The sequence below is a fragment of the Triticum dicoccoides genome, chromosome 2B, assembly GCF_002162155.2.
Source record: "Triticum dicoccoides isolate Atlit2015 ecotype Zavitan chromosome 2B, WEW_v2.0, whole genome shotgun sequence".
Classification (NCBI taxonomy): Eukaryota; Viridiplantae; Streptophyta; class Magnoliopsida; order Poales; family Poaceae; genus Triticum; species Triticum dicoccoides.
The window spans coordinates 390,288,137-390,432,315 of record NC_041383.1 but is presented as its reverse complement, the minus strand read 5'-3'; positions in this window follow the sequence as shown (position 1 = coordinate 390,432,315).

Sequence of the window (144,179 nt, the reverse complement as noted above, 5' to 3'; positions counted from 1 at the left end):
CGTTGTGCTTGTTGCGTAGGTAAGAAACGTTCTTGCTAGAAACCCATAGCAGCCACGTAAAACATGCAAACAACAATTAGAGGACGTCTAACTTGTTTTTGCAGGGTATGCTATGTGATGTGATATGGCCAAAAAGAATGTGATGAATGATATCTGATGTATGAGATTGATCATGTTCTTGTAATAGGAATCACGACTTGCATGTCGATGAGTATGACAACCGGCATGAGCCATAGGAGTTGTCTTTATTTATTGTATGACCTGCTTGTCATTGAACAACGCCATGTAATTACTTTACTTTATTGCTAACCGGTAGGCATAGTAGTAGAAGTAATAAGTTGGCGAGACAACTTCATGAAGACACGATGATGGGGATCATGATGATGGAGATCATGGTGTCATGCCGGTGACGACGATGATCATGGAGCCCTGAAGATGGAGATCAAAAGGAGCAATATGATATTGGACATATCATGTCACTATTTGATTGCATGTGATGTTTATCATGTTTATACATCTTATTTGCTTAGAACGACGGTAGTAAATAAGATGATCCCTCATTAAAATTTCAAGAAAGTGTTCCCCCTAACTGTGCACCGTTGCGAAAGTTTGTCGTTTCGAAGCACCACGTGATGATCGGGTGTGATAGATTCTTACATTCACATACAATGGGTGTAAGCCAGATTTACACACGCGAAACACTTAGGTTGACTTGACGAGCCTAGCATGTACAGACATGGCCTCGGAACACAAGAGACCGAAAGGTCGAGCATGAGTCGTATAGTAGATACGATCAACATGAAGATGTTCACCGATGATGACTAGTCCGTCTCACGTGATGATCGGACACGGCCTAGTTGACTCGGATCATGTAATCACTTAGATGACTAGAGGGATGTCTATCTGAGTGGGAGTTCATAAGATGAACTTAATTATCCTGAACCTAGTCAAAAGATCTTTGCAAATTATGTCGTAAGCTCGCGCTTTAGTTCCACTGTTTAGATATGTTCCTAGAGAAAATATAGTTGAAAGTTGACAGTAGCGATTATGCGATCAGAAGAAAGCTTATGTCCTTAATGCACCGCTCAGTGTGCAGAACCCCAAACGTCGTCTGTGGATGTTGCGAACATCAGACATACACGTTTTGATAACTATGTGATAGTTCAGTTAAACGGTTTAGAGTTGAGGCACCAAAGACGTTTTCGAAACATCGCGGAACATATGAGATGTTTCGAGGGCTGAAATTGGGATTTTAGGCTCGTGCCCACGTCAAGAGGTATAAGACCTCCGACGAATTTCTTAGCCTGCAAACTAAGGGAGAAAAGCTCAATCGTTGATCTTGTGCTCAGATTGTCTGAGTGCAACAATCACTTGAATCGAGTGGGAGTTGATCTTCCAGATGAGATAGTGATATTTCTCCAAAGTCATTGCCACCAAGCTGCTAGAGCTTCGTGATGAACTATAACATATCAGGGATAGATATGATGAGATATTTGCGATGTTTGACACCATGAAAGTAGAAATCAAGAAGGAGCAACAATTGTTGATGGTTGGTGAAACCACTAGTTTCAAGAAGGGCAAGGGCAAGAAGGGATACTTCATGAAACGGCAAATCAGCTGCTGCTCTAGTGAAGAAACCCAAGGTTGAATCCAAACCCGAGACTAAGTGCTTCTGTAATAAGGGGAACAACCACTGGAGCAGAATTACCCTAGATACTTGGTAGATGAGAAGGCTGGCAAGGTCGATAGAAGTATATTGGATATACATTATGTTAATGTGTACTTTACTAGTACTCCTAGTAGCACCAGGGTATTAAGATACCGGTTCGGTTGCTAAGTGTTAGTAACTCGAAATAAAAGAGCTATGGAATAAACGGAGACTAGCTAAAGGTGAGCTGACGATATGTGTTGGAAGTGTTTCCAAGTTTGATGTGATCAAACATCGCATGCTCCCTCTACCATCAAGATTAGTATTGAACCTGAATAATTGTCTTTTGGTGTTTGCGTTGAGCATAGACATGATTGGATTATGTCTATCGCAATACGGTTATTCATTTAAGGAGAATAATGGTTACTCTATTTATTTGAATAATACCTTCAATGGTCTTGCACCTAAAATGAATGGTTTATTGAATCTCGATCGTAGTGATACACATTTTCATGCCAAAAGATATAAGATAGTAATGATAGTACCACTTACTTGTGGAACTGCCATGTAAGTCATATTGGTATAAAACGCATGAAGAAGCTCCATGTTGACGGATCTTTGGACTCACTCGTTTTTGAAAAGTTTGAGACATGCGAACCATGTCTATTGGTGTATACGCATGAAGAAACTCCATGCAGATGGATCGTTTGGACTCACTTGATTTTGAATCACTTGAGATATGCAAATCATACCACATGGGCAAGATGACTGAAAAAGCCTCGTTTTCAATAAGATGGAACAAGATAGCAACTTGTTGGAAGTAACACATTTTGATGTGTGCAGTCCAATGAGTGCTGAGGCATGCAGTGAATATCGTTATGTTCTTACTTCACAGATGATTCGAGTAGATGTTGAGTATATTTACTTGATGAAACACAAGTCTGAATTATTGAATGGTTCAAGTAATTTCAGAGTGAAGTTGAAGATCATTGTGACAAGAGGATAAAATACCTATGATATGATCATAGAGATGAGCATCTGAGTTACGAGCTTTGGCACGCAATTAAGACATTGTGGAAATTGTTTCACATTTAATACCGCCTGGAACACCATAGTATGATGGTGTGTCTGAACATCATAGTTGCACCCTATTGGATATGGTGCGTAGCATGATGTCTCTTATCGAATTACCACTATCGTTCATGGGTTAGGCATTAGAGACAACCGCACTCACTCTAATAGGGCACCACGTAACTCCGTTGAGACGACACCGTTTGAACTATGGTTTGGAGAAACCTAAGTTGTCGTTTCTTAAAAGTTTGGGGTTGCGACGCTTATGTGAAAAGGTTTCAGGTTGATAAGCTCGAACCCAAAGCGGATAAAATGCATCTTCATAGGACACCCAAAACAGTTGGGTATACCTCCTAGTTCAGATCTGAAAGCAATAGGGATTGTTTCTTGAATCGGGTCCTTTCTCGAGAAAAAGTTTGTCTCGGAAAGTTGAGTGGGAGAATGGTGGAGACTTGATGAGGTTATTGAACCGTCACTTCAACTAGTGTGTAGCAGGGCACATGAAGTTGTTCCTGTGGCGCCTACACCAATTGAAGTAGAAGCTTATGATAGTGATCATGAAGTTTCAGATCAAGTCACTACCGTACCTCGTAGGGTGACAAGGATGCGTACTACTTCAGAGTGGTACAGTAATCCTATCTTGAAGGTCATGTTGCTAGACAACAATGAACCTACGAGCTATGGAGAAGCAATGATGGGCCCATATTCCGACAAATGGTTAGAAGCCATGAAATCCGAGATAGGATCCATGTATCAGAACAAAGCATGAACTTTGGTGGACTTGCCCGATGATCGGCAAGCCATTGAGATAAATGGATCTTTAAGAAGAAGACGGACGTGGATGGTAATGTCACCGTCTATGAAGCTCGACTTGTGGCGAAGAGTTTTTCACAAGTTCAAGGAGTTGACTACGATGAGATTTTCTCATCCGTAGCGATGCTTAAGTCCGCCGGAATCATGTTAGCATTAGCTACATTTATGAAATCTGGCAGATGGATGTCAAAACGAGTTTCCTTACCAGTTTTCGTAAGGAAAGGTTGTATGTGATACAATCAGAAAGGTTTTGTCGATCCTAAGGATGCTAAAAGGTATGCTAGCTCCAGCGATCCTTCCATGGACTGGAGTAAGCATCTCGGAGTTGGAATATGCACTTTGATAAGATGATCAAAGATTTTGAGTTTGTACAAAGTTTATGAGAAACTTGTATTTCCAAAGAAGTGAGTGGGAGCACTATAGAATTTCTGATGAGTATATGTTGTTGACATATTGTTGAGCAAAAACGATGTAGAATTTCTGGAAAGCATATAGGGTTATTTGAAAAGTGTTTTTCAAGTGAAAAACCTGGATTAAGCTACTTGAACATTGAGCATCAAGATCTATAGGGATAGATCAAAAACGCTTAATGGTAGTTTCAAATGAGCATATACCTTGACATGATCTTGAAGGTGTTCAAGATGGATCAGTCAAAGAAGGAGTTCTTGCCTGAGATGTAAGGTATGTAGTTAAGACTTAAAGCTCGACCACGGCAGAAAAGAGAGAAAGGACGAAGGTCGTCCCCTATGCTTTAGACGTAGGCTCTACAGTATGCTATGATGTGTACCGCACCTGATGATGAAGTCATGTACCTAGGGTAGGGTCATGGACCTGTCCAAAGGACCCTCCCCAAGGACATCTTCAGAAAAACAGCATTCTAGTCGACCGAGAGGGATTCCACTCGACGGACTCGAAGGCATTCGACCATGAAGACTCACTCGACCACCAGGAGACTAAGAGTCACTCTGTATCCAAACGGTCTGTAATTAAGTAGTCTTTATTACCATGATGACACTTTAAGTAGGGCGTTATCAGTAACGCCAATCCTTTATGTACTTTAAACCCCGCATAACTAAGGGCCGGAGGGGTCGGGCGGACACTATATAAGCCACCCCCCTCCTCAATGTAAAGGGTTCGCACCCCTGTAACTCATACGCACATAATCTAGTCGACCGCCTCTGGGCTCCGAGACGTAGGGTTGTTACTTCCTCCGAGAAGGACCTGAACTCGTAAATCCCTTGCGTATACAACTACTCCATAGCTAGGATCTTGCCTCTCCATACCTACCCCCCATTCTACTATCAGACTTAGAACCACAACAATTGGCGCCCACCTTGGGGCAGGTGTCTTAGCGACTTTTTGGAGAAGTTGCAATTTTTTCGATTGCCTTCATCATGGTTTCTGGCGGAGTTCTGGTCGAGGGCCGTGAGATCCGTCTCGGTGCGTTCACTTTCATTGCCGACGACTCCGCTTGGCTCCAGGAGGCACCACTCGACATCGACGTGCTCCCCGTCCGCGGTGCGACGCATTTTCGGGCGTGTGTCCGCGGCGTCCCGCATGCGGCAGCCGTCGACTCCGTACCGGTCGACTCCTGTGCCGTTCTCCCTCCCTGTCTCCCGCCAGCGCAAGCGCTCTAGTCGGTCGAGGCTTCAGCAGTGGGTGAGACACGCAGTAGCTCGCCAATCGGCCACCACCCAAGTCGTGGCAATTGAGCCCGACGAATCTCTCTACGGCCTGTTCGATTTGTTGACTAGCTCCGTAGAGACTGCATCCGAGTGCGACAGCAGTGATCCAGCGGCGGAGGTCCTGATGGTCAATGGGCCTCGTAGCCCTCCCGGCTTCCCCCGCATCGACGGGATGGACGATGGAGGTGACCCCGCTCAGGCCCACGAGGAATATCAACCCGACCACTCACTTATCAGCAAAGAGAAGATCTTCGCCGCCGGAACATGGATGCCCTGCATACTCCTATCGCAGGGAAACTCCCGAGGCTCGTGCCTTGGAAGAGGCGCGTTTGGCCAACTTGGCTGAACGCACTTGACTGGAGAACCTCCAGCGAGCACTCGACGAGCGTGCGTGGCAACGAGTACCCGACTCCAGTCGACGTCAGCTCTTTCCGCAACCAACTCAGGTATATCGAACCCCGATTCAGAATTTAGCAGCTGTCGCCCGTATAGCGGAGTCAATTCAGCCCTCTTAGTCGGAGGCTGGCAGAGGCTTGATGCAGATCAGGGATTTGCTCTGAGCCGCAGGAGATCAGAATTCAGCTGTGTCACAATCGCGCAACAGGATTCACAGTCGATCCGTCGCTGCGAATACAGTTCAGTCGGCTCACAGCCCAAGATCGCCTCCGAGGCGCGAGGAACGTGAAGGTTGGCGGGACCAGTATGATGACCGATTTGATCGTGATGATAGGCGTCGAGTGCCCACTCCTCCCCCAAGGGGTGGGTCTTACGCCCATCGGCAGCAAGATGACAGGCGCCAGCTTAGTGTTGGGCGGAGAGCAACGGTCGACCCCATGGAACCAGGCTTTGACGCGAGATCCATCATCGTGCAAGGTTTGGTCGATTGGAACAGAGCTCATCGAGGTGGCCATGACAGAGATGCGCCCACTAGCAGCCGAGTCCATGTTTCAGGTCCAGAATGCTTTAGCAGAGCCATCAGAGCCGCAGTGATACCCCCCAACTTCAGGTTGGCGACTGGGGTATGTAAGTTCACCGGTGAGCCCAAGCCTGAAACCTGGCTTGAAGACTACTGAGTGGCGGTACAGATTGGCGGCGGTAATGATGAGGTGGCCATGAAGCATTTACCACTCATGTTAGAGGGTTTAGCCAGGGCGTGGTTGAATCAGTTAGCTCCTAGCAGCATTTACACTTGAGAAGATCTTTCCCGAGTGTTCGCCAGGACGTTCGAGGGAACTTGCAAGCGACCGACCGGATTGACAGAGCTGCAAGTCTGCGTGAAAAAGTCGAATGAAACACTGAGAGATTACATCCACAAATGGATCACTTTGCATCATACCATGGAGAATGTGTCTGACCATCAAGCGGTCTGTGCCTTCAAGGATTGTGTCAAGAACAGAGAGTTAAGCCTGAAGTTTGGTCGAACCGGGGATATGACCCTGAGCCGAATGATGGAGATTGCCACCAAATACGCTAACGGTGAAGAAGAGGACAGGCTCCGGAGTGGCAAGTATAAGTCGAGTCAGTCGGAAAAAGGAAACTCCAATCGGAAGCAGAAGCGGAAAGCCGAGCCAGCTGCTCCTGGAGAGGCTCTGGCCGTGACTCAGGGCAAATTCAAAGGGAAGCCCAAAGGATCTTGGAACCCCAAGAAAGTGAAGGATAAGGAAGGAAATGACGTGATGGATCTGCCGTGTCACATCCACACGAAGAAAGACGAAGAGGGTAACTTCATCTACCCGAAACATACCACTCGCCAGTGCTGGCTCTTAATCCAGCAGTTTCAAGGAAAACAACCCAAGGACAAAGAAAAGGAGTCGGACAAGGCTGAGGACAAGGAGGACAGTGATGGAGGGTATCCTCATGTCAATTCCACCCTGATGATTTTTTGCTGATGTGGAGAGCAAAAGTCGATTGAAAGTTATCAACTGTGAGGTAAATATGGTCGCACCGGCGACACCAAGCTATCTGAGATGGTCTCAAACTCCCATTACGTTCGACCAGTCCGATCACCCGACTCACATAGCCACCCCTGGGAGGCAAGCTTTGGTGGTCGATCCAGTCGTCGAAGGCACTCAACTGACTAAGGTACTAATGGATGGCGGCAGTGGGTTGAATATACTGTATGCAGAGACGCTAAAGGGAATGGGCATTCCGATGTCCAGACTCAGCTCCAGCAACATGAGTTTTCATGGAGTCATTCCTGGAAAGAAGGCTGAGTCACTCAGCCAAATAGCTCTAGATGTGGTGTTCGGCGACTCGAAGCATTTCCGCAAAGAGAGGCTGACATTTGAAGTCGTGGATTTCTAGAGCGCTTATCACGCTATTTTGGGAAGGCCAGCTTATGCACGGTTCATGGCTCGACCATGTTATGTGTAGCTCAAATTAAATATGCCTGGCCCCAAAGGTGTGATCACTATCACTGGCAACAGGAAGAAGGCAGAAGAGTGTTTCCAGAAAGGCTCGAAGATTGCAGATGCCCAGATAACAGTGGTAGAGCTGGAGGGATACAAGAAAAATGCAGATCCGAGTGATTTGTTGCGGGCCAAGAAGCCCGCCATAGAGTCAGCGTTCCAGTCGTCTGGTGAGACGAAGCCCGTTCATATTCACCCGACTGACCCCAGCGCAGCTCCGACCCATATTTCCACAACACTCGACTCTAAATAGGAAGAAGCGCTCATCCAGTTCCTCCGTGAGAACTGGGACATCTTTGCATGGAAGCCTGCTGACATGCCGGGTGTTCCCAGGGGGCTGGCTGAGCATCGCCTTAGAGTCGACTCAAAAGCGAAACCTGTCAAAGAACATCTTCAACGGTCCGCCGCTCAGAAGAGAAAAGCCATTGGCGAGGAGGTGGCTCGACTCCTTGCATCAGAGTTTATTCGAGAGATATACCACTCCGAGTGGCTCGCCAATGTCGTCATGGTCCCCAAGAAGGACAACTCACTTCGCATGTCCATTGATTTCAAACATATCAATCGGGCCTGCCCGAAAGATCATTTTCCTCTCCCTCGCATCGACCAAATTGTCGACTCGACTGCGGGATGCGAGAGGTTGTCTTTTTTAGACGCCTATTCCGGGTACCATCAGATCCGTCTGTATGGACCCGACGAGATCAAAACAGCTTTCATCACTCCATTCGGCTACTTCTGCCATGTCACCATGCCATTCGGTCTCAAGAATGCCGGAGCCACATTCATGAGGATGATTCAAAAGTGTTTACTCACCCAAATCAGTCGGAACGTGGAAGCGTACATGGATGATATCATGGTCAAGTCACGAAAGGGTTCCGACCTGTTGACTGACCTCGCTGAAACATTTGCCAATCTCAGGAGGTATGATATCAAGCTTAATCCATCAAAGTGCACATTCGGAGTACCTGGCGGAAAGTTACTCGGTTTTCTCGTTTCAGAACGAGGAATCGATGCTAACCCAGAAAAAGTTGGCACCATACTCCGAATGAAACGCCCTGTGCGTGTGCATGATGTCCAGAAGCTTACTGGATGCTTGGCCGCGTTAAGTCGATTCATCTCTCGCCTCGGTGAAAAGGCATTACCTCTTTACCGACTGATGAAGAAGCAAGACAAGTTCGAGTGGACTCCAGAAGCTGATGCAGCATTTGCCGAGCTAAAAGCTCTGCTCTCCACCCAGCCGGTGCTTGCTGCTCCAATCAGCAAAGAGCCTCTGTTGCTTTACATTGCAGCCACAGGACAAGTCGTCAGTATAGTACTTACGGTCGAGCGGGAAGAAGAAGGGAAAGCCTTCAAAGTTCAGCGCCCAGTATATTATCTCTCTGAAGTTTTGACTCCATCGAAGCAAAGATATCCTCATTATCAGAAGCTTGTATATGGGATCTACATGACCATGAAGAAGGTTGCTCATTATTTCTCTGATCATGACATTACAGTCGTCAGCGACGCACCACTGTCAGAGATTCTGCACAATAGAGATGCAACTGGTCGAGTGGCTAAATGGGCGATTGAACTCCTTCCCCTTGATATCAAATTTGAGGCAAAGAAAGCCATTAAGTCCCAGGCGATTGCAGATTTCCTTGCCGAGTGGATTGAACAACAGCAGCCGACTCAAGTTCACTCGGAGCATTGGACCATGTTCTTTGATGGTTCTAAGATGTTAAATGGTTCTGGTGCTGGAGTGGTTTTAGTTTTCCCCTCGAGGAGATAAGCTCAGATATGTGCTTTAGATCCACTTTGATTCCTCCAATAATGAAGCAGAATATGAAGCACTTTTGTATGGGTTGTGCATGGCCATTTCACTCGGCGTCCGTCGCCTTATGGTTTATGGTGACTCAGATTTGGTGGTCAATCAGGTGATGAAGGAGTGGGACGTTAGAAGCCCAGCCATGACTGGATACTGCAATGCAGTGAGGAAGCTTGAAAATAAATTCGAAGGGTTAGAGTGTTGGAAATATGCCCTAGAGGCAATAATAAATTAGTTATTATTATATTTCCTTGTTCATTATAATCGTTTATTATCCATGCTATAATTGTATTGATAGGAAACTCAGATACATGTGTGGGTACATAGACAACACCATGTCCCTAGTAAGCCTCTAGTTGACTAGCTCGTTGATCAACAGATGGTTACGGTTTTCTGACCATGGACATTGGATGTCATTGATAACGGGATCACATCATTAGGAGAATGATGTGATGGACAAGACTCAATCCTAAGCCTAGCACAAAGATCGTAGTTCGTATGCTAAAGCTTTTCTAATGTCAAGTATCATTTCCTTAGACCATGAGATTGTGCAACTCCCGGATACCGTAGGAATGTTTTGGGTGTACCAAACGTCACAACGTAACTGGGTGGCTATAAAGGTGCACTACAGGTATCTCCGAAAGTGTCTGTTGGGTTGGCATGAATCGAGACTGGGATTTGTCACTCCGGTAAACGGAGAGGTATCTCTGGGCCCACTCGGTAGGACATCATCATAATGTGCACAATATGACCAAGGGGTTGATCATGGGATGATGTGTTACGGAACGAGTAAAGAGACTTGCCGGTAACGAGATTGAACAAGGTATCAGGATACCGACGATCGAATCTTGGGCAAGTACAATACCGCTAGACAAAGGGAATTGTATACGGGATCGATTGAGTCCTTGACATCGTGGTTCATCCGATGAGATCATCGTGGAACATGTGGGAGCCAACATGGGTATCCAAATCCCGCTGTTGGTTATTGACCGGAGAACATCTCGGTCATGTCTGCATGGTTCCCGAACCCGTAGGGTCTACACACTTAAGGTTCGATGATGCTAGGGTTATAAAGGAAGTTTTGTATGTGGTTACCGAATGTTGTTCGGAGTCCCGGATGAGATCCGGGACGTCACGAGGAGTTCCGAAATGGTCCGAAGGTAAAGATTTATATATGGGAAGTCCTGTTTTGGTCACCGGAAAAGTTTCGGGTTTTTTTCGGTAACATACCGGGACCATCGGGAGGGTCCCGGGGGTCCACCAACCCCGGAGGGCTGCATGGGCCAAGTGTGGGAGGGGACCATCCCCATGTGGGCTGGTGTGCCCCCCCCCCCCCACATGGCCCAAGGCGCAGGGAAGTGGGGAGGGAGGGCAAACCCTAGGGCAGATGGGCCCTAAGGCCCACCCTAGGTGCGCCTTCCCCCTCTCCCCTTCTGACCGCCACCCAGATGGGATCTAGGGGCTGCCGCCACCCCTGGGGAGGGAACCCTAAAGGGGGCGCAGCCCCCTTCCCTTCCCCTATAAATGCATGAGGTCTGGGGGCTGCCCAACACACGAGAACCTCTCCCTCTTGGCGCAGCCCTACCTCTCTTACTCCTCCTCTCCCGCGGTGCTTGGCGAAGCCCTGCAGGATTGCCATGCTCCTCCACCACCACCACACCATTGTGCTGCTGCTGGATGGAGTCTTCCCCAACTTCTCCCTCTCTTCTTGCTGGATCAAGGCATGGGAGACGTCACCGGGCTATACGTGTGTTGAACGCGGAGGTGCCATCCGTTCGGCACTAGGATCTCCGGTGATTTGGATCACGACGAGTACGACTCCTTCAACCCCGTTCTCTTGAACGCTTCTGCTTAGCGATCTACAAGGGTATGTAGATGCACTCTTCTTCCCCTCGTTGCTAGTCTCTCCATAGATAGATCTTGGTGATTCGTAGGAAAATTTTGAATTTCTGCTACGTTCCCCAACAGTGGCGTCATGAGCTAGGTCTATTGCGTAGATTCTTTGTACGAGTAGAACACAAAGTAGTTGTGGGCGTTGATTTTGTTCAATATGCTTACTCTTACTAGTCCAATCTTGTTTCGACGGTATTGTGGGATGAAGCGGCCCGGACCGACGTTACACGTACTCTTACGTGAGACAGGTTCCACCGACTGACATGCACTTGGTGCATAAGGTGGCTAGCGGGTGCTAGTCTCTGCCACTTTAGTCGGAACGAATTCGATGAAAAGGGTCCTTATGAAGGGTAAATAGCAATTGGCATATCACGTTGTGGTTTTGCGTAGGTAAGAAACGTTCTTGCTAGAAACCCATAGCAGCCACGTAAAACATGCAAACAACAATTAGAGGACGTCTAACTTGTTTTTGCAGGGTATGCTATTTTATGTAATATGGCCAAGAAGAATGTGATGATTGATATGTGATGTATGAGATTGATCATGTTCTTGTAATAGGAATCATGACTTGCATGTCGATGAGTATGACGACTGGCAGGAGCCATAGGAGTTGTCTTTATTTATTGTATGACCTTCATGTCATTGAACAACACCATGTAATTACTTTACTTTATTGCTAACTGGTAGCCATAGTAGTAGAAGTAATAAGTTGGCGAGACAACTTCATGGAGACCCGATGATGGAGATCATGATGATGGAGATCATGGTGTCATGCCGGTGACGATGATGATCATGGAGCCCCGAAGATGGAGATCAAAAGGAGCAATATGATATTGGCCATATCATGTCATTATTTGATTGCATGTGATGTTTATCATGTTTATGCATCTTATTTGCTTAGAACGACAGTAGTAAATAAGATGATCCCTCATTAAAATTTCAAGGAAGTGTTCCCCCTAACTGTGCACCGTTGTGAAAGTTCGTTGTTTCGAAGCACCACGTGATGATCGGGTGTGATAGATTCTTACGTTCACATACAACGGGTGTAAGCCAGATTTACACACGCGAAACACTTAGGTTAACTTGACGAGCCTAGCATGTACAGACATGGCCTCGGAACACAAGAGACCGAAAGGTCGAGCATGAGTCGTATAGTAGATACGATCAACATGAAGATGTTCACCGATGATGACTAGTCCGTCTCACGTGATGATCGGACACGGCCTAGTTGACTTGGATCATGTAATCACTTAGATGACTAGAGGGATGTCTATCTGAGTGGGAGTTCATAAGATGAACTTAATTATCCTGAACATAGTCAAAAGATCTTTGCAAATTATGTCGTAAGCTCGCGTTTTAGTTCCACTGTTTAGATATGTTCCTAGAGAAAAATATAGTTGAAAGTTGACAGTAGCGATTATGCGGATAGAAGAAAGCTTATGTCCTTAATGCACCGCTCAGTGTGCTGAACCCCAAGCATCGTCTGTGGATGTTGCGAACATCGTACATACACGTTTTCATAACTACGTGATAGTTCAGTTAAACGGTTTAGAGTTGAGGCACCAAAGACGTTTTTTGAAACGTCGCGGAACATATGAGATGTTTCAAGGGCTTAAATTGGGATTTCAGGCTCGTGCCCACGTCAAGAGGTATAAGACCTGTGACGATTTTCTTAGCCTGCAAACTAAGGGAGAAAAGCTCAATCGTTGAGCTTGTGCTCAGATTGTCTGAAGTGCAACAATCACTTGAATCGAGTGGGAGTTGATCTTCCAGATGAGATAGTGATGTTTCTCCAAAGTCATTGCCACCAAGATGCTAGAGCTTCATGATGAACTATAACATATCAGGGATAGATATGATGATCCTTGAGGTATTCGCGATGTTTGACACCGCGAAAGTAGAAATCAAGAAGGAGCATCAATTGTTGATGGTTGGTGAAACCACTAGTTTCAAGAAGGGCAAGGGCAAGAAGGGATACTTCATGAAACGGCAAATCAGCTGCTGCTCTAGTGAAGAAACCCAAGGTTGAACCCAAACCCGAGACTAAGTGCTTCTGTAATAAGGGGAACAGCCACTGGAGCAGAATTACCATAGATACTTGGTAGATGAGAAGGCATGCAAGGTCAATAGAAGTATATTGGATATACATTAAGTTAATGTGTACTTTACTAGTACTCCTAGTAGCACCAGGGTATTAAGATACCGGTTCGGTTGCTAAGTGTTAGTAACTCGAAATAAAAGAGCTACAGAATAAATGGAGACTAGCTGAAGGTGAGCTGACGATATGTGTTGGAAGTGTTTCCAAGTTTGATGTGATCAAACATCGCATGCTCCCTCTACCATCAAGATTAGTATTAAACCTGGATAATTGTCATTTGGAGTTGGCGTTGAGCATAGACATGATTGGATTATGTCTATCGCAATACGGTTATTCATTTAAGGAGAATAATGGTTACTCTATTTATTTGAATAATACCTTCAATGGTCTTGCACCTAAAGGAATGGTTTATTGAATCTCGATCGTAGTGATACACATTTTCATGCCAAAAGATATAAGATAGTAATGATAGTACCACTTACTTGTGGCACTGCCATGTAAGTCATATTGGTATAAAACGCATGAAGAAGCTCCATGTTGAAGGATCTTTGGACTCACTCGTTTTTGAAAAGTTTGAGACATGCGAACCATGTCTATTGGTGTATACACATGAAGAAACTCCATGCAGATGGATCGTTTGGACTCACTTGATTTTGAATCACTTGAGATATGCAAATCATACCACATGGGCAAGATGACTGAAAAGCCTTGTTTCAGTGAGATGGAACAAGATAGCAACTTGTTGGAAGTAACACATTTTGATGTGTGCAGTCCAGTGAGTGTTGAGGCATGCAGTGAATATCGTTATGTTCTTACTTCACAGATGATTCGAGTAGATGTTGAGTATATTTACTTGATGAAACACAAGTCTGAATTATTGAATAGTTCAAGTAATTTCAGAGTGAAGTTGAAGATCATTGTGACAGGAGGATAAAATGTCTATGATATGATCATAGAGATGAGTATCTGAGTTATGAGCTTTGGCACGCAATTAAGACATTGTGGATATTGTTTCACAATTAATACCGCCTGGAACACCATAGTGTGATGGTGTGTTCGAACATCATAGTTGCACCCTATTGGATATGGTGCGTACCATGATGTCTCTTATAGAATTACCAGTATCGTTCATGGGTTAGGCATTAGAGACAACCACATTCACTTTAAATTGGGCACCACGTAACTCCGTTAAGACGACACCGTTTAAACTATGGTTTAGAGAAACCTAAGATGTCGTTTCTTAAAAGTTTGTGGCTGCGATGCTTATGTGAAAAAAAGTTTCAGGTTGATAAGCTCGAACCCAAAGCGGATAAAATGCATCTTCATAGGACACCCAAAACAGTTGGGTGTACCTCCTAATTCAGATCCAAAAGCAATAGGGATTGTTTCTTGAATCGGGTCCTTTCTCGAGAAAAGTTTGTCTCGAAAAGTTGAGTGGGAGGATGGTGGAGACTTGATGAGGTTATTGAACCGTCACTTCAACTAGTGTGTAACAGGGCACATGAAGTTGTTCCTGTGGTGCCTACACCAATTGAAGTAGAAGCTTATGATAGTGATCATGAAACTTCGGATCAAGTCACTACCGAACCTCGTAGGACGACAAGGACGCGTACTGCTTCAGAGTGGTACGGTGATCCTGTCTTGAAGGTCATGTTGCTAGACAACAATGAACCTACGAGCTATGGAGAAGCAATGGTGGGCCCATATTCCAACAAATGGTTAGAAGCCATGAAATCCGAGATAGGATCCATGTATCAGAACAAAGCCTGGACTTTGGTGGACTTGCCCGATGATCGGCAGGCCATTGAGATAAATGGATCTTTAAGAAGAAGACGACGTGGACGGTAATGTCACCGTCTATGAAGCTCGACTGGTGGCGAAGAGTTTTTCACAAGTTCAAGGAGTTGACTACGATGAGATTTTCTCATCCGCAGCGATGCTTAAGTCCGTCGGAATCATGTTAGCATTAGCTGCATTTATGAAATCTGGCAGATGGATGTCAAGACGAGTTTCCTTACCAGTTTTCGTAAGGAAAGGTTGTATGTGATACAATCAGAAAGGTTTTGTCAATCCCAAGGATGGTAAAAGGTATGCTAGCTCCAGCGATCCTTCCATGGACTAGAGTAAGCATCTCGGAGTTGGAATGTGCGCTTTGATGAGATGATCAAAGATTTTGGGTTTATACAAAGTTTATGAGAAACTTGTATTTCCACAGAAGTGAGTGGGAGCACTATAGAATTTCTGATGAGTATATGTTGTTGACATATTGTTGATCAGAAATGATGTAGAATTTCTAGAAAGCGTATAGGGTTATTTGAAAGATGTTTTTCAATAGAAAACCTGGATTAAGCTACTTGAACATTGAGCATCGAGATCTATAAGGATAGATCAAAATGCTTAATAATACTTTCAAATGAGCATATACCTTGACATGATCTTGAAGGTGTTCAAGATGGATTAGTCAAAGAAGGAGTTCTTGCCTGAGTTGTAAGTATGAAGTTAAGACTTAAAGCTCGACCATGGCAGAAAAGAGAGAGAAAGGATGAAGGTCGTCCCCTATGCTTTAGACGTAGGCTCTACAGTATGCTATGCTAAGTGCCGCACCTGATGTGTGCCTTGCCACATGTCTGGCAAGAGGGTACAAAGGTGATCAAGGAGTGGATCACCAGATAGCGGTCAAAATTATCCTTAGAGGAATAAGGATTTGTTTCTCGATTATGGAGGTGATAAAGAGTTCGGCGTAAAGGGTTACGACGATGCAAGTTTTAACACCTATCCGAATGACTCTGAGTAGCAAACCGGATACGTATAGTGGAGCGACCATTTGGAATAGCTCCAAGTGGAGCGTGGAAGCAGCATTTACAATATGACTTAGAGATTTGTGAAGTACATACGGATCTGAATGTTGCAGACCCGTTGACTAAAACTTCTCTCACAAGCAAAACATGATCAAACTCCAGAACTCATTGAGTCTTAATCACATGATGATGTGAACTAGTTTAATGACACTAGTAAACTCTTTGGATGTTGGTCACATGGCGATGTGACGTGTGAGTGTTAATCACATGGCGATGTGAACTAGATTACTGACTCTAGTGCAAGTGGGAGACTGTTGGAAATATGCCCTAGAGGCAATAATAAATTAGTTATTATTATATTTCCTTGTTCATAATAATTTATTATCCATGCTATAATTGTATTGATAGGAAACTCAGATACATGTGTGGGTACATAGACAACACCATGTCCCTAGTAAGCCTCTAGTTGACTAGCTCGTTGATCAACAGATGGTTATGGTTTCCTGACCATGGACATTGGATGTCATTGATAACGGGGTCTCATCATTAGGAGAATGATGTGATGGACAAGACCCAATCCTAAGCCTAGCACAAAGATCGTAGTTCGTATGCTAAAGCTTTTCTAATGTCAAGTATCATTTCCTTAGACCATGAGATTGTGCAACTCCCGGATACCGTAGGAATGCTTTGGGTGTACCAAACATCACAACATAACTGGGTGACTATAAAGGTGCACTACAAGTATCTCCGAAAGTGTCTGTTGGGTTGGCACGAATCGAGACTGGGATTTGTCACTCCGGTAAACGGAGAGGTATCTCTGGGCCCACTCAGTAGGACATCATCATAATGTGCACAATGTGACCAAGGGGTTGATCACGGGATGATGTGTTACGGAACGAGTAAAGAGACTTGCCGGTAACGAGATTGAACAAGGTATCGGGATACCGACGATCGAATCTCGGGCAAGTACAATACCGCTAGACAAAGGGAAATGTATACGGGATCGATTAAGTCCTTGACATCGTGGTTCATCCGATGAGATCATCGTGGAACATGTGGGAGCTAACATGGGTATCCAGATCCCGCTGTTGGTTATTGACCGGAGAACGTCTCGGTCATGTCTGCATGGTTCCCGAACCCGTAGGGTCTACACACTTAAGGTTCGATGACGCTAGGGTTATCAAGGAAGTTTTGTATGTGGTTATAGAATGTTGTTCGGAGTCCCGGATGAGATCCCGGACGTCACGAGGAGTTTCAGAATGGTCCGGAGGTAAAGATTTATATATGGGAAGTCCTGTTTTGGTCACCAGAAAAGTTTCGGGTTTTTTTCGGTAACGTACCGGGACCACCGGGAGGGTCCCGGGGGTCCACCAAGTGGGGCCACCAACCCCGGAGGGCTGCATGGGCCAAGTGTGGGAGGGGACCAGCCCCAGGTGGGCTGGTGCGCCCCCCCCCACAGGGCCCAAGGCGCAGGGAAGTGGGGAGGGGGGGGGCAAACCCTAGGGCAGATGGGCCCTAAGGCCCACCCTAGGTGCGCCTTCCCCCTCTCCCCTTCTGGCCGCCACCTAGATGGGATCTGGGGGCTGCCGCCACCCCTGGGAGGGAACCCTAGAGGGGGCGCAGCCCCCTCCCCTTCCCCTATAAATACATGAGGTCTGGGGGCTGCCCAACACACGAGAACCTCTCCCTCTTGGCGCAGCCCTACCTCTCTTACTCCTCCTCTCCCGCGGTGCTTGGCGAAGCCCTGCAGGATTGCCATGCTCCACCACCACCACCACGCCGTTGTGCTGCTGCTGGATGGAGTCTTCCTCAACCTCTCCCTCTCTCCTTGCTGGATCAAGGCATGGGAGATGTCACCGGGCTGTACGTGTGTTGAACGCGGAGGTGCCGTCTGTTCGGCACTAGGATCTCCGGTGATTTGGATCACGACGAGTACGACTCCTTCAACCCCATTCTATAATTGTATTGATAGGAAACTCAAATACATGCATGGGTACATAGACAACACCATGTCCCTAGTAAGCCTCTAGTTGACTAGCTCGTTGATTAATAGATGGTTACGGTTTCCTGACCATGGACATTGGATGTCATTGATAACGAGATCACATCATTAGGAGAATGATGTGATGGACAAGACCCAATCCTAAGCCTAGCACAAAGACCGTAGTTCGTATGCTAAAGCTTTTCTAATGTCAAGTATCATTTCCTTAGACCATGAGATTGTGCAACTCCCGGATACCGTAGGAATGCTTTGGGTGTACCAAACGTCACAACGTAACTGGGTGGCTATAAAGGTGCACTACAGGTATCTTCGAAAGTGTCTGTTGGGTTGGCACGAATCGAGACTGGGATTTGTCACTCTGTGTGACGGAGAGGTATCTCTGGGCCCACTCGGTAGGACATCATCATAATGTGCACAATGTGATCAAAGAGTTGATCGCGGGATGATGTGTTATGGAACGAGTAAAGAGACTTGCCGGTAACGAGATTGAACAAGGTATCGGCATACCGACGATCGAATCTCGGGCAAGTACAATACCGCTAGACAAAGGGAATTGTATACGGGATTGATTGAGTCCTTGACATCGTGGTACATCCGATGAGATCATCATGGAACATGTGGGAGCCAACATGGGTATCCAGATCCCGCTGTTGGTTATTGACCGGAGAACGTCTCGGTCATGTCTGCATGGTTCCCGAACCCGTAGGGTCTACACACTTAAGGTTCGATGACACTAGGGTTATAAAGGAAGTTTGTATGTGGTTACTGAATGTTGTTCGGAGTCCTGGATGAGATCCCGAATGTCACGAGGAGTTCCGGAATGGTCCGGAGGTAAAGATTTATATATGGAAAGTTGTTGTTCGGGTTTCGGGAAAAGTTCGGGTTTTTCCGGTATTGTACCGGGAAGCTTCCAGAAGGTTCTGGAGGATTCCGGAGGGGTCCGGAGGTCCGGAAATTGTTCCACCACGTCCAATACAGCAGCATGGGCTGTAAGGGGGCGCCCTAGCCTTAATGGGCCAGGGGCACCAGCCCCCCCAAGGCCCATGCGCATGGGAGAACCCTAAGGGGGAGGGCCTCCACTTGACTTGGGAGGCACTCCTCCCCCCTTTGGCCGCCGCCCCCAACCCTAGATGAGATCTAGGTGGGCCGGCCCCCTCTCCCCCCCATCTATAAATAGTGGAGGGGTGGCAGGGCAGCCGCACCCCAAGTTCTGGCGCAGCCCTCCCCCTCTCCCAAGTCCTCCTCCTCTCCCGCGGTGCTTGGCGAAGCCCTGCAGGATTGCCACGCTCCTCCACCACCACCACGCCGTCGTGCTACTGCTGGATGGAGTCTTCCTCAACCTCTCCCTCTCTCCTTGCTGGATCAAGGCATGGGAGACGTCACCGGGTTGTACGTGTGTTGAACGCGGAGGTGCCGTCCGTTCGGCACTAGGATCTCCGGTGATTTGGATCACGACGAGTACGACTCCTTCAACCCCGTTCTCTTGAACGCTTCCGCTTAGCGATCTTCAAGGGTATGTAGATGCACTCTCCTTCCCCTCGTTGCTGGTTTCTCCATAGATAGATCTTGGTGATACGTAGGAACATTTTGAATTTCTGCTACGTTCCCCAACAGTTATGCACTAGGGGAAGGAGGAGTAACGACCATCGCTGACGGTCGCAAATGTCAGAGAGGAATCAGTGAGGGAGAGTATCCACCATATATGAGAGGACGAAGAATCCCGACTATTGTCGTGGGGGTAGCTTCTCCTTCACCCATGTGCTAGACAATTTGGTATAATGCACTCGAGAACGAAAGAAGGAGCTACCATCACCGACGGTCGAATATATACACCACGTGAGCTAAGAGTTTTCAAGAAAAGACTCGACAGACCGATAGTCAACCTGTGATGAATAGTAATGATCTAATTTAGTTTTTGTAGTACATATATTTAATTGTACAAGTTTAATCTTTGAATTATGAACATAGGAAATGACGTCGGACGAAGAAGGTCCCGGGGAGTGCTCCTGGTGCAGCGACAACCGGGGTTTCTGCGACAGGCCTCACCTGGACGAAGGTCGGTGCTTTAGCATTAAGCTCAAGGAGACCTTCGATTGTGAAATGGTACGCTACGATGCTAAGTGTTTTTTTCGTAATTAAGCTCGACTTTTACTACTTCAACGTGTAACTTTCGTGTTTTACAATTCGACTAGCTTATCCCATGCCATGCAAGACGCTATGTCTTGGAGAGGATGGGTTTTGAAGATCATGAGAGGAATGAAACAAAGAAAATTAACCTAAGGACCCATCATGGTATGGATTTTGAGGTAAATCTATACAATTCTGAGAGCGTATCCAATTTTGGTTGCCCAAGTTGGGAAGCACTTTGCAAGATGTATGATTTTCAAGAGGGTATGTTTGTCACCATAGATCTTGGTGATGCTGACATCGACCAAGACAATTTGGACATTTGGGTTCTTGTTGATACGCTTCCAATTCTACCGCTATGTGAGTTCCTCAAACATAGTTATTAAGTAATTTATATTGTTTATTTCAAAATAGTTGACAACTTATTTCCATTGATAGCTTATTTTCATTCTTCAAAGAGTGTGCGGAAGATGATAGACAGAACCAACTACACCGATGGCTCTGAGTTAACTTATCGGGAGAAAAATCATCTGGTCGCATATTGTATTGAAATTGAGAATTACAATGCCTTTTATCGAACTCCTCCAAATTATGGTCAATACGTGCCACTACTGCACGTGTTGAACCACGATAACTTCCATGGAGATATCCTGGTAAGATTTTTTACTATTACGACATCCATGCATCTTTTGCATACTTCTAAAACTGAACTACATTGCTAACTATGAAGTTATTACTATGTTTTTCAATAGAAAATCCCGATGGATTGTGTGCCTCATTTGATGTATCAGAATGGTCGCCTTGATGTTTTGAACATACATCCAGGTCGTCCTACGAATCTCACCTGTCCATACCGGATTTCTAAAAATGGTGAACACATGATAATCAAAGAATGGAAGAAATGTATGGACAGTCGTAAGGAGGTTCTTGGAAGCAACATTGTGCAAAAGGCAAGAATTGGAGACAGGATAATCTCCATTCTCCATAATGGAGAGTCAGGGGCTATCTTGTTTTATGCTATTTTACCTAAGATAATATAGTAGGTCCTAAGAGAATGTAGTAGGTCCTATGAGGTACAATATGTTTATGAGAGTTGATGATGATGAGTAGTTGTGATTATGTCTAGTGACCAACTTGTATGTGATGTCTCATTGATGAAAACGATGATCATGAGGAGGTGTTATATGACAATGATGTATTATGATGATAAGTTGTTAATTATATGATGATGATGATGATGATGATGATATTTATTATATCATTGGGTGAAAGAATCGCAGATTAGTTTCAAGTGGATGTCCATCCACTTGAAACTAGTCCACGGTTCTTTCTCCCACTGATGTAATAACTCATTATGATGTAAAATCATTCTCTAAATTGCTGCGGTATGAAAACTTGTATAAAGGTGTACGAATACAACATGAAATAAAAAAGAAATACGGAATAATACTAGTAGCGCATGCTAGAAGAAGCGCTACTACTAATTACCAGTAGCGCTCATAGTAGAATGCGCTGCTACTAAGTCGATATAGCAGTAGCGTGGTCCAACCCACGCTACTGCTAACCTTTAGCTGTAGCGCCTTACTAGTAGCGTGGTTCCCCGCGCTACTGATAGGCTTTAAACACGCGCTACTGCTAGGGTTTTCCCTAGTAGTGGATGCTGATGTTTTGAACATCTGGCAAGCTCGATCTGATGACTACTCTATAGTTCATTGTGCCATGCTTTACGGCTTAAAACCAGGCCTTCAAAGACTTTTTGAACGTCATAGAGCATATGAGATGTTCCAAGAGTTGAAGTTAATATTTCAAGCAAATGCCTAGGTTGAGAGATATGAAGTCTCCAACAAGTTCTATAGCTGCAAGATGGAGGAGAACAGTCCTGTCAGTGAACATATACTCAAAATGTCTAGGTATTATATGAAGGAAATATGCCCTAGAGGCAATAATAAAGTTGTTATTTATATTTCCTTATATCATGATAAATGTTTATTATTCATGCTAGAATTGTATTAACCGGAAACTTAGTACATGTGTGAATACATAGACAAACATAATGTCACTAGTATGCCTCTACTTGACTAGCTCGTTGAATCAAAGATGGTTAAGTTTCTTAGCCATAGACATGAGTTGTCATTTGATTAACGGGATCACATCATTAGAGAATGATGTGATTGATTTGACCCATTCCGTTAGCTTAGCACTTGATCATTTAGTCTGTTGCTATTGCTTTCTTCATGACTTATACATGTTCCTATGACTATGAGATTATGCAACTCCCGAATACCGGAGGAACACTTTGTGTGCTACCAAACGTCACAATGTAACTGGGTGATTATAAAGGTGCTCTACAGGTGTCTCCGATGGTACTTGTTGAGTTGGCATAGATCGAGATTAGGATTTGTCACTCCGATTGTCGGAGAGGTATCTTTGGGCCCTCTAGGTAATGCACATCACTATAAGCCTTGCAAGCAATGTGACTAATGAGTTAGTTGCGGGGTGATGCATTACGGAACGAGTAAAGAGACTTGCCAGTAACGAAATTGAACTAGGTATGGTGATATCGACGATCGAATCTCGGGCAAGTAACATACCGATGACAAAGGGAACAACGTATGTTGTTATGCGGTTTGATCGATAGAGATCTTTGTAGAATATGTAGGAGCCAATATGCGCATCCAGGTTCCTCTATTGGTTATTGACTGGAGACGTGTCTCGGTCATGTCTACATAGTTCTCGAACCCGTAGGGTCTGCACGCTTAACGTTCGGTGACGATTTATATTATGAGTTATGTGATTTGATGACCGAAGTTTGTTTGGAGTCCTGGATGAGATCTGGGACATGACGAGGAGTCTCGAAATATTCGAGTCGTAAAGATCGATATATTGGAAGGCTATATTCAGACATCGGAAAGGTTCCGAGTCATTCGGGTATTTTTCGGAGTACTGAAGAGTTACAGGAATTCGTATTGGGCCTTAATGGGCCATACGGGAAAGGAGAGAAAAGGCCTCAAGGGTGGCCGCACCCCTCCCTATGGACTGGTCCTAATTGGACTAGGGAGGGGGTGAGGGAGTCCTGGATTAGGGGGTCCTCGGACAGCCGGACTATATACTTTGGCTGGACTATTGGACTATGAAGATACAAGATTGAAGACTTCGTCCCGTGTCCGGGTGGGACTCTCCTTTGCGTGGAAGGCAAGCTTGGCAATTCGGATATGTAGATCTCCTTCTCTGTAACCGACTCTGTGTAATCCTAGCCCCCTCCGGTGTCTATATAAACCGAAGGGTTTAGTCCGTAGGCTAACAACAATGATAATCATAGGCTAGCTTCTAGGGTTTAGCCTCTTCGTTCTCGTGGTAGATCAACTCTTGTAATACTCATATCATCAGGATCAATCAAGCAGGAAGTAGGGTATTCCCTCCATCGAGAGGGCCCGAACCTGGGTAAACATTGTGTCCCCCGCCTCCTGTTACCATTAGCCTTAGACGCACAGTTCGGGACCCCCTACCCGAGATCTGCCGGTTTTGACACCGACATTGGTGCTTTCATTGAGATTTCCACTGTGTCGTCATGATAAGGCTTGATGGCTCCTTCAATCATCTGCAACGATGCGGTCCAGGGTGAGGTTTTCCTCCTCGGACAAATCTTCGTATTAGGCGGCTTCATACTGTGGGCCAACTCGCTTGGCCATCTGGAGCAGATCGATAGCTATGCCCCTGGCCATCAGGTCAGGTTTGGAAGCTTGAACTATACTGCCGACATCCGCGGAGACTTGATCTTCGACGGATTCGAGCCCATGTTAGGTGCGCCGAACAGTCACGACGAGCATGACTTGGATCTGCCATCGGATGGTGTTCGGGAGATCACACCTGCGGCTGCCCCGACCCTTAATCCGGAGCAGATCATGCCATCCGAGGACGGGTGGATGGACCCCGCCACAGAGGCCGCACACTTATCGGCGCTAGAGCTGAACACAGTCTTCACCTCCAAAGTGATCTGTGTCATCGGACCCTCGGACTCGTCTCCGTCCATAGGTTTTGAATCGCGTGCGTCCGTGCCTATCAAATCTAATTGGGCACCGATCATGGAGTTTACCTCCGCGGATATCTTTCAGCACTCGCCCTTGGGCGACGTGCTAAATCCATTAAGGTCTCTCTCTCTCTGTCAGGGGACTCTTGGTCGAACTATGTCCGGCTTGAGTGGGAAGCGGACGACGAAGAAATTCGTTCCCCACCCACCACCCACTTAATAGCCACTGTCGAGGACTTAACCGACACGCTTGACTTCGACTCCTAAGACATCGACGGTATGGAGGACGATGCTGGAGAGGAACAGGAACCACCGCCTACGGGGCACTGGACAGCCACCTCATCATTCGATATATACATGGTGGATACACCCAAAGAAAACAATGGCGAGCAACGGAAGGATGCAATGGAGGACAATCCCATCGAGCAGCAACCAGAGCGACGACGTAGGCACCGCTCTAAATCCCGCCATAGTAAAAACAGCGATAATAGCACAAGAAGAAATAATACACCAGTCGACTCCAAAGGAAACGATGACCCCATGGACCCAGCGATGGAGCAGGATGAGCCAGGGGACGGCGAACATAGTTCGCGACCGCTGTCCGATCATAGCAACGGCGGAGATAAAACCCATAAACCTGTCACCGAAGAGGAGAACAGTCTGGACGATGATGCACTCATCATCCCGGAAAAACACTTGGAACAAGAGAACCTCCATAGAAGGCTTATCGCCACAGCGCAAAGCTTGAAGAAGCAGAAGCAAAGGCTTAAGGCTGCGCGGGGTATGCTCAACCGCAGATGGAACAAAGTGCTCGACACTGAAGAAAAATACGGTGGTGATCGCCACACAAAGAGCTACCCAAAGCGCAAGCTGCTGCCCGAATTCGACGATGAGGCCATAGAGGCCATCCTGCCGAAAATTAATACGGCCGATCCACCGGATCGACCACCCCATGGCCGCGATAGGGCGGCTAATGACGCCGCACACAAGTCAGCACACGATTTACATGAGCTCTTGGACAAAAAAGCCGGTATGGCCAGGTCCATTTATGGATCTAGGAAGCGCGCTCCGGCGCAGGATCACAGCCTCCAAAACGATCATATTGATCGGATACCAGCTCGGAATCAACACCGAACACAACAACCGTCGACAGCAAGCCATGACACATCCAAATACAGGGGTGCCGCGCACCCCCTGTGCTTCACCGATGAGATGCTGGATCATGAATTTTCAGAGGGATTTAAACCTGTCAATATAGAGGCATACGACAGAATGACAGACCCTGGGGTCTGGATTGAGGACTTTATCCTTCACATCCACATGGCTCGCGGAGATGATCTCCATGCCATTAAATACCTGCCCCTCAAATTGAAAGGACCAGCTCGGCATTGGTTGAAAAGCCTCCCCGAAAACTGAATTGGAAGTTGGGAGGAACTTGAGGATGCTTTCAGGGCCAATTTTCAAGGGACCTATGTCCGACCTCCGGATGCAGACGATTTAAGTCACATAATCCAACAACTCGGAGAGTCAGACATAAGCTTTGGAACAGATTTCTTACTAAGAAGAATCAAACCGTCGACTGCCTGGATGCCGAAGCCTTAGCGGCTTTCAAGCACAGTATCCAAGACGAATGGCTTGCCAGACACCTCGGCCAAGAAAAGCCGAGGACAATGGCAGCCCTAACAAGCCTTATGACCCGCTTCTGCGCGGGCGAGGACAGCTGGTTAGCCCGCAGCGGCACCAGCGACCCAGGCACATCTGTAGTCAGGAATGGCAACGGGAAGCCGCGACGCAATAAAAACAAGCGTTGAAATCATGAAGACAGCCCAGAAAACACGGCGGTCAACACCGGATTCAGGGGCTCTCGACCCGGTCAGCGGAAAAAACCATTTAAAGGCAGCAGAGATGGACCGTCCAACCTAAACAAGATTCTAGATAGATTATGTCAGATTCATGGCACCCCCGAAAAACCTGCAAATCACACCAACAGAGAATGCTGGGTCCTCAAGAAGGCCCGCAAACTAAACGCCGAACACAAGGGGAGGGAGACACCAAGTGAAGACGAGGATGACCCTCGCCAGCCGAACACTGGGGGACAGAAAAAAATTCCACCAGAGGTCAAAACAGTGAACATGATTTACGCAACCCACATACAAAAGAGGAGGCGCAAGTGCGCACTCCGAGACGTATACGCTATAGAGCCCGTCGCCCCCAAGTTTAACCCGTGGTCGGCCTGCCCGATCACTTTTGATCGCAGGGATCATCCGACTAGTATCCGGCACGGAGGATCGGCCGCCTTGGTGCTCGACCCAATAATTGACGGATACCATCTCACCTGAGTCCTTATGGACGGCGGCGGTAGTCTTAATCTGATATATCAAGATACTGTCCGCAAAATGGGGGTAAACCCATCAAGAATCAGCCAAAGCAATACTACCTTTAAAGGAGTAATACCAGGCGCGGAGGCCCGCTGCATGGGCTCTCTAGTACTAGAGGTTGTATTCGGTTCTCCCGACAACTTCCGAAGCGAAGAATTAATCTTCGACATTGCTCCATTCCGAAGCGGCTATCACGCACTACTCGGAAGAACGGCCTTCGCCCGTTTCAATGCAGTACTGCATTATGCTTATCTTAAACTCAAGATGCCCGGTCCACGTGGCATCATCACAGTTAGCGGAAATACAGAGTGTTCCTTGCGTGCGAAAGAATATGTGGCGGCTATAGCAGCCAAACACTGAACAGCCTGTCCAACATGAATAAATGATCGGTCGTCAAGACCGCGGACACGTCTAGACGAGTTCAGCGCACCACTAGTTGTAGCAACCCAGATAAACCTGAGCTTGGGTCGACGGATACACCCTCATAGGCGGTGCTAGGGGCTATCCGCATGTAAAGCCCATAGTTCGGCTTGACATTATTAATACAATAATAGATTGCATTTTATGGTTCATTAAGAATAACCAACATTTCGCATGAAGTCTTTCACCTGGGTTTTTCATTGTTACAGATGATCATCATGCTACACCCTTCCAGGATACGGCACAACGGAGATAAAGGCGCAAACGTGCAACATGCCCCGCTCAAAGGTTTCTTTCTAGATTAAGACCCTGTGTAAACCTTTTTAATTTCTCTTGTTGCTTCACACCCTCCGGGCACTCAACACAACTGAGAGGGATGCTGGCGTTCTTGGCATTTCGTCACGCCAGACCTATGCATGTATCTGGAAATTCAGGGCTCATTATTGAGGGCGTTACTCAGCCAAGTATATGTTGTAAAGTCCGATTACCTTAGAGAGTGTTCGGCGTCGCAAGTTTGGCCTTATATGCATCAGCTCCGAATCATGTCTTTGGTCAATAGTTGGGTTTGCCCGGCTCCCGTGTTTTGCTACCTTACATTCCGCTCTATCGGCTAAGGTGGCACCGGGAGAACTACTACGATTGTGCCCTAGTTCATCTGGATGAGCACCTCAGTAGAGAAAGGCAAAAACTGACTGTCATGATAAAGCGAGAGACTGGTCAACCATTCGATGACTCAGCGGAATCTTCGTGATTCCTCCGCATTAATGAAGGACCGGTTTCCCGGTCATGTACGTACGCACACCGTATTCGGATGAATGCGGAAGTACCAGGGGCTATATAGTAACCCCACCGTCAAACTCCTATGGCTAAGTGAAAGTGTTAAAGCTATATAGTCTGATTGCCTTGTTCGCCGCGCTATCACCTCCTTAATGGACCAAGACGTTGGATCAAGTGTGATTACGCGCTTTACCGAACACCCCCGCATTATATGCGTGGGGGCTGAAGCCGAGGACTGCAAACTTTCGGTTATATACATACATACATAAACGGCCGCACAGGAGGCACTATAATACTTTCGGGCAAAAGTATAAACACAGCCTTTATAATCAAAATAGCATTGTTTTTACAATTCAGATACATGTCACTCGAACATGGTACTCTTCAAGCACTGAGCCTCTATTAAACGGGCGCCTTCTAGGACTTCTTCAAAATAGTGCTCGGGCGAGCCCTGGCCTCCGGTCGGACCCCGGGATGCAATAGCGGTGGCCTCCATCCCTGTCCAATATGTCTTAACATGGGCGAGAGCCATCCGCGCACCCTCTATGCAAGCCGACCTCTTTACAGCGTCGATATGCGACACAACACGAAGGAATCGTAGCACTAAGCCAAAATAACTGTCCGACCTTGGTCCCTTCGGCCAAAGATGATCCACGACAGACCTCATGGCAAGCCTAGACAACCTATGGAGCTCGGCCCACTCGGCCATTTGTTCATTTAACAGCAGCGGGCGCTTTGGAGAACTGAGATGCAACCAGAACAACCTTTCCACCTCATGATCTTTCTGATCTTTGAAATATTCAGTTGCATCAGCAGCACTCTTTGCCAAGTCCAAGTACGCATCCTCAGCACTCCATAATTGATCTAGAGGGGCATACTTCGGATCTCCGAACTTCGTCCGCAACAGAAAGGGCTTCCCAGTCATGATATCTCCGGCTTGACAAAGCTCCTCCCTTGTCGCTCTGGTCCCAGAGCGAGTTTCCTTGGCTGCTTCCAAGGCCTTCTGTAGGTCAGCCGCTTTCTCTTGGCTTTATTTCTCAAGGAGCTCATATCGGCTGGCGGCATCTTTCAGCTCAACAGCCATCTTGGCTATTTTATCTTTGCTCTGGCGATGAGCAGCCTGTTCGGCTCTTAACTCCTCGGCCGCCTTTAGGGCGGCCGCATCACTTCTCCTGGCTAGATCCTTGGCTTGGGCAAGTTCCGCCCGAAGGGTCTCCATGGCGGCAGCTCCATCTGCAGTCACAACATATTATAGATACTAGCATCGAGCTCCTCTTAATATTTGTTGATAAGCCAAAAATACATACCCTGTGCCTCGTCAAGCCGCTTGTTCACAAGTGTGATGTTGGCATCCGCCACGTCAAGCTGTCACCTTAGTTTGGCAAAATCAGCAGTCCGGTCAGCAGTCGGACCCTCAGCCGCCTGCACATGAAAGCAGCACGATCATTACCTAGGACTATGATGTTGGGGAACGTAGTAATTTCAAAAAAATTCCTACGCACACGCAAGATCATGGTGATGCATAGCAACAAGAGGGGAGAGTGTTGTCCACGTACCCTCGTAGACCGAAAGCGTAAGAGTTAGAACAACGCGGTTGATGTAGTCGTACGACTTCACGGCCTGACCGATCAAGCACCGAAACTACGACACCTCCGAGTTCTAGCACATGTTCAGCTCGATGACGTCCCTCGAACTCCTATCCAGCCGAGTGTCGAGGGAGAGTTCCGTTAGCATGATGACGTGGTGACAATCTTGATGTTCTACCGTCACAGGGCTTCACCTAATCACCGCTACAATATTATCGAGGATGACTATGGTGGAGGGGGGCACCGCACACGGCTAAGAGATCAAGAGATCAATTGTTGTGTCTAGAGGTGCCCCCTGCCCCCGTATATAAAGGAGCAAGGGGGGAGGGGCGGCCGGCCTAGGAGGGGGCGCGCCATGGGGAGTCCTACTCCCACTGGGAGTAGGACTCCCTCCTTCCTTGTTGGACTAGGAGAAGGGGGAGGAAAGGGAGAGGAGGAGAAGGAAAGAGGGGGGCCGGCCCCCTTTTCCTAAACAAATTTGGTTTGGGCCTTGGGGGGCACGCCCCACACTCCCCTTGCTGCCCTCTATTTCCACTAAGGCCATGTAGGCCCATTAAACCCCCGGGGGGTTCCGGTAACCTCCCGGTACTCCGGTAAAATCTCGATTTCACCCAGAACACTTCCGATATCCAAATATAGGCTTCCAATATATCAATCTTCATGTCTCGACCATTTCAAGACTCCTCGTCATGTCCGTAATCACATTCGGGACTCCGAACAACCTTCGGTACATCAAAACTCGTAAACTCATAATATAACTGTCATCGAAACCTTAAGCGTGTGGACCCTACGGGTTCGATAACTATGTAAACATGACCGGGCCACGTTTCCGGTCAATAACCAATAGCGAAACCTGGATGCTCATATTGGCTCCTACATATTCTATGAAGATCTTTATCGGTCAAACCGCATAACAACATACGTTGTTACCTTTGTCATCGGTATGTTACTTGCCCGAGATTCGATCGTCGGTATCTCAATACCTAGTTCAATCTCGTTACCGGCAAGTCTCTTTACTCGTGATGTGATGCATCATTCCGTAACTAACTCATTAGCTACATTGCTTGCAAGGCTTATAGTGATGTGCATTACCGAGAGGGCCCAGAGATACCTCTCCGACAATCGGAGTGACAAAACCTAATCTCGAAATAGGCCAACTCAACATGTACCTTTGGAGACACCTGTAGAGCTCCTTTGTAATCACCCAGTTACGTTGTGACACTTGGTAGCACACAAAGTGTTCCTCCGGTAAACGGGCGTTGCATAATCTCATAGTTGTAGGAACATGTATAAGTCATGAAGAAAGCAATAGCAACATACTAAATGATCAAGTGTTAAGCTAACAGAATGGGTCAAGTCAATCACATCACTCTACTAATGATGTGATCCCATTAATCAAGTGACAACTCATGTCTATGGTTTGGAAACATAACCATCTTTGATTAATGAGCTAGTCAAGTAGAGGCATACTAGTGACATTATGTTTGTCTATGTATTCACACATGTATCATGTTTCTGGTTAATACAATTCTAGCATGAATAATAAACATTTACCATGATATAAGGAAATAAATAATAACTTTATTATTGCCTCTAGGGCATATTTCCTTCAGTCTCCCACTTGCACTAGAGTCAATAATCTAGATTACACAGTAATGATTCTAACACACATGGAGCCTTGGTGCTGATCATTGTTTTGCTCGTGGAAGAGGCTTAGTCAACGGGTCTGCAACATTCAGATCCGTATGTATCTTGCAAATCTCTATGTCTCCCACCTGGACTTGGTCCCGGATGCAATTGAAGCGTCTCTTGATGTGCTTGGTCCTCTTGTGAAATATGGATTCCTTTGCCAAGGCAATTGCACCAGTATTGTCACAAAAGATCTTCATTGGTCCCGATGCACTAGGTATGACACCTAGATCGGAAATGAATTCCTTCATCCAGACTCCTTCATTTGTTGCTTCCGAAGCAGCTATGTACTCCGCTTCGCATGTAGATCCCGCCACGATGCTTTGTTTAGAACTGCACCAACTGACAGCTCCACCGTTCAATATAAACACATATCCAGTTTGCGATTTAGAATCGTCCGGATCAGTGTCAAAGCTTGCACCGACGTAACCATTTACGACTAGCTCTTTGTCACCTCCATAAACGAGAAACATATCCTTAGTCCTTTTCAGGTATTTCAGGATATTCTTGACCGCTGTCCAGTGATCCACTCCTGGATTACTTTGGTACCTCCCTGCTAAACTTATTGCTAAGCATACATCAGGTCTGGTACATAGCATTGCATACATGATAGAGCCTATGGCTTAAGCATAGGGAACATCTTTCATTTTCTCTCTATCTTCTGCTGTGGTCGGGCATTGAGTCTGACTCAACTTCACACCTTGCAGGCAAGAACCCTTTCTTTGCCTGATCCATTTTGAACTTTTTCAAAACTTTATCAAGGTATGTGCTTTGTGAAAGTCCAATTAAGCGTCTTGATCTATCTCTATAGATCTTGATGCCCAATATGTAAGCAGCTTCACCGAGGTCTTTCATCGGAAAAAAATTATTCAAGTATCCCTTTATGCTATCTAGAAATTCTATATCATTTCCAATTAATAATATGTCGTCTACATATACTATCAGAAATGCTACAGAGCTCCAACTCACTTTCTTGTAAATACAGGCTTCTCCAAAAGTCTGTATAAAACCATATGCTTTGATCACACTATCAAAGCGTTTATTCCAACTCCGAGAGGCTTGCACTAGTCCATAAATGGATCACTGGAGCTTGCACACTTTGTTAGCAGCTTTTGGATTGACAAAACCTTCTGGTTGCATCATATACAACTCTTCTTCCCGAAATCCATTTAGGAATGCAGTTTTGACATCCATTTGCCATATTTCATAATCATAAAATGCGGCAGTTGCTAACATGATTCGGATAGACTTAAGCATCACTACGGGTGAGAAAGTCTCATCGTAGTCAACCCCTTGAACTTGTCGAAAACCTTTTGCAACAAGTCGAGCTTTGTAGACAGTTATATTACCATCAGCGTCAGTCTTCTTCTTGAAGATCCATTTGTTCTCGATGGCTTGCCGATCAATGGGCAAGTCAACCAAAGTCCATACTTTGTTCTCATACATGGATCCCATCTCAGATTTCATGGCCTCGAGCCATTTTGCGGAATCTGGGCTCATCATCGCTTCCTCATAGTTCGTAGGTTCGCCATGGTCAAGTAACATGACTTCCAGAATAGGATTACCGTACCACTCTGGTGCGGATCTTACTCTGGTTGACCTACGAGGCTCGGTAGTAACTTGATCTAAAGTTTCATGATCAATATCATTAGCTTCCTCACTGATTGGTGTAGTCGTCAGAGGAACCGGTTTCTATGATGAACTACTTTCCAATAAGGGAGAAGGTACAGTTACCTCATCAAGTTCTACTTTCCTCCCACTCACTTCTTTCGAGAGAAACTCCTTCTCTAGAAAGGATCTGAATTTAGCAACAAAAGTCTTGCCCTCAGATTTGTGATAGAAGGTGTACCCAATAGTCTCTTTTGGGTATCCTATGAAGACACATTTCTCCAATTTGGGTTCGAGCTTATCTGGTTGAAGTTTCTTCACATAAGCATCGCAGCCCCAAACTTTAAGAAACGACAACTTTGGTTTCTTGCCAAACCACAGTTCATAAGGCGTCGTCTCAACGGATTTTGATGGTGCCCTATTTAACGTGAATGCGGCCGTCTCTAGAGCATAACCCCAAAACGATAGCAGTAAATCAGTAAGAGACATCATAGATCGCACCATATCTAGTAAAGTACAATTACGACGTTCGGACACACCATTTCGTTGTGGTGTTCTGGGTGGCGTGAGTTGTGAAACTATTCCGCATTGTTTCAAATGTAAACCAAACTCATAACTCAAATATTCTCCTCCACGATCAGATCATAGAAACTTTATTTTCTTGTTATGATGATTTTCCACTTCACTCTGAAATTCTTTGAACTTTTCAAATGTTTCAGACTTGTGTTTCATTAAGTAGATATACCCATATCTGCTCAAATCATCTGTGAAGGTGAGAAAATAACGATACCCGTCACGAGCCTCAATATTCATTGGACCACACACATCAGTATGTATGATTTCCAACAAATCAGTTGCTCGCTCCATAGTTCCGGAGAATGGTGTTTTAGTCATCTTGCCCATGAGGCACGGTTCACAAGTACCAAGTGATTCCTAATCAAGTGATTCAAGAAGTCCATCAGTATGGAGTTTCTTCATGCGCTTTACACCAATATGACCCAAACGGCAATGCCACAAATAAGTTGCACTATCATTATCAACTCTGCATCTTTTGGCTTCAACATTATGAATATGTGTATCACTACTATCGAGATTTAATAAAAATAGACCACTCTTCAAGGGTGCATGACCATAAAAGATATTACTCATATAAATAGAACAACCATTATTCTCTGATTTAAATGAATAACCGTCTCGCATCAAACAAGATCCAGATATAATGTTCATGCTCAATGCTGGCACCAAATAACAATTATTCAGGTCTAAAACTAATCCCGAAGGTAGATGTAGAGGTAGTGTGCCGACCGCGATCACATCGACTTTGGAACCATTTCCCACGCGCATCGTCACCTCGTCCTTAGCCAATCATCACTTAATCCATAGTCCCTGTTTCGAGTTGCAAATATTAGCAACAGATCCAGTATCAAATACCCAGGTGCTACTGCGAGCATTATTATGGTACACATCAATAACATGTATATCACATATACCTTTGTTCACCTTGCCATCCTTCTTATCCACCAAATACTTGGGGGCAGTTCCGCTTCCAGTGACCAGTCTGTTTGCAGTAGAAGCACTCAGTCTCAGGCTTAGGTCCAGATTTGGGTTTCTTCTCTTGAGCAGCAACTTGCTTGTTGTTCTTCTTGAAGTTCCCCTTCTTCTTCCCTTTACCTTTTTTCTTGAAACTGGTGGTCTTATTGACCATCAACACTTGATGCTCCTCCTTGATTTCTACCTCCGCAGCCTTTAGCATTGTGAAGAGCTCGGGAATAGTCTTGTCCATCCCTTGCATATTATAGTTCATCACGAAGCTCTTGTAGCTTGGTGGCAGTGATTGAAGAATTCTGTCAATGACACTATCATCAGGAAGATTAACTCCCAGTTGAATCAAGTGATTACTATACCCAGACATTTTGAGTATGTGTTCACTGACAGAACTATTCTCTTCCATCTTGCAGCTATAGAACTTATTGGAGACTTCATATCTCTAAATCCGGGCATTTGCTTGAAATATTAACTTCAACTCCTGGAACATCTCATATGATCCATGACGTTCAAAACGTCGTTGAAGTCCCGGTTCTAAGCCGTAAAGCATGGCACACTAAACTATCGAGTAGTCATCAGCTTTGCTCTGCCAGATGTTCTTAACGTCGTCAGTTGCATCTGTAGTAGGCCTGGCACCCAGCGGTGCTTCCAGGACGTAATTCTTCTGTGCAGCAATGAGGATAATCCTCGGGTTACGGACCCAGCCCGTGTAATTGCTACCATCATCTTTCAACTTAGCTTTCTCAAGGAACGCATTAAAATTCAACGGAACAACAGCACGAGCCATCTATCTACAACAAACATAGACAAGCAAAATACTATCAGGTACTAAGTTCATGATAAATTTAAGTTCAATTAATCATACTACTAAAGAACTCCCACTTAGACAGACATCTCTCTAGTCATCTAAGCGATCACGTGATCCAAATCAACTAAACCATGTTCGATCATCACGTGAGGTGGAGTAGTTTTCAATGGTGAACATCACTATGTTGAACATATCTACTATATTATTCACGTTTGACCTTTCGGTCTCCGTGTTCCGAGGCCATATCTGTATATGCTAGGCTCGTCAAGTTTAACCTGAGTATTCCGCATGTGCAACTGTTTTGCACCCATTGTATTTGAACGTAGAGCCTATCACACCCGATCATCACATGGTGTCTCAGCACGAAGAACTTTTGCAACGGTGCATACTCAGGGAGAACACTTCTTGACAATTATTGAGAGATCATCTTATAATGCTACCGTCAATCAAAGCAAAATAAGATGCATAAAGGATAAACATCACATGCAATCAATATAAGTGATATGATATGGCCATCATCATCTTGTGCTTGTGATCTCCATCTCTGAAGCACCGTCATGATCACCATCGTCATCGGCGCGACACCTTGATCTCCATCGTAGCATCGTTGTTGTTTCGCCATCTATTTCTTCTACGACTATCACTACCGCTTAGTGATAAAGTAAAGCAATTATAGGGCACTTGCATTTCATACAATAAAGCGACAACCATATGGCTCCTGCCAGTTGCCGATAACTTGGTTACAAAACATGATCATCTCATATAATAAAATATAGCATCACATCTTGACCATATCACATCACAACATGCCCTGCAAAAACAAGTTAGACGTCCTCTACTTTGTTGTTGCAAATTTTACGTGGCTGCTACGGGCCGAGCAAGAACCATTCTTACCTACGCATCAAAAACCACAACGATAGTTCGTCAAGTTAGTGTTGTTTTAACCTTTGCAAGGACCGGGCGTAGCCACACTCGGTTCAACTAAAGTCGGAGAAACTGACACCCGCCAGCCACCTGTGTGCAAAGCACGTCGGTAGAACCAGTCTCGCGTAAGCGTACGCGTAATGTCGGTCCGGGCCGCTTCATCCAACAATACCGCCGAACCAAAGTATGACATGCTGGTAAGCAATATGACTTGTATCGCCCACAACTCACTTGTGTTCTACTCATGCATATAACATCTACGCATAAAACCAGGCTCGGATGCCACTGTCGGGGAACGTAGTAATTTCAAAAAAAAAATCCTACGCACACGCATGATCATGGTGATGGATAGCAACGAGAGGGGAGAGTGTTGTCCATGTACCCTCGTAGACCGAAAGCGGAAGTGTTAGAACAACGCGGTTGATGTAGTCGTACGTCTTCACGGCCCGATCGATCAAGCACCGAAACTACGACACCTCCGAGTTCTAGCACACGTTCAGCTCGATGAGGTCCCTCGAACTCCGATCCAGCCGAGTGTCGAGGGAGAGTTCCGTCAGCACGACAGCATGGTGACGATCTTGATGTTCTACCGTCGCAGGGCTTCGCCTAAGCACCGCTACAATATTATCGAGGAGGACTATGGTGGAGGGGGGCACCGCACACGGCTAAGAGATCAAGAGATTAATTGTTGTGTCTAGATGTGCCCCCTGCCCCCATATATAAAGGAGCAAGGGGGAGGGGGCGGCCGGCCTAGGAGGGGGCGCGCCATGGGGAGTCCTACTCCCACCGGGAGTAGGACTCCCTCCTTCCTTGTTGGACTAGGAGAAGGGGGGAGGAAAGGGAGAGGAGGAGAAGGAAAGAGGGGGGCTGCCCCCCTTGCCCTAAACCAATTCGGTTTGGGCCTTGGGGGGCGTGCCCCACACTCCCCTTGCTGCCCTCTATTTCCACTAAGGCCCATGTAGGCCCATTAAGCCCCCGGGGGGTTCCGATAACTTCCCGGTACTCCCGTAAAATCCCAATTTCACCCAGAACACTTCCGATATCCAAATATAGGCTTCCAACATATCAATCTTCATGTCTCGACCATTTCGAGACTCCTTGTCATGTCCGTAATCACATTCGGGAATCCGAACAACCTTTAGTACATCAAAACTCATAAACTCATAACATAACTGTCATCGAAACCTAAAGCGTGCGGACCCTACGGGTTCGAGAACTATGTAGACATGACCGAGACATGTTTCCGGTCAATAACCAATAGCGGAACCTGGATGCTCATATTGGCTCCTACATATTCTACGAAGATCTTTATCGGTCAAACCACATAACAACATACGTTGTTCCCTTTGTCATCGATATGTTACTTGCCCGAGATTCGATCATCGGTATCTCAATACCTAGTTCAATCTCATTACCGGTAAGTCTCTTTACTCGTTATGTAATGCATCATTTCGTAACTAACTCATTAGCTACATTGCTTGCAAGGCTTATAGTGAAAGATACCTCTCCGACAATCGGAGTGACAAAACCTAATCTCGAAATACGCCAACTCAACATGTACCTTTGGAGACACCTGTAGAGCTCCTTTATAATCACCCAGTTATGTTGTGACATTAGGTAGCACACAAAGTGTTCCTCCGATAAACGGGAGTTGCATAATCTCATAGTTGTAGGAACATGTATAAGTCATGAAGAAAGCAATATCAACATACTAAACGATCAAGTGCTAAGCTAACGGAGTGGGTCAAGTCAATCACATCATTCTACTAATGATGTGATCCCGTTAATCAAATGACAAGTCATGTCTATGGTTTGGAAACATAACCATCTTTGATTAATGAGCTAGTCAAGTAGAGGCATACTAGTGACATTATGTTTGTCTATGTATTCACACATGTATCATGTTTCCGGTTAATACAATTCTAGCATGAATAATAAAAATTTACCATGATATAAGGAAATAAATAATAACTTTATTATTGCCTCTAGGGCATATTTCCTTCATATGATCCTTTGTTCGCCGCCTCTGGACGGCAACCAGAGTCTTAGGGGCTACTATCTATACAGGGCACACCTAGCGCGTGCGGTACCATCAAAAATACATATATTACTTTGCGTACCTCAAAGCCTCTTAGCAGGCTCGTAAAAGCTTCATTCAACCCACTTTTTGCGGATGATATCGGTACGATGCACCTCTGAGATAGCCGCTTGCTCCAGAAGGCCCATCAGTGTGTCCGGTTGTGCACCGGGAAATCCCGGACTCTTTCTATTGCTCTCCTTAGGAGCCGAATACTCCGGACTTCGGGCAGCCGAAGAATTACCTTCTGGCCTTTGCGGATCAGGAGAAATCCTTCGTGACGACACCTCAGGGTCGTCCACCCCATGAGGCAGGGAGGCAGGAGGAGGCGTTTCGCTCTCCTTCATCTCCGGAAGAAGATCCCCCAAAGACGAACTCTGCTGAGAGGAGCTACGAGCCGGACTGCAAGATATATGTCTCGGTTATTATTCTCAGAGATAAAGCAGGATATATTTACCAAAGTGCTTTTGTTCACTTATAGCTCGGTTGAGGGCTGGCCCCCTTGCGGGCGCTGTGCGGTAAGGATGCCCTCTGGGGCAGGGCCCCCTGGCGAAGGTTTCTTCCCTCGTTTGGAAACCTCCGCTTCTAAGTCTTCGGAGGCGGCCCTTTTCTTCCCGTGGGGAGAGGGGATTCTAGATTCACCTCCCCGATTATCCTCCTTCATGGAGACATTAATTCCCCCGGTTTGGATGTGTAATGTATGAAGCCCACTTTCGGCTTCTCTATTCCTCCCTTCATCTTCTCGTGATGGCACTTGATAGGGTGCGCGCTCAAGCATCCTGGTTAGTACAAGATCCGGCGAGCCTTCGGGAAGGGGGGCCAAACACCTGATCCTCTCCGCCTTTCTTATCCAGTCCTGGCCGAGAGCAATTTTTCAAAATGATGTTGTGACAAATATAAAGACGGCATGTTCGGTCGCGGAATTACTTACTTGGGTATCTGGACGGTTGCATTTGAGACCCGCATCCTCGATGGTGTCCGGACACTATATTCGTGATCCGAAGGACAATCCATACATCTCTTCGAGCGTCATGCCGAAGAATTGTTGAATAGTTCGCGGTCCTTCCGGATTGAACTCCCACATACGGAGAGATCGACGTTGGCATGGCAAGACCCGACGAACTAGCATTACTTGCATTACCTTGACAAGACTGACATCCCTCTTGAGGAGATCTCGGATGCGGCTGTGCAATGTCAGCACGTCATTAACTGGCCCTCAGTCCAGCCCCTTGTTAACCCATGACGCCGGTTGGGGCGGAGGGCCCGAGCGGAAGGCGGGGGCGGCCGCTCGCTTTGTTACCTCGGGGAGCTGTGATGTAAAACCACTCTCGTTGCCATAAGTCGGACACCTCCGGGAAGGAATCCTTTGGCCATAGGGTGTCGGCGCCTTTGCTTATTATAGCGCCTCCGCACTCCGCGTGTCGCCCGTCGATCATCTTTGGCTTCACATTGAAGGTCTTGAGCCATAAGCCGAAGTGTGGGGTGATGCGGAGGAAGGCCTCACACATGACGATAAACGACGAGATGTGAAGGATGGAATCTGGAGCTAGATCATGGAAATCTAGCCCGTAATAGAACATGAGCCCTCTAACAAAGGGATCAAGACTGAAGCCTAGCCCTCGGAGGAAGTGGGAAACAAATACGACGCTCTCGTTGGGTTCGGGAGTGGGGATGACCTGCCCTTGGGTGTTGGGGAACGTTGCAGAAAATTAAAAATTTTCCTACGGTTTCACCAAGATCCATCTATGAGTTCATCTAAGCAACGAGTCAAGGGAGAGAGTTTGCATCTACATACCACTTGTAGATCGCGTGCGGAAGCTTGTAAGGTGATGATGGAGTCGTACTCGACGTGATTCGAATCACCGATGACCAAGTGCTGAACGGACAGCACCTCCGCGTTCAACACACGTACGGGACGGGAGACGTCTCCTCCTTCTTGATCCAGCAAGGGGGGAGGAGAGGTTGAGGAAGACAGCTCCACCGACAGCACGACGGCGTGGTGATGGGGGAGAGGCAGTACTCCGACAGGGCTTCGCCAAGCACACAACGGAGGAGGAGAGGTGTTGGGGAGGGGAGGGCTGCGCCTTGGAGGGTGGTGCGGCTGCCCTCCCCTCACCCCTCTATTTATAGGGGGAAGGGAGAAGGGGGCCGGCCCCCCTAGAACCCATCTAGGGGGGTGCGGCGGCCAAGGGGAGAGGGGGAGAGGGTGGCTTGCCCCCCAAGCCAAGGGGGCGCCCCCTCTAGGGTTCCCCCCTCAACCCTAGGCGCAAGGGCCCAAGGGAGGGGGTGCGCCCAGCCCACCAGGGGCTGGCTCCCTGCCCCACGCAGCCCATGTGGTCCCCCGGGAGGGGTGGCCCCTCCCGGTGGACCCCCGGAACCCTTCCGGTGGCCCCGGTACAATACCGGTATGACCCCGAAACTTCCCGGTGTCCGTTTGACAACTTCCCATATATAAATCTTTACCTCCGGACCCTTCCGGAGCTCCTCGTGACATCCGGGATCCCATCCGGGACTCCGAACAACATTCGGTAGTCACATACTAGTCTTCCTAATAACCCTAGCGTCACCGAACCTTAAGTGTGTAGACCCTACGGGTTCGGGAGACATGCAGACATGACCGAGACGCTCTCAGGTCAATAACCAACAGCGGGATCTGGATACCCATGATGGCTCCCACATGCTCCTCGATGTTGTCATCGGATGAACCATGATGTCGAGGATTCGATCAAACCCTGTATACAATTCCCTTTGTCAATCGGTACGTTACTTGCCCGAGACTCGATCGTCGGTATCCCAATACCTTGTTCAGTCTCGTTTCCGGCAAGTCACTTTACTCGTACCATAATGCATGATCCCGTGTCCAACACCTTGGTCACATTGAGCTCATTATGATGATGCATTACCGAGTGGGCCCAGAGATACCTCTCCGTCATACGGAGTGACAAATCCCAGTCTCGATCCGTGTCAACCCAACAGATACTTTCGGAGATACCTGTAATGCACCTTTATAGTCACCCAGTTACGTTGTGACGTTTGATACACCCAAGGCACTCTTACGGTATCCGGGAGTTACACGATCTCATGGTCGAAGGAAGAGATACTTGACATTGGCAAAGCTCTTAGCAAAACGAACTACACGATCTTTTATGCTATGCTTAGGATTGGGTCTTGTCCATCAAATCATTCTCCTAATGATGTGATCCCGTTATCAATGACATCCAATGTCCATAGTCAGGAAACCATGACTATCTGTTGATCACAACGAGCTAGTCAACTAGAGGCTCACCAGGGACATATTGTGGTCTAAGTATTCACACGTGTATTACGATTTCCGGATAATACAGTTATAGCATGAATAAAAGACATTTATCATGAACATTGAAATATAATAATACTTTTATTATTGCCTCTAGGGCATATTTCCAACAGTCTCCCACTTGCACTAGAGTCACCAATCTAGTTACATTGTGATGAATCGAACACCCATAGAGTTCTGGTGTTGATCATGTTTTGCACGCGAGAGAGGTTTAGTCAGCGGATCTGCGATATTCAGATCCGTGTGCACTTTGCAAATCTCTATGTCTCCATCTTGAACATTTTCACGGATGGAGTTGAAACGACGCTTGATGTGCCTGGTCTTCTTGTGAAACCTGGGCTCCTTGGCAAGGGCAATAGCTCCAGTGTTGTCACAGAAGAGTTTGATCGGCCTCGACGCATTGGGTATGACTCCTAGGTCGGTGATAAACTCCTTCACCCAAATCGCTTCATGCGCTGCCTCCGAGGCTGCCATGTACTCCGCTTCACACGTAGATCCCGCCACGACGCTCTACTTGCAGCTGCACCAGCTTACTGCTCCACCATTCAACATATACACGTATCCGGTTTGTGACTTAGAGTCATCCAGATCTGAGTCGAAGCTAGCGTCGACGTAACCCTTTACGACGAGCTCTTCGTCTCCTCCATAAACGAGAAACATGTCCTTCGTCCTTTTCAGGTACTTCAGGATATTCTTGACCGCTGTCCAGTGTTCCTTGCCGGGATTACTTTGGTATCTTTCTACCAAACTTACGGCAAGGTTTACATCGGGTCTGGTACACAGCATGGCATACATAATAGATCCTATGGTTGAAGCATAGGGGATGACACTCATCTCTTCTTTATCTTTTGCCGTGGTCGGTGACTGAGCCGAGCTCAGTCTCACACCTTGTAACATAGGCAAGAACCCCTTCTTGGACTGATCCATTTTGAACCTCTTCAAAATCTTATCAAGGTATGTGCTTTGTGAAAGACCTATGAGGCGTCTCGATCTATCTCTATAGATCTTGATGCCTAATATATAAGCAGCTTCTCCAAGGTCCTTCATTGAAAAACACTTATTCAAGTAGGCCTTAATGCTGTCCAGAAATTCTATATTATTTCCCATCAAGAGTATGTCATCTACATATAATATGAGAAATGCTACAGAGCTCCCACTCACTTTCTTGTAAACGCAGGCTTCTCCATAAGTCTGCATAAACCCAAACGCTTTGATCATCTCATCAAAGCGAATATTCCAACTCCGAGATGCTTGCACCAGCCCATAAATGGATCGCTGGAGCTTGCATACTTTGTTAGCGTTCCGAGGATCGACAAAACCTTCCGGCTGCATCATATACAGTTCTTCCTTAAGATGTCCGTTAAGGAATGCCGTTTTGACGTCCATCTGCCATATCTCATAATCATAGTATGCGGCAATTGCTAACATGATTCGGACGGACTTCAGCTTCGCTACGGGAGAGAAAGTCTCGTCGTAGTCAATCCCTTGAACTTGTCGATAACCCTTAGCGACAAGTCGAGCCTTATAGATTGTAACATTACCATCCGCGTCCGTCTTCTTCTTAAAAATCCATTTGTTTTCTATCGCTCGCCGATCATCGGGCAAGTCTGTCAAAGTCCATACTTTGTTTTCATACATGGATTCTATCTCGGATTTCATGGCTTCAAGCCATTTGTTGGAATCCGGGCCCGCCATCGCTTCTTCATAGTTCGAAGGTTCATTGTTGTCTAACAACATGATTTCCATGACAGGGTTGCCGTACCACTCTGGTGCGGAACGTGTCCTTGTGGACCTACGAAGTTCAGTAGTAACTTGATCCGAAGTACCTTGATCATCATCATTGTTTTCCTCTTCAGTTGGTGTGGGCATCACAGGAACGGTTTCCTGCGCTGCGCCACTTTCCCGCTCAAGAGGTAGTACTTCATCGAGTTCTACTTTCCTCCCACTTACTTCTTTCGAGAGAAACTCTTTTTCCAGAAAGCATCCGTTCTTGGCAACAAAGATCTTGCCTTCGGATCTTAAGTAGAAGGTATACCCGACAGTTTCCTTAGGGTATCCTATGAATACGCATTTTTCCGACTTGGGTTCGAGCTTTTCAGGTTGAAGTTTCTTGACATAAGCATCGCATCCCCAAACTTTTAGAAACGACAGCTTACGTTTCTTTCCAAACCATAATTCATACGGTGTCGTCTCAACGGATTTAGACGGTGCCCTATTTAAAGTGAATGTAGCTGTCTCTAGAGCGTATCCCCAAAATGATAGCGGTAAATCGGTAAGAGACATTATAGACCGCACCATATCCAATAGAGTGCGATTACGACGTTCGGACACACCGTTTCACTGAGGTGTTCCAGGCGGCGTGAGTTGTGAAACGATTCCACATTTCCTTAAGTGTGTACCAAATTTGTGACTTAAGTATTCTCCTCCACGATCTGATCGTAAGAATTTTATCTTTCGGTCACGTTGATTCTCTACCTCATTCTGAAATTCTTTGAACTTTTCAAAGGTCTCAGACTTGTGTTTCATTAAGTAGACATACCCATATCTACTCAAGTCATCAGTGAGAGTGAGAACATAACGATATCCTCCACGAGCCTCAACGCTCATTGGACCGCACACATCGGTATGTATGATTTCCAACAAGTTGGTTGCTCGCTCCATTGTTCCGGAGAACGGAGTCTTGGTCATTTTGCCCAAGAGGCATGGTTCCCACGTGTCAAACGATTCATAATCAAGAGACTCTAAAAGTCCATCGGCATGGAGCTTCTTCATGCGCTTGACACCAATGTGACCAAGGCGGCAGTGCCACAAGTATGTGGGACTATCGTTATCAACTTTAAATCTTTTGGCATCTACATTATGAACATGTGTAATATTACGCTCGAGATTCATTAAGAATAAACCATTGACCATCGGAGCATGACCATAAAACATATCTCTCATATAAATCGAACAACCATTATTCTCAGACTTAAATGAGTAGCCATCTCGTATTAAACGAGATCCAGATACAATGTCCATGCTCAAACTTGGCACTAAATAACAATTATTAAGGTTCAAAACTAATCCCGTAGGTAAATGTAGAGGCAGCGTGCCGACGGCGATCACATCGACTCTGGAACCATTCCCGACGCGCATCGTCACCTCGTCCTTCGCCAGTCTCCGTTTATTCCGCAGCTCCTGCTGTGAGTTACAAATATGAGCAACGGCACCGGTATCAAATACCCAAGAGTTACTACGAGTACTGGTAAGGTACACATCAATCACATGTATATCAAATATACCTTTGGTGTTGCCGGCCTTCTTATCCGCTAAGTATTTGGGGCAGTTCCGCTTCCAGTGACCCTTCCCCTTGCAATAAAAGCACTCAGTCTCAGGCTTAGGTCCATTCTTTGACTTCTTCCTGGTAACTGGCTTACCAGGCGCGGCAACCTCCTTGCCGTCCTTCTTGAAGTTCTTCTTACCCTTGCCCTTCTTGAACTTAGTGGTCTTATTGACCATCAACACTTGATGTTCTTTCTTGATTTCAGCCTCTGCTGACTTCAGCATCAAGAACACTTCAGGAATGGTCTTTTCCATCCCCTGCATGTTGTAGTTCATCACAAAGCTCTTGTAGCTTGGTGGGAGCGACTGGAGGATTCTGTCAATGACCGCCTCATCTGGGAGGTTAATGTTCAGCTGGGTCATACGGTTGTGCAACCCAGACATCTTCAGGATGTGCTCACTGACAGAACTGTTTTCCTCCATCTTACAACTGTAGAACTTGTCGGAGACATCATATCTCTCGATCCGGGCATGAGCTTGAAAAACTAGTTTCAGCTCTTCGAACATCTCATATGCTCCGTGGTGCTCAAAACACTTTTGGAGCCCCGGTTCTAAGCTATAAAGCATGCCGCACTGAACGAGGGAGTAATCATCAGCACGAGACTGCCAAGCATTCATAATGTCTTGGTTCTCTGGGACGGGAGCGTCACCTAGCGGTCCTTCTAGGACATATTGTTTCCTGGCAGCTATGAGGATGATCCTCAGGTTCCGGACCCAGTCCGTATAGTTGCTGCCATCATCTTTCAGCTTGGTTTTCTCTAGGAACGCGTTGAAGTTCATGTTGACATTAGCGTTGGCCATTGATCTACAAGACATATTTGCAAAGGTTTTAGACTAAGTTCATGATAATAAAGTTCTAATCAAATTATGAACTCCCACTTAGATTAGACATCCCTCTAGTCATCTAAGTGTTACACGATCCGAGTCGACTAGCCCGTGTCCGATCATCACGTGAGACGGACTAGTCATCGTCGGTGAACATTCTCATGTTGATCGTATCTTCCATACGATTCGTGTTCGACCTTTCGGTCTCCGTGTTCCGAGGCCATGTCTGCACATGCTAGGCTCGTCAAGTTAACCCTAAGTGTTTTCGCTGTGTAAAACTGTCTTACACCCGTTGTATGTGAACGTAAGAATCCATCACACCCGATCATCACGTGGTGCTTAGAAGCGACGAACTGTAGCAACGGTGCACAGTTAGGGGAGAACACTTCTTGAAATTTTTGTAAGGGATCATCTTATTTACTACCGTCGTCCTAAGTAAACAAGATGCATAAACATAATAAACATCACATGCAATTATATAGTTGTGACATGATATGGTCAATATCATATAGCTCCATTGATCTTCATCTTCGGGGCTCCATGATCATCTTGTCACCGGCTTGACACCATGATCTCCATCATCATGATTTCCATCATCATGTCTTCATGAAGTTGTCACGCCAACGACTACTTCTACTTCTATGACTAACGTTTAGCAATAAAGTAAAGTAGTTTACATGGCGTTATTCAATGACACGCAGGTCATACAAAAAATAAAGACAACTCCTATGGCTCCTGCCGGTTGTCATACTCATCGACATGCAAGTCGTGAATCCTATTACAAAGAACATGATCTCATACATCACAATTCATCATTCATCACAACTTCTGGCCATATCACATCACATGATCAATCGCTGCAAAAACAAGTTAGACGTCCTCTAATTGTTGTTGCATCTTTTACGTGGCTGCAATTGGATTCTAGCAAGAACTTTTTCTTACCTACGAATCACCACAACGTGATTTTGTCAACTTCTATTTACCCTTCATAAGGGCCCTGTTCATCGATTCCGCTCCAACTAAAGTGGGAGAGACAGACACCCGCCAGCCACCTTATGCAACTAGTGCATGTCAGTCGGTGGAACCGGTCTCACGTAAGCGTACGTGTAAGGTTGGTCCGGGCCGCTTCATCCCACAATACCGTTGAGCAAGAAAAGACTAGTAGAGGCAAGTAAGATGACAAAATCCACGCCCACAACAAAATTGTGTTCTACTCGTGCAAAGAGAACTACGCATAGACCTAGCTCATGATGCCACTGTTGGGGAACGTTGCAGAAAATTAAAATTTTTCCTACGGTTTCACCAAGATCCATCTATGAGTTCATCTAAGCAACGAGTCAAGGGAGAGAGTTTGCATCTACATACCACTTGTAGATCGCGTGCGGAAGCTTGCAAGGTGATGATGGAGTCGTACTCGACGTGATTCGAATCACCGATGACCAAGTGCTGAACGGACAGCACCTCCGCGTTCAACACACGTACGGGACGGGAGACGTCTCCTCCTTCTTGATCCAGCAAGGGGGAAGGAGAGGTTGAGGAAGACAGCTCCACCAGCAGCACGACGGCGTGGTGATGGTGGAGAGGCAGTACTCCGACAGGGCTTCGCCAAGCACACAACGGAGGAGGAGAGGTGTTGGGGAGGGGAGGGCTGCGCCTTGGAGGGTGGTGCGGCTGCCCTCCCCTCACCCCTCTATTTATAGGGGGGAGGGAGAAGGGGGCCGGCCCCCCTAGAACCCATCTAGGGGGGTGCGGCGGCCAAGGGGAGAGGGTGAGCGGGTGGCTTGCCCCCCAAGCCAAGGGGGCGCCCCCTCTAGGGTTCCCCCCTCAACCCTAGGCGCAAGGGCCCAAGGGAGGGGGTGCGCCCAGCCCACCAGGGGCTGGCTCCCTGCCCCACGCAGCCCATGTGGTCCCCCGGGAGGGGTGGCCCCTCCCGGTGGACCCCCGGAACCCTTCGGGTGGCCCCGGTACAATACCGGTATGACCCCGAAACTTCCCGGTGTCCGTTTGACAACTTCCCATATATAAATCTTTACCTCCGAACCCTTCCGGAGCTCCTCGTGACGTCCGGGATCCCATCCGGGACTCCGAACAACATTCGGTAGTCACATACTAGTCTTCCTAATAACCCTAGCGTCACCGAACCTTAAGTGTGTAGACCCTACGGGTTCGGGAGACATGCAGACATGACCGAGACGCTCTCAGGTCAATAACCAACAGCGGGATCTGGATACCCATGATGGCTCCCACATGCTCCTCGATGTTGTCATCGGATGAACCACGATGTCGAGGATTCGATCAAACCCTGTATACAATTCCCTTTGTCAATCGGTACGTTACTTGCCCGAGACTCGATCGTCGGTATCCCAATACCTTGTTCAGTCTCGTTTCCGGCAAGTCACTTTACTCGTACCGTAATGCATGATCCCGTGTCCAACACCTTGGTCACATTGAGCTCATTATGATGATGCATTACTGAGTGGGCCCAGAGATACCTCTCCGTCATACGGAGTGACAAATCCCAGTCTCGATCCGTGTCAACCCAACAGATACTTTCGGAGATACCTGTAATGCACCTTTATAGTCACCCCAGTTACGTTGTGACGTTTGATACACCCAAGGCACTCTTACGGTATCCGGGAGTTACACGATCTCATGGTCGAAGGAAGAGATACTTGACATTGGCAAAGCTCTTAGCAAAACGAACTACACGATCTTTTATGCTATGCTTAGGATTGGGTCTTGTCCATCACATCATTCTCCTAATGATGTGATCCCGTTATCAACGACATCCAATGTCCATAGTCAGGAAACCATGACTATCTGTTGATCACAACGAGCTAGTCAACTAGAGGCTCACCAGGGACATATTGTGGTCTAAGTATTCACACGTGTATTACGATTTCCGGATAATACAGTTATAGCATGAATAAAAGACATTTATCATGAACATTGAAATATAATAATACTTTTATTATTGCATCTAGGGCATATTTCCAACATTGGGCAGGCAGCCTGTGCGGGATTTCGACGGTTAGATACCTGGCCTCCCTAAGCTTCTTGATTTCCTCCTCTGTGACGGAGGAGGCCATCCACCAGCCTTGAAGGTTGGATCCGGCCATGGTTGAAGGTCCGAAGCGCTTATCCTGAGCCTTGGGTGTTAGAAGTCGAGGTGGGGGAAGAGGAGGATCGAGCGTGGGAAGAAAAGGACAGGCTTGGGCCCCTTTATAAAGAAGGTGAATATCAAGCGTCCTCCGCGTGGTCGTTTGGAACTTGCCTAAAATCGAGGAGTCATACTAACAAGCACGGTTGGGTTACCCACACCCGTATTGATGAGAATCCTGTGATAAGGGGAACACGATCTCTGCTTCAACAAGACGTGCCAATAAAACCGCCTCGCAATGTGTGTAGTGGCAAACTGGGAAAAACGGATCATAATAACCGGGCCGCGGCGTGATGTCACGTTATGAAAAGTTGTCAGCAGATTAGATTTGTGGAATATTGTGCTCTCTACGATGGTATGTGGAATTTCTTTTGCAGAGCCGGACACGATCCTTGTGTTCAAAATCTTCCATGGAGTATTCGGAGAAGGAACCCGCCTTGCAATGCCGAAGACAATTTGCGCGTCGGACTCATCGTCATTGAAGCCTGGTTCACGGGCTACTGAGGGAGTCCTGGATTAGGGGGTCCTCGGACAGCCGGACTATATACTTTGGCCGGACTGTTGGACTATGAAGATACAAGATTGAAGACTTCGTCTCGTATCCAGGTGGGACTCTCCTTTGCATCGAAGGCAAGCTTCGCAATTCGGATATGTAGATCTCCTTCTCTGTAACCAACTCTGTGTAACCCTAGCCCCATCCGGTGTCTACATAAAGCGGAGGGTTTAGTCCATAGGCCAACAACAATGATAATCATAGGCTAGCTTCTAGGGTTTAGCCTCTTCGATCTCGTGGTAGATCAACTCTTGTAATACTCATATCATCAAGATCAATCAAGCAGGAAGTAGGGTATTACCTCTATCGAGAGGGCCCGAACCTGGATAAACATTGTGCCCCCCGCCTCCTGTTACCATTAGCCTTAGACGCACAGTTTGGGACCCCCTACCCGAGATCCGCCGGTTCCGACACCGACAGGGGGTGCCCCCTTCCTTCCTTCTCCTTCTCCCTTCCCCTTTTCCTACTCCATGTGGGAGGTGGAATCCTACTAGGACTAGGGAGTCCTAGTAGGACTCCACACTTTGGGCGCACTCTATGAGGGTCGGCCTCCTCCTCCCCCCTCCTTTATATACAGGGGCAAGGGGGCACCCTAGGACACACAAGTTGATCATTGATCTTTAGCCGTGTGTGGGTGCCCCCCTCCACCATAATCCACCTCGGTCATATCGTAGCGGTGCTTAGGCGAAGGCCTGCGTCGGTAGCTTCATCAACACCGTCATCACGCCATCGTGCTGATGGAACTCTCCCTCGAATCTCTACTGGATCGTGAGTTCGTGGGACGTCACAGAGCTGAACGTGTGCAGATCGCAGAGGTGTCGTATGTTCGGTACTAGGATCGATCGATCGTGAAGACGTACGACTACATCAACCGCATTGTCATAACGCTTCCTCTTACGTTCTACGAGGGTACGTGGATGACACTCTCCCCTCTGGTTGCTATACATCACCATGATCTTGCGTGTGCATAGGATTTTTTTTGAAATTACTACGTTCCCCAATAGTGGTATGAGAGCCAGGTTTATGCATAGATGTTATATTCATGAGTAGAACACAAGTGAGTTGTGGGCGATACTAGTCATACTGCTTACCAGCATGTCAATTCGGCGGTATTGTTGGATGAAGCGGCCCGGACCGACATTATGCGTACGCTTACGCAAGACTGGTTCTACCGACGTGCTTCGCACATAGGTGGCTAGCGGGTGTCAGTTTCTCCAACTTTAGTTGAATCGAGTGTGGCTACACCCGGTCCTTGTTGAAGGTTAAAACATCACATACTTGACAAAAAATCATTGTGGTTTTGATGCGTAGGTAAGAACGGTTCTTGCTCAGCCCGTAGCAGCCACGTAAAACTTGCAAGAACAAAGTAGAGGACGTCTAACTTGTTTTTGCAGGGCATGTTGTGATGTGATATGGTCAAGACGTGATGAGATATAAATTGTTGTATGAGATGATCATGTTCTGTCAAGTTATCGACAACTGGCAGGAGCCTTATGGTTGTCTCTTGATTGCATAAGATGCAAGCGCCATATGATTGCTTTACTTTATCGCTATACGATAGCAATAGTTGTAAAAGTAATAGTTGGCGAGACGACCATGTGAAGACACATTGATAAAGATCAAGATGATGGAGATCATGGTGTCATGCCGGTGATGACGGAGATCATGACGATGCTTTGGAGATGGAGATCAAAGGCACAAGATGATGATGGCCATATCATGTCACATATTTTGATTGCATGTGATATTTATCTTTTATACATCTTATTTTGCTTAGTTCGGCGGTAGCATTATAAGATGATCTCTCGCTAAATTTCAAGGTACAAGTGTTTTCCCTGAGTATGCATTGTTGCCAAAGTTCGTCATGCCGAGACACCACGTGATGATCGGGTGTGATAAGCTCTACGTTCACATACAACGGGTGCAAGCCAGTTTTGCACACACAGAAATACTCGGGTTAAACTTGACGAGCCTAGCATATGCAGATATGGCCTCGGAACACTGGAGACTGAAAGGTCGAGCGTGAATCATATAGTAGATATGATCAACATAGTGATGTTCACCATTGAAAACTACTCCATCTCACGTGATGATCGGACATGGTTTAGTTGATTTGGATCACGTGATCACTTAGATGATTAGAGGGATGTCTATCTAAGTGGGAGTTCTTAAGTAATATGATTAATTGAACTTTAATTTATCATGAACTTAGTCCTAATAGTATTTTGCAAATAATGTTGTAGATCAATAGCTCGCGTTGTTGCTTCCCTATGTTTAATATGTGTTCCTGAGAAAACTAAGTTGAAAGATGATAGTAGCAATGATGTAAACTGGGTCCGTGATCTGAGGTTTATCCTCATTGCTGCACAAAAGAAATATGTCCTTGATGCACCTCTAGGTGACAGACCTATTGCAGGAGCAGATGCAGACGCTATGAACGTTTGGCTAGCTCAATATGATGACTACTTGATAGTTTAGTGCACCATGCTTAACGGCTTAGAATCGGGACTTCAAAGACGTTTTGAACGTCTTTTTTTTGACCTGGGACGTTTTGAACATCATGGACCATATGAGATGTTCCAGGAGTTGAAGTTAATATTTCAAGCAAATACCCGAGTTGAGAGATATGAAGTCTCCAACAAGTTCTGTAGCTAAAAGATGGAGGAGAATAGCTCAAGAAGTGAGGATGTGCTCAGATTGTCTGGGTACTAAAATCGCTTGAATCAAGTGGGAGTTAATCTTCTAGATAGGATAGTGATTGACAGAGTTCTCTAGTCACCATCACCAAGTTAGTAGAACGTCGTGATGAACTATAGTATGCAAGGGATGACGAAAACGATTCCCGATCTTTTCATGATGATGAAATCGATGAAGGTAGAAATCAAGAAAGAGCATCAAGTGTTGATGATTAACAAGACCACTAGTTTCAAGAAAAGGGAAAGAAAGGGAACTTCATGTAGAATGGCCAGCATGTTGTCACTTCTGTGAAGAAGCCCAAAGCTAGACTAAAGCCTGAAACTGAGTGCTTCTACTGCAAAGGAAATGGTCACTGGAAGCGGAAATGCCCTGAATATTTGGTGGATAAGAAGGATGGAAAAGTGAACAAGGGTATATTTGATATACAGGTTATTGATGTGTACCTTACTAGTGTTTATAGTAGCCCCTGGGTATTTGATACTTGTTCGGTTGCTAAAAATTAGTAACTCGAAACAGGAGTTACAGAATAAACAGAGACTAGTTGAGGATGAAGTGACGATGTGTGTTAGAAGTGGTTCCAAGATTGATATGATCATCATCACACACTCCCTATACTTTCGGGATTAGTGTTAAACCTAAATAAATGTTATTTGGCGTTTGCGTTGAGCATGAATATGATTTGATCATGTTTATTGCAATACGGTTATTCATTTAAAGTCAGAGATTAATTGTTGTTTTGTTTACATGAATAAAACCTTCGATGGTCATACACCCAATGAAAGTAGTTTGTTGGATCTCGATCGTAGTGATACACATATTCATAATATTGATGCCAAAAGACGCAAAGTTGATAATGATAGTGCAACTTATTTGTGGCACTGCCATTTGGGTCATATCGGTGTAAAGCGCATGAATAAACTCCATAAAGATGGATTTTTGGAATCACTTGGTTATGAATCATTTGATGCTTGTGAACCATGCCTTTTGGGCAAGATGACTAAAACTCCGTTCCCCGGAACAATGGAATGAGCTACTGACTTGATGGAAATAATACATACCGATGTATGCGGTCCAATGAGTTTTGATGCTCGTGGCGGGTATCGTTATTTTCTGACCTTCATAGATGATTTAAGCAGATATGAGTATATCTACTTAATGAAGCACAAGTTTGAAACATTTGAAAAGTTCAAAGAATTTCAGAGTGAAGTGGAGAATCATCGTAACAAGAAAATAAAGTTTCTACAATCTGATCGTAGAGGAGAATATTTGAGTTACGAGTTTGGCCTTCATTTAAAAACAATGTGGAATAGTTTCACAGCTCATGCCGCATGGAACACCACAGCATAATGGTGTGTCCAAACGTCGTAACCGCACTTTATTGGATATGGTGCGATCTATGATGTATCTTACCGATTTACCACTATCATTTTGGGGTTATGCATTAGAGACAGCTGCATTCACTTTAAATAGGGCACCATCAAAATCCGTTGAGACGACGTCTTATGAACTGTGATTTGGCAAGAAACCAAAGTTGTCGTTTCTTAAAGTTTGGGGTTGCGATGCTTATGTGAAAAAGTTTCAACCTGATAAGCTCGAACCCAAATCAGAGAAGTGCGTCTTCATAGAATACCCAAAGGAAACTATTGGGTACACCTTCTATCACAGATCCGAAGGCAAGATATTCGTTGCTAAGATGGATCCTTTCTAGAGAAGGAGTTTCTCTCGAAAGAAGTGAGTGGGAGGAAAGTAGATCTTGATAAGGTAATTGTACCTTCTCGAGAATTGGAAAGTAGTTCATCACAGAAATTAGTTCCAGCGATTCCTACACCAATTAGTGAGGAAGCTAATGATGATGATCATGAAACTTCAGATTAAGTTACTACAGAACCTCGTAGGTCTTCCAAAGTACAGTCCGCACCAGAGTGGTACGGTAATCCTGTTCTGGAAGTCATGTTACTAGACCATGATGAACCTACGAACTATGAGGAAGCGATGATGAGCCCAGATTCCGCAAAATGGCTTGAAGGCCATGAAATCTGAGATGGGATCCATGTATGAGAACAAAGTGTATACTTTGGTGGACTTGCTCGATGATCGGCAAGCCATAGAAAATAAATGGATCTTCAAGAGGAAGACAGATGCTGGTAGTAGTGTTACTATCTACAAAGCTCGAATTGTCGCAAAAAGTTTTTCGACAAGTTCAAGGTGTTGAATATGATGAGATTTTCTCACTCGTATCGATGCTTAAGTCTATCCGAATCATGTTAGCAATTGCCACATTTTATGAAATCTGGCAAATGGATGTCAAAACTGCATTCCTTAATGGATCTATTAAATGAGAGTTGTATATGATGCAACCAGAAGGTTTTGTCAATCCTAAAGGTGCTAACAAAGTGTGGAAGCTCCATTGATCCATCTATGGACTGGTGCAAGCATCTCGGAGTTGGAATATACGCTTTGATGAGTTGATCAAAGCATATAGGTTTATACACACTTGCGGTGAAGCCTGTATTTACAGGAAAGTGAGTGGGAGCACCACAGCCTTTCTGATAAGTATATGTGAATGCCATTTTGTTGATCAGAAATAATGTAGAATTTTCTGGAAAGCAAAAAAGGAGTGTTTGAAAGAAGTTTTTCAATGAAAGACCTCGGTGAAGCTGCTTATATATTGGGCATCAAGATCTATAGAGATAGATCAAGACGCTTGATAAGATTTTTCAATGAGTAAATACCTTGACAAGTTTTTGAAAGAGTTCAAAATGGATCACCCAAAGAAGGAATTCTTGTCTATATTACAAGGTGTAAAGTTGAGTAAGACTCAAAGCCCGACCATGGCAGAAAATAGAAAAGAATGAAAGCCATTCCCTATGCCACAGTCATAGGTTCTATAAAGTATGTTGTGCTGTGTACCAGACTTATTGTGTACCTTGCCCTGAGTTTGGAAAGGGAGTACAATTTTGATCTAGGAGTAGATCACTGGAGAACGGTCAAGATTATTCTTAGTAAGGACTAAGGAAATGCTTCTCGGTGATGGGGGTGATAAAGAGTTCATCGTAAAGATTTACGTCGATGCAAGCTTTTACACCGATCCAGATGACTCTAAGTCTCAATCTGGATACATATTAAAAGTGGGAGCAATTAGCTAGAGTAGGTCCGTACAGAGCATTGTAGACATAAAATATTTGCAAAATACATAAGGCTCTAAATGTGACAGACCCGTTGACTAAATTTCTCTCACGAGCAAAACATGATCATACCTTAGTACTCTTTGGGTGTTAATCACATAGTGATGTGAACTAGATTATTGACTCTTCATGACTTATACATGTTCCTATGACTATGAGATTATGCAACTCCCGAATACCGGAGGAACACTTTGTGTGCTACCAAACGTCACAACATAACTGGGTGATTATAAAGGTGCTCTACGGGTGTCTCTGATGGTACTTGTTGATTTGGCATAGATCGAGATTAGAATTTGTCATTCCGATTGTCGGAGAGGTATCTCTGGGCCCTCTCGGTAATGCACATCACTATAAGCCTTGCAAGCAATGTGACTAATGAGTTAGTTGCGGGATGATGCATTACGGAACGAGTAAAGAGACTTGCCGGTAACGAGATTGAACTAGGTATGTGATACCGACGATCGAATCTCGGGCAAGTAACATACCGATGACAAAGGGAATAACGTATGTTGTTATGCGGTTTGACCGATAGAGATCTTCGTAGAATATGTAGGAGCCAATATGAGCATCTAGGTTCCGCTATTGGTTATTGACCGGAGACGTGTCTTGGTCATGTCTACATAGTTCTCGAACCCGTAGGGTCCGCACGCTTAATGTTCGATGACGATTTATATTATGAGTTATGTGATTTGATGATCGAAGTTTGTTTGGAGTCCCAGATGAGATCGGGCACATGACGAGGAGTCTCAAAATGATTGAGCCGTAAAGATCAATATATTGGGAGGCTATATTCGGACATCGGAAAGGTTCCGAGTGATTCGGGTATTTTTTGGAGTACCGGAGAGTTACGGGAATTCGTATTGGGCCTTAATGGGCCATACGAGAAAGGAGAGAAAAGGCCTGAAGGGTGGCCGCACCCCTCCCCATGGACTGGTCCGAATTGGACTAGGGAGGGGGGGCGCCCCCTTCCTTCCTTCTCCTTCTCCCTTCCCCTTTTCCTACTCCATGTGGGAGGTGGAATCCTACTAGGACTAGGGAGTCCTAGTAGGACTCCGCACTTTGGGCGCACCCTATGAGGGCCGGCCTCCTCCTCCCTCCCTCCTTTATATACAGGGGCAAGGGGGCACCCTAGGACACACAAGTTGATCATTGATCTTTAGCCGTGTGCGGTGCCCCCTCCACCATAATCCACCTCGGTCATATCGTAGCGGTGCTTAGGCGAAGCCCTGCGTCGGTAGCTTCATCAACACCATCATCACGCCGTCGTGCTGACGGAACTCTCCCTCAAAGCTCTACTGGATCGTGAGTTCGTGGGACGTCACCGAGCTGAACGTGTGCAAATCGCGGAGGTGTCGTACGTTCGGTACTAGGATCGGTCGATCATGAAGACGTACAACTACATCAACCGTGTTGTCATAACGCTTCCGCTTACGATCTACGAGAGTACGTGGATGACACTGTCCCCTCTCGTTGCTATGCATCACCATGATCTTGCGTGTGTGTAGGATTTTTTTTGAAATTACTACGTTCCCCAACATTATAATCACTTAGCTCAGCTGGGAGTTGATCTTCTAGTTGATTGTGTCATTGACAGAGTTCTTCAATCACTGTCACCAAGCTAAAAAGGCTTCGTGATGAACTATAATATGCAAGGGATGGACAAAAGAATTCCCGACTTCTTCGCAGTGCTTAAAGCCGCGGAGGTAGAAATGAAGAAGGAGCATCAAGTGTTGATAGTTAACAAAACCACTAGTTTTAAGAAAAAAGGGCAAGGGAAAGAAAGGGAACTTCAAGAAGAATGGCAAGCAAGTTTCCACTTCTGGAAAGAACCCCAAAGCTGGATCCAAGCCTAAAACTGAGTGCTTCTACTGCAAAGGGACTGGTCACTGGAAGTGGAACTGCCCCAAGTATTTGGCGGATAAGAAGGATGGCAAAGTGAACAAAGGTATATTTGATATACATGTTATTGATGTGTACCTTACTAATACTTGTAGCAGCACCTGGGTATTCGATACTGGTTCAATTGCTCATATTTGTAACTCGAAATAGGAGCTACGAATTAAATGAAGATTGGCTAAGGACGAGGTGATGATGCGCGTCGGGAATGGTTCCAAGGTCGATGCGATCGCCATCGGCGCGCTACCTCTACATTTACCTTCAGGATTAGTCTTAGACCTGAATAATTGTCATTTAGTGCCAGCGTTGAGCATGAACATTATATCTGGATCTTGTTTAGTGCGAGACAGTTATTCATTTAAATCAGAGAATAACGGTTGTTCTATTTATATGAGTAATATCTTTTATGGTCATGCACCCTTGAACAGTGGTCTATTCTTGTTGAATCTCGATTGTAGTGATACATATATTCATAATATTGATGCCAAAAGATGCAAAGTTGATAATGATCGTGCAACATATTTGTGGCACTGCCGTTTACGTCATATTGGTGTAAAGCGTATGAAGAAACTCCATACAGATGGACTTTTGGAATCACTTGATTATGAATCATTTGATACTTGTGAATCATGCCTCATGGGCAAGATAACCAAAACTCCGTTCTCCTGAACAATGGAGCGAGCTAATGACTTATTGGAAATAATACATACCGATGTATGCAGTCCGATGAGTATTGAGGCACGCGGTGGGTATCTTTATTTTCTAAACTTCACGGATGATTTAAGCATATATGGGTATAACTACTTAATGAAACACAAGTCTGAAACATTTGAAAAGTTCAAAGAATTTCAGAGTGTAGTGGAGAATCATCGTAACAAGAAAATAAAGTTTCTATGATCTTATCGCGGAGGCGAATATTTGAGTTACGAGTTTGGCCTTCATTTAAAACAATGTGGAATTATTTCACAACTCACACCACCTGGAACCCCACAGCGTAATGGTGTGTCCGAATGTCGTAACCATACCTTATTAGATATGGTGTGATCTATGATGTCTCTTACCGATTTACCACTATCATTTCCGGGTTATGCATTAGAGACAGCTGCATTCACGTTAAATAGGGCACCGCCTTCCTTTAGGCTAGACTGCTTGATTACCTCTTGTAATCCCTACCATGTACTTGTAACTTTTTTATCTTAATAAAGCTTTTGATATGTTGTGGGGGTTTTGCCCCACAGTTCGCAATCAAATAAAAAATAAAAAATAGGGCACCATCTAAATCCGTTGAGACGACACCGTATGAACTATGGTTTGGCAAGAAACCTAAGCTGTTATTTCTTAAAGTTTGGGGTTGCGATGCTTATGTCAAAAGGCTTCAGCTTGATAAGCTCGAACCCAAATCAGAAAAGTGTGTCTTCATAGGATACCCTAAGGAAACAATTGGCTACACCTTCTACCACAGATCCAAAGGCAAGATCTTTGTTGCCAAGAATGGAACCTTACTAGAGAAGGAGTTTTCTCTCGAAATAAGTGAGTGGGAGGAAAGTAGAACTTGATGAGTTAATTGTACCTCCTCTCGAATTGGAAAGTAGCACATCAGAGAAAACCATTCCTGTGATGCCTACACCAACTAGAGAGGAAGCTAATGATAATGATCATGAAACTTCAGATCAAGTTGCTGCTGAATTTCGTAGGTCAACCAGAGCACGATCGGTGCCAGAGTGGTACGGAAATCCTGTCCTGGAAGTTATGTTATTAGACCATGGCGAACCTACGAACTACGAAGAAGCTATGATGAGCACAAATTCTGATAAATCGCTTGATGCCATAAAATCTAAGATAGGATCCACAAAACAAAGTGTGGGCTTAGGTGGACTTGCCTGATGATCGGCAAGCCACAGAAAATAAATGGATCTTTAAGAAGAATACTGACGCTGATGGTAATGTTACTGTCTACAAAGCTCGACTTGTCGCGGAAGGTTTTCGACAAGTTCAAGGAGTTGACTACGATGAGACATTCTCACCCGTAGCGATGCTTAAGTCTGTTGGAATCATGTTAGTAATTGCCGCATTTTATGATTATGAAATCTGGCAAATGGACGTCAAAACTGCATTCCTTAATGGATTTCTTAAAGAAGAGTTGTATATGATGCAACCAGAAGGTTTTGTCGATCCTAAAGGTGCTAACAAAATGTGGAAGCTCCAACGATCCATCTATGGACTGGTGCAAGCATCTCGGAGTTGGAATATATGCTTTGATGAGGTGATCAAAGCATGTGGTTTTATACAGACTTTCGGTGAAGCCTATATTTACAAGAAAGTCAGTGGGAGCTCTGTAGCATTTCTAATATTATATGTAGATGACATATTGTTGACTGGAAATGATATAGAATTTTTGGATAGCATAAAAGGATACTTGAATAAGAATTTTTCAATGAAAGACCTCAGTGAAGCTGCTTATATATTGGGATCAAGATCTATAGAGATAGATCGAGACGCTTAATAGGACTTTCACAAAGCACATACCTTGATAAAGTTTTGAAGAAGATCAAAATGGATCAGACAAAGAAAGGGTTCTTGCCTGTGTTACAAGGTGTGAAATTGAGTCAGACTCAAAGTCCGACCACTGCAGAAGATAGAGATAAAATTAAAGTCATTCCCTATGCCTCAGCCATTGGTTCTATCATGTGTGCTATGTTGTGTACCAGACCTGATGTGTGCCTTACCAAAATTTGGCAGGGAGGTACCAAAGTAATCCAGGAGTGGATCACTGGACAGCGGTCAAGAACATCTTGAAGTACCTGAAAAGGACCAAGGATATGTTTCACGTTTATGGAGGTGACAAAGAGCTCGTCGTTAATGGTTACGTCGATGCTAGCTTTGACACTGATCTGGGTGACTCTAAGTCGCAAACCAGATATGTATTTATATTGAATGGTGGAGCTGTCAGTTGGTGCAGTTCCAAGTAGAGCGTCGTGGCAGGGTCTACGTGTGAAGCGGAGTACATAGCTGCTTTGGAAGCAGCGAATGAAGGAGTTTGGATGAAGGAGTTCATATCCGATCTGGGTGTAATACCTAGTGCATCGGGTCCAATGAAAATATTTTGTGACAACACTAGAGCAATTGCCTTGGCGAAGGAATCCAGGTTTCACAAGAGAACCAAACACATCAAGAGACGATTCAACTCCATTCGTGAACAAGTCAAGGATGGAGACATAGAAATTTGCAAGATACATACGGATCTGAATGTGGCAGACGCGTTGACTAAGCCTCTTCCGCGAGCAAAACATGATCAGAACCAAGACTCCATGGGTGTTAGATTCATTACAATGTAATACAATGTAATCTAGATTATTGACTCTAGTGCAAGTGGGAGACTGAAGGAAATATGCCCTAGAGGCAATACTAAAGTTGTTATTTTATATTTCCTTATTCATGATAAAGGTTTATTACTCATGCTAGAATTGTATTGATTGGAAACCTTAATACATGTGTGAATACATAAACAAACAACGTGTCCCTAGTGAGCCTCTACTAGACTAGCTCGTTGATCAAAGATAGTTAAGGTTTCCTAACCATGGACATGAGTTATCATTTGATAATGGGATCACATCATTGGAGAATGATGTTGGACAAGACCCATCCATTAGCTTAGCATAATGATCGTTCAGTTTTATTGCTATTGCTTTCTTCATGTCAAATATTCCTTCGACTATGAGATTATGCAACTCCCGGATACCGGAGGAATGCCTCGTGTGCTATCAAACGTCACAACGTAACTGGGTGATAATAAAGATGCTCTACAGGTATCTCCGAAGGTGTTTTTTGAGTTGGCATAGATCGAGATTAGGATTTGTCACTACGAGTATCGGAGAGGTATCTCTGGGCCCTCTCGATAATACACATCACAAGCTTGCAAGCAAACGACTAAGGAGTTAGTCACGAGGTGATGTATTACGGAACGAGTAAAGATACATGCGGGTAACGAGATTGAACTAGATATGAAGATATTGAGAATCGAATCTCGGGCAAGTAACATACCGATGGACAAAGGGAATTACGTATGTTGTCATAACGGTTCGACCGAGAAAGATCTTCATAGAATATGTCGGAGCCAATATGGGCATCCAGGTTCCGCTATTCGTCATTGACCGGAGAGGTGTCTCGGTCATGTCTACATACTTCTCGAACCCGTAGGGTCCGCACGCTTAATGTTCGATGGCGATATATTATTATATGAGTTATGTGATTTGGTGACCAAATGTTGCTCGGGGTCCCGGATGAGATCATGGACATGAAGAGGAGTCTCAAAATGGTCGAGAGGTAAAGGTTGATATATAGGACGATGGTATTCGGACACCGGAAGTGTTCTGGAGGGTGTCGGGTACATATCGAGTCACCGGAAGGGGTTTCGGGCACCCCCAACAAAAGATATGGGCCTTATGGGCCAAGAGGGGGAACGCACCAGCCACAAGGGGCTGGTGTGCCCCCCATATGGGCCGGCCTAAGGAGGGGAAGGAAAGGGGAGAAGGGAATGGAAAGTGTGGATTAGGATTCCCACTTCCTTCACTCTCCCCCTCCCTCTTTCCTTCTCCCTCAGTTAAATATGGCAGGGGGCACCACTTGGGGAGGACCCCAAGTAGGATTCGGCCTACTTGGGGCGCCTCCTGGCAGCCTCCCCTCTCCCTCCCACCTATATATATGTGGGAGGGTGCCATAGCACACCCCAGACAATTGTCTAGCCGTGTGCGGCGCCCCCTCCACCGTTTACACCCCCGGTCATATTTTTGTAGTGCTTAGGTGAAGCCCTGCGGAGATCACTTCACCGTCACCATGCCGTCGTGCTAACAGAACTCATCTACTACCTTGACGTCTTGCTGGATCAATAAGGCGAGGGACGTCACCGAGCTGAACGTGTGCAGAACGCAAGGTGCCGTGCGTTCGGTACTTGGTCGGTCGAAGCGCGAAAAAGTTTGACTACATCAACCACGTTGTGAAACGCTTCCGCTTATGGTCTACGAGGGTACGTTGACACACTATCCCTCTCTTTGCTATGCATCTCCTTGATAGATCTTGCGTGCGCGTAGATTTTTTTTCCATGCAATGCAACCCAACACATAGCTCATGGCATCATCTTGCCCAACATCTGCGGTGCCCCGGTTGCAGCATCCCAACATCGTGATGTCGTCGTCTCCAGCGTTGGCGGCTTTTGGTTGTAGCACGTAGCATTGAGGTGTGGCTTGTTGTATCCAACACCGATGGCGGACGATATCAGTAGCCCAAACATCATGTTGTCGTCGTCTCCAACGACCGGCTATCGGTTGCAGCACGCAACATCGAGGTGTGGCGTGTTATCTCCAATACCAGTGGTGGCCGGTTGCAGCACCTGAAACCGCCACCTTATACAAAGGCGAATGCCGGTTGTAGCACATAATGTTGGGGTTCGTGTCTCTCCAACCCTAGTGGGTTCCTATCACAACGGCCCCTCCCGTGGCCGTCCTCCTCAGCAACGACATGTCAAGGGTGTGATTTTTGCGTGGAGGGGCGTGTGCAGAGGTACGGGTCGTCGCCGACAAGACGTGGGACACCGTGCGCGTAGAGCTCGTTGGATTTAATGACACTTGGTGTGGATTGCTGGGGCGCCTGATCTATGCGAGAACAAAAACATAGGGTCGCACTAACTGCCACACGTGTGGCAGGAAGGGAGACGCGCCACACGTCTCTAATGTAAACAGATTGCCACGTCATCGCATGCATGCATGTAGGAATCTTTTTGAATTTTCAGTTTTTAAAATGTTTTATCTCTTAAACGAAAAATCCGATTGAAAATCCGTTTTCACCATAAATCCCTCGCGATGAGATCTTCGAAACTACATCCCATGTTGATATGTTTTGATGAAATTTTTTTTGGATTAAAAGTTGCCATGTCTATTGCATATGAATTGCCATGATGTTTACACTGAAGTTGCCATGATATGTTTCAGCTATTTTCTTCTACATCTAAAAGTAAATGTTGACATTTATAAAACGGGGAATTAAGAAACTAGACTTGCCATGAACCATAAACTAAAATTGCCATGATACATGCCCATAAAATTGCCCTGGTTCATACAAAAAATAATTTTCATGGTCAAAGTACTGGAGTTGCCATTATCAAAATACTAAAATTGCCATGATCTACAAACTAAAATTGCCACATGGCAATTTTAGTTTAAGCCCTATGGCAACTGCAGTGTAAACATCATGGCAACTTCTGGCAAAAAAAAAATTCGTCGAGACATATCAACATGGGGTCTAATTTTGAAGATCTCGTCGAGACGGATTTAATGATGAAAACGGATTTTTAGTTTGCTTTTTATTTAGGAGATATAACATTTTTAAGCCGAAAACCAAAAAAAATTCTACTGATGTCATCTATTCATACGTGGCAAAATGAGTGGTGGTGGAGGTGTGTGGGCGATGTGCAAACGCCCACACGTGTGGGCGTTTACATTTCCGAAAACATAAGGGACAGATAATGATTTTGCTAGGAACGGGGAAGAGATAAGGTACAAGAGGTTTCTTCCGTATGGGTCATGCGTTGACGTGTCTTGTGTCTGTGGAAAGGGGAAAAATGGTCATGTGGGGCCAATGGCCACGCTCGTGCGTGCGTGCGACTGGCATGATTCCTGCCCGGCCGGCCGGCTGAAATTGTTTACCTTTTTTCTTAACCCTACACATTATATTATATTATTAATCAATAAAACAGAGTGCAATTGCACACAGTGGCGAATCCAGAAAGAAAATATAGCATCAAAATCAAGGGCAAAAAATGAAATATTTGTTTGAAGAAAAACTACATTAATTCTTTTTTCTAAATGAGCTGAGTCTTTCCAAAAATACTACTGAAAACATGTAGTATTTAGTGGAATTTTTCAAGATTTTTTGAAAATAAATACATTTTGAACCAAATTTTGGAGTGAAATGCGCCACTAGAACATTAACTCAAACAAATTGCACTAGGCCACAAACTCAGGAATTGAACGATTTAGGCTATAAACTCATTAATCTAATCAAACAAAATAAGACAAAAACCGATTGGCGAGAGAAAAAATGGCAATGTGGTCGCTACATCAACATGCATTTAACCGTTTACGCTTGTGGTAATACATAGAAGCTCTTTTTTACAAACTTCATTTTACACACCGTTTTAAAAAAGGAACAAACTTTGTGTTCAAAGGGCCTTGAACCCACGGCCTCAACCTTGGAAGCATGGCTGGCTGCCACTACAACACTAAACAATTTCTATTGGAATAAGCATATACACTATATTTATTCTATGGGAACAAAAGCATATACAGCCTCGCAAGAAAAAAAGGGTAAGCACATCAGAACTTCCTAAACCCACGCAATTTCACTTTTATATTATCTAGAAATGCACTAATCCTATATATAATATGCAACCCACAAGATACACAAGACAATTTGCATTCTAGTTGTACCCATTTTGCTCCTTACCTTAGGGCGTGGGCTCAAGCCTATTTCATATTTTTTTTGTAAAAAAGTGTTTTTAAAACAAGTAATGTCAAAGAAAGGGAATTTGTTTAACAGGGACTTTGATCGATTGCTAAAAGAAGGAAGTTGAACGAGCAAAGGCAAAACGAAATCGACCTCACGGAGGAGATTGTACATAATCTTACAAAGTTTAATTTGAAGTGTATCAATCTAATATATAGCATGGGGTGCATATGAAAACACAAATTGTTTGATGTTCTACTGGTTAGTTCATATATTCTTTTTGATCCACGTGCTGCCAGCATGGTTTGTGAGAAAAAAACTGACGAATTTACAAATAGATACCTGAAAAAAAATTAGTTCAAGTGCGGTCTAGGGATGCTGACAAGGCATCCACATAGTCTCTCCCGGGTCAGTTTTGGCTTTATTTGATCAAACTAGTGAGTTCATGGCCTAAATTGATCAATTTCCGAGTTGTTGACCTAAAGTGTGCAATCAGTTTGAGTTAATGGACTAGCGGCGCATTTCACTCCAAGTTTTGAATCTGCTTAGCTAAATAGTCATTATCTCCTAGTTCCTTTAGCCAAATGTGCTCAAACTTTCCCATAATACTACTGGAAACATGTAGTATATAGTAGAAGTATTCTGAAATTTTTGAAAAAAAATAAATTTTGAATATGCTTACCTAAATAGCCATCATCTCCTATTCCATTTGGCCAAATGTTCTGAAACTTCCCATAATACTACCAGAAACATGTAGTATTTAATGGATTTTTTTGAATTTTTGAAAAATACTGAATTATAAACTAAATTTTTGGTATCACCAATTTAAACAGACAATATCTACCAAACCAATGCTCAAAACATGAAATTTTTCAAGACCAATACTAGTAACATGTTTAACCATACCAGAAAGGTTCATATAATTCACACACCAAGACATCATAGTACTAGAGAAACAATAACATAATACAATGAGATGTTGCTCCTTACAAATGCCTAATAGCTTTGTTTCGCCCTTTCAACAAATAAGCTCTTCTTATATCTTCTAATTTCAGAAGCATAATCTTCTACTGGTATTTTAAGTCCTGGATCAGGAATAATTTGACTTGGATGAAATTGTGTTGTAGGTTTGCCTTGGTTGGTTTGTACTCTCATCAATTGTGGTATGATTCCTCTCAACATTTAGGGGCTCAGGGGAGGGATTGTGCTCACAACAATTAAACAGAGGGGGTTTGCAGTCACATTGGTTGGGTCAAGTTTAGGTTCGACATCAGTAGAGGGAAGAGCAGGCCTTTGGGGATGGGGTTGAACTGCTTGCATAAAAACTATGCATATTCATAGTCTTTCTCTTCATCTTTAAATCTGCAAACAGATTGTAATTGACGCCAAATCAATTAATAGTTCATGAACTACCAGACAAACTGTAAATGACACTAGACTAATTAATAAAGTATGCAACAAAAGCCACTAATTTGGGAATTAAACAACCAATGCAAGCGTTGGATGCGGTAAATGTCGCAACCTCCTTGTAGCAGGTCAGAAAGGCGTGGCACCGGTGATGACGTGCGACTGTGTGAGCCGAGCTGTAGCTCGGGCTATTGGCGCCTCTACTTCTCTAGCTAGCGACGAGGGATCCAACACCCGGTGACTAGCGTGTTGGATGCTTCGGGGTTCCTGCTAGCTTCTGCCCTGCTGGATGCGGTCCCCGGGGGAATCGTGGTGCCACATGCACAAGGTGGCCGCACCCCCGTGGCGCTCCTATAGGATGGCAAAGCGGGGAGGACCGGAGGACGGGACGAGCGGAGACCGCCGTTGCGTATGTTGGCGGCGGCGTGTCTAAACTTGCTCGAACATAGTCAAGAGGAAGGGCGCAACGAGTTGGTTGACTCCTGGGCTCTTGGGTGTTGGGCGTTGGAGGAAGTTGGGCCGGACCGAAGCAAACTAGTAGTAAAAAGTTTGCTTTTTCTGGAGGGCAGGCTTCAGCCTGCCCACTGGACTCGCTTGTGGCTGCACACATACATGCAAATACTATAAAAGACAAAGACATGACATGTGTTTAGAAAACTTTGCAAAAAGAACTCTATATAAAAAATATTATAAATAAGTCTATTGGAGTATCCATAGAAAGATTCATAGTGTATTTAAAAAATACTTAGTTGGGAAGAAAAGTTCACCCTATATTGCAAAACAATATAAAAAGGAAAAAAATAGAAAAACAGAAGAAAAACTAAAAATTAAAAAGAAAAAAGAGAAAAACAAAAACATAACAGCCATTACGTGGGTCGGTCTGTGTGGAAGAGTATTTATGCGGCATATTGGCCTAAGTACGTCATATAACATTGGCCTACGTACATCGGAAGCCACGAAATCACTAATTAAGTAGCACTCTTTGTGGAAAACACTTTCACCTTTTTAGGTTGTGACAAGTGGGGCACTGCAATTGCGTCATTTGTCGTATTCTGCGATTTTTTTTCCATACATCCATTTATTCAAAACTTTTTATCTCTTAAACCGTGCGTCCAAATCTCGAACCGTTTTCATTATTGGATTCCTCACATCAAGATCTTTAAAATTATGTCCCATGTTGATAGGTTTGATAAAAAATCACGAAAAAATGGACGGAAAAACATAACCGAGAGCACAATTCTCCCTTTTCCAAAAGAGGCAGGGTTGTGCCTCTCGCAGAAGCAAACCGTGCCTCCACAAGAAGTAAACCCGTGCCTCTCGTGGAAAGGAAAACTTGTTATTTTTTCATTTCCGAGATGCACAGACTGTGCCTCCCGCGGAAGCAAAACCGTGCCTCCACGAGATGCAAATTTGTGCTTCTCGCAAAAAAATAAAAATAAAACACATTTTTTTCGTTCTAGATGTGCCTCTTGCGAAAAAGAAAACGCGACTTTTTTTTCCTAGAGGCACGGTCATGCCTCTCGCGGAAGCAAATCCATGCCTCTCACGAAAGTATTAAAAAAAGACGTTTTTCCTGTTTCCGAGAGGAAGCAAACAAAACGATGTTTTTTCGCCAAAAAAAACAAATTTTTTTGGTTCAAAAACTAAGACAGACCGGTGGAAAACCAAAAAGCCAAAAAACCATCTAAAAGGTCAAAAATGCATGCAAAAAAACCCTAAAGGAGCACACAGAACACGACATATGGCGGCGGCTGAGAGCGCATCAAACGAGTACTAGTTTCAGGTAGCCATCACAACAACCAGTTGGACCAGATGACCACATGTGCTATAATTGTTCTTTTTATTTTCTTTATATAAACGTAGAAAAGGCAGCTGTTTTCCCTGTTTCATTTTCTTTTTTTCTATCTTTGTGTCTTTTCTCTTTCTTAAAATGAGTGAACTTCTTTAAAAGGCGACCAAATTTTCGCAAATTCGGTGAACTTTTTTCAAGTTCGATGAACTTTTCTCAAATTTGATGAACTTTTTTCAAATGTGATGAACTTTTTAAAAAAAATCGATGAACCTTTTTTCAAATTGATGAACTTTTTTTCAAAGTTGATGAACTTTTTTCAATCTCGATGAACTTTTTTTGAAGATCGGTGAACTTTTTTCAAAGTCGATGATTTTTTTTTGAAAATTGGTGATCTTTTTTTGAAAATCGGTGAACTTTTTTCAAAGTCGATGAACTTTTTTTGAAAATCGATGAACTTTTTCAGTTTTATGAAACTTTGAATCGGTAAACGTTTTTGAATACATGTACTTTTTTTTCTAACTCGTGATTCTTTTAAATATGTGGACATTCAAATTTTGTTCATATTTCTTTTCGAAAGAAATCCCGTTTTTCTAAAAAGCGCGTCTAAAGTTAGTTCTTAGAGGTTTCGTGTTGCAATCTATCAACAAGAGTTTAATAGGTCTATTGGTTGGTAACCAAGCTTTGGAGCTAACTGGCGCAGGATCGTATCCTATCAAGATTGAGATTCTTGGGTAGTTTCTCTGCGCATTAATACACTTTTTGCACTGCCTTGCGTTCTCATGGGCCGGCCCACTAGCGTGGTGCAGTGGGCACTAGTTGTGTCAACGGGCGCATAAGGCGCTGGGCAAATCCTATTTGACGTCCGCAGGCGTCAAAAGGAGGAGCCTTCGCTGAAGCAAGTCGCCATTTGGGCCGGCCCAGGTACGGATTTCGTTCGCTGCTGTTTTCCCTGTTTCTTGCGGGTTTTTTCGTTTTTCTTTTATGGTTTTGTTGCTTCCAGTTTTTTCACGGTTTTGGCCGGTTTTCAGTTGTTTTGTTCTGGTTTTTTATTTTTCTGTTTTGATTCCTTTTTGTCCTTTCATTTTCTTTCATTTACGTCTCCTTTTTTATTTTCTGTTTCTGTTCTTCTTCTCATTATTGTGTATTTGTATAAAAAGTTCACCGTGTGTTATAAAAATCTTCAATGTATTAAGAAAATGCTCATCATATATTATGACATAGTTCACCTTGCACTGTAAAATTGTTCATTATGTATTAAAAAAATGTTCATTGTATATTATTAATTTTTCAACATATATTAGAAAATGTTCATTCTGTATTACAAAAATGTTCATTATGTATTATTAAATTGTTCAACGTATATTAGAAAATGTTCATTGTCTATTACAAAAATGTTCATTGTATATTATGTAATTGTTCAACAGATATTTAGAAAATGTTCATTGTGTCTTTAAGTTTTGTTCATCATATATTAAAAAATTGTTTAGCGCATACCCATCAAATGTCCATTTTAGTATTTTAAATTTGTTCAGTATTTTTTTACAAAAGCGTTCACTGTATTTTAAAATTTCTTCAACGTATACTATAAAAATGTTGAACCTTTTTTTAAGGATTTACCCCTGTACATTCTACTTTAAGGTTGGCGCTACATGTAAAATGGCCGTGCTAGCTAGCTCGGTTGGTTAGCCTCACTTGATTCGAGCATGAGGTCGATCAGTTCGATCCCACGCATACGCTTTTTGAAGTCGCAACGATCGGACGCACACGGGCGGCGTACAGGGGCTGGTTCCTATTCGGCGCCTTTAGCGTGTGTTACAGGCGTTTACGCTAACGGGTGCATACCCACCCTTCGCGCTGGGCCGGCCCATCTACTCTTTTCTCTCTTCTGTTTTTCGCACAAAAAAAGCGGCTAAGGGGAGACTCAAACACAGGACCTGCCACCTTAAATTAGCTCCTACTTACCATCCCACCACCAATTCTCACGTGACTACTAACATCTTTCCCTTCTATTATTGTCTGCTTTTCTTTTTTCTTTTCTTCTTTAATCTTCTTTCTGGTTCGATGTCTTTCTAAAAAATTTGTGACTATTTCTTAAAAATCGACGAACTTCTTATCAAATTCGATGATCCTTTTTCAAAATTGATGATTTTTTCTTCAATTCGATGAACGTTTCTTGAGTTTGATGAACGTTTCTTGAGTTTGATGAACTTTTCTGAAAACTTGATATGAACTTTTTTCAAAATTGATGAACTTTTCTTCAAATTCGATGAACTTTTTTCAAGTTTGATGAACTTTTCTTCAAATTTGATGAACTTTTTTGAAAACTTGATATGAACTTTTATTCAAATTTCATAAACTTTTTGAAAACCCGGTGAACTTTTTTTAAAATTGATGAACTTTTCTACAAATTTGATGAACTTTTTTTCAAAATTGATGAACTTTTTCAAACTCGGTGAACTTTTTTATATATTGATGAGCTTTTCTTCAAATTTGATGAACTTTTTTCAAAAGCGTTGAAATCGATGAAGATTTTTTTAAGTATGTGAATTGTTCTTAAAAAAATGAAGAACTTTTTAAAATTCACGATTTTTTCTAAATAATTCAAACAATGGAGCGCAGCTGCACTTGTTCTTATAAGTTTGGTGGTTTATATCAATCAAAAATGTGCATTTGGTGTAGTGGTTAGCGAACTTGGCATAGTAGCCGAGTTACCTGAGTTCGAATCCTGGGGTATGCATGTTTTCTGCCGGTGTTTTTTTTTACTACAGGTTCGCGGGCACAGTACGTTGACGGGCCGGGGACCTGTTCGGGCGCATAAGGCGCCGAACAGGAGCTCTCCGTACAGGCGCTCCCAAGGCGCTGGGGAGGAGCTCTCACTAGTTTGTTAGTTGCTGCCCATAAGCCGAGAGTGCACAATTCTGGGCCTGCGACTTTTACTTGAGAATTTCATTATTTATCTACTGGATGGGCCTAAAGCCCATAAAACTGTTAACTTATTTTGCGGCCCTAGCTGCCACACTTCTTGCTGGGCTGGCCGCAAGCACATACATGGACCATTTTAGCTTGCAAACCATGGCGACTGACATGTCCTCATTTTCTCTTCTTTTGTTTTAACTACTATAACTAATGATACGCTGTGACAGTCGTGTTGTTTTTCTCAAAAAAAGAAGAAGAGACAGTTGTGTTGTTCAGTCTGAACTGCACTGACATCCCAAATCTATAATTTCCTTCGTTTGAGCAGGAAGCTATCATTTCCTCTTGATGCTGAGCTGGACATCAATGTTCCATTTGTCCTTTTTACAATATATTTAGCATTACTACCTAACAATATATACCCAAATTAAAGGATAGTGGCAATAGAAAGTTGCAGCTATAACGAGCTGCTGGCCCGCGGTGGCAATGTCTCGTGAGCTGGCCACCTGCAGTGCAAAGCACATAGAAGAACGAGAAAAACAAAGAGAGACAAAGGTTGCAAGTTGCAACTACACTTGAAAGAACAATTCCGGTAGGATTTGTTATTCTAGGAACGTATGGTGGAACCATGAGATTTGGTGGTCGCTGCAACGTCTAGCTCACATGCATGGCCCTCCATCCAAAAAAACAATCTCATCACCCTAAAATACAAGTGACTAATGATGGGTTGCCTCGATGGTACTGTACTTTGGATGGTCCTTTTAATAAGAACAACAAAGCTATGTAGTTTTTGTTTTCAGTTCTGTAGTTTCTCACTTTCCTAACCACTCAGGGGCATAACATTTTACAACTGTAATATGCTAACTAGCAAAAGAGGCCGTGCGTTGCAACGGGAGAGAAAATAACACACACTCTTAACTCAGTAACCATGACTCAAGACCCTAGTAGGTCCAACCCCTTTATTTTCACATGGCATCACATTTGTGTTGCCGACGATGGCCTCAATGCTCGCACAACGAAAACACGTTTGAATGTGGTCAGTCCCAAGGCGCCTCTCCTCCCCCCCCCCTCTCTCCCTCTGCCCCTCTCTCTTTCTCTCTCTCTCTCTGTCTCTCTGTCTCTGTGTCTCTCTCTCTCCTTTGCGCGCGCGCACGAGCACTCGCTCAGAATAAGATGAAATATGTTGTTTTTTCCGTGAGGATTTTTACAGATGTGCATGCGTGGCTATCGATGTTTTCTTTCCTCTCAATCTAGTTTAGTGGGTGTTTATTTACAATTCGGATCGTCACCGGTACGAAAAAAAACAGACCATGCACTATAGATTAAGTTTGCACAAAAAATAATATTTTAGAAATATTTAACAGCTAAAAATAACATCATATTTAGATTCTACACATTTTTCTAAACAAATTTCATATATAACATGTTAAAATCGGAGTTATTGAATAATTTTATTTTAGATAAACTACGGATTGATTAATCGAACACTCAGAGGGGTTTCTGTTAAAAAAATGATTCAATTGGCTTAAATATGGACGGCGGGTTGATTACCTGAAACGACAGTAGGTTTTCTAAAAAAATGGAGAAAAACGGTTCAGCTGTGATTTAAATGTGTACCATGGTTAATTTACAGAAAATAGAGGTTTTTTTAAGATGGCGCGATGGTGAGCGGGTAGAAGGACTTCGTTCTTTATTATTAGGTAAAGATAAATTATATATGCTTTTTGTTTTAGTTCTCATGTTAATGATCAAAACATTCACGATACAACTAAATGTCGATAAAATACATTGGAACTAATGCCAACAACAACACATTGGGTATTGCCGATGTATTAAACATGGGCGTTTATACTCTGACTAATGCACAAATGGTTGAAGTGTCCCTGGCGACAAGAGCTTGTCGGAGGATAACCCTTTAAACACCCAAGACTTGGTTATTAAAACCATGAAGAAGACCTCGAGGTAAGTCATAGAGAAGTACTGAAGATGAAGATTCAAGTAGCCGGCAAGCAAGGGACCGTCAAGGCTACGCAGTAGAAAGGCTCTGAACCAGTAAGCTTTCCTCCATCGCTCCATCGTGGCAGTCGAGAAGAGTCTGCTGACAGATGTCGAGCAAGCAGGCGATTAGGTGAACCTTGTTCGGGCATGTGGTCGTGCCATACTGAAGAACAACTTTATTGACACCCCATAGGTGTGTCTAAAGAATAGAAGGTAGCTGGGCGAGCGGAATAGGTGGAGATGGACAACCTTGTCGGCATTCCTCCTTAGCGTGACACCTAATAGAGCATTTAATATTTTTGTTCTAGTCCATGAGAGTTAGGTATTCGGCACTATAGCCACTATCTACTTCTGTATTTACCATTTTGCCGGTGTGGTAGCCCCTTTTGTCTATAAAAGGAGGCTCGTGACAACCTTTACAAAGGTTGACACCCTGCCCAACTGCACTATGTAGCTGCACTTCCGAGCACCTTGCCGGCAAGCTGCGCTCTTTTGTAACTTGGGTTTTCACATATAATTTCATCAAAGCAGGAGTAGGGTACGCCTCACGGTGGCCCGAATCTGGGTAAATCTTGTGCGCTTGATTGCTGGATCTGCTCTTTGTGTATTGCGATTCCCACAGCCGAACCACCAAGGGACCTTGTTGGTCCTAAAGATTGGCGTACGTCGACAAGTTTCATCTCTGATCATAACCAATTCATGGGCTACACACCCTGTTAATAATAGGAGGGACGAGGTAGTGCTCATACCACCTTCTCAAACGATGATAGATTCATACTCTGATAGATAAGCATCAATGTACGTAGGTTGGTCCTTCTTAACATTCACTAAAGGCCGAAGAAGCAACGATGCACATAAGAGAGACGACTAGACATATGGAGCTACATTTTTTGAAAGGATCTGGATCTATTATAAAATTTTAGCAGAAGTACAAAGTACTTCAAAACATAATAAAAATACATCAAGGTCCATGGTCTAGCGAACGACCGCTAGTGTCGGTAGAACGAGCCGCCAACACGCCAGCGCCATTGCTCCCTACCGAATTCGGCCTAACCTTGTCGACAACAGTCGAGAAGTATTCATGCAGGTGTCCCTACGAACGAACCCCTAGATTTGTAGTCGTCATTGAACCCTTGAATAAATTTTAGGTGTCTCACACTAGATCTCGTTGTCATGCACACACGACCAAAGTGATGGAAATATGCCCTAGAGTCAATAATAAAGTTGTTATTATTATATTTCCTTATTCATCATAAAGATTTATTATTCATGCTATAATTGTATTAATCGGAAACTTAAATACATTTGTGGATACATAAACAAATACCGTGTCCCTAGTAAGCCTCTACTAGACTAGCTCGTTGATCAAAGATGGTTAAAGTTTCCTAACCATAGACATGTGTTGTCACTTGATAACGGGATCACATCATTAGGAGAATGATGTGATGGACAAGACCCATCCGTTAGCTTAGCATATGATCGTTCAGTTTATTGCTATTGCTTTCTTAATGTCAAATACATATTCCTTCGACTATGAGATCATGCAACTCCCGGACCGGAGGAATACCTTATGTGCTATCAAACATCAGAACGTAACTAGGTGATCATAAACATGCTCTATAGGTATCTCTGAAGGTGTCTATTGAGTTGGCATGGATCGAGATTAGGATTTGTCACTCCGTGCATCGGAGAGGTGTCTATGGGCCCTCTCGGTAATACACATCACAAGAATCTTGCAAGAAAAGTGACTAAAGGAGTTAGTTACAAGATGATGTATTACGGAATGAGTAAAGAAGACTTGCCGGTAACGAGATTGAACTAGGTATAAAGATACCGACGATCGAATCTCGGGCAAGTAACATAACGACAGACAAAGGGAATTACGTATGTTGTCATAAGGTTCGACCGATGAAGATCTTCGTAGAGTATATAGGAACCAATATGGGCATCCAGGTTTCGCTACTGGTTATTGACCAGAGAGGTGTCTCGGTCATGTCTACATAGTTCTCGAACCCATAGGGTCCACACGCTTAACGTTCGTTGACGATATAGTGTTATATGAGTTATGTGATTTGGTGACCAAATGTTGTTCGGAGTCCTGGATGAGATCACAGACATGACTAAGAGCTCCGGACGAGGTAAAGATGGATATATAGGACGATGCTATTTGGACACCGGAAAGGTTTCCGAGTGAACCGGGTAGTCATCGGATCACCAGAAGGGGTTCCGGGATGCCTCGAGAGGTATATGGGCCTAATGGGCCAAAGGGAGGGACACACACCAGCCCACAAGGGGCCGGTGCACCTCTCTCCCTGGCCACCGGCCCTAGGGGAAGGAAAGGGGGAGGGTTGGCATCTACTGCCTTCCTCCCGTGTGCCTAGAAAGAAAGGGGGGAGGGTGGGGCGGCAGGGCAGGGACGAAGGGTGGCCGCCGGCCCCTTTGGGGGCGCCCTGGCTGCCTTCCTCCTTCCCCACATCTATATATACACGAGGAGGGGGCGCCACACAACCTACGACAATCTCTTAGCCGTGTGCGGCGCCCCTTTCCACAGTTTCGTCCCTCGATCATATTTTCGGAGTGCTTAGGCGAAGCCCTGCAAAGATAGTATCACCACCACCGTCATCACACCGTCATGCTGCCGGAACTCTTCCATTACTTCGCCCGTCTTGCTGGATCAAGAAGGCGGGGACGTCGCCAAGCTGAATGTGTGCTGAACAAGGAGGTGTCGTACGTTCGGTACTTGATCGATTGGATCACGAAGAAGTTCGACTACATCATTCGCGTTAATAGACGCTTCCGCTTACAGTCTACAAGGGTACGTAGACACACTCTCCCCTCTCGTTGCTATGCATCTCCATGGATAGATCTTGCGTGTGCATAGATTTTTTTTGTTTTCCATGCAACTTTCCCCAACACAAAGATCCTAATCCCGTCGCCCCAAGAAGATTGCAAGAATCTATGTTGGAGCTCCGTTTACTTCGTCGCAATGGAAGAACTCGAGAAGGATGGGATCTCGGAAAAATGGTTCGAAGATAAATCACTCCTTCCGGGTGAGCGATGCTTTGCGAGGACGGAAAATACATAACGTAAACTACTAGCCAAAGTCAAGGCACATGGATTCTTTTGCCGCCACAAGCAACCGGAGTGACAAACAAGGGGGGGGGGGGAGGGAATCCACGTGCTCACCGGCAGACCTAGAGGGGATGAGTTCCTAGCCGCTGTCGATGTTACTAGATGACTGGGGGGAAGCAATTTTATTATATTTTTTAAAAGCTAATTTTGCTACATTTGTAACTAGCACCTTCGCTCATAGATAGACTTTCAAGAAAGCATGCCACAATTGTTTTTACTAACTTTGGCTACGGTTGTATACAAATAGACTAGGTTGATAAGATTAAATATGATATCATTACATTTGTTACATATACATTGTTTTAAATTTCGTATAAACGTCTACTCCTGTATGTACAAAAACTTGTATGGGAAAGAAAACAAGAAAAAAGTCTCTCCTCCCTTCATCTCTCCTCCAAAGAAAGGCGGCTAGGTTTTCTGCCTCCCGTTGGCGGCGCCACCGATCTACCACGTCTCTTTTGGCCTTAGGGCCATGGGTGCGTGGTGGATCCCGGACCTTGCCGGCGGGAGGGCTCTGTTTTGGGTGCTTCTTCAAGTTTTGTTAGGGTTTGTGTCCTGCTCAGGAAGACGAGACGAAGACAGCTTCTTGAAGATGAAATACGATTCTCCCCGCCTAGCCCCCGTCTCGGTGGTGCGTATAGCACCGTCGGAGAGCGTGTGCAGGTGTGTCTTTGGCGGATCTCACGGGATTTGGTCAGTGTTTGCCTTTGGTGGATCTGCTCGGATCCGGGCTTTATTCGTCTTTATTCATGTGTCTTCAGGTTGGATCCTTGCGATCTAAGCTTTTCTTCATCGGCGGCGGTTGCTGTTCTGGCGTGTTAGTCCGATGGGGCCTAAGCACGACGATTTCCTGATTGTCTACTACAACAAGTTGTGGAGGCTCCGGCGAGGGAGGGGCAATGACGGCGGCACGCCTTTGGCTCGCTTCAGTGCTTGTAGTCGTCGCTAGGTGGTCTACGAATCTGTATGTAATTTTTGTTATTTCTGGTGCTCCTTTTACTGCAATGATTGGAGATGAATAGATTGAAAGTTTCTCGCAAAAAAAGATACAAAAGGAACATCCATATATATATTGGAGACCCTGGTAATCTCTAAAATGTTATCTACTCTCTCTATCCGGAATTATTTGTTGTAGAAATGAATAAAAATGGATGTATTTAGAACAAAAATACATATAAATACAACCATCTCTCCGACGAGTATTTTAGGACGAAAGGAGTATTTTTAATAGAGTACTTGGTAAAGCCAGAGCACACGAGTAAATTTTTTGCAGAAGACAATTATATTTTTCATATTTATAAACCAAGCGATGATTTCCAGTACCTTAAATATGAAAGCTTGTGTGGCTACCTAACAAAACCAGAGCTATCCAAAGTTATGCCACTGAAAAAACAATTCAACAGAACATATATATATGTGTGTGGACAAGCCATCACTACTACTAGACGGAATACTGTCATGAACGCATAATTTAACTTGATAGTGGCGTTGCACGATTAGCGTCGATTCTTAATCATTATAAGAAAGAAATTGCAAGGATAAACGTCATCATCAGCGCCAACATATCCTAATCAAACGATCCGGCATGTACACCAGTGTCGGCGCCTATCAAGAAACTCCAGGACATAGATGAGCTTCCTTGGGGGAAACCCTAGCCGCCTTGAACAGTCCGACCCCCGAGTCGCTCCCGCGAGCGTCCTCGGGGGAAACCCTAGCCGCCGCCCCTCGTCCCCCCGTCGATCTCTCTCTCCCCGCCGCCACCGCACAGCGCCACCGGGCAAAGACCGGCCGGCGTTGGTGGCGGCGGGGATCTTGCCCCTCTTCTCGCGGTTGGCGTCCGGCGCGGGACGGTGCTGGGCTGGGCGGGGCCTAGCGGCGCGGCGGAGGGCGTGCTGGGTGGCGGCGACCCTGCCTGGCGGCGGTGCAGCTGCGGCTTGAGGCCTCTCCAACGCGCGGCGGCTGTGGCTTCTCTGGCGGCGGCGCGAGTTCCCGGCGGCGGTTTGGCGGCGTGGCGCGGCGGAGCTCCGGCGATGACTCAGCGGCGGGCTGGAGGGCTAGGCACCGTCCAGTGGTGCTGCCTCCGCGGCGATAGTGGCTTGGGGCCCTGGACCCCGATCCGACCTGGATCTGGTGGTGCCGGGGTCTGGGCCATGGCGGATGGCGAGGCATGGGATTCGTCGGGGCTTGTCGGCCTCTAGGCACCATGGGGGTGCCGGCGGCGACGCGTGCCCGGCGTGGTGAGACTGCTGGACGTGGTGGTCATCTTCTTCCCGAGATGGCCGGCCAGAGGCTTGGTGATCGGATCTCAAGATCCATCATCTTGTCCCGGCTACGAGTAGGGGAGACATGGTTGCCGGTGAAAACCGAGCCAACGGCAGGCGATGGCGGCGTTCTCGCCGTTACCTTGATGAAGGCATCGTCGTGTAACTATTGTCGACCCACTCGTGCTGCTCCAGGGGAAACCCTAGGATCTGGTGTTCCAGATCGGACGATGGCGGCAGTGCGGTGTCGTTTCTCTCTTGGGAGCATCGTTTGCGGAGCAGCGCTGGATGTCAGAGGCAGGAGGTGGAGCGGCTTCGTCTTGCACGGAGCTTCGGTGGTGATGTCAAGTCATGCCTGACCGACAGGTGCTACGCTTTGTCATGCCTGGTCGGCAGGTGCTACGCACGACAGATCTTCCAAGGACTTCAAGCTGTGTCGGCTGGTGATACCTGGCAGCATGGCGCTGAGGTGTATCAGTGGCGACCGCGACGTGCTCAGCTGTTTGCGCGCAGGGAGGAGGTGCCGTTTGGCGCCGTGGTGGTGTCGACGATAGCTAGACCGAGCAAGGTTGATGCATCAGTACAGTTCTGAAGATGGAGCGGTGGCAGTTGGCGGCGGCGGCATCTGAGTGCACGCCGGACCGGTGAGACCCATGCCCGGCAGGCGTCCTGGATGGGTTCTCAGGTCTTAGATGTTAGGTTTGGCTGCGATGTCTGTTTGGTATTAGGCCTATGCTATCTGCGCCCCTTCATCGGCTGGATAGAGGTGCTTAGACGGCGGCTTTAGTCTTACTGTTGTATTACTTTGTAAGGTCTTGTGAGAATAATTAATAAAGTGGCCGTATGCATCGCCCAGATGCAGAGGCCGGGGATCATCCTCCTTTTCTAAAAAAACCAGTGTCGGCGCTGTTTCCCACGGATTTTTGCGCCACCCTCTATATTCCGACTCTTTTGTTTTAGTGGCTGCTCAAAGAACTGTCAATGGAGATCTAAACGTCGATGACATGTGGGTTCCATGCCCCACGAGTAAGCGTGATGCGGCAAGCTGGCGCAAGTGAAAAAGTCGAGTTGTGTGTCGAAAGAGTGAGCCCCGAATCTTGGACGGATGGATGCTGCTGCGACTGTGATGGATCGGGTGGTTGACGGTACGTCGCTGGCTTCCAACGTTCCCCCAGGTCATGGACGCAACTACCGGTTTAATCTCTAATTAACAAAACAGATCACTAGTATTAGTATAAGCTGCTAAATGGAGTTGCAAAATGCACCCTCCCAAGAACTCGAGGTAGCAAATAAGAGAGAGAGAAAAGTTTACTTTGCCATTTCAGGTGCTGACGGTGCTTGGTTCCACACGCAAACATACTTAGCACCAGAATGCATTGCCAGGGTATGGATGCATGGGTTGCCAACGAAATATGTTTTGTTCAACTCTAACGAATGAAAACACATGTCACCGTTGGTGCATGGACATCCATCAACAGGGTGAATGGTGAGCCATCCTTCTTCTCAAACTTAATTTCTTTAAATTCTTTTTTTAGGTGGCTTAATTTCTGAGGTGATGTTAAAAAATTAGCTCCTCAAGTACAAGAAATTAAAAATTCGGCACACTAAAATTAAGCATGGCATGATTTTGGCAATTCTAAGAAGGAAGGGTTTTGGGGATAAGTGGTGTTCCTGGATTTCTCAAATTCTTTCTTCAGCTACTTTTGCAGTGCTCCTAAATAATGTTCCTGGTGGGAATTTTAAGTGTAGAAGAGAGGTCAGACAAGGTGACCCCCTCTCTCTCCACTACTCTTTGTTTTGGCGGTTCATTTCCTTCAGACAATCTTGAACAATGCTATGAACAGGGATTGCATTCGTCCACCCATCAAGTTCAACTCTTACCCTGATTTCCCTATGGTGCAGTATGCTCATGGCACCATGATAATCTTGCCAGCTTGCTCACAACTATCATAGTTCAGAAGTCTCACTTGTCAGTTTGCTCTAGCATTTGGGCTGAACATTAACTATCAAAAATCAAATCTAATCCCATTAAATGCGGATAAGGAGGATGTCCAGGCTTTATCTTCAATCATGGGTTGCTCAGTTGGAACTTTCCCTTTTACTTACTTAGGGGTACCACTCAACACCACAAAACCTAGATTAGAGCATTTCATATATATTGTCTAGAGAATCTAAAAAAGACTGAGTGCTTTTTTAGAATACCTGAGCTATGATGACAGATTACTCGTGGTTAATGTTGTCTTGTCCTCCTTGCTCACTTTTATTATGAGTTGTTTCCTGTTATATAAAGGTATCATTACTCAAATGGACAAATGCAATAGACACCCACTACAAGAAAAAGACACATATGTGACATTATGGCCCGAATGAAAATATTTTCTGTCATGGAAGTGGCATTTTCATAGCGATAGTTGTAACAAAAACATGTGTCATCATGGATGTGGTGGGCGCCTACTTTCATGTAGGGATGAAAATGGAGCAAAAATAGACGGAATTCAGTGCTATCATATTTGTTTTCAATTTTTTTTGCAGAAGTAGAAACGAATATAGAAACTCCGAAAATAAATATGAAAACAAATACTACCGGAAATGAACATGGATCGAATACAGAGCGGACACGAAAACAGAAGTGAGGGCTAACCGGAATTTAAAACCCCTTAATCATAGCAAAAAAAACACGCCAAAGCAAACAAATTTAATGAATAATTGTTAACATGGCTACAAAATAATATGATTATGTTGGCAACTTAGCGTAGTATTGTAGTAGCACTCGACAATTGCGTATAGGGCCTGATTGAGCATGTATGTGGTAGTAGAAGTTGGGCCTCAAATGATCCATTATGCTCATTATGTCATTGTGTGTTGTTTGGTGGTTGAACTACAAATTAGCCATATGCCTATAGTATAAATGGAAATGGAAAGCTCTACTTCCACGTCTATTCCACCCCAAAACACATTCTGTTTTTGTTTCCGTTCCATTTTTATTTCCATTTTACTATTTTTCGTTTCCATTTTCATTCCGTTTTCCGAAAGTTTCCACTCCATTATCATCCCTACTTTCATGAGAAAAAATTATGACAGAAAATGGGCTTCTCATCCTGGGTGGGCCGGAGGGGCACCTGCATGACATTCTTTGGGCCGTTCATGATGTAAAAAAATCGTGGCAGAGGTGAGGACGAGAATTTTCTGGGGATTTCTCGATGGACGGTGGGTGGTCAGGCCCGAGCGATGCAGGGATGGTTTGTGTGTTTCTCTTGTACATGCGCGTGTGCAACCCTTAGCTTACTGAACCCGAGCGAGCCCTTCGCTTACTGAACCCAAGTGATCTATTTGCACTACTGAACCCGAGGGAGCCTTTCGCAGTACTAAACCCGAGCGAGCCCTCGCACTACTGAATGCGAGCGAGTCCTTCGCTTATTGAATTCAAGCGAACCATTTGCTTACTGAACCCGAACGCTCGACGCATGACTCGTGCACTTACATAGTTTGTTGGCCTGATCGATTGATCCATTGCATTGAGCCCCCACGCATGATACGTAGAGTCAAACTAGCAATTGTTGCATCGAGCCCCCTTGCGCAAGACATGAGTTGACCTAGTCGGTTGGTTGGCTCCAAATGAACAATCCACGTTCCTACTGCACAAGTGTACACCCCACCCAAGCTGGTGGAGGTTGGATGAACAAGACCCCGTGGTAGGCGATTGGCGCTCGATGAACAAGAACCCGAGGAGGCTGTTTCGTGGTACACCAAACCCCAGCCAGTTGGGTGGATGAAGAGGACCCCTTGGAGGCCATAAGCAGTTGGCGTTGGATGAACAGTAGCCCGTGGAGGCTGTTTCACGGTACGCCACACCCTTTTTGATGAACATGACCCCGTTTCGGCTATTGGCGGTTGTTGCTGTATGAACTGGGCCCTGTTTCGGCGACCTGCGATACGCCACACCTCAACCGATGGGGGGTCGATGGACAAGACCCGGTTTTAACCGTTCCGCCACAGCTGGTTGGCTCCTGATGAATAGGAACCCATTTTAGCCATTCCACCCCGCATGTTGGCTCCCGAGTGACACTATTTCATTAAACATATACTAACAAATAGAAGCATCCTCATTGTCATAATGGGTAAAGATAGAAACATAGTAGCCTTGCTTAAAGGGTTGCATTAGTTTATTTTATCACTGGCACTGGCTCAACACGCAAAGCATTGGCATGTATCATAAGTTGCATTACATTATCATGCAAAACTAGAGCACTATCTCATGAGAGTACCCAAATAGTAGCACAATACTAAATTACCAATAGAGATGACAAAGCACAATAATTAGGATGAAGGCTGTAGGCCGGTATGAATCTGTGTGAGGAAGCTTATTAATCAGTACATCCAACAGAGATAATCGATTGACTGGAAAGTAAGAGGGCGGTTGAGGAATGAAGCACACAAAGGTTTTGTGTAGTTGCACTAAAATCGAGCATCCAGGTTTGCACATATACCGAGAAAGTGAGACTATAATAGTGGCACTAGTCGACTCAAGGACCCTCAGCAGGGTGCTCGATCACCAAGCAAAGTGCAGCAGCCTCAGGATAGCGCTCCTGAGGCCTCGGCCGATCCGGCGGCCGGCATTCCTCCCGAGGCTGCAACCGACCCCTCAGCTGGGGGACTCCTAAGGCCGGCCCTCACAAGACCGCACTCGGCACGGCAGAAGGCAGGACCGCTGAAGGCCCACATCCTCAAGAAGCACAAGACTCCGCCAACACCTCTTCCCTCGTCGAGCACCCGATCTACTTTGTCAGCATGGTGCTACGGGAGGCACGGGCACGCTACCCTATGCCTCAAAAGCTCTTACTCGGGCTCCTCGTCGCCTCCCGAAAGCTGCGCCACTACTTCCAGGGCCACCCCATCAAGGTCATTTCGGCCTTCCCATTGGGGAGGGTGCTCCGCAGCCCGAATGCCGCCGGACGAGTTGCGTAGTGGAACATCGAGCTCCAGGCCTTCCAACTAGAGTTCAGCACCACCAGAGTCATCAAGGGTGCGGCCCTCGCGGATTTCATGGCAGAATGGGCTGACGCCCCTGACCGTGGAGTGAGCGAGGACCGTTCCCTCTTGCCTGGGGACGAGGAGCCAGACGGGTGGATCATGTACTTTGATGGCACATCCGCACGACAAGGTGCGGGGATTTGGGCCGTCCTCATCTCACCCACCAAGGACAAGCTCTGCTATGCATACAACTCTGTTTTCAGCAGGGCGAAAAGGCCTCCAACAACATCACAGGGTATGAAGGTTTGCTCGCTGGCCTCAGGGTTGCGGCGACACTAGGGGTGAAGCGCCTCACCATCAAGGGCGACTCCCAGCTCCTCATCAACTTCTCCAACAAAGAATACACACCCAAGGATGAACACATGGAGGCCTACCTGGAAGAGGTATGCAAGATGGAGAAATGGTTCTTAGGCTTGGAACTGCAGCACGTGTCGCGAGGAACGAACAAGGAGGCGGATGACATCGCCAAGAGAGCATCCCAGAGGCTACCTTAGGAGCCAGGGGTGTTTGAGGAACGGCTCTTCAAGCCGTCGGCGGCTCCCCCACCACGACTCCAACGCCACCTCAGGAGGATCTACCCCAAGCGCTAGCAACTGGCGCCCCGGCATGCGGCCCTCCCTCAGGGGCCCGCTTGCTCCTCGCGCTTGAGCCTCAGGAGGGGTGCCGGACTGGGGAGTTCAAGACATACCTGCTTCAGGGGACCCTGCCGGAGAAGGAGGAGGATGCCGAGCGCGTGGCACGTCAGGTCACCGTGTACTACATCCGTGATGGTGAGTTGTACCGCAAGAGGCCCAATGACGTTTCGTTATGATGCATCTCGAGGGAGAAAGGGCTCAAACTGCTGGCGGACATACATGGTGGGGATTGCGGACATCATTCCTTGTCACGCACTCTTGTGGGCAAGGTGTTTCGCAGTGGATTCTACTGGCCCACTGCACTCAACGACGCGGTGAGTTGGTGCGCTCCGGTGAAGCATGCCAATTCTAGGCCAAGCAAATTCAACAGCCCACACAGGGCCTCTAGACTATCCCGCTTACATGGTCGTTCGCGGTCTGGGGGCTGAACATCTTGGGGCCGTTCCCTCGAGTGCCAGGGGGCTACCGCTACCTTTACGTCGCCATCGACAAGTTCACCAAATGGGCAGAGGTAGAAGTCATCCACACGATCCCAGCTGGATCAGCCGTCAAGTTCATCAAGGGCCTCGTGAGCCGGTTCGGGGTCCCTAACCGCATCATCACCGACAACGGCTCGCAGTTCACTAGCAACCTTTTCAAAACATACTGTGCTAACCTTGGAATGCAGATATGCTACACCTCAGTGGCACACCCCAGGAGCAACGACCAAGCTGAGCGCGCCAACGCCAAGGTCTTGAGGGGCCTCAAGGCAAGGACCTTCAAGAAGAAGCTCGAGGCTTGCGACAGGGGCTGGCTCGACGAGCTCCAGTCTGTGCTGTGGTCCATCCGCACCACTGTGACCAAGCCAACTAGAGAGACGCCATTCTTCCTCATCTACGGAGCTGAAGCGGTTCTCCCACACGAGGTCAAGCATCGCTCCACGCAGGTCCTAGCGTTTGACGAGGCGCGTCAGGACGCCACGCAGGGGATGGATCTCGTGCTGGGGGAGGAATGCCACCGTCAAGCCTCGCTCCGAGCGGCAAGATACCAGCAGGCGCTGCGGCGGTATCACTGCCGCATCGTCCGCTCCAGGACGTTGGAGGTGGGTGACCTCGTCCTGAGGCGGGTGCTCTCCAAGGAGGGGCTGCACAAGCTCTCTCCCATGTGGGAGGGCCCGTTTAGGATTGTCCATGTCTCCAGGCCTGGTGCTACGCGCCTGGAGACACAAGACGGGGTCCCCATCCAGAATGCCTGGAACATCCAGCACCTCCGGAAGTTCTACCCATGAAGCAAGGCTCCGGCCTGTGAAGGTCTCCGCTTGTGACACTCTCACGTAATAATGAGTTGGGATGTACACGCCCCGGAGTCTCCTGAGAGCCGCCCTGGGGCCTCACGGGGGCTCCCTCCCACGTCTTAGTGGTAGCACTTAGCTCCGCGCTGATGAGAAGACTAGATTAGGTGCCGGACGCGGCTGTTCATTTGCTTTCCGAAGTTGCTCGCAGTCTTTTAGTGATCTTTAATGGATGATGCTTTCGTGCTTTGGTTCACCAAGTTGGATTTTTCTCCTCATGTTTTGTTCATTCTTAGCCTAAGGTCCAGGAAGGTGTGGCAGTTGCCCGTCGCTCTTCCTCGCACGCTTCGCGCATGCGGGCTTGGCATGTGTGTATGCCTTGGGCCTGCCCTCGCACATGCACACCACGCCGAACCCCGTTGCCCCTGTGCTTTGGCTTTATCCTTGCGAGGAGCTCTCGATCAAGCTCACGGGCACCAGCACCCCTCATGTCCATACCCCTCGGGCAGCACGACGCGGTGCATTAAGCCACGGCTAACCCACGACTGGGGGCTTGCGCGGAAAGGAACAGGGGGCTCACAGACACCAGCACCCCTCATGCCTAAGATCCCTTTTCTCTAAATAGCTCTGCAGCGGATCTACAACACCTCCCGAGGCCCGAAGCGCCTCCTGAGTCGCCGGGAGCGGGGACCTCACTAAACATCAAGGGCCTCACCCTCGTGAGGAGGAGAGCCACTACAAACGCGTCAAGCTAAGTTATCCTACCCTCACCTAGCCAGAGTACATATGACATAACATGGCATTGAGATAATAAGCATAGCATAAAAGGGGGCATAATTGCCATAGTTCATTACACATCCCAGCGGGCCACACTACTTTTTCTCGAATTGCAGAAGAAAGGAAAGGCTAAACAAAGGTGGCCCAAGGGCGTGCGGATCCAGCGCCAGCGCCGCATCCTCAAGCAGCACCTCAAGGTGGCCCCGACGCTCTACCAGTTCGCCCACAAGTGGCCTGGGGCCGCGGCAGGTCTTGAGTCCAAGTTCGGCAGGCCCAAGCTCATGCCAGGCTGCCCTCCAGCTTCACCGGCGCATGGCGGCGGGACGACCCACCATCGCCCTCGAGTCGAGCTCGACGGCGTGGGGGCTGGTCGTAGCCGCCGCTGCTCGAGCTCTCATCTGAGGAAGAGCTGCCGCCGCGGGAGGAGGAGCAGATGTCGCCAAGGCCAGGCTCACCCTCGTCGTCCTCGCTGTCACTGCCGTCTTTAGGGCAGCATCCCACGCGACGGCCGTCCTCCCTGAACACCCTCACGTAGAGGGTTGCCAGGCTGTCCTACTTAAAGTGCAGGGTGCACCTCCCGCTCAGGCCTCGTGCGTGGGTGAACGTCTGCCAGCCACGGGTCAGGACCACGCTGCCCGTGGCGGAGACCTCAGTCCCCGCCCATGAGGCCCTGCTGCAGCAGTCGTCAGCCTACAACCAGAGGTCGCCGAGCCCCAAGGATGGCAGCTCGCTCGAGAAGAAGCGCGGAAGCCGGAGCAAGGTGCCGGTAGGCGCCAATGGCCACACCACACTCCGGGAGCACGTCCAGCGAGGAGAAGCGTGGGCGGGGAGGGCACGCAACCACGGCGCGCCTCCTCATCGTGGGGGCTGCTCCGGAGCCGGTGGCCCCCGCCGCGAGAAGAGGTACCATCGCTAGCGCCCAGAGAGATGCCGACCCTGGGGGATGTGTGCCGGCCACAGCAGGATTCACGGGGTGCTTACAGGGACGGTCGCGGCCCCTCTTGGGAGGCGGAGAGGCTGTCCCCTCCTTGGAAGCCTTCCCCTTTCCGGCCGCAGAAAACCTCCTCGTCAGCGCCATGGAAGCAGAAGCAAGATGGAGAAGGAGGGGAAACAAGCAGCAAGAAAACGGAGGAAGAAATGAGTGAGGGGGGCTCTGCCCCTTCCCCTCATTTATAGCTGGAAGGAGGCCAACCGCCAGCCTCCATGACCTCGCGGAATGATGATATTCTGCATGCGGCATCGACTCATCAAGTCAAACGGTTGCCGAGGCGGCATGGGGAAGTGGAGACGCCCACGTCCCATCAATCGCCATGCGTCGTTCAAGGCATAGGCGGTTAGGGCCCGCGGTGCTCCGCACTTGCCCTTTGGCTTTGCCTAGAAGCCAAGCCCGAGCACGTCTTGGGCCCTGGGGCTACTATTGGCGTTCTGGATATGGGGGTACCCAGACTTGCCTGCCTGCGGCCCACTTCATGGCTCCATCGACAGCCTGGTACGGCCTAGCTTCAGCATCGACAACTCAAGACCCTGGCGAGGGGCCAAGCCTCGCGAGGCGGACGACGCCAAGACCCCCGAGGGGATCGGCCTCCTCAGGCTGGCTCCCGAGGGGCGGAGAGTTCTATGCAAGGCGCACCTTGTGAGGCTCAGCTGACGTGAGCCATAACGACTAAGGCCAAGCAGGCGCCAGGCAGGCGCCAGCGGGTGCAGAGTGCTAGTTTCCTCTTTGGTGCAAAGGAGGCGAGCGGCAGGTGCGGAGTCCCGAGGAATCCGCCAAAGGTTTCCATTATGGTGCAGAAAGACCAAGACCGCCAGGACGATAGGATGGAGGTCATCACCGAGCCCACCGTAGCGTCACAACCAGAGGCTTTTTGCAGGCAAAGACCACTTTAGTCAGGATAGGATGTACTACTTGTCCCCCTTCAAATCTGGTCGTTGTGGGATCCCTTCCCGCCAACATTTAGGAAGAGGACCAAGGCCACTATAAGTAGGACTTAGCCACCACCAAAGAGGGGGGCGAACAACGGATCCGTTCTCATACAGCCACCTCACCAGCTCTCTCGAGCTCAAGAACACCTCACCTCCCAAGGACAGATCATCCATTGTACTAGTTCATCCTCAGCCCTTTGAGGCAATCCACCAAAACGCTGGAGTAGGGTATTACACCACAAGGTGGCCCGAACCAGGATAAACTGTTGTGTCTCTCTGTCCCTTTGAGCTCGAAGCGCCAGGCTTAGGAAGATCGCGAGTAGGCAGGCTGGGTAGGTTGAGATCTCCGCAAGCACACTAGAGTTCGAACCTATCAAGGGTCTGTGGAACCCGAAATCTGACATTACCATTAACATGAAAAGTGACATTGCCTTTGTTGCAATCAATAACAGCCCCTGCAGAATTCAAAAAAGGTCTACCAAGGATGATTGACATATTGTCGTCCTCGAGAATATCAAGAATAACAAAGTCCGTTAAGATAGTAACATTTGCAACCACAACAGGCACATTCTCACAAATACCGATGGGTATAGCAGTTAATTTATCAGCCATTTGCAAAGAAATTTCAGTAGGTGTCAACTTATTCAAATCAATTCTACGATACAAAGAGAAAGGCATAACACTAACACCGGCTCCAAGATCACATAAACCAGTTTTAACATAGTTTCTTTTAATGGAGCATGGTATAGTTGGTACTCCTAGATCTCCTAGTTTCTTTGGCATTCCACCCTTAAAAGTATAATTAGCAAGCATGGTGGAAATTTCAGCTTTCGATATCTTTCTTTTATTTGTAACAATATCTTTCATATACTTAGCATAGGGATTCATTTTAAGCATATCGGTCAAACACATATGCAAAAAGATAGGTCTAATCATTTCAGCAAAGCGCTCAAAGTCCTCATCATCCTTTTTTCTTGGATGGCTTAGGAGGAAAAGGCATGGATTTCTGAACCCATGGTTATCTTTCTTTACCGTGCTTCCTAGCAACAAAGTCTCTCTTATCATAACATTGATTCTTTGATTGTGGGTTATCAAGATCAACAACATGTTCAATCTCTACATCATTGTTATTACTAGGTTGAGCATCAACATGAACATATTCATTAACATTATCACTAGGTTCATGTTCATTACCAGATTGTGTTTCAGCATCAGAAATATAAATATCATTGGGATTCTCAGGCGTGTCAATAACAGGTTCACTAGAAGCATGCAAAATCCTATCCTTATTCTTTTTATTTTTCTTAGAAGGACTAGGTGTATCAATATTATTTTTCTGAGAATCTTGCTCAACTCTCTTAGGGTGGCCCTCGGGATACAAAGGTTCCTGGGTCATTTTGCCACCTCTAGTCATAACTCTAACAACATTATCAATGTTCTTATTACTCAACTCATTGAGCAAATCATCTTGTGCTTTAAGTACTTGTTCTACTTAGTGGTAACTATGGAAGCATGTTTACTAATAAGCTTAAGATCACCTTTAACTCTAGACATATAATCACTCAAGTGTTCAACCATATAAGCATTACATTTCAATTGTCTACCAACATAAGCATTGAAGTCTTCTTGTTTAACAATAAAATTATCAAACTCATCCAAGCATTGACTAGCTAGCTTAGTAGATGGGATTTCACATTTATCAAATCTATAGAGAGAATTTACCTTTACTACCTGTGTCGGGTTATCAAGACCATTTATTTCTTCAATAGGTGCTAAATTCCTAACATCTTCAGCTTTAATACCTTTTTCTTTCATAGATTATTTTGCCTCTTACATATCTTCGGGACTGAGAAATAGAATACCTCTTTTCTTCGGAGTTGGTTTAGGAGTTGGTTCAGGAAGTGTCCAATCATTATCATTACTTAATATATTATTCAATAGCAATTCAACTTGCTCAACAGTTCTTTCCCTGAAAACACAACCAACACAACTATCCAGGTGGTCTCTGGAAGCATCGGTTAGTCCATTATAAAAGATATCAAGTATTTCATTTTTCTTGAGAGGATGATCACGCAAAGCATTAAGGAATCGGAGAAGCCTCCCCAAGCTTGTGGGAGACTCTCTTCTTCAATTTGCGCAAAATTAAATATTTCCCTTAAGGCGGCTTGCTTCTTATGAGCGGGGAAATATTTTGCAGAAAAGTAATAAATCATATCCTGGGGACTACGCACACAACTAGGAGCAAGAGAATTAAACCATATTTTAGCATCACCCTTTAACGAGAAAGGAAATAATTTCATAATATAATAGTAGTGAATTTTTTCCTCATGAGTAAATAGGGTGGCTATATCATTTAGTTTAGTAAGATGCACCACAACAGTTTCAGATTCATAGCCATAGAAAGGATCAGATTCAACCAAGGTAATTAACTCAGGATCGCCAGAGAATTCATAATCCTTATCAGTAATACAGATAGGTGAAGTAGCAAAAGCAGGGTCATATTTCATTCTAGCATTCAAGGACTTTTCTTTCAACTTAGCCAACAGCTTCTTAAGATCATATCTATCATTGCAAGCAAGAAAGTCTCTAGAAGTTTCTTCAACCATAACATAACCCTCAGGTATAACAGGCAATTCATATCTAGGGGGGAATCTTCATCATCACTTTCATTAATATCATCAGTTTTAGTAATTTCATTCTCTCTAACCCTAGCAAGTTGTTCATCAAGAAATTCACCTAATGCCACATTATTATCAAGCAGAGAAGTAGTATCATCATAAGCATCATGCATAGCAGAAGTGGCATCATCAATAACATGCGGCATATCAGAATCAATAGCAGGTGTAGGTGTTGCAAGTTTACTTAAAACAGAAGGTGAATCAAGTGCAGAGCTAGATGGCAGTTCCTTACCTCCCCTCGTAGTTGAGGAAAAAATCTTGGTTCTTTGATCTTTCAAATTCCTCATAGTGATCAACAGATATAAATCCCAAGTGACTTGGAGAATAGAGCTATGCTCCCCAGCAACGGTGCCAGAAAAAGGTCTTGATAACCCACAAGTATAGGGGATCGCAACAGTTTTTGAGGGTAGAGTATTCAACCCAAATTTATTGATTCGACACAAGGGTAGCCAAAGAATATTCTCAGATATTAGTGGCTGAGTTGTCAATTCAACCACACCTGAAAGACTTAATATCTGCAGCAAAGTAGTAAGGAAGTAACGGTAACAGTGGCAAAAGTAACAGTAGCAGTTTCGTAGCAATCGTAACAATGGCAACAGAAAAGTAACTAAGCAAAGATCAATATGTGAAAAGCTTGTAGGAAATGTATCAATGTTGGATAATTATGTTGGTTGTAATTCATCACGCAACAGTTATAACATAGGGTGACACAGAACTAGCTCCATTTCATCAATGTAATCTAGGCATGTATTCCGAATATAGTCATACATGCTTATGGAAAAGAACTTGCATGACATCTTTTGTCCTACCCCCCGTGGCAGCGGGGTCCTAATGGAAACTAAGGGATATTAAGGCCTCCTTTTAATAGAGTACCAGACCAAAGCATTAGCACTTAATGACTACATGAACTCCTCAAACTATGGTCATCACCAGGAAGTGTCCCGACTATTCTCACTCCGAGGTTTGTCGGATCATAACACGTAGTAGGTGACTGTAACTTGCGAGATAGGATCAAGAACACTCATATATTCATGAAAACATAATAGGTTCAGATCTGAAATCATGGCACTCGGGCCCTAGTGACAAGCATTAAGCATGGCAAAGTCATAGCAACATTAATCTTAGAACATAATGGATACTAGGGATCAAATACTAACAAAACTAACTCGATTACATGGTAAATCTCATCCAACCCATCACCATCCAGCAAGCCTACGATGGGATTACTCACACACGGTGATGGGCATCATGAAATAGGTGTTGGTGGATGGTTGATGATGATGATAGCGACGGATTCCCCTCTCCGGAGCCCTGAACAGACTCCAGATCAGCCCTCCCGAGGAAGAACAGGGCTTGGCGGCGGCTTCGTATCATAAAATGCAATGAATCCTTCTCTCTGATTTTTTTTCTCCCCGAACGTGAATATATGGAGTTGGAGTTGAGGTCGGTGGAGGTCTAGGGGGACCACGAGGCAGGGGGTCATGGCTGTGGGCCCCCTTTTGTTGATTCTTTCGCCAATATTTTTTATTAATTCCAAAACGTGACTCCGTGAAGTTTCAGGTCATTCTGAGAACTTCTATTTGTGCACAAAAATAAGATCATGGCAATTCTGCTGAAAACAACGTCAGTCTGGATTAGTTCCATTCAAATCATGTATGTTAGAGTCAAAAACAAGGGCAAAAGTGTTTGGAAAAGTAGATACGTTGGAGACATATTAAGGACAACTAGCAGATTTCTTCCCAACTCGCGCAAAACCATGTATTTGCGTCATCCTAGGTTCTTACGGAGAAATCACGCATACCAAAAGATGAAAGCTAAATTAGATGGTACGACAGAGGTAGGTTTGGGCCCAAGACCCTATGCTAGGGAGGTGGTCCACAACATGGCTAAACAAATTAATGTTGTGCTTGGCAAGAACCACGCTTTCACGGTGAAACAAACACCCAATGGTCAAGTGTTTAAGGAGAAATCGGTGTTCTGGAAATTACCTTACTGGGAGATTCTACATGTACGTCACTACATCGATGTCATGCACATTGAGAAGAACGTATGTGAAATCATCCATGGTACTCTACTCAAGATTAAGGTAAAACAAAGGATGGTGACGGTGCATAACTCGATATGCTTGGTGATCAATCAAATCGCAAGAGTGAAGCAGAAGATGCTAACAAATTCCTCCACGCTCGCCAGAGTTACAATTTCAGTACAAAAGAAGCAACATAGTTCTTCAACTATTTGTTGTCAGTTAAGACACCCTCTTCCTACTCCGCAAACATCAGAAGTCTCGTGTATGTGAGCTCAGGCAAAATGAAGTTGGGACACATGAAGTCACATGATTGCCACATAATGTTGACACAAATCCTCCCGGTTGCCATTAGGAATCTGATGGACAATGATATAAGAAACACACTCATTGAGCTCTGTTATTTCTTCAACAAACTATGGCAGAAAGTTGTAGATCCTGAAGAGTTTGATCATATGCAAGAGGATATTGCAAGAATATTGTCCAGCCTAGAGATGTTTTTCCCACCGTCATTCTTTGATGTCATGGTCCATCTCACTATGCACCTTGTTGACGAGATAAAGTATTGTGGTCCTCTGTTTCTTCGCAACATGTATCCCTTCGAGCGGTTCATGGGAATACTGAAGCGCTATTGTCGAAACCGAAGCCATCCAGAGGCAATCATCCTACAAGGTTATACCGCGGAGGAGGTGGTTGAGTTTTGCATCGAATACATGAAACAAAGACCTATAGGTTTGCCCCTATATCGCCACAAAGGAAGGCTGAAAGGTAAGCCGGTCCTTGCTAGCACACAAAAGGCTGTACCCGAAGATTTGGCCGACAAGGCCCATTTGACGGTACTGCTTAACAGCCCAGTTCTCAGCACTTATGATGATGAACACTTGGCCGAGATACGCCAAAGCTTCTTACCAGTGGTGTATCCATTAGATGTGGAGATGAAGGAGCACACTAAGAACTATGCCAGATGGCTGAAGAATCATTTGGCACAAAGATCCATGGATGACATTGCTACGTGGTTGGCACAAAAGCCATCACCTACGGTGTTGTAGGATCGAAAGTATGTCTAGAGGGGGGTGGTTATTAGACTACTTGACCAAATAAAAACCTAGCCTCTTCCCAATTTTAATTCTTGGCAGATTTTAGCAACTTAGAACTAGTCAAGCAATCAACCTACACATGCAATTCTAACAGTATAGCAGTGGAATGTAAATCATTGCATATGAAGGTAAAGGGGAGGAGTTTGGAGGGAGCAAACGCAATGTTGACACGGAGATTTTTGGCGTGGTTCCGATAAGTGGTGCTATCGTACATCCACGTTGATGGAGACTTCAACCCACGAAGGGTAACAGTTGCATGAGTCCATGGAGGGCTCCACCCACGAAGGGCCCATGAAGAAGCAACCTTGTTTATCCCACCATGGCCATCGCCCATGAATGACTTGCCTCACTTGGGTAGATCTTCACGAAGTAGGCGATCTCCTTGCCCTTACAAACTCCTTGGTTCAACTCCACAATCTTGACGGAGGCTCCCAAGTGACACCTAACCAATCTAGGAGACACCACTCTCCAAAAGGTAATAGATGGTGTGTTGATGATGCACTCCTTGCTCTTGTGCTTCAAATGATAGTCTCCCCAACACTCAACTCTCTCTCACAAATTTGGCTATGGTGGAAAGATGATTTGAGTGGAAAGCAACTTGGGGAAGGCTCGAGATCAAGATTCTTGTGGTTGGAATGGAATGTCTTGATCTCAACACATGAGTAGGTGGTTCTCTCTCAGAAAATGAGTAGTGGAAGTGTAGGCACGTTCTGATAGCTCTCTCCATGAATGAAGAATGGGTGGAGGGGTATATATGTAGCCTCCACACAAAATCTAACTGTTACAAATAGATTCCCAAACTCGGTGAGACCAAATGGTGAAACTCGGTCAAACAGATTCAGTTCAAAATGTGAACGTTAGGCTTTTCGGTGGGACTGATATGATCAACTCAGTGGGACCGATGCGCTAGGGTTAGGGCATAACGTAATCTTGGTGAGACCGACCACATGAACTCGGTGGGACCGATTTTAGTAATGGGCACATAGGGAGTTGGTCAGACAAACTTGGTGGGACCAATTCACTCATTTCGGTGGGACCGAAATGTTACGAAAAGGAAACAGGAAGTTTGCATTTGCGAACTCGGTGCGACCGATCGCTCATTTCGGTGAGGCCGAAACGTTACGAAGGGTAACAGAGAGTTTGAAATCCCATCTCAGTGAGACCGAGATCCCTATCAATGAAACCGAACTGATTAGGGTTTGTGGCAGTGGCTATGTCAAATGAACTCGATGGCACCGGATAGATCAAATCGGTGGGGCCAAGTTTGACTTTTAGGTTTAGGACATATGTGGGAATGAGAAAGTGGTTGAGGGTTTTTGAGCATTTCACTAAGAATTTTGATCAAGCAAGTTGTTAAGCAACACCTCATCCCCTTTTAATAGTATTGGCTTTCCTACGGACTCGATGTGATCTTGGATCACTAAAGAGAAAATGTAGAGTCTTGAACTTGTTGCCAACATGTGTCCTTAGCATTTTGAGGGGTCCACATCTCTAGTCCATGCCATGCCAATCATTGAACTTTCTGAAATGATCATCTTGAAAGAGCATTAGTTCAATGAGCTATATGTTGTTAAGAATTACCAAAACCACCCAGGGATTAGTTGCACTTTCAATCTCCCCTTTTTGGTAATTGATGACAACATATAGATCAAAGCTTCGATAAATGATAATAAGAATGAAAAACATGGTCGCTTTGAGAAGTATGTGATAAGAAAGAGCTCCCCCTAAAATTTTGCATTATTTGAAATTTGCTTTTGAATGCAAATGCACAACCAATTAGGATCATGGGTTACTCTTCCATGTCACATACATCTTGGTGGAGCGCTCAAAATGATATAAATAGGAACAAGCACTCATCACCAATGCAAAGTGAATGATCATACATAAAAGATAGAGAATATCATCATTCAAGCATAAGCATTAAGTATGATATGATCAAACACATGACCATACAAAGTATTTCACACACATAAAACATAAAGTATCAACCAAGAAAGCAATCAAATAAGTAGCAAAAGAAGCAAAGCTCTCTCTCTCTCTCTCTCTCTCTAAGCCTCTGACCTATACACTTTCTCCCCCTTTGGCAACAAGTTACCAAAAAGCTTGAAAATGCATAGTACTATGCGACTCTCTAAGCTTGATCTTCAGGAGGTGGTGTTGAGAGGACTCCAAGGATGAATGCATCTGTTGAAGTTGATGGAGCTGGTGGAGTTGCCACTGGAGAGGCAACTGAAGTTGTGGCTGTAGGTGCTGATGCAATAGCTCTAGTGTCTGGCACTAGCACTGCTGCAGGTTTCTGTGCCCTAGGCACTCTCTAAAACACCTCAGTGGTTGCCTTCCCTTTCTTCTCCCAGCTTCTTCTTGGAGCTGCTCAACTGCTGTTTGAATTTCTTGTTGGGGAATGTAGTAATTTCAAAAAAATTCCTACGCACACGCAAGATCATGGTGATGCATAGCAAAGAGAGGGGAGAGTATTGTCCACGTATCCTCGTAGACCGTAAGCGGAAGCGTTATGACAACGCGGTTGATGTAGTCATACGTCTTCACGATTCGAGATCCAAGTACCGAACGTACGGCACCTCCGAGTTCAGCACACGTTCAGCTCGATGAGGATCCCCGGACTCCAATCCAGCAAAGTGTCGAGGATGAGTTCCGTCAGCACGACGGCATGGTGACGATGATGATGTTCTACCGGCGCAGGGCTTCGCCTAAACTCCGCGACGATATGACCGAGGTGGAATATGGTGGAGGGGGGCACCGCACACGGCTAAGGAACGATCTTGAAGATCAACTTGTGTGTCCTAGGGTGCCTCCCTGCCCCCGTATATAAAGGAGCAAGGGGGGGAGGCCGGCCGGCCCTTGTGGGCATGCCAAGGAGGAGGAGTCCTCCTCCTAGTAGGAGTAGGACTCCCTCTTTCCTACTCCTACTAGGAGGGGGAAAGGAAGGGGGAGAGGGAGAGGGAAAGAAGGGGGCGCCACCCCCCCTCTCCTAGTCCAATTCGGACCAGAGGGGGAGGGGGCGCACGGCCCATGCTGGCTGCCCCTCTCTCTCTCCACTAAGGCCCATAAGGCCCATTACTTCTCCCGGGGGGGTTCCGGTAACCCTCCGGCACTCCGGTTTTCTCCGTAAACACCGGGAACACTTCTGGTGTCTGAATATAGTCGTCCAATATATCAATCTTTATGTCTCGACCATTTCGAGACTCCTCGTCATGTCCGTGATCTCATCCGGGACTCCGAACAAACTTTAGTACATCAAAACTTATAAACTCATAATAAAACTGTCATCGTAACGTTAAGCGTGCGGACCCTACGGGTTCGAGAACTATGTAGACATGACCTAGAACTATTCTCGGTCAATAACCAATAGCGGAACCTGGATGCTCATATTGGCTCCTACATATTCTACGAAGATCTTTATCGGTCAAACCGCATAACAACATACATTGTTCCCTTTGTCATCGGTATGTTACTTGCCCGAGATCGATCATCGGTATCCAATACCTAGTTCAATCTCGTTACCGGCAAGTCTCTTTACTCGTTACGTAATGCATAATTCCGTAACTAACTCATTAGCTACATTGCTTGCAAGGCTTATAGTGATGTGCATTACCGAGAGGGCCCGGAGATACCTCTCCGACAATCGGAGTGACAAAACCTAATCTCGAAATACGCCAACCCAACATGTACCTTCGGAGACACCTTTAGTACTCCTTTATAATCACCCAGTTACGTTGTGACGTTTGGTAGCACCAAAGTGTTCCTCCGATAAACGGGAGTTGCATAATCTCATAGTTACAGGAACATGTATAAGTCATGAAGAAAGCAATAGCAATATACTAAACGATCAAGTGCTAGGCTAACGGAATGGGTCATGTCAATCACATCATTATCCTAATGATGTGATCCCATTAATCAAATGACAACACATGTCTATGGTTAGGAAACATAACCATCTTTGATTAATGAGCTACTCAAGTAGAGGCATACTAGTGACGTTATGTTGGTCTATGTATTCACACATGTATTATGTTTCCGGTTAATACAATTCTAGCATGAATAATAAACATTTATCATGAAATAAGGAAATAAATAGTAACTTTATTATTGCCTCTAGGGCATATTTCCTTCAGTCTCCCACTTGCACTAGAGTCAATAATCTAGTTCACATCGCTATGTGATTTAACACCAATATTCACATCTGTATGTGATTAATACCCATAGTTCACATCGCCATGTGATCAACACCCAAAGGGTTTACTAGAGTCAATAATCTAGTTCACATCGCTATGTGATTAACACCCAAAGAGTACTAAGGTATGATCATGTTTTGCTTGTGAGATAAGTTTAGTCAACGAATCTGTCATATTCAGAGCCGTATGTATTTTGCAAATATTCTATGTCCACAATGCTCTGAATGGAGCTACTCTAGCTAATTGCTCCCACTTTCAATATGTATCCAGATTGAGACTTAGAGTCATCTGGATTGGTGTAAAAGCTTGCATCGTTGTAACTTTTTACGACGGGCTCTTTTATCACCTCCATAATCGAGAAACATCTCCTTAGTCCTCACTAAGGATATTCTTGACTGTTGTCCAGTGATCTACTCTTAGATCAAAATTGTATTCCTTTGTCAAACTCAGAGCAAGGTATACAATAGGTCTGGTTCACAACATATCATACTTTATAGAACCTATGACTGAGGCATAGGGAATGAGTTTTCATTCTATTTCTATCTTTTGCCATGGTCGGGTCTTGAGTCTTACTCAACTTCATACCTTTGCATCACAGGCAAGAACTCCTTCTTTGACTGTTCCATTTTGAACTATTTCAAAAATTTATCAAGGTATGTACTCATTGAAAAATCTTATCGAGCGTCTTGATCTATCTATATAGATCTTGATGCTCAATGTGTAAGCAGCTTCACCGAGGTCTTGCTTTGAAAAACTCTTATTCAAGTATCCTTTCATGCTATCCAGAATTTCGATATCATTTCTAATCAACAATATGTCATCCACATATAATATTAGAAATGCTACAGAGCTCCCACGCACTTTCTTGTAAATACAGGCTTCTTCAAAAGTCTGTATAAAACCATATGCTTTGATCAACTCATCAAAGCGTATATTCCAACTCCGAGATGCTTGCACCAGTCCATAGATGGATCGCTGGAGCTTGCACAATTTGTTAGCACCTTTAGGATTGACAAAACCTTCTGGTTGCATCATATACAACTCTTCTTTAAGAAAACCATTAAGGAATGCAGTTTTGACATCCATTTGCCAGATTTCATAAAATGTGGCAATTGCTAACATGATTCGGACAGACTTAAGCATCGCTACAGTTGAGAAAATCTCATTGTAGTCAACACCTTGAACTTGTCGAAAAACCTTTTTGCGACAAGTCGAGCTTTTTAGATAGTAATACTACTATCAGCACCTGTCTTCCTCTTGAAGATCCATTTATACAATATGGCTTGCCGATCATCGGGCAACTCCACCAAAGTCCACACTTTGTTCTCATACATGGATCCCATCTCAGATTTCATGGCCTCAAGCCATTTCGCGGAATCTGGGCTCATCATCGCTTCCTCATAGTTCATAGATTTATCATGGTCTAGTAACATGACTTCCAGAACACGATTACCGTACCACTCTGGTGCGGATCTTACTCTGGAAGACCTACGAGGTTTGGTAGCAACTTGATCTGAAGTTTCATGATCATCATCATTAACTTCCTCACTAATTGGTGTAGGAATCACTAGAGCTGATTTCTGTGATGAACTACTTTCCAATAAGGGAGAAGGTACAATTACCTCATCAAGTTCTACTTTCCTCCCACTCACTTCTTTCGAGAGAAACTTCTTCTCTAGAAAGGATCCATCTTAGCAACGAATAACTTGCCTTCGGATCTGTGATAGAAGGTGTACCCAATAGTTACCTTTGGGTATTCTATGAAGACACACTTCCCTGATTTGGGTTCGAGCTTATCAGGTTGAAACTTTTTCACATAAGCATCGCAGCCCCAAACTTTTAAGAAACGACAACTTTGGTTTCTTGCCAAACCACAGTTCATAAGGCGTCGTCTCAACGGATTTTGATGGTGCCCTATTTAAAGTGAATGCAGCTTGTCTCTAATGCATAACCCCAAAACGATAGCGGTAAATCGGTAAGAGACATCATAGGTTGCACTATATCCAATAAAGTACTGTTATGACGTTCGGACACACCATTAAGTTGTGGTGTTCCAGGTGGCATGAGTTTGTGAAACTATTCCACATTGTTTTAATTGAATACCAAACTCGTAACTCAAATATTTTTCTCTGCGATCAAATTGCAGAAACTTTATTTTCTTGTTACGATGATTCTCCACTTCACTCTGAAATTCTTTGAACTCTTCAAATGTTTCAGATTTGTGCTTCATTAAGTAGATATACCTATATCTGCTCAAATCATCTGTGAAGGTCAGAAAATAATGATACATGCCGCGAGCCTTAACACTCATCGGATTGCATACATCGGTATGTATTATTTCCAATAAGTCAGTAGCTCGTTCCATTGTTCCGGGGAACGGAGTTTTAGTCATCTTGCCCATGAGGCACGGTTCACAAGTACCAAGTGATTCATAATCAAGTGATTCCAAAGTCCATCAGTATGGAGTTTCTTCATGCGCTTTACACCGATATGACCCAAATGGCAGTGCCACAAATAAGTTGCACTATCATTATGAACTTTGCATCTTTTGGCATCAATATTATGAATATGTGTATCACTACGATGGAGATCCAACTATTTTCATTGGGTGTATGACCATCAAAGGTTTTATTCATTTAAACAGAACAACAATTATTCTCTTATTTTAAATGAATAACCGTATTGCAATAAACATGATCAAATCATATTCATGCTTAACGTAAACGCCAAATAACATTTATTTAGGTTCAACACTAATCCCGAAAGTATAGGGAGTGTGCGATGATGATCATATCAATCTTGGAACCACTTCCAACACACATCGTCACATCACCCTCAACTAGTTTCTGTTTATTCTATAACTCCTGTTTCGAGTTACTAATCTTAGCAACCGAACAAGTATCAAATACTCAGGGGTTACTATAAACACTAGTAAGGTACACATCAATAACCTGTATATCAAATATACCCTTGTTCAGTTTGCCATCCTTCTTATCCACCAAATATTCAGGGTATTTCCGTTTCCAGTGACCATTTCCTTTGCAGTGTATGCACTCAGTTTCAGGCTTTGGTTCAGCTTTGGGCTTCTTCGTGGGAGTGACAACTTGCTTGTCATTCTACTTGAAGTTCCCTTTCTTTCCCTTTGCCCTTTTCTTGAAACTAGTGATCTTGTCAACCATCAACACTTGATGCTCTTTCTTGATTTCTACCTTCGACGATTTTTGCATAGCGAAGAGCTTGGGAATTGTTTTCATCATTCCTTGCATATTATAGTTCATCACGAAGTTCTACTAACTTGGTGGTGTGACTATTGAATTCTGTCAATCACTATCTTATCTGGAAGATTAACTCCCACTTGATTCAAGCGATTGTAGTACCCAGATAATCTGAGCACATGCTCACTAGTTGAGCGATTCTCCTCCATCTTTTAGCTATAGAACTTGTTGGAGACTTCATATCTCTCAACTCGGGTATTTGCTTGAAATATTAACTTCAACTCCTGGAACATCTCATATGGTCCATGACGTTCAAAACGTCTTTGAAATCCCGATTCTAAGCCATTAAGCATGGTGCACAAAACTATCAAGTAGTCATCATATTGACCTAGCCAAATGTTCATAACGTCTGCATTTGCTCCTGCAATAGGTCTGTCACCTAGCGGTGCATTAAGGACATAATTCTTCTGTGCAGGAATGAGGATAAACCTCAGATCACGGATCCAATCCGCATCATTGCTACTAACATCTTTCAACACAATTTTTCTCTAGGAACGTATCAAAATAAACATATGAAAGCAACAACACAAGCTATTGATTTACAACATAATTTGCAAAATACTACCAGGATTAAGTTCATGATAAATTAAAGTTCAATTAATCATATTACTAAAGAACTCCCACTTAGATAGACATCCCTCTAATCCTCTAAGTGATTATGTGATCCATATCAACTACACCATGTCCGATCATCACGTGAGATGGAGTAGTTTCAACGGTGAACATCAATATGTTGATCATATCTACCATATGATTCAAGCTCGACCTTTCGGTCTCCGTGTTCCGAGGCCATATCTGTTATATGCTAGGCTCGTCAAGTTTAACCTGAGTATTCCGCGTGCGCAACTGTTTTGCACCCGTTGTATTTGAACGTAGAGCCTATCACACCCGATCATCACGTGGTGTCTCAGCATGAAGAACTTTCGCAACGATGCATACTCAGGGAGAACACTTCTTGATAATTTAGTGAGAGATCATCTTAAAATGCTACCGTCAATCAAAGCAAGATAAGATGCATAAAGGATAAACATCACATGCAATCAATATAAGTGATATGATATGGCCATCATCATCTTGTGCTTGTGATCTCCATCTTCGAAGCACCGTCGTGATCACCATCATCACCGGCGCGACACCTTGATCTCCATCGTAGCATCATTGTCGTTACGCCATCTATTGCTTCTACGACTATCGCTACCGCTTAGTGATAAAGTAAAGCAATTACAGGGCGTTTGCATTTCATACAATAAAGCGACAACCATATGGCTCCTGCCAGTTGCCGATAACTTCGGTTACAAAACATGATCATCTCATACAATAAAATATAGCATCACGTCTTGACCATATCACATCACAACATGCCCTGCAAAAACAAGTTAGACGTCCTCTACTTTGTTGTTGCAAATTTTACGTGGCTGTTACGGGCTTAGCAAGAACCGTTCTTACCTACGCATCAAAACCACAACGATAGTTCGTCAAGTTAGTGCTGTTTTAACCTTCGCAAGGACCGGGCGTAGCCACACTCGGTTCAACTAAAGTTGGAGAAACAGACACCCGCTAGTCACCTGTGTGCAAAGCACGGCGGTAAAACCAGTCTCGCGTAAGCGTACGCGTAATGTCGGTCCAGGCCGCTTCATCCAACAATACCGTCGAACCAAAGTATGACATGCTGGTAAGCAGTATGACTTGTATCGCCCACAACTCACTTGTGTTCTACTCGTGCATATAACATCAACGCATAAAACCTAGGCTCTGATACCACTGTTGGGGAACGTAGTAATTTTAAAAAAATTCCTACGCACACGCAAGATCATGGTGATGCATAGCAACGAGAGGGGAGAGTATTGTCCACGTACCCTCGTAGACCGTAAGCGGAAGCGTTATGACAACGCAGTTGATGTAGTCATACGTCTTCACGATCCGACCGATCCAAGTACCGAATGTAGGGCACCTCCGAGTCCAGCACACGTTCAGCTTGATGACGATCCCCGGACTCCGATCCAGCAAAGTGTCAGGGATGAGTTCCGTCAGCACGACAGCGTGGTGACGATGATGATGTTCTACCGGCGTAGGGCTTCGCCTAAACTCCGCGATGATATGACCGAGGTGGAATATGGTGGAGGGGGGCACCGCACACGGCTAAGGAACGATCTTGAAGATCAACTTGTGTGTCCTAGGGTGCCTCCCTGCCCCCGTATATAAAGGAGCAAGGGGGGGAGGCCGGCCGGCCCTTGTGGGCGCGCCAAGGAGGAGGAGTCCTCCTCCTAGTAGGAGTAGGACTCCCTCTTTCCTACTCCTACTAGGAGGGGGAAAGGAAGGGGGAGAGGGAGAGGGAAAGAAGGGGGCGCCCCCCCCCTCTCCTAGTCCAATTCAGACCAGAGGGGGAGGGGGCGCGCGGCCCATGCTGGCTGCCCCTCTCTCTCTCCACTAAGGCCCATAAGTCCCATTACTTCTCCCGGGGGGGTTCCGGTAACCCTTCGGCACTCCGGTTTTCCCCGAAAACACCCGGAACACTTCCGGTGTCCGAATATAGCCGTCCAATATATCAATCTTTATGTCTCGACCATTTCGAGACTCCTCGTCATGTTCGTGATCTCATCCGGGACTCCGAACAAACTTTAGTACATCAAAACTTATAAACTCATAATAAAACTGTCATCGTAACGTTAAGCATGCGGACCCTACGGGTTCGAGAACTATGAGACATGACCTAGAACTATTCTCGATCAATAACCAATATCGGAACCTGGATGCTCATATTGGCTCCTACATATTCTACGAAGATCTTTATCGGTCAAACCGCATAACAACATACGTTGTTCCCTTTGTCATCGGTATGTTACTTGCCCGAGATTCGATCGTCGGTATCCAATACCTAGTTCAATCTCGTTACCGACAAGTCTCTTTACTCGTTATGTAATGCATAATTCCGTAACTAACTCATTAGCTACATTGCTTGCAAGGCTTATAGTGATGTGCATTACCGAGAGGGCCCAGAGATACCTCTCCGACAATCGGAGTGACAAAACCTAATCTCGAAATACGCCAACCCAACATGTACCTTCAGAGACACCTGTAGTACTCCTTTATAATCACCCAGTTACGTTGTGACATTTGGTAGCACCCAAAGTGTTCCTCCGGTAAACGGGAGTTGCATAATCTCATAGTTACAGGAACATGTATAAGTCATGAAGAAAGCAATAGCAATATACTAAACGATCAAGTGCTAGGCTAACGGAATGGGTCATGTCAATCACATCATTCTCCTAATGATGTGATCCCATTAATCAAATGACAACACATGTCTATGGTTAGGAAACATAACCATCTTTGATTAATGAGCTAGTCAAGTAGAGGCATACTAGTGACGTTATGTTGGTCTATGTATTCACACATGTATTATGTTTCCGGTTAATACAATTCTAGCATGAACAATAAACATTTATCATGAAATAAGGAAATAAATAATAACTTTTTTATTGCCTCTAGGGCATATTTCCTTCATTTCTGTCACCTTCAAGTCAAGATCATAGAACTTTGTTTCAATGATCCTCTCCAGGCTCTCTTGGTTCTGAGTCAGGGTGGCCAATCCTTTCTCAATCCTCAAGGTAGCTTGAATAAGATATACAAGTTGGTCTTGCTTTGACTTGAAGAACACTTGTGAGGACTCTTCAGCACTTCGCATCTTTGCCACCTTCTCAACTTTAGCTTTCTGCCTCTTCTCTTGAGCTTCCACAGATGTGGGATCTTCAGCATTCATGACAATAGTGTTGTCCTCAAAATCAGGCCTCAAGGGAAGATGCTCTTTCTCCAACAAGTAGACACCTTTGCTCATCTTGGAGTTTATCAACATTTGGATGTGTGGAGCATACCCACATGACCTCTTCTGGTTAGCAGTTGTTCTCTTGATGATTTCAACAATCAAACTCATGACTATGAACTTCTGGTGCAAATCAAAGAGCTGTAGCAAGTTGATGGAATGGCCTCTGTTCATCCTGTGATCTCCTGATTTGGGCAACAAGGTGTGCCTCGGAATAATGTTCATAGTGGCCAATCCAGACATCAAGTAGTGCACTAAGCCTAGCTTATGTGTCTCCAAGGCTTTGTCAGGTATCTCCTTGTACATGTTGGCCATGGAGTTGTGATCCTTCTTCTTCTCAGCATAGACATCAATGTCTTTTTCAGCTTCTTCAGGAGCATTTATGAGCTTTGACACTCACTAACAGAAGATTGGTACCTAGTAAATTTAGACATCCATACAATCTTGCCATCAGGATAGAAATGAGTTGTTGAATAGAATTGAATAATGAGCTCATCATTCCACTTGGTCAACTTCTGACCCACAAACTTGTCAACTCCATTGAGTCTGAAGCTTTCATGCACTCCTAGAAAGTGATCTTCATTAGCATCAATGTACTTCCAATCAACCCACTTCATATCACACACTATGGGCTTCTTGTCAAGTAGCATCGTCTCATAGAAGTCATGTTGTTCTTTGGTATGAAACTTGTAGTCCACAACAGTCCTTCTCCTCACAGCATATGGATCTACTTGTCTCCACAGTCTCAGACCTGCATCCTTTCTCTCCTTAATGTTTTCTGCCACTGGATGATTGTCATCATGGTCTAGTATCTTTGGCTTGAGTTTTCTAAGCACTTGGGCTTCATCATCTTCTTCTTCAATTTCAGGCACTGGGGCCTTGTCCTTCTCTGCAGCAGGAATGTTCCTTGTGCTTCTCTTAGGTGCAGACTTGGAAGCTTGTGCTGGAGCTTTGGGGGCAGTCTTGGGCTTTGAAGGTGCAGCCCCAGACTTGATGGCATCTCCCATCAACTTTTGTGTCTTAGCAGGAGGTGTTGGTGCAGCATCCTTGATGTAGGGTGGAACCCCTGGGGGCCGATCTTTCACGTTTGGAGAGAATCCCTACAAGGAACATGAAGAACGCGCGGAAGAACACAAGGGAAATCACGAGGGAAAAACAAGAGAAACACTCAACCGACACGAAATTGATCAAACAGGTGCTAGATCATCGAGGCACAAAGTAACACGAGATCCAAAGTCAACAAGGGGCGATACAAAGGTAGCCGTTCTTCTCCGAGAGGAGGTCTTGATTGTCTTCTCCGGATGGAGGTCTTGAATTCGGATGGATCTTCTCCGAAGAGGTGCGGTCCCTTACGAGGAGTAGATCCATGCAGATGAGCAATGCTCTATCTCAAATGAACTAAACCAATGCTAAGTCTCGAAGTGAGGAGGAGGAGTCCTATTTATAGGATAGGGGGTGAAGGGGTACATGGGCCTAGCCCAACTCGCGCATGCAGGCGGGGTCCGGATGATCCGGGTGGGGAGCCGGATGATCCGGGCTCGGGCCGGATGATCTGGGTGGAGACCCGGATGAGCTGGTGATGTAGGCGGTGGTGGTGCAGGTCCGGATGTCCGGTTGGGGGTCCGGATGTCAGGGCGGTGTCTGGATGATCCGGGTCGTGTCCGGATGATCCGGCTTCAAGGAGGAGATTCGGGTGTCTTCGGCGCGAATTAGCCGGATCATTCGGACCGGGGTCCGGATCGTCCAGGCTCTGTTTGGATCGTCCGAGCCCTCGTCCGGATCGTTTGGCCAGCCTGGGACTTGGCGCTTCTCCTCTCCGTCTTCACGCATGTCTTACGCTTCCGGTTCTCCTTGCTTCCTAGCTTCTCCATGGCTAACTCCTTGGTACCTGAGTATGCAAAGCGTCTCTGTTTGAGGTAGTAGCCATGTCTCGTGTGAATCAAAAGGGAGTTGTGAGAGGAGTGATGTCACCTCAGTTTCGAGAGCTCTTGCACGTGCTCGACTCATAGGTCCAAGTGGTGTTGTAGGAGATGTAGATGCGTCCATGGGGATGATCGTGGGATGCTCCGCATCATCTCCCCCCCCTTGGGAAAGATCCAACCTCGGATCGAAATCTTCATCACCATGGTAAGGTGAGAGGTCTTTGATGTTGAAGATGTCGCTCACATTGTACTTGTCGCTTGGTAGGTCGATCTTGTAAGCGTTGTTGTTGTAGCGTGCTAACACCTTGAAGGGTCCATCGGCTCGAGGTAGAAGTTTGGACTTGCATTCATTGGGGAAGTGGTCCTTGCGAAGGTGTACCCATACGAGATCGCCAGTGTTGAAGATCATGGGTTGTTTGTTGACGTTGAGCTTGGTCGCTAGTCGTTGTACTTGGCTCTCGATGGTATGCCTTGTATCCTCATGCATCTTCTTGATGTAGCTTGTGCGTGCACTTGCGTCGAGGTTGGTGCGCTCTTTGAGAGGAAGAGGTAGAATGTCCAATGGGGACAACGGGTTGAAACCGTAGACGACCTCGAAAGGGGACTTGCCGGTAGTCGAATGTGTTGCCCGGTTGTAGGCGTACTCGGCGATGGGTAGACACGCCTCCCACTCCTTGATGTTCTTCTTGATCAACACGCGAAGTAGAGTGGAGAGCGTACGGTTCGTCACCTCCGTTTGGCCATCGGTTTGAGGATGGTATGCGGATGAGAACAAGAGTTTGATTCCGAGCTTGGCGCATAGCGTCTTCCAAAAGTAACTCAAGAACTTGACGTCGCAGTCGGAGACGATTGTCTTTGGTACTCCATGGAGGCGCAAGATTTCCCTACAAAAGAGATTTGCAACGTGTGAAGCATCGTCTATCTTGTTGCAAGGAATGAAATGTGCCATCTTAGAAAATCGGTCCACAACAACAAACACGGAATTCTTTCCATTTTCAGTTCTAGGCAAACCAAGTACAAAATCCATGCTAATGTCTTCCCAAGGTTGATAAGGAATAGTAATAGGCATGTAAAGACCATGTGATTGAGCTTTAGACTTAGCTTTGTGACATGTAGAGCATCAGGTGGTGAAGCGTGAGACGTCATGGAACATCTTGGGCCAAAAGTAGTTCTTGGAGAGCGTGGCGAATGTCTTGTCGCGTCCAAAATGTCCCATGAGTCCGCCTCCATGAGCCTCTTGCAAAAGGAGCAAACGAAGAGAAGACTCGGGAATGCAAAGTTTGTTAGCTCTCATAAGATAAGCATCCTTGATGTAATATCGTTCCCAAGATGTATGCGTCAAACATTTAGCATAAGAAATAGCAAAAGATGGATCATTAGCATACAAGTCTTTTATGTGCTCAAAGCCAATAACATTCAACTCAAGTTTAGTGACAAGCGTGCATATGCGTGAAAGTGCAACCGCAACTACATTTTCCTTACCCTTAATGTACTTGATCACATAGGGGAAAGATTCAATAAATTCACTCCATTTGGCATGACGCTTGTTTAATTTAATTTGACCTTTTAAGTACTTAATCGTTTCATGATCGGTATGGATGACAAATTCATGAGGCCTAAGATAATGTTTCCAAACATGTAGCACACGCACTAAAGCATACAATTCTTTGTCATAGATGGGATAGTTATGTTGAGCACCGGAGAGTTTTTCACTATAATATGCAATGGCTCATTTTTCTTGCATCAAAACTCCGCCAATTCCGGTAGCACTTGCATCACAATGAACCTCAAAAGTTTTGTCAAAGTTGGGCAAAGCAAGAATCGGAGCATGAGTAAGCAAATACTTGAGCTCATCAAAAGTGGTGGATTGCAAAGATCCCCAAACAAAAGGAGCATTCTTCTTACTCAAGGCATGCAAAGGAGCAGCAATAGTGCTAAAGTCTTTCACGAAGCGACGGTAAAAACCCGCAAGGCCAAGAAAACTATGCACTTGTTGCAAATTCGTGGGTTGGGGCCAAGTTTTAATTGCTTCAATTTCAGATTCGTCAACATGGAAACCCTTGGAAGAGACAATGAAACCCAAGAAAACAAGTTTGTCAACACCAAAAGCGCACTTTTTCATGTTGGCATAAAGACGTTCCTTGCGAAGGGTTTGCAAAACAGCCCTAACATGATTAAGATGCTCTTTCATGGATTTGCTAAAAACAAGAATGTCATCAAAGTAAACCACAACAAACACTCCAATATAAGGACGAAGCACAAAATGCATAAGTCTCATGAAAGTACCGGGAGCTTCCGATAAACCCATAGGCATAACCAACCACTCGTACAAGCCAAATTTGGTTTTGAAAGCGGGTTTCCACTCATCACCTTCTTGTATGCGGATTTGATAATAGCCACTTTTAAGACCAATTTTTGAGAAAAAGGCGGCACCGCTAAGTTCATCAAGCATATCATCTAGGCGAGGAATGGGATGCCTATAGCGAACGGTGATAGAATTAATGGGTCTACAATCAGAACACATGCGATAACTTCCATATTGCTTAGGGAGAAGTATAACCGGAACGGCACAAGGGCTTAGGCTTTCACGTACATGACCGTTGTTGATTAGTTGTTGTACTTGCCGTTGGATCTCCTTAGTTTCTTTAGGTTTCACGCGGTATGGAGCTTTGTTTGGTAGCGGCACTCCGGGGATGAGGTCGATTCGATGCTCAATACCTCACAGAGGAGGTAGACCCAGAGGTAGCTCATCGGGGAAAACATCTTGGAATTCCTGCAAAAGAGATTGAAACACTAAAGGTAGCTCATGAGAGGTGTTAGTTCTTGGTTCCCCATCCTTGCACACAAGGACAAAGTGCATAACACTCGATGGGTTCTCACACACTTCTCTTATCTCACTTTTTGTGGCAAATAGGACTAGGTTTTTCTCTCTAGGCGAATAGGCGCTCAAGTTTGGCTTGTGGCTCTCACTCACTTTTTGGTGGATCACTTTCTCACTCTTCTCTCCATGATGGGTGGCTTGCTTGTCGGCTATCACTTGACTAGGAGACATAGGTCAAAGCACATACTCCTTTCCTTTCATCTTGAAGCTATAGTGATTGGTACGCCCATTGTGGATGACACCACGGTCGAATTGCCAAGGCCTACCAAGAAGGAGGTGGCAAACGGACATCGGGACGACACTCCAAAGTGTCCTCATATGCACCAATTTTGAAGGAGACTTGGACCGTATGCTCAACTCGTATAGTGCTGGAGTCACTTAGCCATTGAACCTTGTATGGGTGCGGGTGCTTCATCTTGACCAATTGGAGCTTGGAGCATAGTTCTTCGCTTGCCAAGTTGTGACAACTACCTCCATCGATGATGACCTTGACGGACCTTCCATTGATGCCGGCCTTTGTGTGGAAGATGTGGCATCTTTGGTCTTCTTCTTGTTGATGTTGAAGAGTCAAAACTTTGGACACAACGAGAGTGGGGCTCGAATCCTCATCACAAAAGACTTGATCATCTTCATCCTCGTTCACGCGCTGGTGCATGGCCACTTGCTAAAGGGCTTCCATCTCCTCGTCACTCATGGAGTCATAGGTTCCATCATCGTTGAGGATCATGGTGCGCTTGTTTGTGCATTCGTAAGACTTGTGGCCTCGGCCGCCGCAAGTGAAACACTTGAAGGAGCTTGTCTTGACGGTCTCATCGGTCGGAGTAGATGATGAAGCACGCGGCTTGAAGTTGCTTGTAGTAGGAGGAAGATGACTTGAGCTTGTTGAAGCTTTCTTGTAACTTGACTTGTCGTCGTTGGTTGTAGATGGCTTGGTTGAGGTAGAATTTGGAGGAGTCGTTGAAGCTTGGTTGTTGGAGAAGCCGTAGTTCTTGGATGAGTACTTGGTGTACTTGAAGTCATCTTGCACTTGACGTTCCGCCTTGGTAGCTTGATGCACGAGCTCAATGAGGTTGGAGTAGGGTTGGAAGTCGGCAATCTTCTTGATGGGATGATTGAGTCCATTCAAGAAACGTGCCATAGTTTGCTTATCATCTTCCGTGACATTGGCTCGAATCATGGCTATCTCCATTTCCTTGTAGTATTCTTCAACACTCTTTGTTCCTTGCTTGAGGAGTTGGAGTTTCTTGAAGATATCACGGTTCTAGTATGTGGGCACAAAACGTGCTCGCATGACTTCCTTCATTTGAGCCCAAATGGTGATTGGTGGTTCACCTCTTGCTTGTCGGTGCTCAAGGACTTGTTCCCACCATATAAGCACATAGTCTTGGAACTCAAGTGATGCCATAGCGATCTTCTTCTCTTCCTCACAGTTGTGCAGACGAAAGATTTTGTTGACCTTCAATGCCCATGAGAGGTATTCTTTGGGATCATTGCTTCCATTGAACTTGGGCATTGTAAACTTTAGCTTGCCGTAGCGTTGTTCTTCATTGTGTTGTTGGCAATGGTGATGATGACGCCCTTGACGGTGAGGATAATCATCCTCATGTTTCTCTTGGCGTGGAGGAAGTCCATGATCAACTTGCTCTTGTTGAACTTGAGGTTGAGGTGGAGCTTGACGAGCTTGTGGAGGAGCTTGAGGAACATGACGTTGCACTCGCAGTTGGTAGTTCCTCTCTTGGATTTCTTCTCGAAGGGCTTCCTCTTGATTGCGCCGTTCGCGATTGCGGTTTGGCGATGGCTCGACTTGATTCTTGAAGGGCACATTATGCCTCAAGAGCTTGAGCTTCACGTTGTTGTTGTTGAAGACGTTGAGCCTCGGCGTCTTGTTCCTCTTGGTGTAGGCGCGCTCGTTCTTCATCTTGGCGCCGTTGTCGTTGTCGTTCTTGAGCTTGAGCAAACGCAACTTGATGTGGTGGAGGATGAAGTTCTTGCTCGTCGACTTGCTCTTGTGAATGCTTGTCGTGTAGCGGATTGCGAGATGCATGACGGTCTTGACACACGGCTCGTCGAAGAGTGTTTGATGTCGGTGTACTTGAGCCGGAGAAGGTGTCGTCGGAGTGTCGACTTGAGCGGCTTCGTCTTGAGTATGAAGAAGTAGAAGGAGGACGGTTCACCAACAAGGAGCGGATCTCGTCCATCCTTGCATCATTCTCTTGCTTGTGAGCGTCGAGCTTGTTGTCGAAGTAGTCCTTTGTATGTTGCTCGGAGAGTCGCAAGTCGGTGGCGAGGTTGTCGATGCGGTTGGTCATAGCTTGTTGCTCTTGATGCAACGCTCGTTGTACACCAAAGAGGTGGCTCTTGGTGACGAATGATAACATGTCATCGTCTTGCTCGATGAAGAGTGGTTTGGTAGAAGTACTTGGCCTATCCATCATTCCAAGCAAAATGTGAGTGGGAGAAAAAGAGGAACTTATACCAAATGTACCTTGACCGATGTTGACGATGAATCAAGTTCACTCAAATGCGGACAATGAAATAGCACTATTGGTACCAATTCTTGTCGGTTCTCACACCTACACAAGTAAAAGCTTATGGTGGAGTTTGGTTAGGATGGTGGCACAAAATTTGATGCAATTGTTAGTTTGACTCAAAGATGTTGAAAAAGATTCGCAAATGCAACAAGTAGACTAAGAAAGTAGTGGTACACGAAAACACACACGCAAATAGAATAATGGGATTGTGCAAACCAAAAATGAGCCAAAATGTGGAGTCCATGAAAATGCTCTTGTTGCACAATACTCGAGAGACGCTAGCACGATTGCACAATAGGCGGATACGGAGCTTGTGCACAACCTACTAAGCAAAAATGCAATGGCCTCTATCCCAAGTATGCTATATGTATGGTATTTCGGTGATATGATCCAAGATGATCGGATATGACAATCTTAATGTAATATGATGCTATGGTTCTTGCTTATAAGCTCTTTGCTTATCTTTCTCTTTTGCTTAAAAGCTTGGTTGGCTCTTTCACTTTTGAGCTCTTTTCTCATGCAAAACTTCACGAACCAAGATAGCAATTGTGTATGCGATGACAAATTTGTGACACATGAGATGATATGGTATGTATGCTATGGAGTATGATCCCTAATGTGCACAAGTCACGTTGCCGGCAATACTCAATGGCTAAGCTCGATGGGTAAGCAACGCAAAAGTAAGGCTATGGTGGTTATCAATGCAATGGCAAGGCGTAGACAAAGATGTCATCGAAGTTACCGTGCATAGCGATGATGAGTAGTCGACGAAGATGAGCGGTGGTGATGTTGATGTCGCATCGTACCTAAATAGCCGAAACACAATAGGACACGGGAAACCACAACTCAAATTCTCGAACCCAAAGTCGAATGGTGGTATGGAGGGGTATGTCGTGGGGTTCGCGGATGAAGGTGGTGGTGGTCGAAGTGGGTGTAGTGCGGAGGCGTAGGTGGTGGTGGAGAAGAACTGCAGAAAATGCAGTTTTGGCAGACAAAGTCGGATGATCCGGGCGCGTCTGAATGATCCGAGTCAGGGTCCGGATGATCCGGGCAGGTTAACTGCGCTCGGGGCTTCTCGGGATTTCGTGGAATTTGGATGGATTTCGAGGGTGAGAAGGTAGGGAAAAGCAAGATCCACGAGTTACACAATGAATCCACAGATCAAAATCAACAAAACATCATCAAAACCAACAAATCACAAAAAAATTGGGGGCTATTTTTGGTGGGGATTTTCGGATTTAGGACGAAATCAACAAAATCAAGCTAGAAAAAGAGGGGTAGGGGCTCCAAAAACGTGATCAACGTGGCTCATGATACCAAGATGATGTAGGGCGGAACCCTAGGGGCCGATCTTTCACGTTTGGAGAGAATCCCTACGAGGAACACGAAGAACGTGCGGATGAACACGAGGGGAAAACAAGATAAACACTCAACCGACACGAAATTGATCACATAGGTGCTAGATCATCGAGGCACAAAGTAACACGAGATTCAAAGTCAACAAGGGACGATACAAAGGTAGCCGTTCTTCTCCAAGAGGAGGTCTTGATTGTCTTCTTCGGATGGAGATCTTGAATCCGGATGGATCTTCTCCGAAGAGGTGCGGTCCCTCACGAGGAGTAGATCCGTGCGGATGAGCAATGCTCTATCTCAAATGAGCTAAACCAATGCTAAGTCTCGAAGTGAGGAGGAGGAGTCCTATTTATAGGCTAGGGGGGCAAAGGGGTACATGGGCTCAGCCCAACTCGCGCACACAGGTGGGGTCCGGATGGTCCGGGTGGGGAGCCGGATGATCCGGGTGGAGACCCGGATGAGCTGGTGATGCAGGCGGTGGCGGTGCAGGTCTGGATGTCCGGCTGGGGGTCCGAATGTCTGGGCGGTGCCCGGATGATCCGGGTCAGTGTCCGGATGATCCGGCTTCAGGGAGGAGCTTTGGGTGTCTTCGGCGCGAATTAGCCGGATCTTCCGGACCGGGGTCCGGATCGTCCGGGCTCTGTCTGGATCGTCCGGGCCCTCGTCCGGATCGTCCTGCCAGCCTGGGACTTGGCACTTCTCCACTCTGTCTTCACGCATGTCTTACGCTTCCGGTTCTCCTTGCTTCCTAGCTTCTCCATGGCTAACTCCTTGGTACCTGAGTATGCAAAGCGTCTCCCTTTGAGGTAGCATCCATGTCTCATGTGAATCGAAAGGGAGTTATGAGAGGAGTGATGTCACCTCGGTTTCGAGAGCTCTTGCACGTGCTCGAGTCATAGGTCCAAGTGGTGTTGTAGGAGATGTAGATGCGTCCATGGGGATGATCATGGGATGCTCTGCATCAATCGTCTTCTTCTTCTTCTCCTGCAGAATCTCTTCTCATTGATGGATTTCCAATCACTCTTGCAACTATTTTCCTGACCCTTTCCTCTCATTTCCTTCCATCTCCATCTTCTCTGGGCTCAAGACTAAATTCCATTTTTTCTTGTGTTGATGCCCTGGCCTTAGACATTGGCACTCTCTTTGCAGGTGCCTTCTTGTTCAGACCTGGCTTTGTAGAAGCAATTGTGTCAAATTCTTTCTTTACAACCTTCTTCTTTCAACTGACTTCTTCAACTTTAAAATCTTCATCCTCTGAATATGAAGTTTTCTTCTTTCTCTGCCTAGTTGTTGCCTTAGGCAGGTTGTTGGGAGTGCTCCTGCTCCCCTCATCAAAGCTGCCAGAGGGACTAGTGCCCTCACTCAAATGCAGCTGCTCTTCAGACTTGTTCTGGCTGTCACTCTGATCAGACATTCTGACACTGCAAACTGAGAGTTGGCCCTGTGAATAGTTATAGATGAGATAGAGTGGATGAGCATCACAAAGTGTAGAGTTTTGTGCAAAATGAATGAGTCAAAAACTTAGTTTTAGTTTTCCACAGAAAGCATTTCGGAGCTACCGATTTGTTAAACTCGGTGACACCGAAGCAACTTTGGAGTCTAAACTAGTGGAATCAGTCAGACCGAGACACAGTTCAGTGACTCCAAGATTTCTAGGGTTTCACAAAGTCCTCAACTCGGTCACACCGATTTGCAAGTTTCAGTCAGACCAAAAATTACAAGTGCAATGGCCTAAGCCAAATCGGTGAGACCGATTTCTACAATTCGGTCGGTCCGAGATGAGTTCGTAAGAAAGCTAACCCTAAATTTTTGAATCAAAACTAATCTAAAGGATGTTTTCTCTAGATAGATTGATCTCATACTTGGAAAGAAACATGGCATTGTCTTTGTGCTAAGAATCAGAGGTAAAAGATTGCACAAAGTGTCGAACCCATACCATAACTTGGTGATGAGCTTGCTACGGCGGCAACGGAGGTGAAGATTTCTATTGACGGCGGCGGAGACCAGCGGCAGGAGGTCGCTGGCGACGAGAGGACGATCCGGAGACCCGAGGCAGCAGAGCAGGACACGCGCAGGCTAAGAGGATTTGAAGTAATTTCCAAAATTTGACCCGTCGGTGTGACCGAGTGGAACAACTTGGTGGCACCGAGATGCAGAATCGCAAGCGGTTACCGCAACTCAGTGTGACCGAAAGGTTCTAATCGGTTGCACCAAGATTGAAAACTTAGATCAACCCAGTGAACTCGGTATGACCGAAAAGGATGAATCGGTCAAACCGAAATGCACAAAGAGGTTTTGGAAGTTTAATTCTATGACAAATCGGTGACTCCGAGTGCTCCTCACCCAGAGGGTTCGAATCTGACTTGTTCAAACTTTGTGATGTAGCATGAATAGAGTTTGAGACAAGAAAATCATAGATAGCTAGAGGAAGTTCTTAGGCATTCTTGTCCATCCATTTGGCAAAAAAAGAAGAGCCAAACAATCAAAGCAGCAAATGGATGTCCTCGAACGAGAAAAATATGCAATCAACATGCTCACACAGTAAGATAGCAAATGAAATATGTGGCAAAGCATGCATAGTCACTCTAGCATCTATCAAGCAATTGGTGATGACTAGGTCATCTATATATGAGTATATTGACTTAGGTGTCAAATGAGAACATTTGATCATAGGTCATAGTCACCGTTTAAGCACAAGTGGGTTTACCACTTTTACATAAAGCATTGTTGTGTTCACACCATTAGAGTTGCTTTAGACCAATTCTTAGAGTAAAGCTCCCCCTAGATGTGATATCCCACCTAAGAGGGATGAACTAACCTTGGGTTTTGTCGCTGATGACTTCATGTAGATGTTGAAGATGTGGATGCTCATTGTTGATGTAGATCATTTGGATCAATCCATTGGAGTGAGTTGCACTTTCGATACCTACACGGGTTAGTCCCACAAGGAACAAACAAGGATATCCATAGACATAGAGTGAAGCACACACATAATGATGTCCATGAAAGCATTAGATTACCTTGTCCCTTGTCTTACCAACAAGAGGGTTTGTGACTCCTTGAACTAGTGCAAGATGTGGAAGTTGTTTGCACTTGTCCTTGCCAAAATGAATATGAGTGAAGAATGTTGGTGGAGTCACCCTCAAGAACTCTCTAGTTCTTCTTCTTTGTGATCCACATCATCTTGATGGGAATCCTTGGGGTGTAGATGTACTTGATGAAGTAGAACTTGAAGTAGTCTTGGGAACCCACTTGACCAAGGCCTTTGGAGCATCTTCAAATGCATCAATCTCCTCTTGAAGCTTGTCCTTGCCTTTTAGCTTGTGGTCTTGTGGTGGAAGATCATCTTGAGCTTGTGTTCCCTTGAAGGAAGTAGGATCATACATATCTTGTTGAGGAACAAACTTCATCTTGGGGTATTGATCTTCTTCCCACTCAACTCCATTAGCATTGAACTTTCGTTCAAAACCAACACCTTGATTCTTTCGGTGCCTTCCTTGCTTGCATACAATTTCCTCAAATTGCTTACTTCCAGCAAGGCTCTTGTAAACACCTTTCTCTACAATTCCCTTCAATAAGCTATTTTATTTCTCAAGTGTAACTTGGCTAAGAGAATCATTAGTGGAATCAAGAGAACTACTAGAAGCAACAATATTGAATTTAGCATGATTATTGTTACTACTAGAAGAAGAATCTTTCTTACTCTTGTTGCTAGATTTTACTTGTGGCATGTAAGTAGACAAGAGTAAACACTTGGCAATGTAAGAAGAACTTTTCTTCTGAAGATCATCATTGATGGCCTTTAAGAACCCATGTTCTTGCTCAAGATTGAGCTACTCGAAGCGTAGCTTCTCATGAGATTTTAAAAGTTCTCGATGATCTTCTAAAGTAGTTTCATGAGCTAACTTAAGAGTGTTTAGTTCTTTAGTTAGTCGCCCAATCTCCTTCTTATCATTGTCATTCATTTCATCTTGATTAGCATGATTAATAACATTTTCATCATAGTATTCATCACTAGAGTTGTCAACAAGTAAATCATCATCACCTAACAAATCATCTTCATCACTATTGAAATCAACATACTCGGGGTGTGATAACTTGGGGCCTTTAGCCATGAAGCATCTTCAAATTTCTTCATTTGGTGACTCAAATATGTCATAGGAGTTGGTTGACGCAAGTGCTAGACCGGCAACACCTTCATCTTGAGTATATTCGGAGTCGGAGTGATAACTTCTCTCGGAGTGGTGGTCGGAGTCGAAGTCGGATACCCATTCACCAACATGAGCTTGATGTCTTTGTTTTGTGTAGCTCCTTGATGGCTTGTCCTTCCTTTCTGAATCCTTGCTTCTGCGAGAGGTTCTTCGTTCATAGTGATCATCTCTACTCCTTCTCTCCCTTGGAGGTGATTCTTCCCTTTTGCTTCTCCTTTTAGGTGAGTCTTATCTTCTTTTGTATGGAGTCGTACACTCATTGGAGTAGTGTCTGGGTCTTCCACAATTGTAGCAGTTTTGCTCACGACTAGAAGATCTTTTGTCATTGTAGGACCTTGACTTGGAACTCCTTTCCATGCTTCTACACTTGTAGAATTTGTTGAAGTTCTTCACCACTAAGCTCAATTCTTCATTGAAGTCTTGTTTCTCACTTGATGATGTAGGAGCATCACATGAGGCTTTGTAAGCACCACTAGACTTGTTGTGAAGCTCTTCTTTATCCTTGAGTGACATCTCATGAGTGCTACGTCTTGAGCTTGCGTTGGTTTTCCTAGAAGAGGAAAGGGTGATGTAGCAATAGTAGCGTAAGTATTTCCCTCAGTTTTTGAGAACCAAGGTATCAATCCAGTAGGGGGCTCCTCAAAAGTCCCACGCACCTACACAAACAAACAAAGAACTTGCAACCAACACAATAAAGGGGTTGTCAATCCCTTCACGACCACTTGTGAAAGTGAGATCTAATAAAGATAGTATGATAAGATAAATATATTTTTGGTATTTTATAATATAGATGCGAAAAGTAAAGATGCAAATAAAAGTAGATTGGAAGCAAATATGATAAAAGATAGACCCGGGGGGCATAGGTTTCACTAGTGGCTTCTCTCAAGATAGCATAAGTATTACGGTGGGTGAACAAATTACTGTCGAGCAATTGATAGAAAAGCGAATAATTATGAGATTATCTAGGCATGATCATGTATATAGGCATCATGTCCGCAACAAGTAGACCGACTCCTGCCTGCATCTACTACTATTACTCCACACATCTACCGACTCCTACCTGCATCTAGAGTATTAAGTTCATAAGAACAGAGTAACGCCTTAAGCAAGATGACATGATGTAGAGGGATAAACTCAAGCAATATGATATAAACCCCATATTTTTATCCTCGATGGCAACAATACAATACGTGCCTTGCAACCCTTTCTGTCACTAGGTAAGGACACCGCAAGATTGAACCCAAAGCTAAGCACTTCTCCCATGGCAAGAAAGATCAATCTTGTAGGCCAAACCAAACTGATAATTCGAAGAGACTTGCAAAGATAACTCAATCATTCATAAAAGAATTCAGATAAGATTCAAATATTATTCATAGATAAACTTGATCATAAACCCACAATTCATCGGATCTCGACAAACACACCGCAAAAAGAGTTTACATCGAATAGATCTCCACAAGAGAGGGGGAGAACATTGTATTGAGATCCAAAAAGAGAGAAGAAGCCATCTAGCTAATAACTATGGACCTGTAGGTCTGTGGTAAACTACTCACAACTCATCGGAGGGGCAAGGATGGTTATGTAGAGGCCCTCCGTGGTCGATTCCCCCTCCGGCAGAACGTCGATAAAGGCTCCAAGACGGGATCTCGCGGATACAGAAGGTTACGGCGGTGGAAATTGTGTTTCGGTGGCTCCCTGGATGTTTTTGGGGTATGTAGGCTTATATAGGAGGAAGAAGTACGTCGGTGGCCGCCCGAGGGGCCCACAAGACAGGGGCGCGCCCGGGCACCCTCCTATCTCGTGGCTGCCTCGGCTGCTTCTTGACTTGCACCCCAAGTCCTCTGGATCACGTTCGTTCCAAAAATCACGCTCCCAAAGGTTTCATTCCATTTGGACTCCGTTTGATATTCCTTTTCTTCGAAATACTGAAATAGGCAAAAAAAACAGCAATACGGGCTGGGCCTCCGATTAGTAGGTTAGTCCCAAAAATGATATAAATGTGTAAAATAAAGCCCATAAACATCCAAAAGGGGTAATATAATAGCATGGAACAATCAAAAATTATAGATACGTTGGAGACGTATCAAGCATCCCCAAGCTTAATTCCTGCTCGTCCTCGAGTAGGTAAATGATAAAAAAGAAATTTTTGATGTGGAATGCTACCTAGCATAATTCTCAGTGTAATTTTCTTTATTGTGGCATAAATGTTCAGATCCAAATGATACAAAATAAAAGTTCATATTAACATGAAAATAGTGATACTTCAAGCATACTAATCAAAGTAATCATGTCTTCTCAAAGTAACATGGCCAAATAAAGTTATCCCTACAAAATCATATAGTCTTGTTGTTGCTCTATCTTCATCACACAAAGTATTTAATCATGCACAACCCCGATGACAAGCCAAGCAATTGTTTCACACTTTAATAATCTCAAACTCTTTCAACTTTCACGCAATACATGAGCGTGAGCCATGGACATAGCACTATATGTGGTGTAGAATGGTGGTTGTGGAGAATACAAAAAAGGAGAAGATAGTCTCACATCAACTAGGCGTATCAACGGGCTATGGAGACGCCCATTAATAGATATCAATGTGAGTGAGTAGGGATTGCCATGCAACGGATGCACTAGAGCTATAAATATATGAAAGCTCAACAAAAGAAACTAAGTGGGTGTGCATCCAACTTGCTTGCTCACGAAGACCTAGGGCGTTTTGAGGAAGCCCATCATTGGAATATACAAGCCAAGTTCTATAATGAAAAATTCCCACTAGTATATGAAAGTGACAACATAGGAGACTCTCTATCATGAAGATCATGGTGCTATTTTGAAGCACAAGTGTGGAAAAAGAGATAGTAGCATTGTCCCTTCTCTCTTTTTTTTCTCTTTTTTTCTCCTTTTTTTCTTTTTTTCTTTGGCCTTTTTTTGCCTTTCTCTTTTTTTTTCTTTCTTTTTCTGCTTTTTTTCTTTTTGTAAAGTCCAAAGTCTCATCCCGACTTGTGGGGGAATCATAGTCTTCATCATCTTTTCCTCACTAGGACAATGCTCTAATAATGAAGATCATCACACTTTTATGGATTTACAACTCAAGAATTACAACTCAAAACTAGAACAAGGTATGACTCTATATGAATGCCTCTGGCGGTGTACCGGGATATGCAATGAATCAAGAGCGACATGTATGAAAATTATGAAGGTGGCCTTGCCACAAATACAATGCCAACTACATGATCATGCAAAGAGCAATATGACAAAAGTAATGCATGTCATATGAACGGAACGGTGGAAAGTTGCATGGCAATATATCTCGGAATGGCTATGGAAATGCCATAATAAGTAGGTATGGTGGCTGTTTTGAGGAAGGTATATGGTGGGTGTATGGTACCGGCGAAAGTTGGACGGCACAAGAGAGGCTAGCAATGGTGGAAGGGTGAGGTGCGTATAATCCATGGACTCAACATTAGTCAAAAGAACTCATGTACTTGTTGCAAAAATCTAGAAGTCATCGAAAACCAAATCACTACACGCATGCTCCTAGGGGGATAGATTGGTAGGAAAAGACCATCGCTCGTCCCCGACCGCCACTCATAAGGAAGACACTCAATAAATAAAATTGTGCTCCAACTCCATCACAAAGCAGTACACGATACGTGCATGCTACGGGAATCACAAACCTCAACACAAGTACTTTTCATAATCACCTCAACTAGCATGACTCCAATATTACCTCCATATCTCAAAACAATTAGCAAGCATCATATTGATCATAGCATCCAATTCCTTTCTATGATAGTTTTTATTATACCCAACTTGGATGCTCATCATTCTAGGACCAAATTTGTAACCATAGCAAATACCATGCTGTTCTAGAAGACTCTCAAAAATATATAAGTGAATCATGAGAGACTAGCAATTTCTTCAAAATTAAGACACCACCGTGCTCTAAAAAATATAAGTGAAGCACTAGAGCAAAAACTATCAAGCTCAAAAGATATAAGTGAAGCACATAGAGTATTCTAGCAAATTCTAATCAAGTAGGCTTCTCCCAAAAGGTGTGTACAGCAAGGATGATTGTGGTAAACTAAAAAGCAAAGACTAATATAATACACGATGCTCCAAGCAAAACACATATCATGTGGCGAATAAAAATATATCTGTAGGTAAAGTTACCAATGAACGAAGACGAAAGAGGGGATGCCTTCCCGGGGCATCCCCAAGCTTAGGCTTTTGGCTATCCTTGAATATCTTGGGGTTCCATGGGCATCCCCAAGCTTAGGCTCTTGCCACTCCTTATTCCATAGTCCATAAAATCTTTACCCAAAACTTGAAAACTTCACAACACAAAACTCAACAGGAAATCTTATAAGCTCCATTAGTGAAAGAAAACAAAACCACCACATAAGGTACTATAATGAACTCATTATTTATTTATTTTGGTGTTAAATCTACTGTATTCCAACTTCTCTATGGTTTATAAACTATTTTACTAGCCATAGATGCATCAAAATAAGCAAACAACACACGAAAAACAGAATATGTCAAAAACAGAACAGTCTGTAGCAATCGGTAACTAACGCAAACTTCTGGAACTCTAAAACTCCTACCAAAATAGGAAGTCCTGAAAATTTTGTCTATTTATCATCAGCAAAAATAATCAAAACAAAAACACGTTTCCGTTATTTAACAAAACTAAATTCGTGCGTGCAAAGTTTCTGTTTTTCAGCAGAATCAAATCAACTATCATCATAGGTTATCCTATAGGTTCTATTAGGCACAAACACTAATTAAAAGATAAAAACACATCTAAACAGAAGGTAGATGCAAGATTTATTACTAAACAGGAACAAAAACAAAAAACACAAAGAAAATTGGGTTGCCTCCCAACTAGCGCTATCGTTTAACACCCCTAGCTAGGCATAAAAGCGAAGATAGATTTAACGAGTGCCAAAGTGCCATCTTTGGCACTAAATTCATAAGTAGCTCGCATGATAGATTCATAAGGTAATTTGACTTTCTTTCTTGGAAAGTGCTCCATGCCTTTCTTTAATGGAAATTGGAATCTAATATTCCCTTCCTTCATATCAATAATCATGCCTCGTTCTAGGAAAGGTCTACCAAGAATAATAGGGCAAGAGAGATTGCAATCTATATCAAGAACGGTAAAATCTACGGGCACCAAATTTCTATTTGCAACAATGAGAACATCATTGATCCTTCCCATTGGCTTTTTAATGGTGGAATCCGCAAGGTGCAAATTTAAAGAGCAATCATCAAGATCATGGGAACCTAGAATATCACATAAAGTTTTCGGAATCATGGAAACACTAGCACCCAAATCACACAAAGCAAAACACTCATGATCATTAATTCTAATCTTTATAGTAGGTTCCCACTCATCATTAAGTTTTCTAGGTATAGAAACTTCCAAATTAAGTTTTTCATCATAAGATTGCATCAAGGCATCAAAGATATGTTTGGTAAAAGCTTTATTTTGACTATAAGCATGAGCAGAATTAATAACGGATTGCAACAAGGAAATACAACCTTCTAAAGAACAATTATCATAATCAAAATCCTTGAAATCCGAGATAGTGGGTTCAATACTATTTAAAGTTGTGACCTCTCCAATCCCACATTTACCAAATTTAACATCAAGATCTAAAAACTCCAAATTCTTGGGACGCCTTCTAGGTAAAGTTGACTCATCATCAGTCCCATAATTATCAAGATTCATATTGCAAAACATAAATCTAATAGGAGAAGCATCAATAACTTTAAGATCTTCGTCATTATTTTCATGGAAACTAGAATAACACACTTTTATAAAGCAATCTTTCTTCGCACACAATCTACCGGCTCTTTCCTTGCACTCATCAATGGAAATTCTCATGGCTTTGAGAGACTCATTGATATCATGCTTAGGAGGAGAAGATCTAAGTTTAAGAGAATCAACATCAAGCGAAAGTCTATCAACGTTCCTAGCCAAATCATCAACTTTAAGCAATTTTTCTTCAAGCAAAGCATTAAAATTCTTTTGAGAAATCATAAATTATTTCACACTATTCTCAAAATCAGAGGGAATCTTATTAAAATTACCATAAGAATTATTGTAGGAATTTCCATAATTATTAGAGGGATTACTAGGGAAGGGTCTAGCATTGAAATTTCCTCTATAAGCATTGTTTCCAAAACTATTCCTACCAACAAAATTCACATCCATAGATTCATTATTATTCTCAATCAAAGTAGACAAAGGCATATAATTGGGATCAAGAGGAGTATTTTTAGTAGCAAATAATTTCATAAGTTCATCCATCTTTCCACTCAAAATATTGATTTCTTCTATAGCATGCACTTTTTTAATAGAAGATCTTTCGGTGTGCCATTGAGAATAATTAGCCATAATATTATCAAGAAGTTTTGTAGCATCTCCTAACATGATTTCCATAAACGTGCCTCCTGCGGCCGAATCTAAGAGATTTCTAGATGCAAAGTTCAAACCGGCATAAAAAATTTGTATGATCATCCATAAATTCAAACCATGAGTAGGGCAATTGCGAAGCATCAATTTCATTCTTTCCCAAGATTGGGCAACATGCTCATGATCAAGTTGTTTAAAATTCATAATATCGTTCCTAAGAGTGATGATCTTAGCGGGAGGAAAATACTTAGAGATAAAAGCATCTTTGCACTTGTTCCAAGAATCAGTACTATTTTTAGGCAAGGACGAAAACCAAACTTTAGCACGATCTCTAAGTGAAAATGGGAATAACTTTAATTTGACAGTATTGTTATCCCTATCTTTCTTCTTTTGCATATCACACAAACCAACAAAGTTGTTTAGATGAGTAGCGACATCTTCACTAGGAAGGCCGGCGAATTGATCTTTCATAACAAGATTCAGCAAAGCGGTATTGATTTCACAGGACTCAGCAACATTAAGAGGAGCAATCGGAGTACTAAGGAAATCGTTATTATTGGTATTCGAGAAATCACACAATTTGGTATTATCTTGCGCCATGGCAACAAGTAATCCAACACACAAGCAAACAGAAAAAGGCAAGCGAAAGAGAGAAAGGAGGAGATTGGGAAAGAGAGGGCAAATAAAACGGCAAGGGTGAAGTGGGGGAGAGGACAACGAGAGGCAAATGGAAAATAATGTAAATGCGAGGGAGATGGGTTTGTGATGGGTACTTGGTATGTCTTGACTTGAGCGAAGACCTCCCCGACAACGGCGCCAGAAATCCTTCTTGCTACGTCTTGAGCTTGCGTTGGTTTTCCTTGAAGAGGAAAGGGTTATGCAGCAATAGTAGCATAAGTATTTCCCTTAGTTTTTGAGAACCAAGGTATCAATCCAGTAGGAGGCTCCTCAAAAGTCCCACGCACCTACACAAACAAACAAAGAACTCGCAACCAACGCAATAAAGGGGTTGTCAATCCCTTCACGGCCACTTGCGAAAGTGAGATATAATAAAGATAGTATGATAAGATAAATATATTTTTGGTATTTTATAATATAGATGCGAAAAGTAAAGATGCAAATAAAAGTAGATTGGAAGCAAATATGATAAAAGATAGACCCGGGGGCCATAGGTTTCACTAGTGGCTTCTCTCAAGATAGCATAAGTATTACGGTGGGTGAACAAATTACTATCAAGCAATTGATAGAAAAGCGAATAATTATGAGATTATCTAGGCATGATAATGTATATAGGCATCACGTCCGCAACAAGTAGACCGACTCCTGCCTGCATCTACTACTATTACTCCACACATCGACCGACTCCTGCCTGCATCTAGAGTATTAAGTTCATAAGAACAGAGTAATTCCTTAAGCAAGATGACATGATGTAGAGGGATAAACTCAAGCAATATGATATAAACCCCATCTTTTTATCCTTGATGGAAACAATACAATACATGCCTTGCAACCCTTTCTGTCACTAGGTAAGGACACCGCAAGATTGAACCCAAAGCTAAGCACTTCTCCCATGGCAAGAAAGATCAATCTAGTAGGCCAAACCAAACTGATAATTCAAAGAGACTTGCAAAGATAACTCAATCATACATAAAAGAATTTGAGAAGATTCAAATATTATTCATAGATAAACTTGATCATAAACCCACAATTCATCGGATCTCGACAAACACACCGCAAAAAGAGTTTACATCGAATAGATCTCCACAAGAGAGGGGGGAACATTGTATTGAGATCCAAAAAGAGAGAAGAAGCCATCTAGCTAATAACTATGGACCCGTAGGTCTGTGGTAAACTACTCACAACTCATCGGAGGGGCAAGGATGTTGATGTAGAGGCCCTCCATGGTCGATTCCCCCTCCGGTAGAACGCCGGCGAAGGCTCCAAGATGGGATCTCGAGGATACAGAAGGTTACGACGGTGGAAATTGTATTTTGGTGGCTCCCTGGATGTTTTCGGGGTACGTAGGCTTATATAGGAGCAAGAAGTACGTCGGTGGCCGCCCGAGGGGCCCACAAGACAGGGGGCATGCCCTATAGGGGGGCGCCCTCCTATATCGTGGCTGCCTCGGCTGCTTCTTGACTTGCACTCCAAGTCCTCTGGATCACGTTCGTTCCAAAAATCACGCTCCCGAAGGTTTCATTCCGTTTGGAATCCGTTTGATATTCCTTTTCTTCGAAATACTGAAATAGGCAAAAAATAGCAATACGGGCTGGGCCTCCGGTTAGTAGGTTAGTCCCAAAAATGATATAAATGTGTAAAATAAAGCCCATAAACATCCAAAAGGGGTAATATAATAGCATGGAACAATCAAAAATTATAGATACGTTGGAGACGTATCAATGAGCACCAATTCTTCCAATGACTTCAATTGGCTTGAGATCTTTGTAATTTGGCATCATTTGGATCAAAGTGCACACGGTATCATATTTTCCATCCAAGGCTCTTAGGATCTTCTTGATGGTGAATTTTTCGGTCATCTCTTCACTTCCTAAGCCGGCAATCTCATTTTTTATGAGACCAAGCCTAGAGTACATTTCAGTGATACCTTCACCATCCTTCATTTTGAACTTGTCAAGTTGACTTTGAAGCACATCCAACTTGGATTCCTTGACGGAGTTGGTACCTTCGTGCATATCAATCAAAGTATCCCAAAATTCCTTGCATTCTCAAGACGGCTAATTTTGTTGAATTCTTCGGGGCACAATCCATTGAAGAGGATATCGCAAGCTTGAGCATTGTATTGCAACATCTTCAATTCTTCCACGGTAGCTTCACGATTCAGTTCTCTCCCATCGAAGAATTCACCTTGCAAACCAATACACACAATAGCCCAAACGACAGGGTTATGTCCAAGAATATGCATTTTCATCTTATGTTTCCAACTAGCAAAATTAGTACCATTAAAGTAAGGACCTCTACAGTGGCAATTTCCATCGCTAGATGCCATACTCCCATAGGTTGTGAAACCAAGGCTATGATGACCAAAGCTATGGAAATCAAGGCAACTGGAGACCAAAGCTCTGATAGCACTTGTAGGATCGAAAGTATGTCTAGAGGGGGGTGATTAGACTACTTGACCAAATAAAAACCTAGCCTTTTCCCAATTTTAATTCTTGGCGGATTTTAGTAACTTAGCACTAGTCAAGCAATCAACCTACACATGCAATTCTAATAGTATAGCAGCGAAATGTAAATAATTGCATATGAAGGTAAAGGGGAGGAGTTTGGAGGGAGCAAACGCAATGTTGACATGGAGATTTTTGGTGTAGTTCCGATAGGTGGTGCTATCATACATCCACGTTGATGGAGACTTCAACCCACAAAGGGTAAATTTGTGCGAGTCGACGGAGGGCTCCACCCACTAAGGGTCAACGAAGAAGCAACCTTGTTTATCCCACCATGGCCATCGCACACGAATGACTTGCCTCACTTGGGTAGATCTTCACGAAGTAGGCGATCTCCTTGCCCTTACAAACTCCTTGGTTCAACTCCACAATCTTGATGGAGGCTCCCAAGTGACACCTAACCAATCTAGGAGACACCACTCTCCAAAAGGTAATAGATAGTGTGTTGATGATGAACTCCTTGCTCTTGTGCTTCAAATGATAGTCTCCCCAACACTCAACTCTCTCTCACAGATTTGGCTATGGTGGAAAGATGATTTCAGTGGAAAGCAACTTGGGGAAGGCTAGATATCAAGATTCTTGTGGTTGGAATGGAATGTCTTGATCTCAACACATGAGTAGGTGGTTCTCTCTCAGAAAATGAGTAGTGGAAGTGTAGGCACGTTCTAATAGCTCTCTCCATGAATGAAGAATGGGTGGAGGGGTATATATGTAGCCTCCACACAAAATCTAACTGTTACAAATAGATTCCCAAACTCGGTGAGACCAAATGGTGAAACTCGGTCAAACAGATTCAGTTCAAAATGTGAATGTTAGGCTTTTCGGTGGGATCGATATGATCAACTCGGTGGGACCGATGTGCTATGGTTAGGGCATAACGTAATCTCGGTGAGACCGACCACATGAACTCGGTGGGACCGATTTCAGTAATGGGCACACAGGGAGTTGGTCAGACAAACTCAGTGGGACCGATTCGCTCATTTTGGTGGGACCCAAACTTATGAAGAGGAAACAGGGAGTTTGCATTGCGAACTCGGTTTGACCGATCACTCATTTGGGTGAGACCGAAACATTACGAAGGGAAACAAAGAGTTTGCAATCCCATCTCGATGAGATCGAGATCCCTATGGGTGAAACCGAACTGATTAGGGTTTGTGGCATGGCTATGCCAAATGAACTCAGTGGCGCCGGATAGATCAAATCGGTGGGGCCGAGTTTGACTTTTAGGTTTAGGAAATGTGTGTAAATGAGAAAGTGGTTGAGGGTTTTTGAGCATTTCACTAAGCATTTTGAGCAAGCAAGCCATTAAGCAACACATCATCCCCTTTTAATAGTATTGGATTTCCTATGGACTCAATGTGATCTTTGATCACTAAAAAGAAGATGTGGAGTCTTGAGCTTGTTGCCAATATGTGTCCTTAGCATTTTGAGGGGTCCACATCTCTAGTCCATGCCATGCCAATCATTGAAATTTCTGAAATGATCATCTTGAAAGAGCATTAGTTCAATGAGCTATATGTTGTTAAGAATTACCAAAACCACCCAGGGATTAGTTGCACTTTCAGGTGTTGATGTACCAAGCATATGACATAAATGGCTACACATTCTACATTGAGGAACATGGTGAGAAGACCTCATATCAGAACAACTCCGCTCAAATGGAATTCATGACTATAGATGAAGCTGATAAACGGGTATACTATGGAACCATCAAAGAGATATTGGAGTTTAACTATGTGAAAGTTAAGGTGACATTATTCAGGTGCACATGTATCCCTCTTAGTCAGGTAAAGGTTGATGATTACAGGAAGACCTATGTTAACAAGACAACGATGGCATATCATGCAGACCCATTCATTCTCGCCGGCGATGTTACCCAGGTTTTCTATGTGGAAGACCCCTTGCATAAGAACTGCCATGTAGTGATGCATGGGAAGAGGAGGGTACTGGGCATCGAGGATGTTGCCGATGAGGACTAGTACGATGAATTTGCTGAGTTGCCAGCCAAGGGATCACGCACCATTCAAATAGAGAAGCGTAAAATCACCAAAAAACCTAAGTTCATTCAGGGTCAACGTAATGATCCCAGTTCCCCCATGTACATGGGAATTAAGTTGTAAGACTAGTTTTTATGCCTACCCTGCAACTTAATTTGTTCAATTTAGAACTATCGCATGTACTGTATTTGTGAGTTATGCCCGATCTTCTGTTGATGTAAGAACCTTTAATATGCTGACCTTGATATGTTGTCAGCTCAAGCAATGAAATTGAACTGTTTAATATTATTATTATACCATAGAGGTAGCACACTCAATTAATCTCACTCCAGTATGTATGAACAGAAGATATGCATTCTGGTTTGTGAATAGCACACTGTTCATTCATGAAAGCCGTGTGCCGACGAAACCGCGCGTGTGATCCGAGTCATGCGTTCTGATTGGCCAGAACCCAAACCCCACGGATCGTGCGTCTGCACCGTTGGATGCTCCCAGATCGAACGACAATCCTTATCCCTCTCAACAACACATGCAGTTGCGAGTGTGATTTTATTTATATGCACAAAATGCATGTTAAATTCAAAAATGTCTTAAATATAGCAAACGATACCTGAAATGCACCAAAAAATCAAACATGTGGTATAATGGTGATTGCGCACCATGGAAATTTTTATGAGGCCAAACGATGAAGTCACCGGCCATTGGAGTTTGAATTGACACGTCTCCTTTTGGAAACCATGATCCTTCTTATGAGATGCTCCGGTTTCCAAGGAGCGACCATCAATACTTGTGCCAAACTTTACCAATTTTTTCCACGGGGTTGTGAGAGCACACCATGGGCGCACATCAATTTTGATGATGTCCAGACTCCATCTAAATTTCCTGTAATTAAAATACCAACTAGGCCTACGATGGTGGCCGCACCTCGCGGCCGAAATGTTTGAAACTTCTCCCCACTTCTCAGACAATGGATGCAAACTCGCAAAATGACACACAAATGATTTGTACACCTTCTTTGCTAACTAACACCGACATGTAGTTGTAGTTGGTTTTGATTTTATATGCAGTAAATGAAAGGTAAATGCAAAAACATGACTTAAATATAGCAGATGAGACCTGAAATGGGCTAGAAAATCAAACCTAGGGTATACCCATGATTGTTTACCGTGAATTGTTTTTCGAGGCAGAACGATCAAGTCACTGACGATTGGAGTTCGAAGTGTCGCGTCTCCTTTTGGAAACTATGATCCTTCTTGTGAGATGCTCCGGTTTGGAAGGTGCGAGCATCAAAACTTGTGCCAAACTTTACCAAAAAATTTCCATGGGATCGTGAGAGCACGCCACAGTGACACACCGATTTTCGTTATTTCCAGACTCTATATGCATTTCCTGTAATTAAAATACCAACAAGGCCTACGCCTCTCACCGCACTCTGCGGCCGAACTGTTTGAATTTTTTCCCGTTTCTTGGGCAATGATTGAAAAATCGCAATGAGACACACAAATGATCTTGCTAACACCCACGTGTAGTCGATCTAGGAGCATACAATGGTGCAGGCATATGATTTGTGGGGTTTGGGTTCTGGCCAATCAAAACACATGACTTACATCACACGCATTAGGGGGTGGCATTGGCCACGGTTTGGTAGGCACACAGCTTTCATGATTGAACCGTGTGTTATTTGAAAATATTGACATGAATCAACAAAATGACTCATGTCGGTGTACAAAAGAATGGGTGCTTCTGTACCCCTTACTTGTGCACGGACGGTCGCAGCCACCCTTGCAGCAAGGCTTGGCGAGGCAGAGGAAGGCAGCAGGAGGCAAGACAAGAACAAAGAACATCAAGGCAAGTGCTCAGAGTAGCAAGCAGCAAGAGGCAAGCAGGACCGCACCCGGCAACAAGCCTTGCCAAGGCGACCTGCAAGGGCCCGGCAAGCCCCTTGCCGGGGCAACTCATGAAGGGACCAGCAGGGCCACCACCCTTGGGGTTGAGAGCTCTAACACCATCGACAATGTTCAAGATCAAGATTTGAAGAGCACATGCCTGGTAGCATGCGGCTCCCCACGAAGATCGACGGCCCACGAGTCCACGTGGGATCAAATGATGAAGACCCCCGGCAAGACCCTTGCCGGGGACGATTCCAAGGCCCCCGGCAAGCCTTGCCGGGGATGATCGCTGGGCCGTGACCAGGCCCGCGCTCGGCAGGGTTTCGCCACCTCACCACCACTCCCACGCGGTGATAAGCATGCCAATGAAGCAGACGCCTGCGTGGCTGCATGCAGATCTTCGTGGAAGCCTACCGCTTTGCCAACACAGCAGCTGGTTGGCCAGCATGGCGTTGCATGCCTCATCAGCCCAGACACGTTGCAAGGCGAGGGGAAGCGGCGAAGGACGGGATGGCCTCTGTTGTCATCCCCAATAAAGCGAGAGGACACATGGGCATTGCATTAAATGCGCTTGTCCTACATTGGTCGAGCGATAAGCTCATATCACTGTAGTTTGTCACCTCTTGTGTGCCACTGTGGCAACCCCTTTGTGTATAAAAGGAGGCCCCATATAACCAGATAAAGCAGGACTAGGGTATTACGCATCTTTGCGGCCCGAACCTGGATAAAAACCCTCTGTGTCCTAATGGATCGACCTGCTCTTCGTTCAACTAACCCCCATCGAACATAGAAGGGATCCTTGTCACCCCATAGGTGATCGGTTTCCCCGACATCTTTGGCGCGCCAGGTAGGGAGAAGTAGTTGTGAGAATCTGGTCCGTTGGTTAGGACAGCGGCGCCTTCGTCACCATGGCTCTGAAGGACCAGGCGAGCGGCGGCGGCTACGGCCGCCACTGCAATATCCGCGGTAATAAAAAGCTAAGTTATCTCAAACTTGAGCAATTCTTCCTCTTTATGAGATTATCCCCCTCGATGGTTTTGGTCCTTGTATGGAGAACCTGCACGCGGAAGGAACCCTGCCGCGATTGGCAATGCCCCTGTTCTGTTTTGAGTCCGCTCAATAGTTCGGGTGCTGTGCTATGCTAAGAACGGTGGGGTGCCTTGCCATAATCGACAGCGCCCCTGTTCTGCCTCGAGTCCGCTCGACAGTCCAGGTGCTGCGCCAAGAGCGGCAGGGTAGCCCGCAGGCGTCGACACCCTCTGTAGGTTGCTAAGGATCCATCCTTCTAGCGCCTACTGCAAGGGGTGCACGTGCCGATAGGCCTGTACAACTAAGCGTAGGGTGCAAAAAATACAAGGATGGACTAGAACGGGAAGTTAATATGCAGCTACTTCAGAGTACGGCAAAATCTATATTACATCAAAAGTTGCCGTGATTCTAACTTAAGATAATCTGTCTTGGGTACAGACTCGTAGCAACTACAAGGGACGAAGCAGTTAATCCCAACGCTGGCCCTCCAGCCTCGCGACTCCGCTGACGTAGCTGATGATGGGCTCGATGCGCTCCTCGAGCGCATGACGGTCGATGTCCTCCGGCAAGTTGTCGAGCGCCCGAGCAAAGTCGATGTTGGGGTTCCAGTGTGCCACCTTGGTGAGCACCTTGATCAAGGCGCCTGGCAAAGTTGCCGGGACTCCTCGGCCAGGTAGGCCGCCCTGGTGGACTGGAGCAGCTTCAAGGCGGCAAGAACACGCTCGAGAACTTAGACAGCCTGGCGCTCTCGGCCACTCTTGCCTCGTGGGAGAACCTGAAGTTTGGCATGCCCATGGCAGTCAGTTGCATGGTAATCTGCTCCGCGACATCCATAAGGTGGCTGGTCCAGAGTTTTGTGCTCTCCACGAGTTTATTGTGGGAAGTGGCAGCAGTCTGCAACAGCAGTTGCTCGCTCATGAGGTCCTTGGCTAGGGTCTGCTCACGAGCTTGGGATTCTGAGAGCATCTTCCCCTGGCTGTCCAACTTCAGCTTCAGATCATCAATGGACTCATTGGCCATGGAGAGTAGCTTGGTTTTGTCAGATATGGTGGTCTACATCTCCGCTAGGTCATAGAGAGCCTTCTCTCTATCGTCCTTGAGCATGGAGATCTCCTTGGTAAGCTCAACCAGGCTCGCCTCCAGCTTCTCCACCTTGCCGGCCAGCTCATCCCTGGTGGCCTCAACCGCTTCAGCACGGTCGATGCCTCTTTCAGCTTGCCGGCATGGTCGAGGTCCAGAGCATCGAGCGCCTCCTGGTGCTTCTGCGACAGGGCTTGAGTCCGCTGCGGACGAGCCGCTCGATCTCCTCGTCCTTGGTGTGAAGCGTGGCGGCAAGCACCGCTTCGTGAGCGACCAAGTCCTCCTCCTGGACATCGAGTGAGATGTGGCGTTGCGTCTACCGGACTCGTCCTGAGCAGCCTTGGCCTTTGCCACCTCCTGCACCTTGTCAAAATCAGCCTGCTTGAAGAGGAGGTCCCGTTTGCACTCGCTCAGCTGTACTTGGGAGGCCCTCAGATCCTCCCATGCCTCGTCAGACCAGGTTTTCATCTGAGCGACGCGCTCCTGGAAGTCCACCTCGGCCTTGTCCATGACCGCCATTCTGGAGTCTGCCTTCTCTTTGCAAGCCCAGTGGAGAGCCTGGAGCTTGTGGAAATTGGCACCTATGGCTTGAAGGAGTTGGTCCTCCTTGGAGATGCCGCCGCTGACGCTCGGCTCATCAACAACCTGGAGCCCGGTGGTGGTGAGGATTTCCTCGTCAAAGACCTCCCCCTCGACTGGTGTTCTGGTGCCTGCCTCTCCTGGAATGTTGACGAAGAGGTCGTTGCCAATCTTCAAGTACCTGCTCGAGGCAGGGGTTGAGGAGGAGGAGAGCTGGTCATTGACCACCTCCTCCCTGGCAGGATCCTTGGCGGCCTCGCTAGTGGTGGCCTTGCTGGCCTCCCCGGCAGGCCCCATGGTGGCCTCCTCGGCAGCAGCCTTGCCGGCCTCTCCGACAGGCTCCTCAGCCACCTTCTCCCTGGCAAGCCCCGTGGCGGCCTCTTCAGTGGGTCCCTTGGTGGCCTCCTCAGCAGCAATGATGGTGGCCTCGGCCTCGGCGTCCTTGGCAGTCTCCATGATCACCTCATCGACGTCCGCCCAATCCGCCAAGGGAGAATCTGAGGCCAAGGGAAGGAAAGAGGCAAAATTGAAATCAGAAAAGTCCAAAATAGAGAGAAGGGAAGAAGTCAAAATAGCGGATAGCAAGGAGCAGAAGGCACCTACTTACCTATAGCAGGTGGGAAGGGTGCATCCCCCTCCCCGGCGATGTCTGTTGCCAGGACGGGGTCATCGGCACCTGTGCCCACCTCCGCCTCCTTTGAGCGCAAGGGCTCGTCAGTGGGTGCCCTTGCCGGGGACGCCCCTCTGGTCGGCATGGATGATGGGGGCGGCGTGTCAGGGGCGGCCCTTAGGGGCTCCTCCTGTTCATGTTCCCTTCCCGCAGTTCCGACAAGATCACCAATAAGGAGACATGCTCCAACACCCGCCAACAAGAGATAGGTGACAAACTCACGTTGGGGGCTGCGCTAGGGGCTAGACTCCGGACTGGTGAAGATCACCCCTGGAGCACAAGAGGTGCCTACCGGGGGCTCAGTACTCGTCGAGACCCTGGCCCTTTTCACCCTCTGGGCCAGCGTCTCCGCATCACTGCAAACAATGAAATCAGGTCAAGGTCAAGTGATTCAACTAAGGAATCAGGGAATGGATGGATGGAGCAGAGTGCATACTTGTCCTCCTCTTCTTCTGCCCTCCTCTTCTTCCTCTGGATAAATGACCCAAGGTTGTATTTGGCCGCAGGGATGGAGCCTGTCGAGGAAGGAGATGGAGTCCTTACGCGCCCAGCCGCAGGAGAAGCGGCGGTGCATCTGCTCAAGGAGGAGGAAGCAGCACCGCTCCTGATTGAAGAGGAGGCAGCAGCTGCGGCCTTCTTCAGTGCTGAGGCCCTCTTCGCTGCTGCGTCGCCTCCAACGCCTCCGTAGCTGCGCGCCTCGTCTAGTGCATGGGCTTTGCCTGAGCCCCTTGCCGCTGCGTGGCCATGCCAAGACGCGCTTCTTCTTCGGGGCCGAGGGCTCGTCCGCCCCGGACGCCTCCCCGGTCGGCTCTTCGGCTGCCTCCGCGGCAAGGGGAGCCCTGGCACCATCGCCACTGGTCTCTCCGGCAGGATCCACCCACTTGAGGAATTTTTGTTCCTCTTCAGCGTCCTCGGCCTTGTCCTCCACGGCGCCGCAGCTGCTGGCCTCCGCAGCAAGGTCCGCCTTCTTCCCCATGGCGGCAATATACGCCAGCTCTTGGTTGGTGGTGGGGTGGATGAGTTCTGGCTTGTCACGGACATGGCCCTCCGACAAGTTGTCGAAGAACTGCTGCACATTCCCCGCCTTTGGCTCGGCCTAGGTAGGATCTAGGCCATGAGCATTGAAGGCAGGCATCGTGGCAATAATCTCGGTTTGGCGAGAGTTACTGCTCATCGAGTGCAATCCTGCCGGCAACCTGAATGGGTGGCCTTTCTTGCCGGCCTTTGCGGCCTTGCCGGTCCACTCGGCATTGCCGTCCTCATCCACCTTGAGCTGGAAGAGCCTCTGGCAGACGGATGCATGCTGCATCACAGTGAAGTTATGCTTTAAGCCGGGGCGGAGCCTCATGATGTCCGCTGCGTTTCTAAAATCCTAGGTCGGCCTCCCTTTCTGGTGCAAGGGAGCAATGCAGCGACAGATGAAATCAGCCCCAACCATCTCCAGCGTGAGGCCGGCAGAAACAAGGTGGAGGATCCTGGTGGTGGTGACTGTGAGCTTCACGCCATTGGGGTCAGAGTCGCTCCAGTCGTAGCCGCGGACCGGCGGGCTCTGACGGACCTCGCTGAAGTGTTATGGCTCTTTCTCCACAATCCAGCACCACCGCTCCGCCATTCGTCCCACCGCTCCTTTTGGAAGCCCTCTGGATATGCACCCTTGCACATCGGCCTCGGGATCCAAGCGACGGAGCCAGAGATGGCGTCCCCTTGTTGAATTCGGAGGAAGAAAGAGTGGCGGAAAAGCATCATGATGGGGTAGAGTCCGGAGAAGCCCTCACAGAGATGGGCGAAAAGGGCCATGCACGCCACCGCATTCGCATAAAGTCCAGGAGATGGAAGCCGTAGGTATGCATGATGTCGTTGAAGAAATCTGAGAAAGGGGGGCAAAGGACACAAGAGAAATAGTCGACAAAGAAGGGGTAAACATTCGGGTCGGCCTTAGCGAAGGGGGCAGGGATGACCTTGGTAGTAGGATGCCCCGTCGTCTCCTTCCCCCACAAGCACAGGAACTAGTCCTTGAGCGTGAGCACATCAATCGTCAGAGGGAAGAGGGTGTGCTCCTTCCGCATCTTCACGAGCTCACTCTCCGGCAACTCCTTCTCCGCGGCGGCCTTGGCCGCTTTCTTTCCCTTTCTAGCCTTAGGTGCCATGGCGGCTATGGAGGGGCAAGGGATTGAGAGACAATGGAGGCGCAGCAGCAGCGAGCGGAGGTGCAAAGCTTTGGTTCAGATTTGGGGCGAAAAGGGGAATGGCAGTTCCGAGATTGGGAGAAGCAGAGGAGGTAAATGAGTAGTGCTCCTACGGTTTTTCCTTTTTATGGGGAAGACGCGAGCCATCTCTTTACCATTTACTATGGGATGACGCATGCGTGCCACGCCCATCCTGTGCACAACCCCCATGTCACGCACTTGACGCGGGTTGTGGGGAATCGCAATTGCCAGAAAGATCATGGCGGTTCACCTCTGCCATGCCCGCCCGCACACTGCTTTGGGCCTGGCCCAACTACGCCTTGTGCTTATGTGTGGCCCAGGCCTGGGGGCTCCTGTCGGTGTACAAAAGAATGGGTGCTTCTGTACCCCTTACTTGTGCACGGACGGTCGTAGCCACCCTTACAGCAAGGCTTGGCGAGGCAGAGGAAGACAGCAAGAGGCAAGACAAGAACAAAGAACATCAAGGCAAGTGCTCAGAGTAGCAAGCAGCAAGAGGCAAGCAGGACCGCGCCCGGCAACAAGCCTTGCCGAGGCAACCTGCGAGGGCCCCGGCAAGCCCCTTGCTGGGGCAGCTCACTAAGGGACCAGCAGGGCCACCACCCTTGGGGTTGAGAGCTCTGACACCATTGACAATGTTCAAGATCAAGATTTGAAGAGCACATTCCTGGTAGCATGCGTCTCCCTGCGAAGATCGACGGCCCACAAGTCCATGTGGGATCAAATGATGAAGACCCTTGGAAAGAACCTTGCCGGCGACGATTCCAAGGGCCCCGACAAGCCTTGCCGGGGATGATCGCTGGGCCGCGACCAGGCCCGCGCCCGGTAGGGTTCCGCCACCTCACCACCACTCCAACGCGGCGATAAGCATGCCAACAAAGCAGACGCCTGTGTGATGGCATGCAAATCTTCGTGGAAGCCTACCACTTTACCAACACAGCAGCTGGTTGGCCAGCATGGCGTTGCATGCCTCATCGGCCCAAATGCGTGGCAAGGCGAGGGGAAGCAGCGAAGGACGGGATGGCCTTTGTTGCCATCCCCAATAAAGCAAGAGGACACGTGGGCAACGCATTAAATGCGCTTGTCCTATGTTGATCAAGCTATAAGCTCATATCATTGTAGTTTGCAACCTCCTGTGTGCCACTATGGCAACCCCTTTGTGTATAAAAGGAGGCCCAAGGCACACAGAGAGAGGATTCAGACTTTTGGACAAGGCACGCATCATAGCTAGTTCAAAAGCTCAAGAACACACATATAACCAGATAAAGCAGGACTAGGGTATTATGCAGCTTTGCGGCTTGAACCTAGATAAAAACCCTCTGTGTCCTAATGGCTCGACCTGCTCTTCGTGCAACTAATCCCTCGCCGAACGTAGAAGGGATCCTTGTGACCCCATAGGTGATTGGTTTCCCCGACAACTCAAATATAGCAAAAGAGATCTCAAATACACCAGAAAATTGAACCTTAGGATACAATGGTGATTTCTTACTGTGAAGAAAAACTCGAGGCAAAATGATGAACTCATGTTTTCATTCAAACAAAACTATGTTGTTAGTTCATGTAAATATTTTCAAATAGCACACGGTTCAGTCATGAAAGTTGTGTGCCTACCAAACCATGGCTGATGCCACCCCCCTGCTGCGCATGATCTGGGTCATGTGTTCTAATTGGCCAGAACCCAAACCCCACAGATCGTACGTTTGCACCATTCGATGCTCCCAGATCGAACGGCAATCCTCTTCCCTTTCATCAGCACATGCAGTTCCAGCTAGGATTTGATTTTATATGCCAAAATGCACGGTAAATGCCAAATGTGGCTTAAAAATATAGCACACGAGACCTGAAATGCGCCAGCAATTCAAACCTGTTGTATAATGGTGATTGCTTGCCGTGGAAAAAAATTAGAGGCGAAACAATGAACTCACTTCTTCATTTCAAACGAAATTATGTTGTTTGTGCACATGAGCGCTTAGAGGCAACCGTTTGCATAGGCCTTTCCATGCGGTGACCGGGGATCTTTTTTCACCCTTTTCACCTAGGCCGCCAACACCCGCGCACTGCCCGCCCGTGTTTCACTCAATAGTCCACCCAATCTCCATCGCCAGCTCTCCCTCCCTTAGATCCATAGCAGAACCCTCTTCGGTGCCGGCGTGCTCAACCCGACCATGTGCCCGCTCTTCGGCGTCAACCCTACCTCCACTGTCGTTCCCAACACGCGGCTGCCCGCGCCTCATCGTCTTTGTTTTCTCGCCAGCCACCCTCGAGCATATTGATCCTGTAACCCTTGCCTCTCCTGTGGTCCTGCTGGGTTTGCACAAGAAACATGTTAGTTACTACTCTCCATCACGGTGAGGCATATTTCCTTGCAATTCCTCTTCCTATTTCATTCGGTATGTTCCCAAATTGGCTATAAAATAATGGAGAGCATATATATGTTCATTATCTACCATCCTAACTAGTACATATAAGTTGTATTTGTTCCAATAAGTTATTGTCGATTTACAGATCGTGGGCGCCCGAGTCACACAAACTTAACAAAGTAGCCGTACTTTTTCTAAATTATTGCATGACATGTTTACACAGCTTGATACCAAGTTGTTAGCTTTATGCTTATCCTCCTTTGCTAGGCTTCGCATTTGTTATCTGTAGATGCCGAGTAGTAGCGACAACACTCAGGCTTCAAGCGATGTATCTTCATCTGAGTCTGACAACCCTAGGTCTCCAGCAGATGGTGAGGGATCTGGAACGGGATAGAGCTGCAGCAATTACCCTTCTGGCCAGGACAAGGAGGAACGCTCCAAGGAAGCCCACACGCCAGCCTAAAGGTGTATATGAAGTAACCAACATCAATTTAAAGTCTTGGGCTCCAACTAAACTAGATAAAACACGCACGAGGTTCGGGAGTGTGTGTGGATTTGTTGGCAGGGCAAGGCTCAACATTAAGCTGCAGGGGGGGTCGGAAGGCTGACACAGAAGCACGTCAAAGGATAGTCCGGGAGATCATGGATCACTTCAACATTCCAGAGCAGTGGAGAATGGCAGGTGGAACACGCTGCACGGAAGAAGGCTATGGATGCTTGGAGAAACTGGAAGCACGTGTTGTACAAGAAGTACTTGAGTGAAGGCAAGGACCCAATCCCCGCATACCCCAAATTACAAAGGCAGACTAGGAAAAGTTCAAAAGGATCAGGGCAACTACAGAGTTTGCTGAGAAGAGTGCCAAGCATGGAACTTCATAAGAGGACCACACACCCCCACCGTATGGGTGTGGTAGGATACTACGGCATGAAACCGATATGGGACTAGGTGGACAAAGAAGCAGTACACACAGGTGGGAAACCGGGCTTAATTGAAATAAGGGGCGAACACGCTAGAGACTACTTGCAGGCACGTGCAAGGAGGCGTGATGACAAAACTTATTACTTTGAAACTCACATGACGAAAAACTGTATCGTGCGATGTTAAAGGCTTCCGAGATCCCTTGAAGGTTCTACAGGAACTCAGGGCCATGTGACATTTTGTCCGATGCTCTGGAAACAAGAGAGCCCCCTGGTTGTGCAAGGGGTATAGGTGTTAATGTCCCGCATAAGAGGGATTTCACACTCAGCAAAGAAGAGAGGCTCAGCATAAAAATGCGAAGAGTGAAATGAAGCAGGATGAATTGTATGAAAGGTTGAGGAAGGACATGTATCCGACTATTCGAAAGGAAATTGAGGAGTCAATGATGATGCAAAAGACTCTAACACTGACAAATAGCTAGCAGATGTGAGGGGAGGTGGGCATGGAGGATGCTGATTATTGTGCGACAACACCACACAAGAGTAGTTGTGCATCAGCTGACCCAGCGACAGTGAGATTGCAGCTGCTCATGATGATGCTATATCTGATCTATCTAGAATGAAAGACAGACTGAAGGGTGTGCCTGCACATTATGAAGGTACATTAAAATGTGCAACAGCCTGGGTTTGCCCACCCATCTTGGAAGAGGGCCTCTTCTTGGACAATGTGCCATTGAAGTCGGGCTGTGTGAAATGCTACATGACTGAAGTAAAGCCTGGATGCAATGAATTTGCCCTAAAGAATGTCCTAGGGCACTTTGATGAGCATAGGACCTTGGGAGAAACACTGTTACATCACATCCAGTGGCCATGAAAGGAAATAGACTTCATGGATGAGATCCCCAAAGCCCCGCCAAGAGCAACCAATGTCGCCCCTCAACCAGTGACGCTCTCGTTGACACATCAGCTCTCACATGCTTCCCCCAAGGAACCTAATACTCGTAATCTGACGGCTGATGCATCAACATGTGGTCAGCCCGCCCGACTTTGTGTCGTACATTCCATGGCATCGTCCGCCCCAGAGAAGCCAGTGGCAAGGCCTACAACTGCTAAAGACGCACCACCGGTTTAGATGTCGGTCGCTGAAGCAGCGGGAGGAGACCCAGCTGCACCACATGCTTAGCAGACCAACCTGGTGGAACGGAGAGCTAAGCAGTCTGATGCTTTGGAACCGCCTGCTAAGCAGTCTGTAGGTCCAGAACTGACTACTCATCAGTCAATCGATCCGCAGTCGCGTGATCAGCATACCAATGCGTCAGCACTGCCCGCTCAGCAAACCAATGCGTTGGCATGGCCTCCTCAGCACACCAACAAGTTGGCACCACTTGCGTAGAAATCCACATAGCTTCAATGCATGGTCAACAGTTCAATGCCTTTGCTCCTACAGCCCAGCAGTCTGTCATAGCAGCACCGCCAGCTTAGCAGTTCGGCATAGCTAAACCGTCTGCTAAGCAGTCCATCGAAGCTTTATCGTCTGCTCAGCAGTCTGCCTTTCAGCCATCCAGACCTTGTACTAGAAGTGCTTCAAGTACCAAGAAGGAAGCGGGCAAAAAGGTTTCACCCATGAGGAAGTGCGCCCAAAGAGCGAAGAGGAATGAGAACAAGTCCCTCTTAATTAAAGCACTCACCACCCAGAACTAAATTAATAGCAAGTTGTTCGAATCGGAGAGTAATATTATTTACGATGGCATGAATGATGCAGAAATAGATTTGGTGCTTGATAAAAATAAAGTAGACATACTTGAAGCACACAATTACGTCCACGGCGAGCCATTTCTTGTTGGCGAATACTTTGATGAGTGCAGCTCTAGTTGCCACGAGTTAAACATAAATATTGCATGGATCAAATGTTAGCAGGTCATCATGTTCTGCTAGTCTGCTACAACAGAGATCATTTCCGACATGATCTTGGTTCCATTAGTGTGAATTTTGAGGACTTACATCTCTTCTTCAACTTCAACAAGCTCGATGCCACTCTTATTAGATGGCTGATTTTGTAAGTACTTAACAAACTCTGATCAACTTCTCCATACAATGTTGTAAATGTTAAACAACTATCTGCATTTTATTCCTCTCAGGGAATTGAACACGCAGAGAAGAAAAAGGGAGAGTGTGTATTTCATAGATCATGTATTAGCAAATGGCACAACATTACATGGTAAGGATGAACGGGAGTGGGCCATTAACACGGTCGCCCGTATCTTTGGAAACACGTCCCATGCAAAATCATTTCTCCGGCCATATCATGAACGATAAGTCAAATAAACAACCATGCATCCACTGATTGTCTTTCAGATTTTGACATAATTCGTAAGTTCATGGCTTTCTTAATATGTAGCAATTACTGGATTTTGGTATTTATTGCTCCAAACAAGAACATAGTTTACTACATGGATTCTCTCAGAGAGTTAATAAACGCTCAGGATCTGATGCATCTTCAACAGTTCATGGATAGGTATTGAATTCTATGATGTGAAATTAATTTGCATTCATATTTGGTTAAATAATTGATGTTGTGAGAATTCATCTTCATTTGCAGTGTGTTCGCATTGTGGAAAACTAAACCAGGGAACCTGTTCAAGAGGGAACTACCTCTACAGCACGAGATCGTTTCTTCGGTAACACACCAAAATTTATTATTTTCGGAAAATGTATCCAATAGTCTACAAATACATTTTCCTACGCTAGTCAAATGTTCAAGCTTCTAAATAAACCTCTTTCTATTTATGTTCAAAGAAAAAATCTAACACCGGTTAGGTTGTTCCTAACAGGACAACTACATGACTAATTCTGTACAAAAAAATTGAGTGTCCTCAGCAACAAGCAGGGACCAACCTTTGTGGATAATATGTTTGCACACACATGATCTCCATCTGCAAATCTACTGATAGTTGTGAAGATGCTCGCGAATTAGTACCAGTAAGTCTATCTTAATTAATATCTTCTACTCCACTCATATGACACATTTTGATCTTAAAAATACTGCATCTCATCTTAGAACCGAGGAGCCCTGAACCGCTCCCCGCTGGTGAATTGTTGATGGTTCGGAGATTTATCAACGACTTCTTCCTGAATCACTACATCAATCCCACTGGTGATAATGAAGATTTCAGCATGCCTTCTCTTGAAACATTGAGTAAGAGTTAGCCGCTAAAAATATACGCATGGATCCATTGTTTTCCATCTGATGAGGTCTTCGTATTTCGTACACTATGATTAATTATGCAATGCATATATATGTCGACAAATCATTGGAATTTAGCTACCATTCGTTCAATCGCAATTGTTGCGAAATCTGATGAATGTTCTTCCTGTGGACACTATTTGTTCAATTGCATATTGTGGCACATTTGCTTTTTGCATGCTAATTCAAATGGGATATTTTTGCTTTAACCTGGCAATTTCTCCGCACACGGTTCAACTAAATGAGTGTGTGCGATCCACAGTGAAAAGCATACGTCAATCATAGCGTAACCGTCGGTGATACACGTCAGATCGCAGACGATTTGCAGCACTACTACTTGTGCGTAGGGGTTCCGGGACCGTGTATGATACCACATTATCGCACACTAGAGCTTAGAGTAAATCGTGCCTAATGTAAAATACAATCCCAGTCATAAATTTTTTAGGAAACGTGTGGGATCCTAAACGAAAAGCACACGTCACTCTTGTCGCAATCGTCGATGATACACAACAAATCACAAACGGCCTGCAACACTTGTATGACTGCAAAGGGGCTCTTGAACCGTTTGTGTAGAACATTATCGCGCATGGTAATTGTTCGAAAACATGTGCGATGCAGTCATGCATGGCAGACGAGTTCCGCAGAAAACTCGCGTGTGATGGGGCACATATTGCACACAGTTCATACGTTGGCCCGTGCGCCTTAGATACTGTTTCCCAAACGGTTCATTACGACACACTGTTTGATTTCACTGCATCATTAGAAACGTTTAATCACCGATCCCAATTTGGTGTGTGTTGCATTGCATACGATTCCATTTGGCAAGGCGCATGCATCATGG